Here is a 144,179-nt window from a genome sequence, read left to right on the forward strand (position 1 = left end):
TGTCAATCAGAAAATCCTCGGTACTGTCCGAAATCCAGCCTTGGGCTGGTTGCCAGCAATACCCTCCACAAACAACAGCCCTCACCACTGCAATAAAACACAGACCAATAACTACTTAGCACGGGTTAAGTCTGGCCCGTGGGTGTTTTATGTTCCTTCTCAGGCAGTTTATCAAAATATTCACCCAATAAAACAGGTATGTGTGTGTGGTGGTGGTGATGGAAGTGAAATTTCGTAGCTAAGAGAATATTATTTCCACCAGATGGATAAATACACAAAGTCATTGTATACCCATGAACATATATGAATAAATATACAATATGAAAGTGACAAGGACTCTTTCAATTCTGCTCTCAACCTGTCCTTGTCCCAAGCTTTGGCTCCCGAGAAGAAAGAGCTGGCCATTCCTGGAGCCCTTGGTGACAGAACTTAACTTAACTCCTTAACTTAAGTTCCCTCTACGTGGGAGCCTTCTGTATGCCCTCTCAGAAAGCACATTGTGGTGGCTTCCGAGAACACATGGAGCCTCCCAATGCAAAGTATTTTTTGAAGAAAACTTTTCTAGAAATCTAAAAAAAAAATTTCCTCTATACTTTTGTATAACACTTGACAAATCAAGATGAATTTTAACTGGAAATACATAGCAAACTTTGACTTTGCTTCGATAATCATGTGTCCTATTAGTATATAAACTATAACGTGAGGGTAGGAAGACTTACCTTGATAGCTGTCATGAATCCAAATTCAAGCTTTTTTCCAACTATTTACGCCATCACTCAGCAACCATTTAGTAATTGCCCAGTTACTGTTTCCAAGTATGTGGGCTCTGGCTTGTAAAGTCAGAGTGGGAAAGAGGAAAACCCAGCCTACAAAGTTTCCATCAAATAAGTCTGAACTCCAGACGTGTCTTGAGTCACGCTGACTCTGCTTGGTTATTGAAATTCTATGGAAATTTTTTCTCCTCATTGGCACTGCTCAAACCTCCAGACCACTGGTTTCCAGCCTTATGGTGCACTGTGCTGTTTTTCCCTAATTGCCTTTTGAAACATGAGTGTAACTCTTCCACTTTCATCCTTGCTGTTTTGGGGGTTTCCAACTTTATGCTCATGTATTATCTATGTTATTCTTATTTTAAAATAAAGACAATCACAATTTTAGGTTTTAATAGCCGACTTCTTCATATGCCATTGCGTCTGAGAACCCAAGTTACCCACTCTGTCTGAGGCGGCCACATTCCACAGTTGTCCCAGAAGTACCTAATGAATACAGCTTTCCCACAGCAAATCTGTGAAGGAGGAGAGCATGTTAGCCCTGGGTAGCCTCTGACTCCCCTTTGCTAGTCCTTCCCCATTATCATCAGCATCTTATCCTCCAAGCGTTACCTACATCTCAGGCATCTGTCATTTCTTGAGATCCCAGAAAAAAATAAAGAACTGAGTGAGTCAATCTCTTAGGAATATGTGCAGTTCAAAAAAGGCGCAAAGGTTTCAGGTGAATTTAGCAAATCTCTGAAGGGCATAGTTAAGACTCCAGAAGGAAATTGTCTCAGGGCAGGGCCCTTAATACCAGTTGGTTTCACCCTGTTGGCCACCATATACTCTTCACAGGGGGTTATCATATTGGACGAGGGACAACACTCTACATTCTCTGAACCTTACTTGCTGCATCTGTACCTACTCTCAGGGTTGTGTAGAAAAATGGTACTGTGTAAATATAAACAAGTAATATTTTATGAGTGCATGTGAAATCTGAATAAGGCCACTGGGCTAGTTAACAATATCGTACAACGACATTTCCTGGTTTTGGTATTTTACTATAGTCATGTAAGATGTTACCGCTGGGGAAAGCTGGGTGAAGAGTATACTGGACTCTTGTACTATTTTCTGAACTTCTGTGAGTCTATAATTATTTCAAAAATAATTTTTGTGTGTGCGTGGGAAAAAAGTGAGAAAGGATTTTAAAGTCTTCCTAGAAAGGTACGGTGCATTAAAGAAATACTAAAGTTTTACCTGCCTCATTTCCAGTATCTTTTATGTCCCTAAGTACTGTGGGCAACATTTTTAAGTAACTAATAATAACTACCCCCCATAAACTCATTAAGCAAGAAGCATCTTTAATTCTCCAAAAAAATTCATTTTGAAAAGCATTAAGGTGATTTTTCTCTTTTGCCTATTTTGAGCACAAGCCGTCATCCTGACTTGCCCAAATGTGGATACGGGTGAAGTGGAGAAATTAATGTTTTGCATTCTTTTATCAAATACCAAAAGAAAAGCTGATGTTCTAATATTCAAAAATAGGACTTTGCATAAAGACAACTAGACCTTTACGGCAGATTATTATTTGGGGAAACGATTGTCTAAATTCCTCCATCTCCCCTTTAACATATTCAGGGACTGACTTGATTGCCAAAACATAGAGTTTCCATTGGGGAAGCTCCAGAAGGAGAAAAGACTGCTCCTTTTGGGCCTCAGTGAACTGCAGAAAGGAGGAGAATAAAGAACGAGTAGAAGAAGCAATCAGATATTTGTAGCAGTTTTTATATCTCTGGCAACACAAAACATGTTAGGTTCATGAGGCAATAACTTATGGGGGTACAGGGGAGGTGGTCTTGCATTGTGAACTTGGGGAGGAAGCTATCCTGATCCAATGTAAGGCGCAGTCATAGACACAGAGCAGAGTGGTAGACAGATGGAGCCCCTGAAGTTAGCTTTCCTGAGCTACTCAGTTTCCCTGTGGCCTGGATCCTGAGCTCAGGGCCAGCAGTGTGAGAGAGGAAATCCCACAATAGGGGATAAGACTGGATTTCAGGGCCAGCCAGATAGACGGAGGATGTCGTGAGAGACTCAGAGACTGAGGTGGCCAGGCCAAATGGATGGACCTTGAGATCACCACTTGTAGATTTCAAGCCTGGAGATGAATAGGGCAATTCCATGAAAGGCAGAAAGGAACTTACTTCTGAGGCCAGAAGGTGCCAGCCAGCGCATGCTCACGGACAACAGGAGGCCAGGGATCTCACCCCGCAGCCCCACAAGGTCAGAAACTCCACTTCTTTTAAACCTGGACTCCAACCAAGAGAGAAGAAGAGGGGAGATACTATATGAGAACTAAATATTTTCATCCTAGAGTGTCTGAACACTACCCAAAAATATCACTTACATTATAAGGTCACACTAAGCTTTAAACAAGACTGGATTTTGTTAAATTTTTTCCCTGTCAACCAGCATATGGTGACTCCTCTGCATACCCGAATATAATGCAATTAATTATGAGATAAATTTTTTAGTCTGCTGTCCATGTGTCTTGTAAACTACAGGCAATCTACAGGGTACCTGGGTGGCTAGAGAAAAGAAGAAAGATCAGAATTGAGCAGAATTTGTTCTCACCCAGGTTTAAACATATGGCAGGACAAATCATGTTATTACATCCTTACATCTAAAGTCTCTCTAAGCGTAGTTTAGTGTAGCCGAAACTCTTAGCGTTTTTCTAACATAAGCTTAAACGGGTCCAGATAAGTTTAACTTAGCGTTTATTGAGCCCTTCTCAATCAGACACATTGGTAGTTACTGGTACAAAGATGAGTAAGACAAGGTTCTTACTCTCAAATTGCTCACAAGCATCTAAGTAAATCATTGTGATACAATATATGCACTAAAATTACTTTAAGAGACAGTGATGTCATCGTAAGCTCTGAAGTTAAGGTCCATCAGAACAGAACAAAGATCTATCAGCCAGTCTTTCACTAAGACTCTGGTTGACAATGTAACTGAATCCCAATAATGTGTCTAATAGTACCTCTACTGTGGTTTAAAAAATTATATTTTAAAATTCATGGGTTGTTTTACATGGTCATTAAAATACATTTTTTTCTGCAATCTAATTTTTAAGACTAGTCTAAATTCTATCACTTTGGAACCTATAGGCTTGCTGTAAATTTTCAGAGCAAGTATCAACCTATAATTGAAGCACTTTTCACTTTTCTAAGCATATTGCATGTGTTATTTCACTTAATCCTTACAACAGGCATTAAATTATCCCATGTTATCAATGAAAATGAACCACACGGAGTTCACGCAACGTGATGCAAGAGTCCGCCTCTGACCACTGTGCACACTTCCTCTTCCCTGTGCTTTTCCTAAAGTACTTGGCAGGTCTTTCCGTGTAGTACTGGTTTATACAAATTGGCTTTGTTGCTCCACATTTACCAAAGTGTATTCTTTAGAACACTAGAACTACATGCATAGGTTGCTGGTACTTTCTGTTTTGATTAAAGTTTTTTTTTAAGTAAAACTAATCCTTGAAGCTTCTGATATATTAATGTGTACTGTGTATATTTCCAAAGGACATAATAGTGCTTAGTACTTTCTAAACATATAGACTGTTTTGTAATGGAGCTTTCCAGGTCTATTAGGTTTCTCTAGAGAAACAGAACTAATAAGATATAAATAACGTATATAATATATTACATATATATTAAATATATATAATATTTATTGATCTATTGATTTTAAGGATTGGCTCACACAATTTGGAGGCTGGCGAGTCCAAAGTCTGCAGGGTGCGCCAACACTGTAGGGACCCAGGGAGGAGACAATATACAGTTCAAGTCCGAAGAGCTGATGTTGTTAAGGAAATCTTCTGGAGAATTCCCTCTTGCTTGAGGACGGCAGACTTTTGCTCTATTCAGTCCGTCAACTGATTGGATGAGGCCCACCACATTATGAAAAACGATCTGCTTTTCTCAAAGTCCACAGATTTAAATGGGGCAAAAATACCTTCACAGAAATACCCAGAAGAGACCCAGACAAACTAATATGTAAAATTAACTGTCACACCAGTACGTTAGGATTCCACAGAAATCACCTTAGAAAACACTGCCCTGGCTGTATTATCAGCTCCTTAAAGGCAAGACCTGGGTTTTTAAGTTCTTGTATCCTTCAATATCTTGATTAATTGATAGTAAAAGACTGTAATTATGATAAAATGGAATGAGCACTGGACTTAGAATCAAAAAACGTGGAGTCCAATTCTGGCTCAACATTCTAGTAACTTTGTGGCCTCAAGGAAATAATTCAATCTCTATTCTTATCAGGTTTGTTACATGTGGACTGGGAGTAATCATAAGTATATCAAATTAAATGAGAAGATATGTGAAAGTGTTTGGTACACACACTTATGAATTTTAAAATGTTTCATAAAGCAAACAATTAAAACTCCATGACAATGTCAAAGTATATCTCTGAAAATCAATACACTTCATGTTATTTTTTTCTGTTATCAATATTGATTCATTTTGTTTTTTAGCCAAAAGTGAAACACATGTCATTTTAATGTTACCAAAGTGGGGTATAGGTCAAACCTTATGAAATTGTCAATGTTTAGCAGGTTTTGAGTTACAAGAATAGCAATTTCATTTGGTTTATCCTAATACGAATAGGTGGTAAAATGCAGGGCTATACTTGAGGTTATTATAGCTAACAGACTTGTTATTGCTAATTAGGGCTTGGTAGGCCCCATTCATTATTGTCTCTGCCTAAAAGAAGATCTTATTCTGGGACAGAATGACTCAGAGTGTCAAAAAGAGCTGAAAGAAAAAAATTTGATCACTTTTTTGATTTGGTGGCAACTTTTAAAAAATCTCCTTTATCTAGTTTTTTGTTTGTTTGTTTTGTTTTGTTTTGTTTTGTTTGGCGGTACACGGGCCTCTCACTGTTGTGGCCTCTCCCGTTGCGGAGCACAGGCTCCGGACGCGCAGGCTCAGCGGCCATGGCTCACAGGCCCAGCCGCTCCTCGCCATGTGGGATCTTCCCAGACCGGGGCACAAACCCGTGTCCCCTGCATCGGCAGGCGGACTCTCAACCACTGCGCCACCAGGGAAGCCCTAGTTTTTTATTCTTACTGTGAATCGCAGGAAATGGTTATGAGAGGTCTGAGGGGACAAGAAACTTTTCTTAACAGCCATTCTGGCTTCTTACTGCTCCTTGAACATACCAGGGACATTACTTCATAGCTTCCCCCATGCATCTGCCTGGCTAACACCTCGTGTCCCCCAATTCTTTATCAGATCTCACCTTCTCAAGGAGACCTACCCTGACCACCTTATATATTATTTTTAGCAAACTATCCTCCACATTTCCACTACCCATTGTCCTGGTCCTTTTTTATTCTGCCTTATTTTTCCTTTTTATCCATGGCATTTATCTCTTTCTAACATATATAATTTAATTTTCTTATTTGTTGTACCTATTATTTATTGTTTATCTTCCTCACTAGCGTATAAGCTTCTCAAGGGCAGGGATCTTTGTTGATTTTGTTCACTGATTATCCAAAGCCCCTAGAACAGTGTCTGGAACATAGTAGGAACTCAGTAAACATTAGTTGAATAAATAAATTTAATGAGAAGATCTTGAACAGGAAAGACATGTTGTTGAATGACTAGGAAAAGGTAGTTGGTTCCAGTCTCAAAGGGACAGCAAGAGAGGAAGATATTTTGTATCAAAGTAATTGATTACATATTTGATTCTAAATTTCTGTTTTTAATTTGTGGAAAACTCTGCTTAAATGCTGTAAGAGACTGAAGTCACAATCTGAGGTGATAACTGATGATAAAATCATCAGAATAAGTCCATTTTCTGAGATGACATCCAGACAGATCGGGAGGAAACATATGACTCTACTGCCAAAGCCAGTTGATCAGAGACACTGGACAATCTGTTTCCGGTTTTTTCAGTATCCCAGAGTAACAAGATTAAGCATGCCACGGTTGCTTTTTCTTCCCCCTTAAATTGCTAATGTGTGCATAACTGATAAAAATATTCTTGGACCTAACCAATGAATAAGGACTGTAATAGAGGCAGACCAAATTGAAAGATCAGGGCAACCACAAACCATAATGGAGGATGCTATTAATGTGACTAACTCATCCTGGCAGGAAATATAGGAGTCCAACCTCCAAATCACAGGGCAAAGATCAACCTGACACAATCCACAAATTTGAGTCACTGAAATTGTGCCCAAACCCAAGTGAAGCAGAAACAATTGCCTTGTTCATTCAAGAAGAACTTTCTATGTGATTGAGAGAGGGCAACGCTACCACGGCAGAGCCTCTGTTGCACGTATTCTAGATCTGGTAACTTATTGAATCCTCATAACCACTCTATGAGGCAGGTACTAAATGATTCCCCTTTTACAGATGAGAAAACTAAGTTGTAGGTTTAAGAAACTTGCTCCAGGTCACACAGCTAGGAAGCCAGGATTTAAACCCTGGTGTCTGTAACTTAGGGATTCATGGTCTTATCAATTCACTACCACCTCATAACACAACCGAGAAGAGATGATTCCTTGGGAGACTATTATAAACAAACTTTACAGCTAACACATTAAATAGAGAAGACACTATGCAAATCATTAGGCAAAATTCCTTAATTTCAAGAAATAGGAAAAATTGTTTAAGGTCTTTGTTTATCCCTTAGACATATAAAACATTATACTTTAGTGGAGTGAGCCATATGAGATGGACTAGCTAGCCGCTCCAGATTTCTTCTACACCTATACATCTTTAATTTACACACTGAGAAACATAATATCATAGAATAACAGAACCAGCCTAGGTCTAAGTCTGGTGTCATGATTTACTAGTTGTTATTCAGCTACGTTTACAACATGGATTTGGGACAAGTCAGAATTGCATGAATCCTGTCGTTGGAAGGCTGAGGTTTGTTCCTTTCTTGAAGTTTGTTCAAACGTTGAGTCCACTGATTGAGGGAGTGATTGTGGTCTTCCAAGGGTGCTGTGTAAAAAGGAAGTTATTTCTTCCAACAGCCTTGTTTGTGTTTTTGAAAACTGTTTCAGTTTATGTCCTGTCTCCATTCCCAGGCCCAGCCCTCTCAAAGTAAACAGATGACAAGCAGTAGTGGTAGGGTAGTGGTGATGCAGGGGTGGGGATGGAGGTGGAGGAAGGAAAGAGATGTCCCTAGGGCAAGAAGATTTTCAAAGAACCCAAATGTAATTTGGAAATAAACTCAAGTGCCAAAACCAGATGGGATTTATAGCATCAAGATCAGTCAAATCTATAAGCATAAATATAGACTGAGAGAAATTTCATGTACTTACTCTAAAATGATCAAACACTGATGGACATTCTTACACTAAATGCCAGCTAAATTAATGGCTAAAGATGAATTCTTGGCACATAAATAGGTACACCTCTTTATCCCCTTCATCTCCACCCATCTGCTTCTACTTGCCCAGAAAACTCATTTGTTTCTGATTATTTTATGGAAGAACAGAATCTGAGCTTCCTTAATTCAGACTATGGCACTAAAAACCATAAAACAAAAGCAAAGAAGGAAGGAAGGAAAGGAGGAAGGGAGGGAGGGAAGGGATGGGAGGGAAGAGCAGGGGAAGGGAAGGGAAGGGAAGAAAGGAAGGAAGGAAAGAAAGAAAGAAAGAAAGAGAAAGAGACAGAGAGAAAGAAAGGAAAGAAGAAAGAAAGAGAGGAAGAGATGAAGGAAAGAAAGAAAAAAGAGAGAAGAACAAATGGAGAAAGGCATTGAAAAAATAAATTTCCATAATCTTAACTAAATCTGGAAAATAAGCCAACATTTAAAATTTCCCTTCTTTCCAAGTCTGCTCCCAAGACCTTAGTTGACCCCATTTGGGTTAGAATGTTCTCTTTCTACAAACAAGAATTAATTGTAGTCCTTGATTCAGTAACACTGGAACTCACAAAAATGTCCTTCTTATATGCCTGTCTACCAAAACACGTACAACTAAAAACAGAAGTAATACGAGTTTCCTCTATTTAAAAAGCAAGTAATTGTGTAGTATTAAATTATCATTTATATACAAAGCACTTGTCAAAACTTTAGTTGATCATATACTTTGATGTCAGCAGAGTAAAAAGGAAAGACAACTGCATCACCTGAGAGATGATATAGTTCTATTGGCCAAAAGACAAAAAATACCTCAAGAAGACTTGGGGTGATGACTGGTCATGGATGCTAACATGGATTCTTACTACACCCACCTAAGGCTCCATTAATTCTCAGCTACACATTTTGGGTACCAATTTGTAAAAAATCAAGGCATTTATTGAAATATCAAGTAGTCATTTCCGGACTTACTCCAATAAGTTAAATTTTCTGATAGAAAGGATTCTTTAAATCCTTAAAACATAAGTATTTTCCTGAAAATTTTGAAATTCACCTGAGAAAAACATTTGACTCTGAACCAAAGTAATGTGGATTGACATTTCTCCAAATCCTATGTTCAAATATTATATTCAAAGGAGAGCTATGCCCAGGGGCCATGAATTAATAGAGTTTAACTGTTATAATCATTGGTTGCTGTGATTATGTGTGATTTTAATAATGTGTAATATATATTATATATTTTTGATATGTAAATGTAGTTTATATATAAAATGTTTATATATGTAGTTAAATAGTATAAATATATACATGTAGTTTAGATAGTGTTACAATGAGTATGTGTTTCTTTTATGATTTAGAAAAAATAAATTATTTCCATTGTTGGTGGGGAAAAACTACATCTCAGTAAATTCAGATTTTGAATATACCAATTTAGGAATTAAAGTTGTGCCAATATAGTACTTTTAGTTTTAAAAAATAAAAGTGCCATATATATGTTTACCAACTTCTAGGAATTTTCACAGAAGGAATTTTCACACTTTGGACAAAATTACATATGGATTAGGTTATTCATTGCTGTATATTTGTAACTACAAAATACTGGAAACCGTTAAAGGCCCTTACATAGGAGATTGACTTAATTAACTATGGTAGTCAACAGATCTTTGACAGAGGAGTGAAGGCAAAACAATGGAGCAAAGGTAGTCTTTTCAACAAATGGTGCTAGAACAAGTGGACATCCACGTGCAAAGAAAAAAAATTAATCTAGACAGAGACCTTACACCCTTCACAAAATTAACTCCAAATGGATCATAGACGTAAATGTAAAACACAAAATTAAAAACTCCTGGAAGAGAGCATAGCAGAAAACCTAGACGGCCTTGGGTATGGGGATGACATTTTAGATACAACACCAAAGGCCTGATCCATGAAAGAATAACATAACTACACTGAAGGGGGAAAGATTAATACAAGTCATTTTGGAACACAGAATTGTGATTATAAATTCTTAGTCTTGAGACACAAAGACCTAAAAACATTTCTTGAATTCTACGTAGTAGATTTGTTTCTCTCAATGGTGTTGGTTAGTAATTCCTTCATTCTTCGTATTATAGGATTGAGCAAATGAGTAAATATGTTGATAATGTTGGGAACCAAGTTTCTCACTGTTGGAGAAGGAAGATACCATTATGAAATGGGAAAGGGTTAGAAAGAACCATGTAGTACTGAATGGTAATTGAACTCATTGCATTTTACACATGTAATTATAAATATAAATAGAGATATAAATAGAGACACATAAAGAGATGTAGCTATAGATTGTACTCTTGTTGACTAAAGGAGCCTAGATACAATGATACGCCAGAAGTAATTAGGGTACCAGCACCCACTAAATGGAACCAGGGCTCCTTAGAGAAATGGCTGATTCCAGAGTTAGCACAGATAAGTACAAGATGAGCTTAAAACATTATTTTTGGTATCAGAAAGTAAGGAAGTTGCTCAGAAAATAATGAGGATATGTCAAAAGGACACAAGAACCCACCTGTAGGAGCTTGCACAGGCCAAATTTGGGGCAATTTGAATACTTAACTAAACAATGATTCCGTGCATTTTAATCAATTGGAATAAAAAAGAATCCATGAGTCTATATAAATAAGAAACAAATAATAGGGCTTCCCTGGTGGCACAGTTGTTAAGAATCCACCTGCCAATACAGGGTACACGGGTTTGAGCCCTGGTCCGGGAAGATCCCACATGCCGCAGAGCAGCTAAGCCCACGCGCCACAGCTGCTGAGCCTGTGAGCCACAACTACTGAAGGCCGCTGGCCTAGAGCCCGTGCTCCACAATAAGAGAAGCCACTGCAATGAGAAGCCTGCACACCGCAACAAAGAGTATCCCCTACTCACCGCAACCAGAGAAAGCCCGCGCACAGCAACGAAGACCCAACGCAGCCAAAAATAAACTTAAAAATAAAATTTAAAAAAGAAACAAATAATAAACAAACAAACAAAAATAAGAAGGGAAAGCTTTTCCTTACAGTAGAAAGCTAATAAATGTAGAAGGAATAATGGCAGTTTTTAAAATCACCCTTTTGCAATTGTCATAGTAAAAATTGAATCAGGGAAGAATTATTAATGGATACTAAAGACAGGTGAAAATTTAATGAGAAACAGAATATTTATAGGGGCTCGAGTATCTCCCCACAAATAACCTCTAAATTATAAGGAGAAAGTACTATCTTTGAAGCAGAGAAAACTGGTGAACACCAACTTAACCAACTGACCAAATTTGGCATCAATAATAATGGCAGATTGAACATCTTGTGCTTCCAGAAGTGAAGCACCAAGGACACACTGGCACTGATGTAGTGCTCCTGCCAAAGATGCAGAACATGGAGCCAATCATAAGGACGTATCAGACAAACCCAAACTGAGGGACAGCCTACAAAATACATAGCCTGGACTCTTCAAAACATTGACATTATTTGGTAAAGGCTGAGGAACTGTTGTACCAAAGAGGAAAGAAAACTTAATGCAATGCATGATTCTGTTTTGCATCCCAGAAAATAAAATATTTTAAAGGACATTATTGAAAATGAGAAAAAATTAAATTTGATCTGGAAATTAAATAATGATATTGTATCAACATCCAACTTCCTGACTGTGGTTGTGTGACTTAATGTCCTTGATCTTAGGAGATACACCTTAAAGTTCTGGGGGGGTAAATGGGCATAATGACTCCAATATACTCTCAGAAAGTTCAGGGAAAAAAATAAAGCTATCCATAAACATACATAGAGAGAATATTAACAATCAGTGAAGATGGGTGAAGGTTATACAGAGTTCTTTACACTATTCTCACAACCTTTCTGTATCTTTGAAGTTCTTTCTAAATAAATATTTTTTAAATGCAACTAACTTTATTATTTACAATTTCAGATTTTAAAAGTAAGACAAGATCATTATTTAAAAAGTAAGCTACAGGGCTTCCCTGGTGGCGCAATGGTTGAGAGTCCGCCTGCCGACGCAGGGAACACGGGTTCGTGCCCCGGTCCGGGAATATCCCACGTGCCGCAGAGCAGCTGGGCCCGTGAGCCATGGCCGCTGAGCCTGCGCATCCGGAGCCTATGCTCCGCAACGGGAGAGGCCACAACAGTGACAGGCCCGCGTACCGCAAAAAAAAAAAAAAAAAAAAAAAACTGGCTACATACTGAAAGTTATAAAGTAACGATTGTAAATCCCCTGTAATTCCATGAATTGTTAAATCAGTGGTGACTTTCCTTAAGAATGATTTTACACATACATATTTCTTTTTAATGGGATAAGATTATACCAAAAAAAACTTACACAATCTCTATGCAAAATATGCAATTTTAATGTTTCTCTGACTGAAATTTTTATTTCTATGTTGAGCACCCATTTGATCTGATATCAAAAACAATTTAGTTGCTTTAAGAGAAACTCAGAAGCAATGAGGACAACCAGAGTTAAACTCAGTTCAAGGTTGTAACCATCCTTCACTTGTCTCCCCCCATAGTGGAGTCTAAATTCCAGGTTATCTTAGCTAGTTTCCAGGCCACAGTGGGGCAGGGGACCACTGATTGGAGGAATTCTGTCTATATACAGGGCATCAACATTTTTGCCACATAGCTGGAAATAGTTTCCGATTTTTGTCTTGTCTTTCAGCTTCTCTGAATTGTACGTTTTAAAACTAACTCTATAAGTAGAGTTAAAAAAAAAACCCAATGGCCCTAAGCTAATATTTAAATTACTTGTAATTAATGACCATAATTCCATTGAAGTCCTAATAGAAATAATTTGTTTTTTTGAAGCTCGTGCCACAAGATTTTTTCTCACCAGCAAAGCCTGTGTCCCCTGTATGAACTGGTCTATATATATCAGAAATGAATCTGGAACATTGCCAGTCTGCAAATCCAAAAATCTGACCAATGATATTGCCTCCCAAATGAGTACTGGGATCTCTTTGCTTAATAATCACATTTTGAAAAATTAAAGAGATACATATAGAGAGAGTTTTTTAAAAATTTTATGCAACACCAAAAGTCACAAGATAAAAATTTTATCTCCCTCTGTCTCTTAGTATTAATTCCTGCCTCTCTCCACCCTGGCTTTAGTGTACAAATCAAAGTTGACAAACTTCAGACCATGGGCCAACTCTAGCCCCCCATCTACTTTTGTAAATAAAGTTTTGTTGGACACCAGTTACTCCAATTCCTTTTACATATTATCTATGACTACTTCCTTGGCGTAATGGCAGAGTTAAGTAGTTGCAGCAGAGTCTGTACAGCCTGAAAAATTTTATTATCCAACACTTAAAGAGAAGTTTTGCCAGCCCCTGAAAAATGATAGTATACTATACATGCTATTGTACCACTTGTCTTCACTTAACAATAGTCAAACAGTCAATATGTAGATCAACTTCTTTCTTTTTAGTAGTGGAATCGCATCCCATTGATTGCTTAAATAAACTCCATAATTTGCTCAACAAGTCTTTTAGGTTACCTTCTGGTCTTCGTAAAAGATGATATTTTCATGCATTTCTGCAAAGTATATCTGTTGACACCACTTTTACAAATGAAATTACTGAATAAAGGTAATGTGTACTTTTTATTTTAATAAATATTGCCTGATTGCCAAGTATAAAAAGATTTATAACAAAACTGATGTGGAACTGATTCAAAAGGGAGACCTACTTCTCCTACTCTCCCTTCTATTTAGATAATGCTGGGAAGAAAAATATAGCCCAGGATTATAAGTGAGATAATAAATATAATAAGCAAGGAACAACATAGCACAATCTCTGGCAAAAAAAAGTGTAACTTTAAAATAATATATTTTTATTGAAATGAAGAAGAGAAGAGAATAATGAAAATTATACAACATGGCTTTTAGAGGAGTCAAGGAAAAATAGAAAACTTTTACATTCTTCAGCAGAAAAAATCATTTACAGTTTGCCAAAGTTGTTTTATATATTAAGTTAAATAATAGTTTCAAATGTGGGCAAATATGTCTTTAGTTGCAAAATTTCAGAGACAGGCTGGAATTTTTCCTGATAAAAGTCAAGTCCAGTAAGAAGTTCCACATCACGGACCCGGGCAACATGTGCGTTGAATCTTTCTTCAATCCAAAGAGCTTCTGGTTTATTTCCCTGAAAAAGAAAAACAAAAAACTATTTTCCCTGGGGCATGATTTTTCATTAACAGAAAGATCTTTTATAACTTAGAAGTTGTCCTTTTTCCTGGGTTTTTTTGGTTGTTGTTGTTGCTTTTTTTTTTTTTTTTTTTGCGGTACTCGGGCCTCTGACTGTTGTGGCCTCTCCCGTTGCGGAGCACAGGCTCCGGACGCGCAGGCTCAGCGGCCATGGCTCACGGGCCCAGCGCCACCAGGGAAGCCCACAGCCATTTTTATATTTACTTCAGATACAATTTTTTTTTAAAAATGAGACATTAAAGATGAAGTTAAGTCCCCACATTCCTCTACTCAGAGTTAATCGTTATCATGAGTCAGTGTGAATCCAGTTTGTGTTTTTACACTTTTACTGCACATCAGTATACAATATATGGCATTGATTTAGGTTTTCAAATTTATAGAAATCATGTAAGTGGCATTCTATAATTACTTTTTCATTCAATATTATGTTTGTAATCTATTCATAGTGAAATATCTAGATCTAGTTAAGTCTTTTGTTTTTAGCTATGGTTTGTGGTAGCACAGGTTATTTTTTTCATTGCCACATTGCTAGTATTTTTGGCATTATAAATAATAGTGTCATGATAAATTACCACATGTCTTCTGTGTTCAAGAACATGAGTTTCTAGGATATAGAAATGGAATTGCTGGGTCATAGAGTACATGTAACTTTAACTTCACCAGATATTAAACCTAGCACTCCTCAAAGTGTTTATACCAATTTATAGTTCCATTGGCAATGGAGGATAATCCCCATTTCCCCACATCCTTACCAAACCATGATGTGAAATAGTGCTTTATCCCTGTTTAAGTGTTATTACCCTGAGTTATATTGAGTATCTTTTCAGATATTTCTTGGCCATTTGACTTTCAATAGGTTTTTAACTACATATAAAAAACAGTATAGTTTAAAATAGTATAATAAATAGTATAGTAAAAAAATGTTTTATACTATATATACTGTATATATAAAGGTTAGTGCAATAATTTAGAGCCATGGATTTCTGTGAAATTCCTTATTCTTTATTTATTAATTTCCTGATATTCATATGATATTGCTAAATTTCCAGTTAAATTTTTTAAAAGTAAGAAAGTTTACAAGTTTGTTTAATTAGATGAGTCTGCTTAAATGACTTTCAGTTGACTTCAGCATACTGGTTCACTTGTTTTTTAAATATGCAAGATTAAAATAGGCAGGTACTATTTGAGCCAGAGGAAGTATAAGACAAAACCACTGTTTTGAACCTCTGAAGTATTTCTCCATGTGAGATTCATGAGGTGAGTTATTATTTTTTAAAATATATATGTGATGTACTAATATTAACTCATATTTCTAATGGGAATCCAATTCAGTCTTTTTTTCTTGCTTGCATTATTTCACATTTTAGTAACATTCAATAGTTTTGATGACGTTTTTCATAAAGTTTCCCCCCCATGGCTTTTATAACTCTATTTTCTCCCAGCTTATTTGGTATCCATCTAACTGAATGTTTAGGGAACACCTGACAGTCTTCGCTTTTTTAAAACTGCAATGAAATGATCTTAATGATCTTAAATGAAATGAAATGTACTTAAATGATCTTAAGTACAACATAATTATAACTAGGCAGGGGTGATACTCAAGCTACTCCATATCAGATAGTTCACCAGCACCAACCAATCTGAACAGAAGCCAGCTGTAGACAGCTGCTCTAGCTGTACCACTGCATCCCAAGAGAATAAAAGCCTTGTGTATATCAAGTTTTTATGAGCCATATTTAAATATATGCTTTTTTATATATATATATATATATATATATATATAAAATTTGTTGGTTGATTACATATGTATTAGACCTGTTACATAAATAGAAGTATTGTATACCCCTAAAATACAACTCAGTTTGTTAGTTTTTTGAGGCAATACCAGTTTCAGTATTTTTCTCCCCTAACCACCTCCTTAATCTCTTCCTTATTCACTTACAGTCTCGTTATCACTGCCATCACACTAACAAAACCATTTTGTCAAGGATGACCTAACAGTAGAATTTTTGTAAACCTTTCACTTAGCTATTACCCCAAGCTTCTAAAAGTTCCTTCTTTGTCTTCCATAGCTCTGCTTACTTGTTTGATGACACCTTCTGTTTCCTCAGCTGACTTTAGTTTTTTCTATCCTGGAAGAATAGACATTTTCCTCCATCTGATCTTTGGATCTCTTCTCTCTATTTTCTCCCCTTCAGAAATTTTATTTCACTCCCGTGATTTAATACCAAATCTATCTCTATAGTTCTGTTCTCTTCCAAGTTCCATACCTGTATTGTCTACCCCTAATTCTATTTACAGTACAACCGTGTACCCCCAATTGCATTTCCAATATATACTAAGTTACAATAATGATAGTCACTTGGAGTTATGGCAGCGTTCTCATTTATCTGACAGGAATTCAGCCATACAAAGTTGAGGGGAAAAAAAGAAAAAGGAGGAGGAAAGAAATGATGGAAGAACAAAGGAAGACATAAAATATATAAGGAAATAAGAATCTAGTTCCCTACATCAAGTGTGAGGTGGAATTGTGAATCTACCATTTCTACAACTGGTATCTGTTCCCTTAAACATTTTATAGTGCGAGTACCTTCCCCCCACTCAGTGATTAGAATATTTAAAAGTGCAGAATGTTCATACAACATGACGCTTAAAGAAAGCTTATTTCATTGGGTGCTTAAAGCACAATGACCTCTTCTAATGCTGGTGGAAATGTTGGCTGAATTGCACTTATTAGGGTACAGCTTGTGTATGTACAGTACTTTGTGGGTGATTTGATTCTGAGTGATTTTATCTGTAAACAATTTCACTTTATGTTGACTTTAGAATGTAATTGCTTAATAAAATGTGATTTCTTTATAATGGCTACCATTTGCTTACTATGTATTTAGAATTCTTAGGGGTTTATGTGAAATATCTTATTTAATTTTCAAAACAACATCATGAGGGGGTGATTTTTTTTATACATTTGAAGAAAGTGACACTCAGTTGTTTACCCAAAGAGGCCAAATCAGTAACTGAACCCAGATACCCAACTCCAAAACTCATGCATTTGCGTTCTATTCTATACTGCTTCTCACATACCCTCCTAGATATGCAACTAGTTTCTTTTTTATTTATTTATTTTTTTTGTGGCATGTGGGCCTCTCACTGTTGTGGCCTCTCCCACTGCGGAGCACAGGCTCTGGACGCGCAGGCTCAGCGGCCATGGCTCACGGGCCCAGCCGCTCCGCGGCATGTGGGATCTTCCTGGACCGGGGCACGAACTCGTGTCCACTGCATCGGCAGGCGGACTCTCAACCACTGCGCCACCAGGGAAGCCCTCAACTAGTTTCTTAATCGGAAGACCACCAACAGCAAATGTATCCTTCCCAAAACAACTGATTGTCTTATATATTTCCTGGCCAATCACACCTAAATTTTCAGTCACCTTTGGCTCTATCCTCTCTTCCCTCCCTATATCTAATTGACAGTCACATCTTATTAATGTCACAATCTCTCTTATAATTATAGCTTGGTTTAAGTTTGTTTCATACTCATCATATTATGCCTCATTGTTATCTTTATAGATATCATAGTCTGATTACTATACTGCCAATTCCTTAAAATTTTGGAATATGTCCAATTTATTAGTGATCATGTCTTACTCAATAGAGATGATGCCCTGTTAATTTTGAGATCATCTCCACATTGGATGTTCAGGGAAAGCTTCATATCATTTGTACTTTACCTTGAGGTGTAGGTAGAATTTTTAGCAGATGGAAAAGAAGGGCATTCTAGAAGAGACAAGAGCATGAGCAAGCACATGGAGCTAGGGAAAATCAAGGGGTGTTCAAGTAATTTCAAGAACCTCAGTTCGCCTGGAACTTAGGTCTGCAAAGTCAACTGAGGGTAAATGGTGAAGAGCCTTAAGTACAGGCTGGGAGATTTTTGTTTGTTTATTTTTGTAGTTTTATTCAGGGTAGATAGACAATCAAATGGATGAGAAAGGATGTCCTCATGAAAAACTAAATTTTAAGATGAGCAACTTGATAGTGAAATACAGAGGTGAAGGAGAGGAGGACAGGAGACAGTAAAACTACTTAAAATTCATTTTCGAAAGTCCTGATAGAAGACAATAAGGGCCTAGACCAGGGATAGCAAATCATTTCTTCTTTTCACACCCATTCTAACCAATCCAAAATGGCTATCTAGAACCTCTATGATACAGAACTATTTATTCCTTGTTCAGTGGAAAAGAGCACCACACCCTATCAGTCACCAAAGTCTGCCACTGGAAGAGGAAGTGAAGAATGATGGCTCCCCCTTGTCTCGACTAAATAAACTTCTGACAGGACAAATAGGAAGAGATTCAACTACACAACATCTCCTGATAGCTTCTTGTTTGGAAACTCTTCCTCATTCTAGGACTATGAGTGACCCGCTGCTTAGCCTCTAAACTTTGCCATCCATCTTGAGTCACTGAAAGCAACCATTCAACACTCAAGTTCAAATCCTATCTTCAAGACTCAGCTAGAATGTCGCCTTCCTTACCAGAAAGTATTTTTCTTTTGAAATCCTACTACATTTTATCTGTCCCTCTTTGTGCCACTTATTTTTCTTTCTTTTATTTTACTAGGCTTCTAAGTGATAGACAATGAGCCTTTTCTGCTAGAATTCACGTCTGATTTATCTGTGTATTGCCCATAGCACACAGTATGGTGAAGGCAGTTATGTGTTGAACAGATGAAAGAATAGAGATGAATCCCAACCTGGCTTAGAACCTAAGCTTTAACTTCCATCTCTACTAGCTCATGGGATTTTCCATGTGAACACCCATTTCTACAAACCAGATGTACCTACACTTAATTATCCTACCTACCTGCCAAAACAGTTCTCATTCCTAACTTCCCTCTTTTTTTTCCCCTAATTACCTGCATTTAAAATCTCTGATTCAGCTTTGAGTCTCCCTTTTCCTTTGGTTCTTACATCCAGCCAGTTGCCAAGTCCCTCCCTTCTTCATTTCCTCCACAGAAGAGTCTTCCTAATCCTTTCAATCTGTTCAAATTCCGCCCATCCTTCAGGGCTCAGCCCTTCTCCCACCTCAATTTATGTAACCTTTATTTGTTATTCCAGCCAAAGTGTTTTGAATTTGAAACACTAAATACTTACAACAGTATTTGACAATGAATCCCAACTTTGTAATGTCTCTTACTTCTAATTTTTAAAATAATTCTTATATGATCGACTGGCCCATTTATGTGTCTGTATCTCATTTATATATCAAAGTTATATATGAACTCCTTGAGGGCAGAGACAATGTATTCTTCCTTGGTGCATTCTAAAAAGCTTCTATCGTGATAGTGTTTACTTAATAGGTATTCAATATATTCGCTGAATGACTTCAGTAAAACCCAATTACCAGAATACATATGTTTTTCTATAAAGAACATATATGAAGTTGAAGTAACTATTTACATATAATTTGCCTTGATCCAAAAGGTTTTGAGGTGGCCTAATACATGATGTTAAAAAAGGAATGTTATTCGAGCTAACTTATTTTGTAAATACATATATGTATATGTGTATTTAGGTAAATACATATACACATATATATACATACTATATATATATGTATTTTCAGACCTCATGTTTCAAGTTGATGGAATTTTTATATTTACATATTCATTTAAGAAACATTAATTTAGTGCCAACTTTGGGACAGAACCTTAAGGTTTGCATTCAGAATAAAAAGCCTAATAAGATACAACCCCTTTCCTTATTAGTGAATGTGAATAAAATATATCTAAATAAAATATATGACATGCATCTATAAACACATGTTCATGTAAGCATATACATGTTTAAATTGATATTAATTACATAGAGATCAACAGTCTAAGGAAAAGTTCAAAACTGAGGTCATATTTACTACAACTCTAACCCATGAAACACCTAAAAAATATACTGTAGTCAGAGCCACTTTTATGAAAGCCCAGATGAGCTCTGACTAATCATTTTCTCAGGGCCCAGGGCCTCTCCAGGAGCATACTCACGGGACAGCTCTCCACGTTGGTAGGTCGGTGAGGGATGACAAAGGGTAAGACGTCCAACCACCCAGGGCAGGCGTTGGGGGTTTGGCTCTTATTTTTACAACTGGTCAACACCACGAAGTAGTGTGTTGGGATGGGAACACTGGTGTTGACTACATATCTAAAAACATAATTGAAAAGATTTGATGTTATTATACTTTTGCTTCTGAAGATTAGAAATGTCTTTTTATATTTTTAAAGAAATGTCAAAGTAAAATTATAGTAAAAGAAAGTAAATAAATAGAAAATACAAAATCTTACCACACATTTTTAAACCTTAATGAGTCTGAATCAAGATTATAGAAGTCCAAGCCTGGTCATTTTAACATCATGGGAAAATATTAAAATACAATGAAAAGCAGAGCATGGTATTCTGCCTCCTAGCTTTGTTGACTTGTACATCACAGTGACGTTTCCTAATAGAGTAGGGGCTGGAAATGAAGGAGCTGGGATTTCAGCTGTAGCTGCGCACTTCTACTAGTCGTTTGGATGTGTACTAATCCTCTAATAGTCTATGACTTTCTAACTTTCCTCAACTTTAACATGGAGGTTTTCTTATGCTACCAACTTCGCAGCATAGACAGGGACAAATCCATACAACTGATACGACAGTCCTTTAGTCTCAGATAACAAACGTGAAAGTGCTTTTAAAAGTTTCAAATGCAAAATAAAGGTAAGCTATTAGTATGAGTCCACTAAAAGGAAAATGAACTGGTATAAGTAGTAATGTATTACTGTGATCTAGAATCAGAGCTAGCCTGTCTGGGTTCTGGCTTTACTACTTAGCGGTGGAACTTAGACAAGTTAGTTAACCTCTCTGTGCCTCAGTTTCCTTTTCTAAATGGGAACTAATGGAATCTAACATGTGGATGTTTTTCAGATTAAATGAAGTATCTGTAAATTCTTAGAAGCATACCTAGCATGGAGTAAAGTGCTATCAAATTGTTTGCTAGGATTATTAAATGGTGAAAGACAGGATCAATAAACACTGAAATAAGGACAAGGCAAACAAAATTTAAGGCCACACACTTAGTGATGATGAATGTTATCTTATCAGAAGGTATGAGTAGAAATCATTGCTTTACATAATCTAGGCTTAGTACCATAGTTCAGTACTGTCCATTTTGATAATAAAGAGGAATCATGGATGACACTTCTAAAACTCTCTATTCCTGTGTGCTGAGTTCAAAAGTAATTCTTAGCAACATGTATGACCAGGTTTAGTCCAAAGATGTACAGTTTAGTGGGACTAGTTTTCTATAGGAAGCCTACACTATCTCCTGGGAGATACTTTTATGAATCATCCACTATCCAAAATATTGGGTAGTATTTTGTTTTTGTTTTTGGCGGTACGCGGGCCTCTCACTATTGTGGCCTCTCCCGTTGCGGAGCACAGGCTTCGGACGCGCAGGCTCAGTGGCCATGGCTCACATGCCTAGCCGCTCCGCGGCAGGTGGGATCTTCCCGGACGGGGGCACAAACCCGTGTCCCCTGCATCGGCAGGCTGACTCTCAACCACTGCGCCGCCAGGGAAGCCCTGGGCAGTATTTTGAATAGTCACTTCTTGATTTTTTTTTATTTATTGCTGAACTGGTTCTCTGTTTACTGATAGCACAGTGAGTCTTCCCTACCTCCTTAACGTTGACAAAACCACGTTTTCCCTTTCACATTAGTTTAGAAATTATCCAAATAAAATTTTTTCTAACTATTCCTGGACATTTTTTTCTTTGCTTATTAGTTTAAATCTTTGCCATATAAAAATTTTGCTAAATATTTAGATAGACTAATTGAAAATAGTCAACAATTGCATCTCTATATAAATATGTTATGTAATGTTTAGAATACTGAGCTTTAATTTTAAATATTGAGGTTTCCCCTTACGATACCCTATTGCCAGATCAAAAGTCCATTTTGTTTCAAATTACTTACTCTGTAATTTCATCTGGAGTATCAAAATGACCATCGTAATTATAATCAAATATTGGTCCACTAACCACATTGACTCCATTTCTTTCCATGGCATGTTTTACAAGAAGAACACTATGGAAGTAATTCCACATTGCTAAAAATAAAAGAATAAAGCGTTAAAAATGTCTGCCTCTATTGAACATGGAAATATTTTCTATTATAAACAGGTACTTTTAAATAGCATCCAATTCTGCTTTAATACTTGTCAGTGGTCATTGAGTAATACTGCAAAATAGTCTATGCAACAAAAATAAACAGCCACACCCATGACAGCTTTTTGTTGCTGATGTAGTTACAGTCTCAAAATTACAGTTAAATATGTCTCCAAATGCCTCCCTAGGGCTGAGCTGCTTTGGGGACTGTATTGAAAAATGGTCAGAATACACATACTGCCTTATTAATTGTGACTCTAGGGACAAACACTTTTCATTTACTTATGGTGAGTATCAGTAAAATTTTATTTTGTGGTTAGCTCTTTACAGTAAAATTAGGATTAAAAAATTATCAAAATTCTAGCAACAATTCACCCAAAGTTGAAGTAAGTTCAAAAGAATTTACGTTAGACATCCTTCCTGTTTCAATATTTAAAACATTAGAACAGGGACTTCCCTGGAGGTCCAGTGGTTAAGACTCCATGCTTCCATTGCAGGGGGCGCGGGTTCAATCCCTGGTCGGGGAAATAATATCCCACATGCCACAAGGTGCGGCCAAAAAAAAAATTAGAACAAAATGACTGATAACAAGAACAAATTGCAATAAAATATGTGTTTAGTTTAGAAGTTCAAAGAGTCACTTGGGTGTTTTAAAATTAATAATCTAAGTATATACTTACTTTTGAATGCTTCATACATAGGGACCAAATTACTTGTAATTAAAGCATCATATTGACTATCAGAAGTTCTATTGTTTGCTGCAAAACAAATGAATTTTATTAAATCTAGCTATAAGAGGAAGTATGACATTCCACACAATAGGCCCATTAGTATTACACATACTGATGTAAATTTATTAACACACAAAACACAGAGATACAAAGCACATCTCCATTATTGATGATGCAAGTCATCAATAATGCAGGCAGTTTTATGCATTTGATTGATACCTATAGTGGGCTGGTGACCCTCAAGAAGGTAGGTCCACGTCCTAACACCCCATTACCTCTGAATGTGATAGGTAGGAAAGTAGTGTCTTTGCAGATGTAATTAAAAGTTCAAGATGAGATTATCCTGGATTTAGGGTGGGTTCTAAATCCAGTGACTGGTGTCCTACAAGGAGAAGGAGGATTGAGAAGAGGAGAGACTCAGGGGAGAAAGCTATGCGAAGATAGAGGCAGAGATTGGAGCGATGCAACTACAAGCCAAGCAACACCTGGAGCCCCCAGATGCTGGAAGAGGTAAAGAAGGATTCTACCCTAGATTCTCTCTTGCAAAGGGAGCGTGGCCCTGTCAACACCCTGATTTCAGACTTCTGGCCTCTAGAACTTTGAGAGAATAAGCCTCTGTTGTTTTAAGCCACCAAGTTTGTGGGTAATTTGTTACAGCAGTCTCTAGAAAACAAATATAATACCGATAGGAAAGCATCGTTATTGAATATACATAAAATAATAATGCTATGATAAATAACTCTTCCAAAGTAAAATTTTCTTAAGAAAGTGGGTTTTAACTCAGTGAAGACTGCTGACAGCACCACAAATGGTTGGCTTTGAAGACACATGGACTAGAGGAGTGTGTGCTGAGCCTGTGCGCTCTGGAACCAGACTGCCCGGGTTGGAATCCCAGCTCCACTGCCCACCAGCTGACCCTCTTGGGCAAAGCGCTATGTCCCTCTGTACTTCATTTGTCTCATGGCATCTCTCTCACTGAAATATTGTGAGGATTTAAACTGCTGCAAGCCTATGAATGTTTATTATAATGTTTTTTATATTTAAACTACCCTTGGCTACCTTAACTAATACTCAAATGAAAGGCCAATGTATGGGAACCAAAAGGCCAGGAGAGGCAAGATTGTTTTGTCTTTTTCTTCAAGATTTCACATGCTACTCACAGTCCTCTACAAGCCTTTTCTACTTGTTAAACTAAACTTTGAAAGTTGTAAAGTCAATGAACATAACATTACCTTCTTTTCAGGAAACATAAGAATCTGCTTATAATGGAAATGCTAACAATTTGTAATGGAGAGTTAGAAGGTGGTTTCATTCAATCCTTAATATTTTTTGAGACAAGCTGATTAGTTTTTCACTTCATTTCCTTGTCAAGACAAACATTTATAAATCAACCAATATCTTAGGGCTTAACAGATACAATTTTATAATGCCAATTTAAAATTTTTTATTAATAAAATGTTGCAACTATTTAAGGATTATCCTAGGGTTTACATAAATTTGGTGGCGCTCTAATTGTCTCTAGATATTGTAACAAGATATACCAGTTTATTATCCTAATTCTCTGTTAGGAATTTTACATTGATGTGCTACTTGCTTTCACTAGGCCTTTTTTTCCCACTATAAATCTCAGAACCTCTAAATCATAAATCTCTAAATTGACCTCTTTGGTCATGGCTTCCGGAAAAATGGAGTCAAATATCTGGAGAAAACCCATTCTCAGAAGCTGAAATTGTTGAAAATCTCATGAGTAAATCAAGGAAATGACAATCCCTGCTGAACAGAGAAGAGATTTGGGTTTTAAAAAAAATCACAATGGCTTTTGCACGTTCCCAAGAGAGAAGCTTCCTGAAAAAATATTTCAAGTTTATTCAGCTGCTTAATCCACATAAAGCTGTTGGATATATAGCCTGAGCGAGAGGCCCCAATTCCAGCCTGATTTGTCTTCACAGGCACAGCGGCATTCTCAATGCAAGCCTTAGCTTGGCCAGTCACCAGAAAAAAAAAAAAAAATGTTTTTTAGACGCTTGTGTCCCTCTCCAAAGAATCTTCAGTTTTAAAATTAAACTTAAACCTGCCGAACTCTCTGAACATCTGGGCCAGATTAGAGCTGATGTGTGGTTCCCAGTGCAAAATTTATTAGTCTTTATTATAGCTGTTGCGCTGCTCCAGGCCAGTCCACAATCACTGGAAGCCTCCTGGGCCGCTAGTTTAGCCCAAGCAGGTAGTTTTGGTGGGGAGCATATGTTTAGGGCACATGCCCACATCCAGCTGATGAGGGCTTTCTAAGCTGCTGCTCTAAAAAAGAGTTATACAAACCAGGAGGATAGAGGAAGCCGTGGGCGATATTCTTGTCTGCTAAAGAGAAGGAACAATTTTGGCTCTCAGAAGGAGCAATCCTGACATCAGCCCGCAGACAGTCTGGGACAGTGGGAGGAAGAGGCGATGTGTCTCCCTGTTGAAAGAGAGAAAAGAAAAAAAAAAAATGACGCCCACATTGTGGCTCACCCATCGCCTCACTTGGGTTGTAACTTCCCTAGAATGTTTTTCATTTAACCTTTTCTTATTTTGTTAGTGAATCAGGTCTACGCAAGCAATGGAAATGGATGTCTTCAGCAATGTTTTCTTCTGTGGTTCCCTTCTGGTTAGGGACATGGGAAGGGCAAATCAAATACACCTTGGAAAGGAATATTTGCAGGTTAAAACCTGAATTGAGTGCACAGGGATAATGGGAGCTACTGCTAAAAACCCAAATCTATTTCAGGCTCTAACTTTAGGTGGTGATATATACTGTGTTTGCAAATAAAAATTGAAAATAAAATATAAACTATTTTTAAAATACAGATATGACTTAAGGATAATATTCTTCAGTTGAGCAAGAACTTCTAATTAACCTAAGATTAACTCAAAGAAGCTGTAGTTGTATAAATTTACTTATTTGGGGACTTTAATAAATTTGTAGCTATGCTTTATTCATCTTGAAATATAGGAATATATTTTTATAATTTTCTTTGCAACTTTAAAGACTAATACAATAATTTATTTACTAGCAGGCATCTATAAACGCACTGCCTAAGTACTTAAGGTAATACAGTATTACATAATCATATTTTGATGAGCATACAATTATGAGTATGTAAACATTTTGCTATTCATTTAATTTTTTCAGAAATTCTGATTTATATGCCCTCTACTGCCCACAACATATATATTTCTTTAAAAATTATTTTATAATTTATAAAAAAGAAGATTAAATTAAATGAGAATGTTCTTCCTCTAGTCACTATATTGTGCTAAAAGCAATAAGTAGCTATGGTGTCTAAAACATATGTGGTAATTATTTTATAATATGTGCACATATCAAATCATCACATTGTACACATTGTAAACTTATACAATGTTATATGTCAATTATATCTCAATAAAGCTGGGGAAAAATAAATAAATAAAATGTACAAGATCAATTCACAAAGGAAAAGGCAGCATACACTGTGTGCTATATTCATAGGCAGGAGAGCTCCATGATGAGATATAGGACAGGAAGGAGATGAAGAGGAGGGGAAACACAAGCAGAGGATGTATGCCTAACATGCTGCAACACTCCAGTTGGAAAACACTATACAGCAGTGGAGTAAATTTCTCAACTTGATTGTACACAAACATTTATCTCTGCTCCCCTCTGAAATCCCATTAAAAGAACAGTAATGATGAAGACACATAAGAGATGATAAGAAATTTTCAGAAACTGGAAGTCAGATAAGCATATGTGTTTACTACTGTCACCTTGACTTGGTAAACCAGTAAACACTGATAACAAAGAGCCTCTGGTTGGGAAAAACTCAAAGAAACTGATTCCTTCTGTAGAACACCAGAAGCGTAGAACTTGGAGTCTCCTAAAGACAGGGGATGTATGTAAAGTTGGAAAGAAGAGGATAGGTTGAAAGTCTGTAAAAGAGGCCAGACAGAAGCTTTACTCACTGGGGAGGTTGATCCAAAGAAACAACCAGACTAAAGGACACAAGGCACCCTGGAAAGCAGGTGAAAGCAATGGAATTAAATTTTAAAATCTATGTACTGAATGGTAAGATTCCCTCCAGTCTCATCACCCCCGTGTATGTTGGTTCACATGAGAAGTGTCCTTTCTTTGAAAAACAAACCAGCCTGAAAAGAAAACTAGATACAATTGGGAGTCCCCAACAAAATGTCTGGCTCTCCTCCTGATTAACCTGTAATGAAGCTTATCAGCTGGCAAGCTCAGCCCTGTAGCTTAGTGCCTCACCCTTAAACTATGAGCTGACAGCCAAGGACCACCAGATATGCATTGGGGTTGGGGAGAGGAACCAAGAAGAAAAAGAGACAATACAGACAGCAGAAGAAAACTCACTTCTCACAGAGATGAGAGTATGTATGTCATCCATAGAGAAAGAGCAGAAAGCATTTAAAAAGGAAAGAGATAACAGAAAGAGCTCTTGGGATTTAAAAATATGACAGCAGAAATAAAATTTTCAATAAGCTCTAGAAAATGAAATTACAGATATTTCTCAAAAAGTGAATTAAAGACAAGAGATGGAAAGAAGAAAGGCAAATATAAACACATTAGAAGTCTAATGTCCTATTAATTTTGAAGAAAAACTGTTTCTAAAATTCTAAAGCTAAGCCCTCAATTAAGCATATAGATAGAATAATAAAAACACTTTGAGATGCACAAAGTCTCAAATATGTATCTTCTCTTCTTCCTTTCTTAGGAAGCTCCTCAATGATATAGTCACCAAAACAAGGAGTAGACCAAGAAATATGAAGATATTAGTATTAGATGCAGTGTATCCACTCCCACCATTTATTTCATTCTCCTTCTGGTGCAGATACTAGAAAGCTAAAAACATTTGTTTATATTCCTTCAAAAACATATAGTGAACAATTCTGAATGACAAGGTTTCTTCACTTAGTGTAAAGGGACACATAGAGACGATGCAAAGTGGGAGAACTAGGGAGATTGACAGCCGACCCAGTCAGCCCTATAGACACCCAGAATATTGTGAGTTGATGTTTCCTACCACACACCTTACCATTTTACTTCAAGAAATATATAATATATGAATGCAGCCATTGATGCATTTTCCACAATATAAGGAAAGTGAAATGCCTATATTCAATAGTTAAAATCATAAAAATCTTAAGGAGGGAAGTTTATTGTAATTTTAATGTGCCTGCAGCTATGGAAGTTGTGCTCTAACAATTCAGTTGGGCAAAATGTTTACTATTTTCTCAAAGTGGCATAGACTTTGGGTTGGGAGAAAAGGACCAGGATGTATTTAGTCAGAAAGTACTAAAAAAAAGTTACACGTTTTCTGCTAACTGAAAATCTTAGATGTGTTTCTTATATATCAAACTTGAACCCCCAAATATAAATACATCAAGACTGGGAAAGACAGGATATGGCCTACTTTATAAAGGTGAGATCATGCAGTAGGCAGCTCTCTAGAAGGACGGAGGGGAGGTATAGTCACATCATTTCTGAATCTTGGGCTCTTGAGAAAAGGCATAGTGAACTACCACCTTACTACCCCACCACTCCCCTACAGACACACACACATACACACACACACACACACACACACACACACACACACACACACTCACAAATAGTTTCATCCTTCCATCTGTTCAGAGTTCCTTAGAGTTTTTTAAGCCAGGGGATAGAAAGTCAGGAAAACAATAAATAGAATTCAGACACTCAGATGAAATCTGAACCCTAGCTCTCAAAATTCTTCGAGGGAAGTAGATGATAAGCACAGACAGGAAAGTGAGATACTTTCATTTCTAGTCTGGTATGGAGACAAAATAGAACTTAAACAAGAGATAAAACTATTTTTATTGAAGTTATATAGACTCTCCTTATCTGTAGACTGAATGTCAAAGCTAAAACATATTTATTTGAAGATTGGATAATTGTGATCTTGCCTTATGGTAAGGATAATTATACACGTTTAAATTATTTTTCTGGTTGTGATTTTTTTTCTATAGGGAAAAATATTTCTTATAGTGCAAAAAACAAAAACAAACCTTTTGCAATACACAATAATGTCCCTAGTTTTTAAAGACTCACAAAACACATTTGGGTCATAGTTTACAATATCAGTGCTAACAAGCTTTAGAAACAAAAAAGACTTTGTAAAAATTTAGTTATGGGAGATTTTTCAAAGTGTACTAGATTTTCTTCTCTGAAAAAGCCCTTCAACTTCATATTCAATTTCTGAATTAGATATGCTAAATAATTGTAATTCTTGCTATTATTTTTAATTTTCCACCTAACAACATAAAAAACAATTCTCATCTTCCTACTGAGGAGGGCCAGAAGCAAAACCCTTATACAGTCTGATCAACCTTAATGGTTTTGAAGCAATTGCTGTAGGACCGTGATTTCAAATCACAGCTACTTCCCCCAAACTCTTCTAATAACAACAACAACAATTAGAAAACCCACCAAAACCACAGAAAAACAAAAGTTCCATAAAACTTAAAGACACAAGCCAATTGGATCCATGCTCCAAAAAGTGCTTATGTAAAGTCTGATTTTTCAGACACAGAGATGATTTATAACATTTCTGTGTGAATCTCAAAACATCCTTGTATGTAATTTTCTTGAACCACGACATACTAACAGAGCAATTTCTGAATTAGAAAGCAGAAAATTGCTAGAATTCCATCCTCTCACATGGAAGGAGAAATACACAAGTAGTTCTGTGGGATCCTGAAAGGACAGGAACTTTGGGTAACAAAGAAGCTAGTTTTAAAACAATAACAAAAAAAGAATTGTACTAAACTCTTAGTCTGAGACCACTTGAAATCTCTCTGCCTTTGGTTTCCGTTAAAGCTCATATAAATTCAGGAATGCAAGACAGCAGGGGAAAGTATTAAACACATAAACATTCCCCTTAACTCCACATAATCCCTGGTACCTGGACTTTTCAAAATAGAGAATTGAATAATAAAACTGGCCTTGAATATACTGCCCCTTTCAAAATCAAAAACAAAATAGAAATTATTTTAAGGAATAAATAACTTCATATTATTGTTTCATAGTACGCTTCATAGCATGTTGAAGAAAATCACAGACAACTGAACACTGTGCATATTAAGAAAGTGATGTTGCCATTAACCATACATATGAACTCAGGTAACTTTGTAATATATTTGCTCACGTTGGAAAACAACATTAGTGCTCTCCTACCACTGACCACAATTAAACCATTGTCAGCGGGAGAGTTGACTTTCAGAACACATAAAGCCATAATTAGTAGTGGCAAAATATGCTTATTCCAGAAATCTTGAATTGGAACAAGAAGAGTAAATAAACTGGATACAACCAATCATTTCCTTTCCATAAAAAGAGATGGAAGATCTGTACCCTTAACAAGAACAGTAATAGGTAGGGGTTTGTCATCAGAATCTTTGTATATAAAATACTAAGATTTTTCTCTACAAAAACAGCTTCCTGATTATTTATTTACCCTTCTGGTTGGAAGTACTGCTTCATCTTTAGTTCTTTAAAAATAATGGTTGGGATTAATTTATCTGATGCATTCACTCAATAACCATTTACTGGGCAGCGGTACCGTGCCGGGGAATATGTTAAATAAAACCATTCCTGCCATGAAGGAGTGTTTGGGCTGATTTTTGGCAGACTTTGATTTTTGCTTTAATTTACATTTCCCTGATTGCTAATAAGTTTCATATCCTTTGGTTCATATCCTTTGCCCATTTATTAACTAAGATGCTTGCCATTCTCTTGTTTATTGGTAGAAATTTACTAGCCATTCCGGATCCTAATTAGTATTCTGTATACTCATCACTTGTTTCTTACGTGCAGTGCAAATATATTGTCCCAGCCATAAGTTCATTTTTTTGGTCACACATTAATGTTAATGTAGTAAATTAATCAGTTTCCTCTACGTAATTTTTGTTTTTGTTGTTGTTCTGTGTGCTAAGAAATCCTTCTCTATCCTGAGGTCATAAAAATATACACAAAGGAAAATATGGATTTGCTGTTCACATTTAGGTCTATAAATTCACCATCAATTTAATTTTGTATGTGGTGTGAAGTAGGGATCTAATATTTCTTTTTCTTATGGTAGCCAATTGTCCCGGTGACATTAATTGAAAAGGAGTTTGCCAGATAGTGAAAGAGGTAAGAGGATTTAAACAATTGGATTCTCAACCTCAATCTGCAGAGACCTGTAACATAGGACACCTATACATGTAAGTCTAGCCTGGCTTCTTAGAGTACTAGATCCTTTAGGGAAGGATTACCTCCTATTCACATTGTGTTTACTGTACCTACCATGGTACACAGCAGATAGTATAATATTTTAAAGTAATCAAATAAATAACAAAACCCTTTATAACTTAGTTACCATCACCTTTTAGGTGCACCCACCATATACTTGGGAAATACCAAATGAAATGTGTGCCTCTGTACTTCCTGTTGCTTCTCTTTGAAATCTTCTTTTCTACCTGCCATACCAATTAACCAATTGGCCTGTAAACACTCTGCTTTCTCCAGGCAAAACACAATGTATTCCTCTTTTGCACCCATGTAGCACCTACAAGTACTTGTAAGTAAAACCTGGGACGTTGTCTTATCAATACAAGCCACAGGTCCATTGAGCTCCCTTTGGAATCTCTACTGCAAATCAAAATTCAACTTTTAGTATAGTAAAGAACTACAATTTCTTTCCAGCCTGTGTGAATCAATGGACACAGGAACTTACCGGTTTAGGGACTGTATATGAACTCCAAAGGGGCATCCTGCTAGTTTTGTCAAATCCACTGACATATTCCCTGTGATAAAGAAGACAGAGTTCCTTGTTCTTCTGTATAACCCTGGGCCTTCCAAATGGCAAATTTAGTTTCTCTGTTGTTTTTACTAAAATAAGAATAATATAAAATAAAAATGTTTGTGAAAATTAGCAAATGTTTCTATGTATAGTAACTACCCATCTCCGATGGATTATTATTTTCCAGGTACTCTGATAACTATTTTACATATGTAACCTCTTTTAAGTCTTACAACAACCCTATGAGGTAGGTGTTATTATTCCATTCTATAAATTATAAAACTAAGGCTTAGATAAATTACTTAGCTAAACAGCTAACAGTTCACAAGACATATCCGAAGAGATAAAACTTTAAAATCAAAAGCACATACTTTATAACAAAAATGACTTACTTTCGTAATTGTCCTAGGAAAGAAATTGGAATTTTATTAAAAGTATGCCTACTGTATTTATTCATTTTTAATTATCTGCCATTAGTCTAAATTCCACCAATTACTGATGGTTAAAAAATGTGCAGGGTATTCATGCCATGGAATAACACTCAGTAGATTATAAGAAGATTGTCAAAACAGCCAACGTATTTACTGAACTGTTACTGTGTGCCAGGCACCATTCTAAGTACACACGTATGTTAACTCATTTAGTCTTCATAACAACTCTAAAAGTAGGTATTTCCATTTTACAATGATGAAACCGGCCTAGAGAGCTCAATACAAGAATACCTGAAAGATAACAGGTTGATTGTAGTTAATAACACAGTATTGCACATTTGAATGTCACTAAGAGAGTAAATCTTAAAAATCCTCATCACAAGAAAAAAAAAGTTTTTATAACTATGTATGGGGACAGATGTTAACTAGACTTATTGTGGTGATCATTTTGCAATACATACAAATATTGAATCATTATATTGTACACTTGAAACTAATAAAATGTTATACGTCAATTATACTTCAGTTAAAAAATTTTTAAAGTAAAAAATAAAAGGGATAACAGGTAATAATCATATTGCTCCAGGGCAGACACTGTTCTACATTCTTTCCATGGGTTAGCTCTTTTTTTTAATTTTTATTTTATGTCAGAGCATAGTTGATTAACAATGTTGTGTTAGTTTCAGGTGTGCAGCAAAGCAATTCAGTTATACATATATTCATGCATTTATTCTTTTTCAAATTCTTTTCCCATTTAGGTTATTACAGAATATTGAGTAGCATTCCCTGTGCTATACAGTAGGTTCTCGTTGGTTATCTATTTTAAATATAGCAGTGTGTACATGTCAAGGATTAACTCTTTCAATCTTTTCAACTACGTGAGGTGAGTACCATTATTATGGAAGAGACTGAGGCACAGAGAGGTTAAGTAATTTGGCCCAGGTTACACAGAGGGGAAGAAGTAGACATAGGACTTAAAACCAGGCAGTTTGTCTCTTCACATCTAAAAAAGTGAATAGGGAACTGTAGTCAACGCACCACCATTTCAAGGAATTGTTGAGTGCTTGAGACCATCATAACTATTCCATGCTGCTACTGTTGTTATTAGACCTGGGGCATTTTTCCCTCTTATATATTGGCAAGAAAATCTTTATGTTCAAAAGAACCTGTAAGCTTATTTTGGAGAACCTCCAAAAGGTAATATGGCATTCTGTTAGGTCTAAACATCGAAGACTTAACGTGCTTTCTATTGACCTACTTTCAGCTTGGGTGAGATTTAGCATTTGATTCACGCGGTCAAGGTCAGCAGTCTGCAAGATAATGTGGGAGATGGGGAGAAAGTGAATCATAGTAACAACATATGTTTTAAAAGGTGATCAAGATTATTTCTGCAGTAGTCACATGAATGTTTTACTACAGAACAAAAAAGCCAGACTAACTTGAGTTTAAATTCCAGTTCTGCCACTACCTCAGAAATATAGAGACATTACTACTCCCAGGAATACATTTTTTGTGTGGGAGTCTGCAAAGATGTAATTGATAATGGGGCAGATCATTCTGACCGTAGCTGGAATCAATTACTAAGCTGGGATGACAACATCCCAGGGTTTCTCAAGCTTTTATATACACACACACACACACACACACACACACACACACACACACACGAAACTCCCTTGAGAGTCTTGCTAAAATGTACATTCTGATTCAGTGTGAGCCCAAGCTCAGGGGGGCCTGAGATTCTGCATCTCCAATGAGCTTGCAAGTGATGCAGATGCTGATCCTGGGACCACACTGAGCAGGAAGGGACCTTCCTTACAAAGAAGAACTTGGGGTTTGCAGTCACATAGACCGAGCTTCTGTGACACTGGACAATTTACCTAACTTTTCGGAGCCCTCTTTATCTCTAAAGTGGGGAAGAAAACACCCATTTTATAATATTTATTATTATTACTTTAAATAGTGGTTCCATTGAGGTTATCTGGAGCAGTAGGAAACCCACACATTTACTCTGATTTTCAGGATGGATTTGATTTTTACTGGGAAGTTTAGACTTTTGCCCCTTTAAATCTTTTTTGGTTGGTAATTTACTTATGCATTTATTTCTGTGATATGATGTTACTTTGAGGATCAGAGAATGGAAAGCCTTCCCTGACCCCTGGCTCTAAGAAACAATTCTTACCTGAGGCAGCTGGTGTTTATTTAGCTTTACAGCCACCCTCGGGACTTGGCATCAAATGCACCTCGACATTAGCTTTAGCTTGATGGAGTCCCGATAGTGGGCTCCAATTCCATTCCGATATCCCAGCCCCACCCATGTGCTTTAATTCTCACAGCGGGGCTTGGTCCTTGCATTCTGAGCTCCTGTTCTGATTGCTTGCCTTTGGGAGACCCCTCTTAGCACTGGAATCTCACCTGGCTGAGAGTTCCTGGGATCCACTAAAAAGACCTTCCCAATGCTAACTGTCTGTCAGGCAGCCTCCAAGCGTCCTCTCATCAAAGGGTTCTTCACTACTACCCAGAAGAATACCTCCCACTTTAAATGCTAGGCTTCCTGCTGAGCAGACTCCGCAGCACCTACCCTCGTGGGTGTGTCAGATGCCAGATCTCAATCCCTGCCCCCGCGGGCTATTTCTGCTCTGAAATAACCGAGTATGACCATCTGATTCTTAAGCTGTAAGAAAGATGGTTGATGAGGGAAATCAAAGAGAGCCCCAGGATTCCACAGTTTTGAACGATTACGGACAGTTAGCTCACCGTGGATTAACAATCGCCAAGTAGTGCTTTCCAGCTTACAAAACATATTCACATACTTAATCTTACAACGTACCTCTCATTTCCAGATAAGGTTCAGAGAAACCACATATTCTCTTAGTAAATATCTGAGCTAGAACACAAACCTGGTTGTTAGCTACTCTGGTTATAGATGAGTTTGCCCCTTTACATTCTTATGGATACATGAAGTTATTACTTACACTTTGTAGCTCCGGACATGAACATCCTAGAGTATCTGTGGGCGATGGAACAGTAAAGCCACAAACAGAAAACTTTGACACTTCTTCTGCATGAGATGGTTCATAAAAAGGCACCTTCAGAAGATAGTTTAAACTACCATGGGTACCATTGTTTGGTGCTGGTTGAATGTGTAGAAGATCTGTTTAAAAATTAAATTCAAAGTAGTTTTAAATTAGAAGGCAACAACATCTATGCAGAAGATGGGAGAAAACAAACACTTAGTGTTCACTTCCTTTAATAAATTCTGCTGCATACACCATTCAGTTTAGCAGCTTCCCCCTCCCCTCCCAATTTCCATACCTAGTCTTTCTAGAAAATAGGAACAGTTGCTGTAAATGAGCCATAGGAATGTTTATGAACTGTTTCATAAAAGCATCTCTGCTTAAATGATCACTTTGTGCCTTAAGTATATCATGGTTTTCTAGCATAAAAAAGCTACACTTTTAGTAAAAACAAGTTTAAAGAACTTAAATAATTTACAATCTTACTTGTAGTATATTTATTTAATTATAGGAAAATACTCTAAGTACAGATACATTTAAAATATTAAACTAGTGAATTTTGCTTAAAATTTAGAGAACTTTTTATAGTTTTTCCTATAAAAACAGAACATACAAATATTGCACAAACATAACCTTGTAAGTCCCTGCTGAGGACTACCAAAGAGATCTCTCCTAGAACTGCAATCTTAACTAGTTCTTTTTAAACCTTTCCTGGAAAGGGCCAGTAGCCCTGACCATAAACTCAGGCTTGGGAACAAAGAATTTAAGTTAATGCTACAACACATTATTTTTAAATGGATACTCTTTGGTCTCTAAGTTACATTCAATTACCACAGGCCAGTGGCAAGATGAAGAGTGACAACTGTGAGTGTACTTATGTTCCCAAATTCCTGTAGCTAAAGGTGAAATTGCAACTCAATTCATTGCCTTGCCTAGCTAAATGATGTGTGGTCTGAGGTAAGCACATAGGCAGGAGGGTAGGTTAGATTCCCCAAAACTCTAATTCTTTACTGTTTTTTAACATTGAGTGTAATGTGTCGATCCAAATAGGACTTTTTTACAATCCTTTTATTCCAGAAGCTTTCTCTCTGTAATTACAAGAAAATACTTCTATTTTTTTGCTGTGTTTTCCCTGCTCTGAAAAGTTGGAAGTGTAGTTTTATTTATCTAAGTTCTATTAAATTAAATTTTCATGTAGTAACTAACAGAAAAGTTGGTCTCCCAGGGTCTAATGTTTATCATTACTAAAACAAAACAAAATGAAAAGAACTCACATTGACCGCTAAATAATTCTGAATAGTAAATAGTTCTACCTCATCTTTTCTACTTTCCGTCTCCTTAGGACAGAGCATCTACTTCTGGGATTCAACTTATCACCAGCTTCAAAATTCATATTTTTAAAACTCAATTCATATATGATTGTTGAAGTTATATAGGTATACTTACCACACATTAGGTTATAGATTTCAATATTGTCAAATGGCTCAACTTCAGTCTGCTGTTTAAAACTGGGTCCATGTGCCAGAAAGATAGCCTAGGCAGTAATAGTCCACCTGTTACTAGATGCCATGTAATCTCAAAAACAGATGTTGGAAGAGACACAATTTTCTTTTTCTAACAGCTCTTCTATTTGTATCTTAAGCCTCTTTAAGAATTCCTTTCCAGATTTTTTTTAACAGTATGTTTTTTTTATTATTGAAGTACATTTGCTGTACAATATTATAGGTTACAGGTGTGCAATATAGTGATTCACAATTTTTAAATGCTCCATTTATAGTTATCGTAAAATATTGGCTGCTTTCCAGCTTTGAAAATGATTTTTGCAACGTTTCCACCTGAGATGTTGTACCAAGTCCAATCAAATATAATCCATACTGTGTTTACTTCTAAATCCACCTGCTTCCATAGCACCTCCTATGTCAACAGACTAGGAGAATACAAGCAACACTGGACAACCGATGCCTGCACAATTCTACAACACCTGGACAACAGAAATTAGACATTCATCATACAACATCATATATTCTTTTTATACTCCTTTCTTATCATTGTTCACATATGTTACTACTACATGACAAAAAATGTTGACATTTCTAAGTATTAAATATTTTTGCACAACTTATACTTGCTCACTGATTTCTCAAAGACATCTCCTATTTACTTTTAGGATGAAGAGACCTAAATATTTTTATTTATGTTTAAATAATTAAAGGTAACCTTATATTATTTATAACAGATCTAATTTGTTTTAGATTCTAAATATCTAGAAGAACAGTATCAAACACGGATAGGCAATTCTTTTCAGGCTACAGGAATATAAATATACACATATATATTTTCCCAAGATAATCAGCAAAGAATTGGAGGCATAGGTTTTTCTTGCAGTAATTAACTCAATTATCAAATAGTACCCTAATTAATAGAGAAGGATGCTGTCTCCAGAAACTTCTCAAGTATTTACAAAGAGATATAATTCATCATGACAATGTTAAGAGGCAGTATATTCATATAGAGCCTAACACATTTTTCTTTCTTTGGAAAGGGGCATGTGTGTGTGTGTGTGTGTGTGTGTGTGTGTGTGTGTGTGTGACAAATGGAACTAGGTAAGACAATCAGGTTGCAAAATCATGAAGCTTTACTGAGGGGGGAATATTGGCTACACTTTACTCATGGGCTCTTTCAAATAGTTTCCTTCCTGGGCTCCAAGGGCAGCACACTCTCCTGGTTTTCTTCTTCCCTCACTGGCTCTACCCCCAGGTCTCTTTGCTAGTAACTCTTTGTCTCCCAATCTCTTCAAGGAAAAGTGCTTAAGGCTCAGTACTTGCTCTTCTTCTCCACCTATGCTCAATCCCTGAGAATGTTATCTAGTCACATATCTTCAAAATAATTTATATACCCAAAACTCAATTTTTCTATCCCTTTAGGTAGACTCTCTAATTGCCTATATGTAACATCTCCACTTGCATGCCTAATAAATACCTTGAATTTAACATATCAAACTAACTCTCCCTCTTTCCTCTCCAATCAGCGGCAGCCATGGTCTAATATCCTAACAGCCTAACAAAAGTTCTCTCACCTCCAACATATCAGACACGTTCCCATCTTAGGCCCTTGACACTGGCTGTTTCTTCTGCCTTGGACACCTGTCCCCTGAATACTTGAAAGGTTAATTCTTGCACCTTCTTCAAGTCTCTGCTCAGCCGTCATCTCAATGAATCTTACCATCTCCATCTTAGTTAAAGTTGCACCCTGCCCCCATGTCACCCCAAAACACCCCCAATTTCCACCTACTCTGCTTTACTTTTTATTTATTTCCCGTAGCACTTATCTCCTAACATACCAGCCACACATTGCTCTGTTATGTCAATTGGCTATATCCACCTGTTAGAATGAAAACTTCATGAGGGCAGGGGTCTTTATCTGTGTTGTTCACAAGGGTATTCAAGAGTCCTGAACATTGTCCATCACAAAGTAGGTGCTCAATAAATATTTGTTTAAAAAAAAAGCAGTAAGTTACCTCCATGCTCTTAAACTCATTGTTATAACCATGGTTGCCTCCTCCACAGGATGAAAATTCTTTAGTCCTATAAAGAAATAATATTATTACACTCTGATGAATCTATTAATATGAGACCTTATTGCAAACTGAGCTTTAGTGGATTTTGATGTAGTCTCTCCTTTTATATAAGTAAAATTTTCTGTCAACAACAGCATAAATATATTTATTTTCGTGCTCAAATTCAGAGCCACAGAGGAACAAAGAGTGGTAGGAGAGAAGGAAGGAGAATTCCAGCATCTATAAATAGAATTCAAAGTATTTGGCTTTTAAATATTAAGAGAAGGATATACAAAGGCACTGATTTTTAAAAACTTTGTCTTCGGGCTTACCTGTACATTTACACATCCATGTCTGTGTGATTAAGAGTAGTTTGATTAATATATTATGTTAAGCGTTTCAGTGCTTTAAAAATAAATCTTTGGAACTGGGAAAAAATATCAATTCCTATTTTAGGTCAGAGATATCTAGGGAAATAATATGAAAATATGAATAGAGAATACTCAGGGCAAGTTAATTATAATACTTGGGAAGGAAAAGCCAGTATATTCTGTAAAGTCAGAGTTTAGTTTTAACTTTTGGAATTTTCTTCCATAGGTTGTTGTTCTATTACTTGAAAGACTTTTCAAATTTAATTCATTTGTATTTTGCCTACATTTTCACATTTTAGTCTTTGAATTGAGCAGTATTAGCAATTTTATATGTAGTTTTTATACTTGAAAACAAAATAGTGATAAAGGAACCTAGATTTTTTTAAAGCAATAATGTTATACAGGTTCAAATTAGGCCCCTAAAGGGAAAATGACTAATATTTCCAAATGTTGGCCTTAAAAAATATCTCTCATTTGTTTCCCCAATGCCCAGCTCCCAACCCCTGGGCAAATACACACACACACACACACACACACACACACACACACACACACACAGGCACAGTTTTTGTTTTTTACATTGTAACCTTAATTGAGAGCAGGACTTTAGTGTCTTAAAAAATCAACTTTTAAAAAATTCATAACTGATTCTCACTCAGGTTAAATAAAAAAATAAAAATAAATCACAAAATAAAAAATAAATCACAAAACTCACAAGGCCACACTCAACTCTACCCAATAGAGGGAAGAAAGGAGAAACTAAGTACCACCTAGAATGGGGAAAGCAAGAGTAGTCCTTTTAATAGGGGGTTTAAGTTCAGTTACTCTGAGGTGCCAGTTCATGTCATCTTAGTTAATGCCAATAAAATTGATGGTATGAGGTAAAACTTGTTCTAAAAAATATTTTATACTTATTCCATATATATTTGGTTCCCCAAGATAACTGGAGCTATTTGATTGAGTATAATTAAGTTTTAAATTCTGTTTGGGAAGCTAGAGTATTCATTAATGAAAGAAAGGAAAGGTCTTTTGAACTAAGCCATAGGTAAAATTCTCTAAAATTGATCCTTTATCTTTCTGTTTTCAGATAAATCTAGTTTTTGTTGGTTTGTTTTTATATTTCCAATCCCTAACCCATCTTCATTAGAAAACTTTAGTATTACAAAACCATATTTGGAAGCAAAAGATAAAAATATTGTTAGAAAAACCTCTCTTTTTTATTGCTTTCCAAGTGAAAACTTTAGAAGTCTGCTTTTCTAATTGCTCACATTCAAGCTTTCCAACCATTAATTTGCCTCTGGAAATTACATATGGAAAAATGGAAGCTGGCAATTGGAAAAGATGAGTTGATTTTATCTTTCATAATTTAGCTCAACTTCCAAGTACTATCTAAAATCTTTTGGAACAAATCTCTTTTATCTTCTCCATGTCTAATTGATAAAGTCAAAATTAAGGCCCCGTTCCTCTGCCACAGCTGGGACATGACACACAGGGGCAATGAGCAAGTCTTCTCTCCTGATACCCAGTTAGGTGCCAAGTCCTATCTTTCTCTGTCGTACCTGTCACATTTCCCTCGCTTTCCTCTACTGCCACCATTCTAAGCTAGATCTGACCTGAATTGGTTATCCTGACTCTGAACTCCAAAATCTTCCCACATAACTCGTACACATACACACACCCCTAATTGTATTTAACCCTATATGTCCCTGCTGGAAATGGAAACATATATTTTAATGAGTACAAATGGAAGACAGAATATAATGAACTGGTACTATTCTGGAAAATCTGGGTCATAAGTTCACCATACTTTCCCAAAAGTGTGCTGACTAGTTTTGCCATCCACTACAGCTCCACAGCCTCCCTTGGGGCTGTCACCACGCTGAAGACTGGGTCACAACACATCTTTCTAACTGGCCTCCCTGCCACTTGCTTGACCATCCTCCTCCATATGGCAGCTGGAGTGAGCTCTCAGAAATGCAAATCCCAATATATTCACCTCCAGCCACCTTGTATCTCCCAGTGGTCTCCTACTCTTTTCACAAAGTCACACTCTTTAGTCCTGACAGATAAGGTCCTTCATGCAGGAGGACCTGAATGAAGGCAGCTTCATTCACTAAGTGCTCTAGCAAAACGGAACTACTTGCAATTCATGGAATCTAGTCCCTCTGCCTGGAAACCTGACCCTCTGTTTCTACCTTTCCTTGCCCCAGAGCTGCTACTGACTTAAAAAAAAAAAAAAAAAGGGACTTCCCTGGTAGCGCAGTGGTTAAGAATCCGCCTGCCAATGCAGGAGTCACGGGTTCGAACTCTGGTCCGGGAAGATCCCACATGCCGCGGAGCAACTAAACCTGTGTGCCACAACTACTGAGCCTGCACTCTAGAGTCCGCGAGCCACAGCTACTGAGCCTGTGTGCCACAACTACTAAGCCTGTGCTCTAGAGCCCGCGAGCCACAACTGCTGAGCCTGTGTGCTGTAACAACTACTGAAGCCCGTGTGCCTAGAGCCCGTGCTCTGCAACAAGAGAAGTCACTGCAATGAGAAGCCTGCGCACCGCAGTGAAGAGCAGCCCCCACTCGCCACAACTAGAGAAAGTCCACACGCAGCAACGAAGACCCAATGCAACCAAAAATAAATATAAAAAAATAATTAAAAAAAAAAAGGTGCTCCACTGTTCTGAGCAGAGAATTCAGAGAAAGAAGCAAATCTGAGAAGACACAGCCTGGCAGTGCTCAAGGTGTGGCAAGCAGAGGTGTGCCTTCCAGTAAGGAAAAGGGGTCCTTCTCCTCTGCAGACACAGCCTGTCCAGGCTTGGTGAGCGAACAAGGGTTAGATTCCCGCTCCCACTCGTCTCCTTGGTTGAGTGCCTCTGTACAATGCACAGACTAGACAACTGCACAGGGAGACCCACTTATGTGACAGCATTTAGCCTAACCCATCCTGAGCCTTCAAAACCCAGAGCAGGAATCACACCTATGAGGAAGCGTTCTCTGACATTCTCTGGCATCCGCACCTGGGGTGTGAAATCACTCTTTGTTTCCTTGTGCCTTGTACTTGATCCCAGTGCAACAGTTGTTACACCTGATTATAACTGTTGTCATCCTCCCTCCCTGGGTGAAGATTCTTCGGGTGGGGACTGTGCCTATCTCCATTTCTTAGAAACGTGCCTAGACAAATCGATGATTTGTCAGTTTCCAGTCATAACATAAAAAGCTATTATTCATGTTACCTAAAAGGGAAATTTAACATCACTTCAACTAGTTTCAAATAATTGGGTTTCCCCAAATTAGTAAAATCTAACACATTTTATAAAGGGCAAAATAAGGAGGAAAAGGAGGAAAATAGATTACACTAAATTTGCTATAATTTGAAAAGGTAACCTAGTTATCAAATATTGAACATTATAACTAAAGATGACATATTTTAACTTAGAAAATAGGTAGCCTGAGACTCATGTGTTAAGGGTTGGAGGTAGGATACACCCAGGACTTAATCAGATGAGACTTCCTGTTGCTCTGATTGGGGCTGTAGTCAGCATTTCTTCTGATGTAAGTTAGTTTACGTTGTATATGAATAGCAAGAGAATAGTAAAACCAGGTTCGTCTTGTGTTACAGATGAGACAACTGAAGACCTGAGATATTTATCTGTGCAAGTTCTCACAACAAACTAGGTGCGGAGCCAGGACTTGAACTCTGGGGCTGCTGCTCTATGTACATCTGACTGCTAGCTAGTACATGTACAAAGCTCACAATTTGAGACTGAGTATTAATGTGTGAAACCCAGAGGTATCCTGGTGGCTGGGCTCTCCTTCTATAACCCATAGTCCATGTTGTTGAACTGATGGGCACCTTCTCATGTTGCACCATTGGTCTCCTAACTCCTTTGATCTCATACCCTCAACAGTAAATATTTGGAGAACTCACTCACATTTATATATTACATACACACACTACTAAAAATCTTATATATTTAACGTTAGTAAAGCTTAATTTATCTCACGTAATTTAATCTTCTTTTAGAGAATGCTGTCCTGACCCACAGGACAGCCTACTAAGCCAAAGGGCTATGAAACTTCAATTCCAAGAAGAAAGGCTAGTGTCATCTAGTGGCCACGTGTTAAACTGCACACTCCCTGGCCTAGCGGTGCCCTGCTTGGCTTTCCTGTTATCTCAGTGAATAGACTCTAGCAAATCTCCATTTCCTCATCCTGCACACATTTATTATGTTAGAGCACAACTTCCTCTCTTCCTTTGTCTCCTCTTCCTTTACTAAACATATCTTTTATTTATATCCACTTATGCATATGGAAAAAATACTGGAATAAAATACAAAAATAGGGAATGTGAGTTAAACTACCAGATAGTGTGTATTTATTTGTTTACTGGCTTACTATCAGTCTTCTCCATTTGACAAGGAGGGCAGGAATAATTCCTGTATCCCAAATGCCTAGAACAGGGTTTGGTACACACATAGCAAGCATCAAGAACATTTTGTTGAGTCAATTAATTAATTGGTTATTTGGGGATAGAATGATTCAGAATGCTTTATATTTTCTCAAAATGGCCTTATATTTTGCAAATGCTCAATGATCAATGTGAATCACAATTATAGCTAGAAAAAAAGAAATGTTACAACTAATTGGTTAGCTTGGCCTTACAGCCATAAGCATGCTCTTTCAGAAAAACCACAAAGATGACAAAGATCTTAAAGAGCTATCTAATTCATTACTCATTACCAGCCTCTGAGACAACTGATGCCATCTTTATATCCTGTCTGCCACCTAAAGGAGACCACAGTGGTCTCAGTGGTTAAGAATGTGCTGGTTCTGATAATCTCTCGACAGTCAGCCTTCTTCCTCATTCTCATCTACATTGTAAAGATTAGTAGGCTAAGACGGGCAACCTCGTAACAGTCATTTCAAATACAGAAGTGCTAGATAGCATATAAAAGGTCAAGAAATTGTCATACGAAGGAAAATTCATGTGATCATAATAGCAGGGTAAGGTCAAGGAAATTTATAATGAAAGATGGCTGTTAAAAGTATTACGAGAGGGCTTCCCTGGTGGCACAGTGGTTGAGAGTCCGTCTGCCGATGCAGGGGATGCGGGTTCGTGCCCCGGTCCGGGAGGATCCCACATGCCGCGGAGCGGCTGGGCCCGTGAGCCATGGCCGCTGAGCCTGCGCGTCCGGAGCCTGTGCTCCGCAATGGGAGAGGCCCCAGCAGTGAGAGGCCCGCGTACCGCAAAAAAAAAGTATTATGAGATAAGTTAATAGGCACACAGACCTCACAGCCTGCCACTGTCGATCCATCAGAAGATGAGCTTTGTCAATTCTGACATTTTTGGCATAGTGTAGGCGTTTTGGCAAATTAGGAGTCAAATAGGGTGTGAAATGCTGATCAGGTTTTCGGCACTGCAAAAGAGGTAAATTATTTCTTCATGACACCTATAAGATATGCAAACTAATTCAACAATTTCACCTCCTAAGATGATTTGTTAAACACTTTTTAAAAGTAAGAGAATTTAAGCCTGGCTAATAAAATAGGAACATTAAACTTATAATGTGTAGTCACATTCTCTAGTTATATTGTTTTTAATTGTGGCAACAATATTTAAGTTCTAATTTAACATATGATGTAAAGTATATTGTTTGCTGTCTGAAGTTTTATTCTTGTATATATACATTAAACCACCATAAATCTCCCCTCCTTTTTCGACAGAGAATAAATATAAGTTTGTATTTAGAGTGGCAATTACAAATTTGGAGTCTAAATTATACATGAAAAGTCTTATATAGACATTAATAAATATGAGTAAAAAATTTTTAAATTAGTTAAATTGCACCAAAAATCCCTTCACAATTGACTCAATTTACCCTTTAAATAACCTACCTTTGCTTAATTTTCAAATCAAGTCAATAGTTTTTGAAATCTAGTCCAGTTCTCCCACTTGTGAAAAATTCATGGGTCTCTTCACAAACTGGAATGAAATTTTATTTCTTAATAATAACTGCTGTTAACTAGATGGCGTATTTAAAAACTTGGTAAAGGTGCAAATCATACTGGTATCTATACATGTAAAAAAAGTGAGCAAATGAGAAATAGAACTACAAAGAAACTTTTTCTCCCTTGACATTTTGAGAAACAACAGAAAAAAAAAATACAGGGGCTTCCCTGGTGGCGCAGTGGTTGAGAGTCCGCCTGCCGATGCAGGGGACACCGGTTCGTGCCCCGGTCCGGGAAGATCCCACATGCCGCGGAACGGCTGGGCCCGTGCGCCATGGCCGCTGAGCCTGCGCGTCAGGAGCCTGTGCTCCGCAATGGGAGAGGCCACAGCAGTGAGAGGCCCGCGTACGGCAAAAAAAAAAAAAAAAAAAAAAATACAGGTAAGGATAAGGGGAAATGAATTGTTTTCTACTTGCTCAGTTTCTTATTTATTTTAAGCCTCAACAATCTCATAAATATTTCAAGTCTGTGTCACTATTATCTCATGTTCAATATGCATAAGAAAAAGAAGAGACACTACAAAATTGATTTTAAAAATTTAAAAGAAATATAGAGAGTAGGAGAGTGAAGAGAGTTATAGAATGAAAAAGGGCAGAGAAACTTATTTATTGCACAGATATTTCTGCCAGATATTTTTTTTTCTTGCCTACTTTTCCAGTCTTCTTATTTTTCTACGTTTTCATTTATCATTACTTCTTTCTTAAGCCGCTATTTTTGTAACTTCCAGGCAAGCACATTGTGGCAGCTGCTGAGGATGCAGCTTCCTCAAAGGTCCAAGGGACTAGAATGTGCCCTTAAGGACCGCCGATCATTTGATGAGGCACACTTTGCTGACTGGATGTACAGCCCGAGTAAATCCAGAGAAAACTTGTGGTACACTGCCAACCTCTGAAGAAGTATGGGGTTATTCTTTGCATCTGAGAATTTGAGATGAAGACGCTAGAGTTGAGATATAATTTTGGTCCTTTTATCTAAGAACAAAGTTGATGCTGCTGTCTGTCATGCAGCCAGAATGTGTGGAACTTGCCACTTCGTGTTTGGTTATGTTTGTCCAATATAAGCTCAATATAGGCCCACAAATCAGCATTCCTGGAAATATTGTACTACCACTTGGAACTTTTCCCTGGGAATAATGGGCTACTTCATAAAATGATAGTCCATTTCCTCAGGGCTCTGCAGTTCCAGGCCTGGTCCTATCTGTGATGCCATGTAATGGATTTCCAAAGCCTGCGGTATCCAATCCCTTTGCGCCACTAGGATTATTAGACATTTGCCATCATTTCACCAATAGGACTACAGCTATATGGATCATGAGGTGATGGAAAAAAGGGAAAATGATATGTGGATTTAGAGAGTCCATTTGCTGGAAATTCTCCACTACCCTTCCAGTCAGCATGGGCACATTCCAGGTACACCCTTCACCACCTTCACCAGTAGGGAGTGAGATGACCCATCATGCTTACTCAAGATCAGAATATTAGGTGTAAGAGACAAAAGGAGTGACTAACACTAAAGAATTCTGCTCAAGCGTTCATTCTTACTTCAAACTTGCAGTGGGTCCCAGGTTATAGTAACCACTCTTTCCCCAGCGTTTCCTTATTCACATTTTCAGCGTTCAATGATTCACATTTTATTCTCACAGTTTTTACTATGTTTGCATATCGCCTATACGTAAATAAATCTAGCCCTATCCCAAGCCATGGTAAACTCATGAATCCATATAATAGATGTATATTTGCAAATATACTTTAAACATAGAACCATTAAAACCACCATAGAAGAATATTTTATTAATATTAAATATTTCATTTAATATAATGGTGGTTTTATATATAATATAAAACAAATAAATATTTCATTTAATATTAAAAATATTAAATATTTTAATATTTCGACCGCTTTAAGCTATCTGGAATTTGTCCTGCTTATTTACTTACAACCTGGGATACAAGAACCAATCAAAAGCAGTTGCAATTATACTTAAGGGAGTTGATTTTTCTGACCTGTACAAAAAGATCTATAATATCTGTGCTTTACTGTTTTCCAATATTAGATCATACAAAAAATATGAAAAATGATGCCGCCTTAAGCTCACTAGCCCAGCTCCTTTGAATGAAACATCAGCCCATTCAATTCAGGAGTGAGTGCCTCTGATACCCAAACAAATTTCCAATGGCGGTGTCAACTCCAAAATAAAAACAGCTAAGGTAAAACCAACTGACAGGAATTTAAAATAAAGTTGATGGAGGTTTAAGAAATAAATTACAAATGGCTTGGACTCGAAAATATAGAATACAGCTTTCTTGAAACTTAGATTAAAGACATCCATTAATTTAAACATATGCATTAGAAGACTGTATACTTACACTGAGGTTCCTAACAATTTCTTCAGAATTAACTGTTTCAAAAGAAAAAGAAGTAAATCACATTACAACTGATACCTGACAACTGCAAAAAAATATAAACAATTCAGGTGAATTTGACACAGACATTTATTAATGACTGTGATCTGGTAAAATTAAGTAAAAAAGTACTTTAAGCAAAGAATTATTTTAGCATTTAAGAATGGAGTATATTTTAACTTAACAATATTAGATATTACCATAGACTTTAATGACAGACTGTAATTAAACATGGGATTTTCTCATTTGCTTCTGTGTGGTCTTCCCAAGAGGTGAGAAGAGGGGGCCTGGGAATCCCTGCATCCTCAGAATCAGGAGGCTATGGTTATTCGCTTTCAGTATTACCTTTATTTTTTTATGTGGTCATCTTCATACTTACAAGTAAAAAAATCATGAGGTATATTCAGAGTCCTGATGCGGGGGGCAGGTCCTCCATACATGTAGAAGTTTGTTTGGGAAAAATAATTAGTCATATATTCTACTTTGTCACAATAAGTCTGATCCATTCCTGAATTAAAAAAAAAATTATTCACTGAATGTATAAGATGGTAACGATCGGTTGTCTTTGATCAGATCAAATAGGAGATATTTTATGTTACAGATCTCAAACCAAGTTTGACTGAGAACCTTTACAATTTACTCAATTATTTTATTCTAATTAGCAGGCCTTGAAAATCCTGGCAGTGGAAGACAAGGATCATGTTTATAAGAGAAGAACAGATAGGAATTATAAACAGATCATCTGTTCAATGTAGATCTGTTAAAGTAATTTCGAAGAAGAAAGTTCTCTGTAGGAAGCTAATTAAACCTTTATAACATCTGATTTTACATAAAGCAACATGATATATTTTTAAATCAAAAAATAACATGCATTTTTATAAAACAATACATTAAGCAAGAGAACAAAGTCTAGATAATTTTTACTTTTCATAAGTGTATTATTTAAATTTATATAAGAAGCATATGCTTTAAAAAAGAATTGGTAGTTAAACCTTTTTTATTTGAAGATTCTTCAGACTCCATCCATATTTTTATTATTTTTACCATTCATTTTATTATTTTTATATTTTATAATTTTTTAACAAAATATGCATTAAAATATTTTCTTCAATTTTAAAACAATGGGTCAAAGTATTAGGGAACCATTTTAGAAACTTAAAATAAATTACTGTCTCACGTTATCTTGTTGTAAGATATAAACAATATTCTGCAGACGTGTCCCTTTTCCTCTTCTCACCCCATCTAGATTACCCTGTCTAGAAAAGGTCCACTTCTGCTTTACGTACTTCCTACCACACCACATCAAGGAAAATACTTGGCATTGAGTTAGCACTTAAAAAATATTTGTTGAATGAATGAGTACTTTAAAAGTGAGGTTGCAGAGGGCATGACGTCTGTCTCACTTCTTTTAATATTCAGGTTGACGGAAATGGAGAACTACCCTCAAGCAGAGAAATGTGGAGTGACAGGACTTTATAGAAGTCTATTCACATGACCAAAAAAATACACAGAACATGGTAAAACTAGCCAATTCAGCAAACTGCAGCCAATCTATATGAATGAATCATTCACTGAAAAGAAGACACTTTTTATGATGACAGCCCAGCCACATCCTTGTTAAGTACTACTAACTCCAAATATATAGAAAATTAAGTGTATGGATAGATTTTTCAGAGTGAATGTTAGAATAATTAAACTAAAAGTATAAATTTTAGTCCTCTATTCATCACAGCCTACTACAAAGCTCATTCTTTGCTCATTTAAGAGCTTCTAGGTCTAGAAATAGACTTTTAAAAATCTCTATTTTTTTGTATGCCCCCCAAAGTGATAAGATTTAAGCAATGATAAAATATGATTTTAAAGAAAGCATACCATGGTCAGCCAAGAGGATTATATTGACACAATTGACTAAGTTTCTCTGCTTTAGGCCTTCCATCAACAATCCAAAAGTGTAATCTACTAACTGTAAGGCTTGAATTACCTAAGGAAAAAAAAATTGGAGTTAAGATTATCTTCATGGATTAAGGCTTAATTAACCAAACCATTACCTAATCAAGTAAAAATTAAATAATTTCCTTCTCTGAAATTGCTGGGTTTTGAAATAGGATATCAGAGCCCAGCACCCATACTACATTTACCAAATACCACTTCCCTATATTTCTATAGACAAAAAAAAAAAAAAAATTAAACCATATTCCTTACAAAGGGAAATAGACTACTGGCCAATAAATACCTGAGAAAAAGTGTTCAACTTCAACATTATTCAAACATTATTTAACTGCAAAGGTTTTCATGATAATTTCCAGTGCTGGGGAGAAGAGTCCACAGACACTTCTATAGGAGCCTAAATGGTTACACGTGTTCCAGAGAACAGTGTGACAATGTGTAGCCAGAGAGTTTAAAGGGGGCATACCCTATAACCTAATAATTCTGTTTCTGGGCATTTGTCCAGAAACATACAAGGATATTCATCACCTTATTTATTTACAATTTAAATAGAAGAAAAAAATTATACCATATCCTTAAGTAGGTATACTCAATAACAATTAAAAAATATTTAAGCAACCTAAATATCCATCAACAGAGGAATGTATAAAGAAGATGTGGTACATATATACAATGGAATATTACTCAGCCATAAAAAGGAACGAAATTGGGTCATTTGTAGAGATGTGGATGGATCTACAGACTGTCATACAGAGTGAAGTAAGTCAGAAAGAGAAAAACAAATATTGTATATTAACGCATATATGTGGAATCTAGAAAAATGGTACAGATGACCTTATTTGCAAAGCAGAAATAGAGACACAGACGTAGAGAACTAATGTATGGATACGAAGGGGGAAAGGGGTTGGGGATGGGAGGAATTGGGAGATTGGGATTGACATATATACGCTATTGATACTATGTATAAAATAGATAACTAATGAGAACACACTGTATAGCACAGGGAACTCTACTTAATGCACTGTGGTGACCTAAATGGGAAGGAAATCCAAAAAAGAGGGAATATATGTATATGTATAACTGATTCATTTTGCTGTACAGTAGAAACTAACACAACATTGTAAAGCAACTATACTCCAATAAAAAATAATTTTAAAAATATTTTTAAAGAACAATGGCATAGGAAGATGATCACCGTACAATGCTAAAGTTAAAAAATTAAAGCCAAACTGTATACACACCCATACATATTGCATAATCCAATTTTGTTTTTAAATATATTCAGCATTTCATAGTAAAGTCACATATATGGAAAACCAAAAGAAAATATATCAAGGTACAGTTAATAGTGATTGTCTCTGAATAATGAGTTGGAGTTCATTTTTATTTTATTGTTTATATTCTTCTGTATTTTTAGACTTTTCTACACTTTATTGATATAGTATATTTAACTGACTTAAGGTTTAAGCGAATAACTTTTAACTAACATAACCTCATCTTTTTTCAGTGAATAAGAAAATATAATAGCACTTTGCCCACAGGATTGGGAAAAATGTTTAATCTTCTTAGTGCTATTATAACAATGATTGCCTTTTGTTTTCTTTTTTGAGAAAGGATTTTACAAGCCAATTACTGTTAAGAGTGTTAGTGCATTATCTGATGAAACCTCTCAGCAAATATTCATGGAAGGTGCTATTGGAATTTCCAGCTATAGAGACCAGGAAACTTGAGGTTTAAAACAGTTAAGTGACATGCTGCTGATCCCACAGTTACTAAGGGACAGGGCAGGACTTTAACTCAAATCATCTCTATATACTGCTAAATCTGTCATCAACTCCATGACACTTTCCTGACCCTCATTCTCAGGGTCACCACGCACTCTGGTTTGCCAGTGAGAGTCATGGTTTCCACCTGTCATCACAGCATAATTATGTTCCCTTTCACACAGTCCACCTACTCACTCCTCCCGGCTGCACTCAGAGCACTTCCTCCTCTGTCCTCCCCTGGCACCCTGGCATCCTGCTACCTTTGGACTCTCCACAGTTTAGAAATCATCTGTGCCTGTGTCTGTCTCCCCAGGAGCATGGGAGCTCCTGCAGGGAAGGGACTGTGCAACCAAACTCATCACCTGCTTCCTAAGCACAGAGCTGTTCACAAAGTACACACTCCATAGATGGCACGTTGCACTGAACGTGAAGTGAGTAGATGCCAGCCTCCTAACAATAGCAATAGCAAAGCCATAAAGCCTTCCAGTTTCTGCATCTGTTTGGCCTCTTCTTAAGTTTTAAATGAGGCTTTGTCTTAATCCTTCTAGTTTCACTCTTCACTCTTTCTTTCCTTAGGACATCTCCGCTTCCATGCACCATCTGTATGCTGCCAAACGACCTGATCGCCAACTCCTTTGAGCTTTAAATCCATATTCAGTTGCCTTCTGGACATCTCCATTTGGATGTCACAGGCACCCCAGTCACAACATGATCTTCACCTCCAAGAAGATGCCCTTCAGTGGTCTTATTGGAGGAAACTGCCTGCTTATGCTAGAAACCTGAAAATCACCATTGATTCCCCCACCCCATCACCTATCTCACACCAAGTCATATCAAGTCCATCTCTAAAATGAATCTTAAATATACCTTCTTCCATCTATGATGGTTGCCACTGCAACAGTCCAAGTCACTATCATCTCTTTCCTGAAATGTCGTAAAAGCTAACTCATGTCTCCCCACTTTCCCTTGCTCTCTCTAGCCCATTCCTCTTACACGATAAAAGTGATATTTAAATTCACATAGATCTGATCATGTCCTTCCCTGATTAAAATGCCTCAGTGCTTCCCATTGCACGTCTTATGGCCTAGAAGAACTCGCATGGTTTGGCGCTTGCCTCCTTCTGTAAGCTTCCTCTTAGCCCTCTCCCCTGGTCCACAGTGCACCTGACACTAGTGAGAGATAATCCTCGTATAGCAATTCAAACAGTACCTGGCACAGAGCAGCACACAATAAGAGTTAGCTGCTATTCTTATTTTTACCATTATCATATTGTCTAGCTATCTGTCCATTTGTCTGTCCATTTGTTCCTCTAATGTGCTCAGCTCTTCCCTTAATCAGGCCATTTGTGAAATTTTTATCTTTTTTGTTATTCAGAGAACTTTCTAACCATCCCCAACCCAGACTAGGTTAGCCCCTAAAGACCTCTCAGGGCAACCTGATCGTTCCCTTTGCAGCACTTTTCCAAATTACACTTAAAATTTATTTGGGTACTAAACTAGAGCATTGGATAGAAGAAAAAGATATGGCACCTAAAGTCAGCTGTAGGGGTCAGACAAATGCAGATTAGAGTAACTCCTCTCAGATCATATAAAGCAGGGATAACAATTAAAATGGAAAAGAAGAAATGGTGAATATGCTTTAGATAGTTACTAAGCCATTCACCCTTAGAATAACCTGATTAAGTGTTAGATTCTGTGAGACACTCAAGGGTGGTGTAGGAATATGAAAGAGGACTAATGGGTTCAAAGTGGTCAGACTTGAGCAGGGCTTATATTAGAAATCATTTTGATTTAATGAAGAGGAAGAAGAAGGGCATTTCTGACAAACACCTAAGTCATGCTGCCAGAACGAATATGCTTGCATTGCAACTGGCGAAAACTGTTAAATGAGTTTCCATGGGGTAAGGAAACGCCATACTCGTGGGGACCTTTGCAACTTTATATCATGTCCAAGACAATGCAGCCTTGAGTGGGTTTTAGAAGAGAATCTGCTTTTTAAAAAAAATCATATTTAAGAACTATATTTCTGTAGTAAATACAAAATGGTTTAGATAATGAAGTAACAAGTATTGAAGAGTTTACCTCAATTATAATGGGGGCCTAGAAGGCGAATAACTCTGCCTGATGCAATAATATATTGTCCAATTATAAGGAACTTCTGATTGGAACTGTGCTTGAATAGACAGCCATATATTCCACGATGGACTTTCAGGTGACATGGCTCGAAATGGGCTACATTAACACGTTAAGTTGACACACGGGATCTAGCCTCGATGTTCTCGTGATGTGAGATAACAATGCTGCATCTAAGTATTCAATAAGTGTTATCAAATTAATCAAGATGCGCTTAATAAGCCAGATATTCTTTTTACACTTTTAACTATTTTGTGGTTATGAAAGCAGATAATCATTTAGACTTTTAACTCTTTTTATGTCTTCATGTATATCAAATACACTTGTATTCAGTGGAAATTAAAGAATAATGTTGCACGCTGTGGGTGAAGGCTAGATGATTTTAGCTTTGTTTAAAAAGAAAAACTTACTGCGGCACTGACTGGTCCCTGAGCATGTCCTGCAGAATCAGGTTGTTCCACGTATATGGTATAAAAATCAGGTCTAGGGGTAAAATTGAAACAGAGAAAGACGTTACCCATTTGGAATAAAGGTACAAGTTGGGTGTGGGAGATTTGTAGGTCTGGAACTTTGTGGCAGTTTCCTCCTCTTTTTCTCTGGTCTTTCCTTCTCTACAACCAGGCCCAGTGGTTCAGTGGTTCTGCTTGGTTTTGGCAGGGATAGTGGTCTAGCAGGAACTAAATGAGACCTTCCAGGATGTAAGCACTTGTCTGACTCAGTGCTGAAAATCTGTCTTGTTCTTGCTAAAACCTCTCTTGATGAGCCACAGCCCTCTGTATTTCCTACTTTATGACTTTCTGCTGACTCTTTTCTCTGCCACACTAGTTGTTTCTTTAAATGTCTGGTTTTAAGAATAATTCTTGAAAAATGCCTGTAAAAAGGAAACGCCAAGTTTTTTTCCAAAATGGTAATTTAAACTAAGAAATACTTTCATTTTATGCCCACAAACATCCCGCTGTGCCAGCACTTCCCTGACACTAGATATTACCGTTCAGCTTTGGGCAGGTCCAGCCACTTTAACAATGTAAAGACCCTTTCTTCATATGTGACACTTCTGAAATGAAAAGTAAAAATAATTTTTAAAAATTAATCATATCAAAATAACTTCATTATATGCCTGCTCAGGAAGGCAGGTTGATATTTTCAGATATTTTGTGTCCATATATTATAAAAGGGATTCAGTACTGCTCAAAGGGATTCCCGTTTTCAATACCTATATGGAGATACACTCGACTCACTATAAATTCAATGTATATTGTTTTCTTTCCTTCTCATCCATCCTTCCTTCACTGTTCCCCCGATTAAAATAGGCCATTAATTACTATCCATTAGTTCAATTTGTTGATTTTTATTTACTTCATTCATTTATGCATTTATATGCACTATCTTTTGTCAGACATGATTTGTTCATTTTAAACAGAATTTATCAGTGAGCAAACCAAAGACGGCGTCCTTCCTAGAGGTTACATTCTAGTCAAGGAAGACAAACAATAAATAGGCCTAACACATAAATAAATTACAGAGTGTATTGAAAGGTGAAAAATGCTATGGGAAAACAAAAGCAAGACTAGAGCCAGAATAAGGGGCACTGAGAAACTGGAGTGGGAGAATTTGAATTTGAAAGCTTAGTGTGATGAGGCTAAGACAATACTGAGAAGGTAATTTTTGAGCTACAGCCAGAAGGAGGTGAGGGAGCGGGCTGTACAGATACATGGAGTGAGATTGTCTCAGGCAGAGGAACAGCCTGTGCAAAGGCCCTACAGCAGAAGCAAGCCTGGTATGCTGGGGTCACCAAAAAGGTCAGTATGGCTCGAGCAGAGTGACAGAACCCAGGAAAGTAGCTGGAGAGGAGTCTGAGAGGCGGGGGCACAGCAGGGCTCATACCACAAGGGCCTTGTAGGCTTTACTCTTTGCTAAACTGCAAGCCGTTGAAGTTTTTGGTGCACAAGAGTGTCATAATTGGACTTGTTCTTTTAAGTAATTATTCTGGCTAATAAACTGAGAATAGATTATAGGGAACAGAAATAGAAACAGGGAGACGTGTAAAAAGGCAGCTGCAGTAGTGCAGGCAAAAGAGGATGACGGCTCGACCAGAGTGTTAATGCTGGGGGTAATAAAAAGCTCTCAGACTGCATATAATATTTTGAATTAGAGGCACAAGAGTTTGCTGACAGACGGGATGAGGGATGTAAGAGAGAGGAATCAACGTTGACTTCAAGATTGTTTGGCCCAAACAACTGGAAAAATAAAATTACCATCAAGATTAAGACCAAAAAAAAAAAAAATTCTAGGGCTTCCCTGGTAGCACAGTGGTTAAGAATCCGCCTGCCAATGCAGGGCACATGGGTTTGAGCCCTGGTCCAGGACGATCCCGCATGCTGCGGAGCAACTAAGCCCATGCACCACAACAACTGAAGCCCGCGCATCACAACTACCAAAGCCCGCACACCTAGAGTCTGTGTGCCCCAACAAGAGAAGCACTGCAGTGAGAAGCCCATGCACCGCAACGAAGAGTAGCCTCCCCTCACCGCAACTAGAGAAAGCCCGCGCACAGCAACAAAGACCCAACGCAGCCAACAACAAAAAAAAATTCTAATCATCCCTGCCTAGACAAGATCACATCTGCAGGTGCTTTAGTACCTGTTGTAAGTCCTATATATGGAAGGAAAGGTGCCATTTATAGCCACATCTGATCCTGGCCAAAAGTAGGTACCAGCTTTTAAACCCTGATACATGGCTGTCAGCCAGATCTATAAGAAGAGAAAATTTCAAATGAGTGGAGGTCAAGAGAATAATCAGTTTGAGTAGAAATGGTGCCATTTATGAGAAACTGAACAGTATTAACAGTTGCAAAATTTATTCAACTATTAAAATGTATTTAAATTATTTAAAATTTGTCTTTGTTGCAGTTCAGAAAAGTAATTATCCAGGCATCTACTTCAAAAATCAAAAAACATAGGACAGTAAGAAAGATCATTTTTCAAATTGGTAAAATTGTACAGTTCTTCTTTCCCTTTTAAAGATTTAGAAAACAGAATGAGTAAAAACGTTAACAGATAATCTTTCTGAGTAATTTCCAGGTTGATACGTTTATAATACAACATCCAAGTTTCAACTGAAGACAATTTAGGTGAACAACTATACACGTTAAAAAGATTCAAATTATAATTATAAATAGTGGTGAAACACTGTCCCACCCCTAGCCCTTAGAAATTAAAAAGATAATGTAAAACTCAAAGTGGAGAGAGAAGAGAGATCCACTGTCATGTTGGGAAATGAAGGTTACTTTGGAGCCACAAGGAGAATGCTACATACTGGTTGTCCATGCCACCAAACTGGATTATTTTTCTCCTCTGAAGAAAGTGAAAAGTTCTTGTTGAGGTGTACATCATACATTTTATTGTCAATGATGCCATGTGATTCTGGATATAACCCCTAAAATGATAATTTTTTAAAAAGATTTAAGATAAAATAATAAATTAATAAAACATACATTTAAATTGAAATAGCATAAGACCCATAACTCATATTTGAAAAGATGCCATATACCCTTCAATAGAAAACCCCTGGATCTGAACCCTAATACCAAATATACATACTAGTATTATATATATACTAGTTCCACCGTGGTCTATAGCTGCAAATGAATGACATTAGGCAGATGATTTGGGCTGATGGTTTTAATATAACTCATGTTATTAATAACTGTTTGTTAATTATAGATTCTATATTATAATAATGACTAGCTATTGGTTTTATTGGCAGTAATAGCAAGAAATTTACTACATGGATGCTTTTAAGTATCAGATAGCCTGGCAAATGGGTTAAAATGTGTTACCAGCAATTTAAAAGGAAGCCTGCCAAGTCTCTGTACTTCCTCCCTTCCATCCATCCATCAATCCAGTCATTCCTTCAATTCACATATTTTTATTGAATGCCCATGATACCCTATGCAGTTGTAACTACATTTAGAGAGATTTTTAGGGTCATTATTTCAGAACATTACTATATATATGAATATGAATACATATGCATATGTAGGAAATTAATAGCACTTATGTATAATCCCTTATTTATATATACATGTATAAGTATTATATATTATGTATGTAGACTTACGTATGTGTACATATAGTCAATTCTTGCTATTTGCAATAGTTATGCTCTATAAAGTTGCTGCAAACACTGAATTAGTGAATATCGAACCACTGCTCCTAGAGAAAATAAAGGGTTAGGTTCCTGTGAGCCTCTGGTTACAATATTTTTGTCTACTGATCCATATGTAATCTTGTTTTATGTGTGTTTCTGTTTGAAGATCCCTTATTTAATATATATTTTTAGTTCAGTATAACTCATGACTGAACAAAGCTTATCTAACACACATATCTTCTCCATAAGGTACATCACAGACTTCTTGCTCTTAGGAACACTAGAAATTACTTGAGCACCACACTTGAGGGCCATTGTAAACAGCAAAATCTCCAAGAAAAAAACACAAACATGGGAAAAACATGGCACTAAATAGACAGTGGACTTTGAAAACATTTGTTTATAGAATGAGAGCTAAAAACAAGAAGGCAGAGTATTGCCTTGTTAGACCTCAGCTGGAAACATGTGAGCTGGGTAACTCAAATGTTTAGGTGAATCTGCAAAATGGAATCTGCATTTATACATGCACACACACACACGCAAACACACATATATACATATATACATACATATAATTACTTAAGGACTAAAATTTAAATAAGTTGTAATTACTGTTCCATACTAATAAAAGACTAAATGCAATGTAGTAAAGACATAATATCCTTCGGCAATAAAGCCTGAGGCAGAGAACGCCTTAAGATGTATTCTAAATCTATAAATATTAAATAAGTTAATCTTCCTTTGGTTCATTTTGATCATTTCATGTACGTCTTCTCGTACATTGAGGAGAATTCATTTGCTTTACTTGCTTTATCTAAAGAGGTATAGCCAGTTTGGGACTTCCCTGGTGGCGCAGTGGTTAAGAATCCACCTGCCAATGCTGGAGACACGGGTTCGAGCCCTGGTCCCGGAAGATCCCATATGCAGCAGAGCAACTAAGCCCGTGCTCCACAACTACTGAGCCTGTGCGCCACAACTACTGAAGCCTGTGCGCCTAGAGCCTGTGCTCCGCAACAATGAGAAGCCCGCACACGGCAACAAAGAGTGGCCCCTGCTCACTGCAACTAGAGAAAGCCCGTGCGTAACAACAAAGACCCAACGCAGACAAAAATAAATAAATAAATGTTTAAAAATAAATAAATTTATAAAGAGATATAGCCGGTTTGAATTCAATTATGAAACAAGAGACTTTATCAAATTAAATATAATAAAAAAAGACTAGGAAAGAAAGAAATTTCCCACATCAGAGTGGCTGTCCTCATACATAGCCTACCATTCTCAGCAGACCTTCAGATAAATGGAGGTTAATCAACAGATCAGAATAGAGGGTATTTCTCACATCCAAGAGGCTATCCTGGCCTGTCACAGAGGTAAATGAACCTAATGCTGGGACACTCATTCGTAGTTAACATCTCACAGCCCTGGATTGACCCCATACTGAGACACTCCTTCCCAGCCTGAATTAGCTGTGACTGCCACCACACATGCTCGTGAAATGTGTGACCTGCGGCTTGGCCAGTTCCGCCTAAGCATGTCTGGTGTGGTCAGTTGTCCTTCGGGGGCCTGTCAGTCTTGCCACTCGGCTAAGCACTTACCGTGACAATGGTGTAATGATTTGGGAAGGTTTTGGTCGGATAGACAGGTCTCAGGTATTTTGAATGAATTCCGCATGTTTCTGCAGCAAAGGATAGTGAGAAATTAAGACGTTGTTTCTTCCTCAGAAGTTGTTTGAATAACTAAAAATCTGAACGTGCAAGTTTCACAGAGAAATAGAAAACTAATTAAGGGGTGAATTAGATGGAAAGAGGTCGAAATTCTGATGCTTAAAATTCCTCCATTCCAAGGAATGACAGTTTTCAGGAGAGGAGTGAGTTAAATCAAGGGTCAGGAAAATTTTTCTATAAAGAACCAGATAATAAATATGTTAGGCTTTGCAAACCCATATGGTCTCTGTTGCAACAGCTCAACTCTGCTATTAAGGCCTCTAAGCATCTATAGACAACATGTAAACAAATGAGCATAGCTGTGTTCTAATAAAACTTTATTTGAAGACATTGAAATTTGAATTTCACATATTTTTTTTGCATGGCACAAAATATTTTTTTTTTCCCAACCATTTAAGAATGAGAACAATTCTTAGCATTAACAGGCCTTACAAAAACAGGCAGAGTGGGCCGGATTTGGCCTGTGGGCCACAGCTTGCTGACCCCTGAGCTAAATGTATCCTGCTTTACACAGTGCCAGCTTTGTTTGCTTTTGCTGCTCCCCTCTTTCTGACCCAGGTCATTACAACAAGAATTTCTATACAACATCCGCTTCTCAGCCAGTTCTTATACATAAATTATCCAATATAACAAAAGTGAACACGACTATCTAGATAACTGAAAAGGAATTTAACTTGTGTAAATGCATAAGCCCATGCCACAAAGCAATGTTAGAAGATGAACTAACTTTCCCACTTATTATTTTCACTCAGTACAGTTTCCATCTGATCAGTGGAGTTTCCTGCGATCTGTTTTCCCCAAAGCACGGCATCAAATTTGCTTTCAGTTATTCTATTGTTTTCATCTGTGCAATAACTCTGCTCAAGGAGGTCAGAACCACTAAGGCACACTGATATTTCCTCTGCAGCAGTGAAGTATGAGAAGTTTTCCATACCAAAATCCTATCAACTCTAATTCTAAAAGAGAGCTTCACCATTAGAGATTCTATTTAGGTTAAAACAAAAAGTGCAAAGGATTGTTGTCCAGAAAGCAACAAACATTGCAACTGGAAATAATGAAGGTTTTCTCAGATAGGCTTGGAACTGGTCTCCTTCCCAGCCTCGAGAACAGTGTTTCCAATATGATCCAGGAATTTCCTCCTTCAGAAGATTCTTGGATCCAATACCAAGTCTACTAAATAGGACTCTGGTGGGGATGGAGGAGGTTGAAAAGTGGAAGAAAAGGAGCTCAAAAAATCTGCATTTCTAGCAAGCACCCCAAGTGGTTCTGATGTACTCGAGTTTGAGGCCTGCTCCAAGACATAACATATAATCAACTTTTTTCTTTCTCAGTCAATACCCCCAATAAATAAATCATGTCCTCAATCAGGGAAAGACGCATTTAATATTGTTAAGAAGTCATGTGATAGAAAATAAAATGAGATCTCATCCACTGATAAAAGAATTTAAGTGGGGAAAACAACCATACAATAGAGAGAGATATAAGGTCAGTTTCTGTTTTTATTTCCCTGAAACATAGGTAAATGGTTCAAATTCTTAAATGCCTAAAGGCACAGAGTATAAAATAAAAAACAAAGCTAAGCTACCAGTGATGTAAAAACATGACACCTTCGTACTTTTAAACAGGACACATCAGTTGACTATCTACAGATTCAAGCTACCATTTTCGATCACCTGCCTTTGAACCAGAGCTATCATAGAATAACTCATCAAAAGCAAGATCTTCTACCATTGTTTCTTCCAGGTCTTAAGAATCTAAATTATGACTGAACAGAATAATTCTGGAAGGACACACAATAAACCAATAAGAATAGTTGCTTCTACAGAGGAAAATGAGGAAGATCAGGAAAGAGAGTCTGTTGGTTGGTTGGTTGGTTGGTTTTTTTGTTTGTTTTTTTACTGTATACCCTGTAATGTCACTTGTAAAAGTTTATCATTTGCATGTTTTACTCCTTAAAAAGCATATTTTTAAAAAGAAAGTACCAACCGAAAAATATTCTGAAAATATAAATGGAATAAGTATATATCCATAGTAACTATAAACTATAAGAAGAAGTGGAAGACTGAATGGATGAGTAGGTGAAATAGCTGAAGAATGTACAGATGCAGCAAAAGCAGTACTAGGAAAGAAGTTCATAGCAATAAACACCTACATTAAAAAAGAAGAAGTTTCAAATAAACAACCTAAATTTACACCTTAAGGAACTAGAAAAAGAACAAACAAAATCCAAAGTTAGTAAAAAAGAAGAAAACAGCAAAGATTATAGCAGAAATAAGTGAAATAGAGAATAGAAACACAGTTCCAAAAATCAACAAAATTAAAGTTGGTTTTTTGAAAAGATAAACAAAATTGACAAACCTTTAGCTAGATTAAGGAAAAAAAAGACTCAAATCAATAAAATCAGAAACCGAAACCAATACCACAGAAATAGAAAGGATTATAAGAGACTGCTATGAACAATTACACCCCACGAACTGCATAACTTAGAAGAAATGGATAAATTCCTAGAAACATACAACCTTCCAAATCTGAATTATGAAGAAATAGAAAATCTGAACAGACCAAAAACAAGTAATCAAAAACCTCCAAACAAAGAAAAAGCCCAAGACAAGATGGCTTCACAGGTTAATTTTCCCTAACATTTAAAGAAGAATTAATGTCAATTCTTCTCAAACTCTGCCAAAAATTTGAAGAGGCGAGAACACACCCAAACTCATTTCATGAGATCAGCATTACCCTGACACCAAAGCCAGAGAAGGATACTATAATAAAAGAAAATTCCAGGCCAATACCTTCATGAATTTAGATGTAAAAATTCTCAACAAAATACTAGCAAGACAAATTCCACAGCACATTAAAAGGATCATACACCACTTTCAAGTGAGATTTATCGCTGGGATGCAAGGATACTTACTACTAGTCTTGTACTATCCCCAGTTTCACATCTAACTTTCCAAGAAATCTGACTTCTAGTTCAAGCTAAATCATTTCTATCTCACCTGACAGTTTTTTGATCCCGGCCCTTCTTTGTCTGCTCGCACCCACGTTAGGACAAGACAACAACCTCATGTTCTCACTAGAGTCCATGACCCCTTAGTAGTCACTGATATAACTCACTGCACTGTGGTATTAGTCCATGCTCAGTTTCCAGGCAGCTTGATAAGACACTAGAGATGAGGTTCTAGACTTCCTTAAAGTGATGCCTGCTGTCACATACCTCACCTCAACCCTACCATTCTTGGGAGGTCCTAATCCTAAATCTTTTAACACATCTACTCTTAATTGGACCTCCTAGAAATGAAGAGCCCATTTTGCCTTGGTAGACCTAATTAGTTATGGCTTCACACATTAAAGGATCGAGATGTTGTACAAATGACTTAAAAAATATTTTAAACCTTAGAAAGGAAGGCTCTTAATGGCCCAATATTTCACTGGTGTCCTTTCCAACTCTCAAGGGGATGAGCAAATAAAATAATTCCACTTCTAAAGGGGTCCAGTTCAGCCTGGCTAGATAAATTCCCTTTTGGACACAGGATTTGATATCCAGACTACCAAGGGAAATGCAGATAAGGAAATAGAAACTGAGAGTTGTTAATGGTTTTTCAGGCTAAAGTAACTCAGCAGTAAGTGACAAATCCTGAATTTGGAGCCAGTTCTGTCAGAGGCCCAACATCTAAATCTCTTTGCTAAAGATCTACCTCAGAGAGTGTAGGAGAACCTGAAGAGACAAAGTCCCTTATGCTGTAGGGGGGAAGTAATTGATCTTTCTACAGTCAAGGAATTTTAGTGCTGGGATTAGTAGTAGAAATCATTAGGTCTAATCCTCTCATTTTACAAATGAGGAAACTGAGGCCCAGAAAAGGTGATCACCTTACTCAAAGTCAAAAGCTAGTTTTTAATAATTTGGAGAAAAATAAAAAGAGGAAACCAGTAAAATTGTCAGAAATTTTCAGGACCATGGAGGTAAAAGAGGGCCTGGTAGAAGGGGGAAGTAAGAGAGGAACTGAAGGGCAGTGAAGACGATGCGCCCTAGAGCCAACCCTCTGATACTTCTTAACTTTGTGTCCTCGGGTTCTCCATTCTTCTTTATTATTGACTTTATAAAATTGTGTGAAGTCCAAGTACCCTAACTCAGAAGTACATCATGATAAAGATGCCAATAAAAATAATAATTACAGTAACAACTGAAAATCATCCAATGTACACTATGTCCATAGTCTCACAGTATTTCTATGAGGTGGTAAGTGACCATTTTACAGATGAAGAGACTAGGGCACCAACCGTGCAAGTAAACTTGCCGAAGGTCTCAGAGCTAGTAAGTGGTGGAGCCAGGTTCCAGGCACTTTGATTCCAGAACTGGACAGAGATACTGGACTTTTCACTTACTGGAGCCTTGGTATCTGCTGATTCTGTCCAGTCTGCTCAGGCTCCTTCAGGTTCCCATCCTTACTGGTCATATCTACCTTGCTGAGACCCAGAACCCAGGGCTGACAAATGCCAATTTTGAGAGAGTATCTATGAACAGATTTTCACAGAGCAGAAGTTATATTCAAATATAAAACGAATCAAAATAAACAAACAAAAAGATAAACACGCTGCAGAAGAAGGAAGGAGGAGCCAAGAAGGATGAAAATAGCTGTTGTGTAGTAAATGCATCAAACTCTTGGGAGGACCCAGAACTAAGACAAACCGCTAGCATTAAAGGTCAGAAAGAAAAGTGTTAGTTAATCTAGACATTAACTAACTAGGTGTCTATCATCTGCATGTCCCTGATTAGAGGAGACTTACTCAGTTTATTGATATTAGGTATTAGAGAACCCCATGTCTGTAAATATTCAGCTCTAAATCCATCCATGGAAAACAAAATAACTGGTGGCAGGTCAAATCTGAAAATGGAAAATAAGAATTTGTCCATTATTTTGATTTTTTAAAAAAGACACTTTTCTGTACTACTTATAATTCTCTAAATTAGAAAACACTAAGAAAATACAGCCAGAAATAGTTCTAAGTCAAGTTTTCCTTTCTCTTTTTAAAAATTATTTCCCTTTACAATCAGTATGTCCAATATGTTATTAATCCATAGTAAAAATGTACAGTATTTTTTAAAAGGTGTTACATAACTTATCTGGGTCTTTCAACTTGGAGATCTCCCACCCTTTGAGTTCTAGAGTTTAAATAATGTTAGCTAACTTTATTTCTGCTTGCTCCTTGGCACTGGCTATCGGTGACACCCAGGTATACCATATATGAAATTTCTCTAGCCCTGAGTGTTTACAATGACCAGGCAGTGCACTGTGGAGAAAAAGGGATTGGCCTCAGAAAGACAAGTTTGATTCTCTGCTTCATTCTTTATGAGCTGTTTAACTGAGCAGTTATTCAACCTCTCAAAACTCAGTCCCAACCCACACACCCAGCACTTTGGAATCATTACAACATGGCACATTAGTATCATTGCCTCACCTCAAATAAATGTAGTATTTTACAGGGGCAGGTATACATGGAGCTAATTATTTGTAGTTTTACGGTAGGAGTCAGCAGCGTGCAAGCAGAGCACTAATAAAACATCACCAGAAATGAGATTTTATATTAGAGACATTTCAAAATCCCAGCTTTGGGATGTCCTGGCTGGAGTCATTTAGATCTAAATTCTAATCCTGATCGTAGGACCTTGGGATGTTAGTACAAATATTTCAACCATTTTTTAAGTCATTGTTGTAAAGTATGAATATAATAACTTAATGTAAAAATGCTTTTTAAACAATAAAGCAAACCAAAGTATGTTATGAGTTGGAAGCCACAAGGAATCTAATCTTTTGTTAACTGTTTTGTTCTAAGATGTAAAGAGTGGGAGAAATTCCACCCTGCCTCTCAGCTACATTCCTGCGCGCCATCTGTTAAAGGAGAATAAACATGTCCGTTTCCTTCTCACCCTTCTGGGCACTGGGGCTGCTGGGCTGTGCCACACTCTTCTTCAACCCATGAGGTTTCTCCTGAAAAGCATAAGATCAAAATCTTTAGATAAGAAAAGAGAAACCAATGTTCAACGGACATGCTCTTTCCAAACGACTTAATTCATGTTACTGCAATGACAAAATTCTTCTAGAACATGTTAAATGCTACTTCACATGTTGGCAAGGTCAGTGCCTCTAGCGATTTGCACAGATTAGTAATCTACACTAACTGAATACCAGGAAACCCATCTTTACCAAGCAAATAAAGGGAATTCCTTTAACTGGAAAGGGACAATTTCTTTTTTCTTTTTTAAATAATGTTTTTTCCCTCAAGGACAGTGTTTTCCCAACTGCTAGGAAAAATGAGTTTAATAAATATAGGTATACAATCTAAAGAAAAATGAAAGCATAAAAAAAAAGAGAAATAGCCAATGAGAATAATTTTTTTTTTTTTTTTTTTTTTTTTGCGGTATGCGGGCCTCTCACTGTTGTGGCTTCTCCCGTTGCAGAGCACAGGCTCCGGACACGCAGGCTCAGTGGCCATGGCTCACGGGCCCAGCTGCTCCGCGGCATGTGGGATCTTCCTGGACCGGGGCACGAACCCGTGTCCCCTGCATCGGCAGGCGGACTCTCAACCACTGCGCCACCAGGGAAGCCCCAATGAGAATAATTGATATTAACATCAAATGGGGAAAATCAAACAAACAAATTTTTAAGATTGTAAATAAAAAATTACACTCCATGTAACTAAAAAATTACACTCCATCACTCCATGGATGTTTCTGTTTATAAAACATTCCCACTAGTTAATGAAGTAGAAATGATAGAATATGAATGTCATCATTTGCAACCCCTAATGGATCTAGGCAATGATCATCAATGGCTAACATAACCAAAAAAGAGACAAGCAGACAAGATGTTCCTCTTGATGGAAGTAACACCACTACCTGTGAAGGGTACATGGTAAACAGGTGGATAGATAGATAGATAGATAGATAGATAGATAGATAGATAGATAGAAAGAAAGAAAGAAAGATAAACACCTGAATCTGAACAGTCCTCTAGTTCTAACTACCAATTTGCAGGAAAAATAGGGGATGACAAACTGTTTAAGTCACAGAGGATGCAATCTGCAAAACCCAGACTGGAAAATTCTACAGGACTAGTGACTCCATTTATCCAACATGTAAATTGCATGGGGTGGAAAAAAGGAAGGGAGAACCCACTTTTAAAGGACTTGAAATATATCAGCCAGTTGCAATGTATGGAATCTGTTTGGATCCTACTTCAAACAAATATTTTTTTAATATTATAAAACAAAAAAATCTGAACACAGATTGGACATTTGTTAACAATAAATAATTATTGAAGACATTTTTAGATATATTGATGGTATTCTAATTTTGTTAAATCTTCAACTTTTTTAGATACAGACTGAAAATATTTATAGATGAATGACATTAACCTTGGGATTTGCTTTGTAGTAATCTAAAATGTTCAAAGAGAGGTTGGAGGTATTTTATTAAGAAAAAAACCCCAAAGCTTGAAAATAAGCAAAAGGAGGACTGATCATTAAACTTCATTTTAATGTCATGCTGGGAATTATTCAAAAAGCCCACCTATGGATTATCTAGTTACCTAGGAGTATATATCTTTATCTAGCTTATTCTTTACCACTTATTCATTTTACAACTTAGTAAGGGTAGGAGTTAATCGGTAGAAAACTAATAGCAGTGTAACTGATTCTTATCTGATAGCAGATAAATTGTCCTGTAGCAAAGCAAATCATTTGTGTCCCACCACAAGTTACATCTTTAGTGATTTTATTCCAACATTCTCTCAGTTCTAATCTCTTCGATCCTCTGAGCCAGCTTAACATTCATACTGTATTGGTATGAGACAAGACTGGTCATGAGTTGATCACTACTGAAGCAAGGTGATTGACATATGGTTAAACACACTATTCTTTCCATATGTTAGAAATTCATCATATTTCTTTTGAAAATTCTGAACTTAAAATATAAAAGTTAGGGCTTCCCTGGTGGCGCAGTGGTTGAGAGTCCGCCTGCCGATGCAGGGGACATGGGTTCGTGCCCCGGTCTGGGAAGACCCCACATGCCGCAGAGCGGCTGGGCCCGTGAGCCATGGCCGCTGAGCCTGCGCGTCCGGAGCCTGTGCTCCGCAACGGGAGAGGCCACGACAGTGAGAGGCCCGCATACCGCAAAAAAAAAAAAAAAGAGTTATAAAATTAGGGCAGAAGGCAGGAGACCACAAAGCTCAGAGGCACTGTGCTCAATGAACTTATTAGAGAAATAAGCAAACTGCAAACTACACTTGCCTTTGTGAATTTAGGGGGATTTTTAATGACACGATATTCACTATTAAATATCAATTATTATTTAAAAACAGACTTACCATTTCAGGCTTTTACTTTCCTTTCTGGTTGCCCCTTTTAGTGGATTTTCAGTTATATTTTGCATAAAAACTGATTCATCTATTAGTGTAAAGCCTATTTTTTACTGAGGGACTATACTTAATAATGTTTCTACTATAACATTTTCCTCTTATTTAAAAAAAATCAAAATTCACCTTAATCTCTTTTTTTGTCTAAAAATATTACACATGTAAGTTAGTTAGCTCTACTGGGTGTGGTGTTAGGAAAAAGGGGTTGATAGCTTGAAGCAATCTTGTTGCTATGTGTATATGACGTTTTTCCTAAGTCTCATCAGATGTGCAGAGGGATTGGTGATTTTTTTAAAAATCTACATCACTTATAAAGTGGCAAAGCAGGTGAAATCAGGCATTGAATAACCTGGATTCTAACCTTGGCTCTCTGCATTACCTCCCTGCCAGTCCGAAATCAGTCATTTAACTAACTGCTATTCAGGCCAGAGAATCTCTTCTGTGATGTTTTAACTTTAGGATCTGCCGTCCAGTGTCTCAAACCACAAGAATGTCTAGCATAGTCATTGGACTGAAAAAGACCTTGCTTTACAGAACATGTGGAATGTTAACTTTTCTCTTCTCTTCTATAACATCTTTGCTCTGAGCTCCCTTCCTCTATCGTGCACAAAACCCATTTCTTCCCGCAGTAAACACATTGGGTCTTTTCTTCCACGTAGCGTGGCTAAAAATTCTTGGACTTGATTTAATGTCTGCAGCCTAGGCCAGCTCTAGGGTCACTGAACTCACGCAGGCAAATGGGTCAACACCTGCTTACCTTGGCAAACACTCTTATAGTCAGCACAGCAGTCTTTCTTCTGTAAACAGTCATCTGAACAAGAGCAAAGGCTGGATTCCAGTCTGGTCTCCCCACAACGAAATTTATTGCACGTCCATATTCGAGCTGGAAAATTACACAATTCGGTTTTGAGCATACAACTTAATTTAAGCATCCAATAACAAAAATACAAATTCCATGCATTTCTTCTTGTATTATCCTATGGTCAAATTCTTGGTTTATCTTCATTCATAAATGCAAATTCATAATACGAATAAGGGGCAATCCACCACTTTTCTTCGTTTGGCATGGGTGGCAGAGAGAAATGTAGCTTTATAAGCTGCAGCTCTGGTCTACCTATCAGGTAGACCTCTGAGTCTGGAGAAACTCTGAACACCTGTCCTATTCCCACCCAAGGGTAGGAACTTCCAATGGTAAAGAACTACTAACCTTGAGTGACTGTTGCCACCTAAGAGCAGCCTGCCCAGCCTTATCTAAGGACAGACAACAAGGAAGTGGCAGTGACAACAGAAGTAACAGGAACATGGTCAGGTCTGTAAGAATGTAGGCAGGCAGGGTACCTCCCAGCTGAGAGTGAAAGAAAGGTAGATCAGCTCCCCACCATGCCTCTGATATTTGCCCAGGCTAGGCACTTAATGTGAGATCAGTTTCAATAAATCCCAGTGCTAACAACAGCAAGAGGCTGGACTGAGGCTGCTTCCTAGGGCCACCTGCAGGAAACAGTGACTAGAATCAACATCAGCCCCTGTGCTCAGACAAATGCATTGGCTAGGTGACAGCTGTGTGTTTCAGTCATGCACAGAATTCTTCATTCTCAATTATATACTATGTACTTAGAAAGAAAAGAGTTCTGGAGATGAATTAAAAGGAGTACAGATCTTATCCATACTAGGCTATACCCTCCTTCTTGCCCTTTTCAGAGAGCATAATTTAAGGAGCTGTACTGTCCTAATCTTCTCTCCTCGAACCACTAGACACCTCCCCCCACCACCTCCTTGATTTCTTAGAAAATTAAATATTGCAAACTGTCTCTTCTGCCTCAAGAACAGTGTTTCTCAAGTTGTGTTCTGTGGACCGCTGGCATCAGAATCGCTAAGAATCACCAGCTTTCCAGTGGAGTCTTATGCATCCTGAAATTTGAGAACCACTAAAAATGAGACTAAATAAGATGAAAAGCCATGAGAAAACTCCCTTGAAACTTGTGTAATTTGACAACATTTCATCTACTGGAGACTGTTATTCCTCAACCTCAACTAAATAAAGTGTGGGTTCTATCTTTAGTACTGAAAGGGGGGTCAGGATTATACTAGATCCTGAATACAAGGAGTAATGGGCTGAATTGTGTCCCTCCCCTAAAATGTTGAAGTCTTAACTTCAACATGACTGTGAATGGGCCCTTATTTAGAAAAGGATTTTGCAGATAACCAAGTTAAAATCAGGTCATTAGAGTGGACCCCAATCCAGTATGACTGGTATTCTTCTTACAACAAGAGGAAATTCAGACGTGGACACACCCAGAGGGAAGACTGTGAGGACGTGGGGAGAAGGCCATCTGCAGACGAAGGCAGAGCTTTGAGTTACGTCTGCCACAAGTGGAGGAAAACGCAAGATGGCTGGAGACATGCCAAAAGCTAGGAGAGAAGCATGGAACAGATTCTCCCTCACAGCCTCAGAAGGAACCAACCCTGCCAAACCTAGATCTTGGACTTCTAGTTTCCAGAACTGTGAGAAAATGAATTTCTGTTGTTTAAGCCACCCAGTTCATGGGACTTTGTTATGGCAGCCTGAGCAAACTAATACACAAAGTGAGCATTTGCATTTGCATGCAAATGCTCAGGCAAATGTGCTATCATTAGATAGCACAACCAACATGCTAATAAACTTGCTCTCAGGATTCGTACTTGGTCCCACACAGATGTCTTCAAAGTCCCAGCAGCAGTCGCCTCGGCCTTTACATTGCACGTCACACCGGCAGCCCTCCAGTCCTCTATGTGAAGCATCAAAGCATTTTTTCCTGCAGCTGCCTGTAGAGTGAAAGAATAAGGAAATCTGTGCTTAGAAGTTATCCGAAGTCTCATAGCTTGAGGGTGCAAGCCCAAGAAGTACCCAGCACAGACTAGGACAGACAATTAGATAATTTTTATTGCACTGTATGACTCATCAGTGCAAAGTGATAAATAATGAGTAATACATAATGAGTGATTTTTCCCCAGGACTCCAGAGAGGTCCCAGACTCAGATACACCAGGGGCCATAAGGAGAGGGTAGGAGGGACAAGCAGAGGCTAAATGTAGTGGAATTGGTTGAAAGTCTGCATATGAAGCAGCAGCTACCCACCCCACCTCCCACTACAGAATAGAAGGCTCAAAATTTGGAAGAAATTGGGAGGAGTTGCTTTCATCACAGAGACAGCAGACATGGAGGATGGCCATAATGAGAAAAAAAGATGAACAAGTCTTACTCTTAAATGTGAACAGATGATTACCAGACCTTTGAGGATAGCATCCACATGAAAAACCAAAACAAACAAGAAAAAAAGAAAAACTTTTGAAGAGGAAATATTGCAAGGAGCAGAAGAGTTAAACACACACACGATCACGCACACACAAACACACAACTGATACTGAGATGCTCAGAAAAGAAATTGCATCCATTAAATAAGAAAGTAAACTATAATTTTAAAAAGGGAAATCACGTTCAGGGTGCTCTTAGAAATAAAAACGTGAGAGCAGTAATGGAAAACTCAGTAGAGGGGTGTGGTAGGCAGAATTATGGTTTTCAAGAAGATTCCATCCCCTAATCCTCGAGACTGTGAATATACTGCCTTACATGGCAGAGGAACTTTGCAGATATAATTAAGGCTACTACTTAGTTGACCTTGAAACAGGGAGGTACTACTGAAAAATGAAAACAAAGAAAATGGAAATGATATTATTAAAGAAATCATAATAAAATTTCCCAGAGTTGAAGAGTAAACATTATTATGTCAAAGGTGCTCACCAAATTTCACAGCAAAACTCACACCAAGGGATCAATAGGGATAAAGAGATCTGGAAAGCTCCCAGAGATAGATCAGGAGAAATGTGTACAGGATCACAAGTCAGAATGATATCAAATTTCCTAAAAGCAACTCTGGGAGAGGGCATAGGTCAAATGGCATGCTGGATACACACCAAAGAGCACTATGTATTAAGTAGATAGGTACATAACAATAAGTGCATGCATTGTAATTAGATAGCTACAAAGTCCTGTGAGAAAGTAAGGGGAAAAGTTTATATGCCATTTACATAAAACGTCTTTACATTTTTACATTCACTCCTTTGAAACATTTTCCGCACTTGAACTTCAGGACAAAACAATCACCTGGCTTTCTTCCCATATTCCTGACCCTCCTTCCTAGTCTTCTGTGTTCTCCTCCCTTCATCTTCCAGTCCTTTAAGGTTGGCATACCCTGGTCACATTGCTTTAAAGCCCATGTATGATGCTGGTAACCACCATGTTGCATGTCCAGCCAGAACTTCCCCCAAAAGCCAGTCTTTTATATACAACTACTTTTTGACTTTTCTACTTGGACATCTAGTAGGTATTTCAAATTTAACATATCCAAAACTGAGTTCCTGATTATTCTTCCCAAACCAGCTCCTTCTATAGCCTTCCCCATCTGAATTATGGAAATGCCATATTTTCTGATGTTCATGCTGAAAATCTTGAGGTCATTCTTGACTTCTCTGTTTCTCACTCCATATCCAATCTGTTGATAAAATCTATCTATTACATCAAAAGATCTCCAGAATCCAAGTACTTTTCATCAGTTACAATGCTACCACCCTGGTCCAAGACATATGGCTTGTCTATATTATTGCAATAATTTTCTAATTGGTCTCTCTATTTCTCCTGGTTTCGCTCTGCCATTTATTCATAACACAGCAGCCTGAGCGATCATGTTGAAAAGCAAACCACAGCATGTCATGTCATTCCTCTGCTCAAAACCTCCAATCACTCCCCATCACACTCAGAATGAAAGCCAAAAGCCGTATTTTGACCTACCAACCCCTCTGTGATCAACTCCTCTTTGGCTGATCTCATTTTATGACTACCGTCCCTCTGGGCCTCTTAGTTCTAGCTCACTGATCTCCTGTTATTCTTTAAATAGAACATATGCCAGATAAGCTCCTGCCTTAGGCCTTTGCACTTGCTATTTTCTCTTGCCTGGAATGTTCTTTTCCAAAATATCCTTGTTTCTTCCTCACTTCCTTTAGCTCTTTACTCAAAAGTCATTACGCACACCCCACCCACCCTGACTCAATATTTCATGTTCCCCTTTTCAGTTTTACTTATTCCTTAGCACTTTCCCTTCATATTATATATATATATATATATATATATTGCTCAATTTTAATTATCTGTCTTCCATGCTAGAATGTAAACCCTTTGAAGGATTTTTGTCTGTTTCCTTTATCACTATATCCCCAGTAATTAGAATAGTGCCTAGCACAGCGTTAGTGCTCAATTGTTGAAGAACAGGTAAAAAGGATGTGCACATAAATTGAGAAATTTGTCACTCAAACTAGAAAAACTTGTTTAAAAACTCACACTAGAAAAAATATATATTGCCTATGAAAAGTAGGTTAATTGGAGCAGAGAATGGTGAAGATGATCAAGGGTTGGGGTTTAGGAAACAGTTGTGGTGGAAGAATGAGGGGGTGACTATGTTAGGATGCTGGCAAAAAGAAGCTGGCGTTAAACACCAATCCCCTGGGTGGGAGGGAGAGGAGAGTGATGCCACACAAGCCCTGATAGACTGAGATGAAAGGAAGAGAATCAGGAACAATGACTAGGGAGCCAGTCAGTAGCTGTACTAACGTAAGGAAAGGAGGGAAAGAGCTGGAATAATTGGAGATTTTGCTCAGAGATTACCATATGCCTTTTGCAATTAGTTTATGTGATTTGTGGGATGAAATAACCAAGAAATGATGCCCACCTGTGCACACTAACATCAGAATAATACCACCAAAATGACCTGCCAGCATTTGCTAGATCTAGGACTGGTACTGCAGCTCAGAAACACAACAGCCAAGTGACCAAGAAAAGACAGTAATTTTCCAGCTAATGCCCATCTTTTCAGTTCCACTGTGTTCCCATGTTACAGCAGCGGTACTGAGTGTTTGTAAATTACTAAGTGAAAACATAATTGGAAAATTGCCAGTTAACCTCACCAAGAGTCTCCCACTGAAGAAGACTTTCCCCATTGGAGTCAAATTAGAAGTTAATCAACCAGATAAAAAAGGAGAATAAATTATCTAACACTTGACCTCATACTTTCCCTTAGTAAAAGTGTCAAAACAATACATAGTAAGATTATAGAAAGTGCTTTTTATTGAATCGCTTGCAAATGGTTTATTTACTGTTCGTACTAATGCAATATGGCAAAAGGGATGGGAGGTGTTTTGATACTTTGAGCCACAGATCTCCTATTTTTCTTTGCTTCTTATGAGAAAAAAAATGTGAAGCTTTTATTGTGCACTACATTTCAGGAAAGTGGCACTGCCTAACCAAGAAATGGTGATATTTCTGGGATGGGGTAACACTAACGTGATATCAAGGTACAAAAGTGGTGGTAGGAAGTCATGGGAGTGAAGCAACTAAGACTTTCGAAGTCAAGTTTATCATAGGATATTAATGATTAGAGTAGGAGCTGGGAGAGAAGGAATCTTTGATTCAGTTACCAAAGTCCTCTATGAAAGTGAGGAAAAGGGGCAAATACTGGAATGATATGAATCCCAAAGAAGCAGGGAGATGAGGTCAAAGAGGAAAGTCCAGAAGCGGCAGTGGAGAGTGCTAACCACAGATGTGGGCTCCTGACAAGTGGGGCATGGGAGAAAGGCGAGCCTAGCCTAGCCTAGAAAGGAGGCGAGTCCAGGTTATATAACAGGGAAGGGGAGGAGAAAGAAGAAAGAAGGAAAGTTTCTGAGAAAATGTTGAGGGGAGTACCTTGCTCTTCATGTTGCCTGAGTCCAGCCACCAGGCCTAACGCAAGTGACACAGCCACCAACAAAGTGAGAAGAACCTATCAACAAAAAAATGTGACATTTACCATTTTGTTAAAATATACAAAGACCCAGACAACTGCCCTCCCTTGGTGATTGTTAAGGGAGCACAGCCTGCTAGCTTTTCGCATTACCAGATCCAACAATGATAAGGGGACAGAATTTTATTTAATGCCTGATTATTTTCAGGCATTAAGTAAGAAAGGTTTGGGAAGAATGTTAAAATACCATTTATTACAGATCTTCAAATTCAGATACGTTAGTCCTAGTTAGTTTAACCCCAAATTGAGTTAAAGTACAAATGAAACCAAGGGGCCATTTACCTTTGCCCATTTTCCTTTCTTAACTAGATACATGTTTGGAGATCATTTATTTAAAAGCGTTCCAAAACTGTGAAATCGTTAACTACCTCATTCCCAGGAAGCAGGGTTTTTCTCTCCCACTCTGACCATCAGAGAATAATGAGAATATTTAACATATAAAAATATAATGTCCAGGGCTTCCCTGGTGGCACAGTGGTTGAGAGTCTGCCTGCCGATGCAGGGGACACGGTTTCGTGCCCCGGTCTGGGAAGATCCCACATGCAGCGGAGGGGCTGGGCCTGTGAGCATGGCCGCTGAGCCTGCGCGTCCGGAGCCTGTGCTCCGCAACGGGAGAGGCCACAACACTGAGAGGTCCGCGTACCGCAAAAATAAATAAATAAATATATATATATATATATATATATATATATATATATAATGTCCAAATAATTAACTAGCAAATTATCTGCTTTGATCTGCAGTGCAAACAAATGTTTTAGGGGTAACCAGGAAGTCATGTGACCAAAGATTGTGTATGTCATTCATTATCACTACTACTGACAAAGCTCTTCAGTGTAATGGACTTTATACTATTACTGAAGTTAAACTGTGATATAAATTAAAGAGAATTCTTCCCACTGACCTCTTTCCCTATCCATTAAGTCCAATGATAAGCATACTGGATGACAGAGCTTAAATAATATGTATCACCATAAAGAATACAAATGCAACAGGTACACAGATTACTTAAAGTATTTTACAATACAAATAAACTTTGTTATGTTTCTTTTTTAAAAATCGCTTTTATAAAAGAAAAAAAAACAACATCAAAATTTGCTTAGATAATAAAAACCCTACATAAACTATAGATTTTGTCTGTTTTCCTTCTGAAAAATCATCTGGAAATTAACATATCTAATTTTTACAATAGAAGTGAATTCAGTGATTGGGAAAATATGGTTAAAATACTGTGAAAACAATTTTTACATGAAGACTCAAAATTAGCCCAAGGGTCAGTGACCTTCCAGCAGGTATTCATTCAGTGGAGAGGATGGAGAGGGCAAAGTAAACATAAACAGTTATTAAATAACATCATTAGCACTTTTTCCCTTATTATGATGCTCAAGAGTCACAGCTGACTAAGGCTACTAAGGCTACAAAGCAACAAAGCACTGGGAAACTCTCCTATGGTAAACCTCATGTGTCATAGATTTACATTTCGGCTATATCTCAGTTTACATCTTATGTTTGGTCCTTTGGCCATTCAAACTTGCTGGAACAATAGACAACACCTAGCTGTCCTTAGGATGCTTTAAAACTTTTTAATGTTAAATCTTCATGTCTATTTCTTAGTGATTTTGTACTTGTTCCATATATTTATGACTTGCTCTCGCATTATTCTGTAATCTCCTCAAGGATAAAAAGGTTCATTTTCAATGTTGTATAATCATTGACTCTAAGTATGTAATTCTGAATAAGCTTCTTGATATTAAGGTGCAAATATATCTTAAACTATCTTATGCTATCTACAAAATGGAGAGGGGAGTGCTTTGGGCTCCAGAAATCACTGAGAAACCAACATTTGGCTTTAGCTTGGCTGAAAAAAGAATGCTAGAAACACAATAGGTACATTAAAAAATTTTAAATAAAACTTGTACTAAAATTTAGAAACAATAGGGTAACTTTGAAGCTATGATTTTAAACTATTGAGCTTCTGTTTACGTGTACTAACAACCCACTAAAAGGATACAACGAAGGGAAATAAACGATGAACAGACTTTGCTCCTGAGGAGTTGATAATTCCCTGAATTAATAAGGTAGGATAAATATAGTAAATGGCATAAGAGCTAAAAGAGAATGCCAAAGTTCCCAGAACAATAAATAAATAGAATATCTTGAGAGTTTCCTTTGTTATAGTCACTGAGCTCAATACATATACACACTGTTTCATTTACTCCTCCAAACAATGCTTGCGTGACAGAGAGAATGGCAATGACATTAAGAAAAGTAGGGAATTGGGCTTCCCTGGTGGCGCAGTGTTTGAGAGTCCGCCTGCCCATACAGGGGACACGGGTTCTTGCCCCGGTCCGGGAAGATCCCACATGCCGCGGAGCGTCTGGGCCCGTGAGCCATGGCCGCTGAGCCTGCGCGTCCGGAGCCCGTGCTCCTCAACGCGAGAGGCCACAACAGTGAGAGGCCCGCATACCGCAAAAAAAAAAAAAAAAAGAAAGAAAGAAAAAAGAAGAAAAGTAGGGAATTTAAGAGAAAACTGCAGCAGTATAGGTGTGAGAAAACTATGCAAATGGTTTTAGCTACAAGGAAGGTGCTGGATTGAGGAGCCAGCAAGCAGGCACTTGGAATGGTGTGGTAGACACTCAGCAACAGGTCAGAACTAGTGGCCGACTTGGAATTCTTGGTGGAGAATATGCTCTTAAAACCATTAAAGAAGGTGAGATTTCCTAAAGAAAGGATCTTTAGATAGGGTTTGGTGAAATGCATAATGAGAAGAAAGATAAATCAGCCAATAAAGCAGGTAAGGAGAAAAGTGATAAAAATGGGAATGTCAATGCCATCATGAAAGCAAGGGGAGAGAAGAATTCAAAATGAGAAACTGCTCCACAATATCTGTGTATTATTGTTAGGAGACTCAGCAGGAGAAGGATAGGGGAGAAGGGCTGACTTTTGAGGAGGTGACTTGACTACAGTAAAAGCAAAGCTAGAGAACAAAAAATGGTTGGGTGGTGAGAAAATTGAGACAATGGCTAGAGCTGAAAGTTTGATGGTAAAAGGAAAAGAGAAGGTAATAAAGTCAAGGAAAGTTTTTTGTTTTTGTTTTGTTATTGTTGTTGTTGTTTTAGGACAGGGAAGATCTTACCATGTAAGGGAACAAGAAAGAGAAAATAGGAAAAAGAGACCACCTCTAGGAGTGAAGTAAAATAGGATAAACTCAAGAGTCCAACAAAGAATAGAAGACACAGTGATTTTAATTCCTCACTCTCTTGTCTTAAAATATTCATGCAAAATAAATTAAAAATGGTAACTTGGGAGATAAATATAATTATAATCATGGTAAAATCAGTGCTGCTAAATGTTCTGCCACAGATCCCAACCTTTTAGATTGATCAAATATTAATTTGTTGTTACTCAAATTTCTTATTTGCAAAATGTGATTCACTTTGCTTTAGAGTTGTCATAAGGGATAAAACTGAACACCATTACTTAAAACTTTACATTTAAATAGCAACACAAACAAATACAATCGGGGAGTCATACCCCTACCATTAGTCACAAAGCTACAGAGACGAAAATGTTAAAATGTACTTACAATACAAATTATTTTGTACTTCTTAACAGTGTTTCTCATAACAGGTTCTTCCGTTGATAAACCCAGAGTAGAATCCATTGTTCTGTTAGCTGTATAAACCTGTTCTACCAGAAGATGGTAGAACTCCTTCGTTTTTCTAGTCTGGCAAAGAGAAACTGTATGAATTACGGGGCTGTAACTGACTTTTAAATGTTTGGGAAGAGCACAGCTCTTAGTGATTGGGCAATCAAGAGAGAGGAAAAAATAACAGTGTCGAGAGATAAAAGTTCATTTCTAGTACATTGTAGACAACTGTTCTCTCTCCTTATAGTTTCTACTAAATACTAATCAAAATATATGTAACAAGAATAATATAATAATCAAATTTTAATACAATGATCATTGATTTTCTTTAAAAATAACCCCAAACAAAACAGCTTGTTACCAAAATTCTAGAAAGTTTCTACATTTATATAAACTTCCTGTCACTGTTGAAAACTAACATATTAACCGTGTGCTTTAACCATATAAAAACTCCAACTCTGCCAAATCTGTATAAAGTATTAATCATGTGATAATTATGACTTGCATTTTAGAGTATTCACACTTTGACATGTTTTCACATGCGTTATCTCATGTCAAACAACAGAATCCCTTACAAACACTGTATCCCTATTTTGTAAGATGAGTAAAGTAAGGCTCTGATTATTTAAATTATGTGACTTACTTGTCCCAAGTCACATTTACTAGATGTCAGAAGTGGAACTGGAACCCAAGTCTTCTATAGCCCCAAATCCAAGGTAATTTTCACTAACTAATTAAATGGGATCCTTTCTTATTTACATAGACGAGATTGGTCTCATGATACATATATTTCATGCTGAGAGGGGGTTACTGACTTCTGATGAAAGAAGCTAAATTAGTAGCAGTGTGGCCTAAGAGCGTTCTAATAAATGGTGGGTTTTACACATTTCTATTTTAAACGGCCCTAAGGCAATAATTCTCAAAGTGTGATTCCATGGAACTGATAAATGAAATATTTTCTACCATGTCAGTAAACAAAGGGTATCACAGTCATCAACGATTGTAACCCTCCAACATGAGCCAGTGAGCCCTGAGGAAACCCAGGGCTGAAAAGAATACCTGCCATCTAGCAGCCATCAGACGGCAGCCACTCCCTACCGTGAGCGCTGAGGAAACTCAGGATATGAAAACACAGGATACTGGCCCCCAGATAGCTGCGGTGCATATTAAAGGAATGATTTCAGTGAGCCCAGACACTTGCATCTTCACATACATAGAAGAGTACTAAATTCCTTAACTTGAGATATCTGGTTTTCTTTAACAGTAATTTTTTGACATACAGACTACCTGCCCTTTGTTACAAAACTTCTATATAAACTGGCTCCTCGCCTTGCCTCTTCGGAGCAGTTTCTCAGAAGCATCTGCAACGCCGTCTCCCAGGCCGCAGTCCTCATTTTGCCCCAAATAAAACTTAACTGGCAACTCTCACGTTGTGCATTTTTTTTAAGTCAACAGAACATTAGTCCTATGATAACCTCCTTTATTTAATCAAATAAAGCTTGAAAACTCTCTTTTAGTGTAAAGATTATAAAAATCCTGTAGACTGCAGTACATTCTTTGGAAACCACTATTCAAATTATTACAACCCTAAAGACCGTGGAAAGAAATAAGAAATGAATCTATCCTAATATACAATGACATAAACATTAAGAATATTTCTGAAAATTGTAGCTACATCCCTTTTTCTGTTATTGAAGTGCACTCCCTTCATGAAAAAATCTGCAGCATAAAAGCCATGTTTCCTTTCGTGGCTTTGAGGATTTGTGCTATTCTTTCCCATCACTTTCTCCATCCACTATGCCCCCCCACTTCACCAATTCCACCTACAGACCTGCTAGTAGAAGCATCTGCATTTGTTGCAGTAACAGAAGGAATTAAGGTTCAGAGAAAATCTAATTCACGGTCTTGCAGACTTCTTTCCATGGACCACAATGAACTACCAGGTCTTCAAAAATTCAGAAATGAACAAAAACATATTTGAATACGTTTGGCAAATGGTTCTTTGTACCAGGTAAACTTAGAAGCACCCAAAGTAGTTTTTTAATTTTAAGTTTTTAAATTCTGAAGCCCAGGCTCCACATTGATTGAATTAGAATCTTCTGGACTTTTGGCAAAGGCGGCAGTATTTTTAAGTATCCTTCCACGTGATTTTTTTTAATGTAGCCAAGATCAATCTGAGGCAGGAGACAGATGGGCTCCAGGCTAGGCATTTACAACTGGCCTCCTGTTTACATTTCATGGGGCAGGAAAAAGTGGGCTTCAGGACAGACACTTACAAGTAGCTTCCTGTTTGCATTGCCTGAGACAGGAGATAGGTAGGCTCCAGGTTAGCCATTTACAATCAGCCTCCTGTTTACTCTGAAATGGAAGAAACAACAGAGAGAGGGTAAATAGCCAGGCTTTGTCTCCTGTGGACACCTTAAGAAACCCTGTTTGAGTAAAGGCTCAAGAGGTAACGTATTTCCCCTCCTTGGGGCAAGGGAGACACTACACATGCAAAGAAAGGCTCTTTGGGGTTCAAAAGTCAGGGGATGCCGGGCCATAGTGTCCTGTTTTTTTCTTCCCAGATACCTTTGCATTGAAATCCATCTTGGCTGAGGGGTACGCGTGCACCTAGGGGAGGGTCCTGAGACAAATTAGCCAAGGGGACAAAACAAGACGATTGGCCAGAGGGAAGACAAAGACTGGAAGAACTGACCTGTATAAATGACTTAACCGCCTTTTACGGGGCTCCTCCATATTGGGGGGGACGCCCGTACCCTTTCTCTCCTGGTGTGTATCTCTGCCTTGCTTCCGTCTTAACTAAACAAACTGTCTCTCTGTGTGCTCTCCCACTTGTTGTTGTGCTGTGTCTCTAATAATCAACTTTGTACCTGTTTTTAAAGTTTTTGCCTCCTTGAGAAATGCATTTTTCAATGGGGGAAAGAGCCAGGGAAAATTTGCTTCTAGCCTCTACCCCTTGCTGGTCTAGTGGCTAGGATTCCTGGTTTTCATCCAGGCTACCCAGGTTCAACTCCTGGGCAGGGAACTAAGATCTCTCTTCAAGCCACCACTCACTGCTGCCTCTCTGAAATCAAGTCTAAACACGTGCTTTGAGTCCTGTATGCGCTTTTGGATTCTCTTCTGCAAACTTTCACTCTGAATTCTAATCAAAATTGATGACTGTACAGATAAAGCCAGAGGACCCGAGGGACTTGATCATCTGCCCAGATCACCTTGGTGAGCGATCTCTCAGAAACGAGATTCTGCCCTGTCTTCAGGCTCCCACTGCAGAGTATTTTGTTGTTATTGTTGTGTTATGACATACTGATTTTATAAAAGATAGATTAAGTCTACATTGCAATTTGCCTCAAAATTAGGAGATTCCTAGGACCTACAGCTTTTGTGTACTCATCTGACTTAAGCCTTCAGTTTTTCTTGGTTTCTGGGTTCTAATTGCCTATGTGCACTTAGGACAATCTATCTAGTCTCCTTGAGTCTGGTTCACAGTGCTCCTGGCTTTATCTACCTCTCTGTGGTGGTTTGTTTTGTATGTCAACTTGGCTACACTATCATAACCAGTTGTTTAATCTCCCACACTGTCAGAACACCCCTCCTCTCTTCTTCCACCTTTGTTCCCCAACCCCCTTCAACCTTGAGAACACAAGAAAACGTTAGGTAAGGAAGTCAGGAGGCCTCTGATAGAGTCTTATGTCTGTTACAAGTTAATTGACTCTTGACATTAGAATCTTCATTTTCAAAGTGATCTCAGATTATCTCCATGCTAATAAATGTTGGATATTATAATGGAGAAATATCTTAATCCTTCAGCTCCTGAGGGTAGTAAACCTCAGACAAGCTACCTGGGACATGTACAGGTATGTACAGTAGAGATGTTGGCATTGCCCAGCTTCTGGTCATATTTTCTGCTATAACAATTCCCCTGAGTCCTAAGCTCCAACCTCTTTTGAGTTTCTCAAGTCTTAGAAATTTCTTAACAGTTCTCCTAAACATTGGACACCAGCCAAATCCACAGCTTCCCGGCAATTTAGACTTTGGACTAGACTGCCTGTGTCATCTGAACCTACGTTTTCTAAGTTACTTGAAACTTGGAAGCCTCACAATTCTTCTTCCCTTCAGTTTTAGAACAATCTCCACCTTCTGGGTTCTGAAAGCTTCACTCTGCATATTCTAATGCTTAGAACACTTGGGCTCTGAAAAGCAGCTATCATTACATCCCCCACCAATCATAAATATTTTTTACATTCTACAAGGTCCCCCTGTCCACAGATTTCTGGGAATTTTCTAGAATCACAGAAAGCCCACTTGTTAATGTCTCAGGAAAACCCCAAGGGCCTGCCAACATCAACTTCCTTAAGTCTTATAGAACTGCCCTTGCTGGTTCTCCCACTCGAGCTTGGGTGGTAGTTGGACAAGCCAGACAGGAAAAGTTCAGAGAAACTAGATACGCTGAGGGTGGTGGAGGTGAGGTACATATTAGGCTCAGGTCCAGCAGAAAAAGTCCATCAGGACAGGGAGACCTCAAGTAACATAAGAGCAGGGATGCGTGGGCAGGTGGCCAACTTCAAGGAGGGCTTATTACGAAAAAAGGCTAACCAGATAGGCAGGTGGTATAGAAAGGACAGATGCTAGCCCTTGGCAAGTGGAGATCCAATATTGGAGCTGAACCTAGACCAAGCTGTCCAGGTGGGACTGGTGTTAGCAATGCAAAACCAGGGCCAAGAGGCAGCAGTATACAGGAAAGGACAAGGCAAAATCTCACCATGGACTATAGGACCCTGGTTCTTGGAACTGAAATACTAATAAAGTGACTGGGTTACTAGACATCCAAACAATGATTGATAAAGTAGAATCAATGCTTGTGGACTGATATCAGTATTTTGCATACCTACGTGTATGAAAAAACACTTCTCAAGATGAAATACATAAAATCTCATTACCAGTCAGCACAGATGCATATTGAAGACAGGTAACAGTAATTTTGAACCTCAACTAAACAAAAGGTTATCCCCCAACCCTAGGGGAAAAAAAAGCTCTACTACTTTATTTTTAATTTTATCAATAAAAATTTGTGAAATTTGTTTCCTTTTACTATATAAGTACACACATTTTTAATTTCATACACATACCTACATAGTATCTTTGGTTATGCCTCTTGGCCCACAAAGCTTAAAATATTCACTAACTGACCCTCTGCAGTTTTGGAGGCTGGCACTAATGTACTTAACCCGAGAAACCCACCCCAGCTCATCACCTGAACCCTTGATTACTACCTCTGATGATTCAAAAAGTCAGAAACCTGATTTGATGCCTCCAATTGTGGCAACTGTCTTCTACTGAACAGTCAACTTTTCTAAGGTTGTGTCTGGGGTCTGGAGAACTACTTCTCTTTCTTTGCCTCAAGTGCAGATCTGCCCTACTAGTGTTAGAATTCTAGTGGCCCACTCATGTTCATTTCAAAACCCAGAAATAATTTTATTTCCAAAAAGTGTCCAAGCTTTCCTAGGCTCTTGCTGTTTTTAGTGTTTTCAAGGGAGTGTCATTCATGACACAATTTCTAGGGACATCTCCAGAAGAGACATCCCAAAACTGGAGTCCCGCCATGCTGCCTGAGTTCACCAGTGTTTGGAAGAGCAGCCCCACAAGTGTCAGTTCATGAAGATAAGGGCTGTGAGTTCACTCCACTTCTTTAAAGCCTGACAGGCACTGGGCTATTTCCCCAAAACTTGGAATCTCTCTGGCATTCCAGCTCCATTGAGGCAGGGGCTACATTAGGTTAGGCTTGCCATTTTGTTCCATTTTATCTAGCACAATGGCTGGCACCTAGAAAACATTCAATGAACATTTGCTAAAATTATTTAATGGTTTCAGACATGACCTTGGAGGTTTAAGTCATAAATGTCTAGTGAAACAAATTGTTATAAATTATGACAACCTTACAGGTATGTGATCCAAATCTTTCTCTACATCCAGCATTTCAGAAATAGCTATTACCTCAAAGGAAGCCTCACCCATGAAATAACGCCACGCTGGGTGCTTTTATTCAATGCAGAGTAACAATAATAACTGAGAACCACCAAGCCCCAGATTTTATGCCAGGTGTTAGGAGATGCAAGAATGTTCTGTTTCTGTATCTCTTCTAAAGAACTTCAGTCTGGTAGAAGAAATAGACATGTTAAACCATAATATAATGTGAGATGTGCTATACTAGTAGTATTAATGAAATGCCAGGGGAATAGAAGAGGAAATAATAAACTTTTTTCAGGGGATTCAGAAAGGTACCTATATTAGTTTGCTAGGGCTGCCATAACAAGGTACCCCAGACTAGGTGATGTAAACAGCAGAAATGTATTCTTTCATAATTTTGGAGGCTAGAAGTTTAAGATCAAGTTGTCAGCAGAGTTGCATTTTTCTAAAGCCTCTATCCTTGACTTGCAGATGGATGTCTTCACACAGTGGTCTCCCTGTGTGTGCACTTCCCTGATGTCTTTGTGTCATAATCTTCTCTTCTCATAAGGACGCCAACCATCATGTATTAGGACCCACCCTAATGACTTTATTGTAACTTAATTACCTCTTTAAAGACCCTATTCCAAAAACAGTCACATCCTAAGGTACGGAGGATTAGGACTTCAACATATGAATTTGGGGGAAACGAGTCAGCCCATAACAGTACCTTAAGAGGTAACATTTCTAGTAAGCACTATGTGACTTAAAAAGTAACTCAAGCACTGTTGTTGAGTAGTGAAAACATGAGTCCCATCACCCGTGCCAATTGTACTTACAGCAGAAAACTTTGCCAAGATTTCATGTGCTTACATGGATAGGCTTAAAGGGAAGGTCTGTGGACCACTTGAAATTATGCACAAACTTTATGTGCATATATGTGTAGGTATATGCATAGGTATATGTATGTATTTGTTTTCTATATAGCTTACCTCTGAGTCTCAAAGGCAAGAGCTAAACCTTCTAAACATAACACTTTTAAGGATACAATAGCATACCTACAGAAAACAAAATATGTTTAACCTGAATATAATCATGAGAAATGAGACAAACCCAAACCGAGGGACATTCTGCAAAACAACTGCCCTGGAATCTTCAAAAATGTCAATTTTATGAAAAGTGGGGAAAAGAATGGGTTAATGAACTCTTTCAGTTAAAGGAGATCACAAAAACCTAACAACAAAATGCAATGCAAGACCCTTGTTTGATTCCTGGATGGGAGAAAAAAAAATATGTGAAGGACATTATTGGGACAGTTGAGGAACTGCGAGTACGGATGTATTTTAGATAACAGTATTATATTGATGTTAAATTTCCTGAGTGTGTTATGTGTACTGTGGTTATGAAAGTCAGGTCCCACATGCAGGACTTTCAGAAAACACACAATGAAGTACTTAGGAGTGAATTATGACATCTGTAAATAATTCTCACATAGTTCATATAAAGATAATAGATTGATAGGGAGAAGACGAGGGACAGAGAGGAGAGAGAGAGACAGAGAGAAATAGCAAATGTGGTAAAATATTTAAAATAACATGTGATGATTGCAAAATTCCTGCCATTTTTCTCTAGGTTTAAATTTTCTTCAAAATAAAAAGTTGGGGGGGGAAGAAATAGTCTTTCTGAGGAAATGAATGGAGGATATGATCTCTTCCATCTTCAAACAGGAGAGTAAATTGAGAAAGAGGAAGACATGAAACTGAACAAACAGAAGATGCATGTAAGAGAAAACAAAAGAGAATCTCCAGGACACTAGACAGGATAGTAGCCAGGAGGCCAGCTTAGAGAGTAGCCAATCCAGACTGGCAGAGGAGGACAGAAGTTCCAGGTGGGATGTCTGCAAGAGGAAGATAAAATTGGTGTATACTTTATGTATCTGAACTTCCTGAGAAGAGACAAATATCTCAGATGGAGGTTTGTGGATGAATTACTCATAGGCACATCCCAAACTAAGCAAAGAAAAAACATGGCACAATGATTAACCCCTAAAACAAAACAAAAAGTTGTACAGAAAAGGAAAATATAATCACAATGCACTGTATTGCATTGTGTAAATAATAAAGTGTAAATAATTGCTACAGAGTCAGAACAATATAAACAGTCTGTAATCTAACCAATAAATTCTGATACATGAGAAAAAGCGTTGAACAACGCTTTTTAAGTCTTTCATTTATAGACAGTTATTGTCTTACTCTGATGCTTTTACAAAAATGCTTACAGATGACTTGCTTTTATGCTCCAAAACTAAATTAGACTAGGTAGCAAAAGGACTTCCACTTTGTCTGAAGGTTATTTCAGAGAGGCTACTGAAGAAACAGGAATAGGGTCTCCTTTAAGTATTTATGTCCCACACCCAGTTGAGTCTCTTCTAAACTCTCACCACAGTCAGCACAATTCTGAAAGCCAACAAACTTCTTATGAAGTAATGTTGCTTTCTGCACCTCGCACCACCTTGGTTTGATGTAATAACATTAATCTTGTAACCTTGCTTCCAGCATCACAGGAAGAAAACAACTACGACTGCGTTTTGTTGACAGATTATCTTCTTGCTCCCTGGAATGACTTACAAGAAGCCCCGTTGATAAGGCTGATCTAATTAGATTTACAGATGGTTCCTACTTAAGGGACGAGTAGGGACGTTACAGAGCTGGAGATGTAATCACATCCGTAGAGGATATAACTGAAAGCTTTTATTTATCAGAAAAAAAGTCAGCACAACAAGCTGAGTGAATTGCCTTAACTCTAGCTTGTCAACTAGCTGAAGACCAGGTGACAAATATTTATAATGATGGTCGCTATTCTTTTGGAGTGGCACAAAACTTTGGAATGCTATGAAAACAATGAGGTTTTTAACCTCTTCAGGACAACCTGTAAAAACTAAAAGAAAAGACAGGTTGCAGGGCTTCCCTGGTGGCGCAGTGGTTGAGAGTCCGCCTGCCGATGCAGGGGACACGGGTTCGTGCCCTGGTCCGGGAAGATCCCACATGCCGCGGAGCGGTTGGGCCCTTGAGTCATGGCCGCTGAGCCTGCGCGTCCGGAGCCTGTGCTCTGCAACGGGAGAGGCCACAACGGTGAGAGGCCCGCGTACCGCAAAAAAGAAAAAAGACAGGTTGCAGAGTTATTAACTGTTATACAAGTGCCAAAATAGTTAGCAATTACCAAGACAACAGGGCATTCCAAATCTGACACTAGAGAAGCTAAAAGAAACAGCTTGCTGTTGCTGCAGCCCAACAAGCAGCTTTAAATATTCATCCTGTTCAGCCTCGAGAATGCTCACCGTTAACCCTGCTAACCCAGTAAAAGGTTTCTTTCTACAGGCTCAAGAAATTGCCACTACAGAAGGGAAACGGACACGGCAAGAAAAGGGGGGAATTTTGACCCCACCACACATATATGGTTTAGACCTGATGAAACAAAACAAAACAAAACTTATGGTGTCTAGTGAAGCCGAACTGCCGTTACTCCAGCATGTACATTCTTTTTTTTTTTTAATAAATGTATTTATTTTTGGCTGCGTTGGGTCTTTCTTGCTGCACAAGGGCTTTCTCTAGTTGTAGCGAGCAGGGGCTACCCTCTTGGTTGCAGTGCGCAGGCTTCTCATTGTGGTGGCTTCTCTTTGTTGCGGAGCATGGGCTCTAGGCACGCGGGCGCAGTAGTTGTGGCTCACAGGCTCTAGAGCGCAGGCTCAGTAGTTGTGGCGCATGGACTTAGTTACTCTGCAGCATGTGGGAGCCTCCCGGACCAGGGCTCGAACCCGTGTCCCCTGCATTGGCAGGTGGATTCTTAACCACAGTGCCACCAGGGAAGCCTCCCCAGCATGTACATTCTTTAATCCATTGGGTATCTGAGAAAATGGTTTTCTGGGAAAACAATATTTTGGAAACTTTCACCCACAATGGTTCAAAGGAAATATATTACATTATTACCAGGGTCTTATTAAGACACTTTAAAAAAAATTAGTAACTACCTTTACAGCAAACTCCCAAGAAATGGAAAGGATCATAAATTAAAACCTAGAGATTTTGTTTATTGGAAAGGACATCAAATAAAAGATTCTTTGCAGCCACAATGGGAAGAACCTTATCAGGTATTAGTAACTAATCCATGCACAGCCAAACTGAAAGACATTAATTCATAATTCACATCTCTCATTTTAAAAAGCCTCCTCCACCTGAATGGACTTTGACCCCTGTTTCTACACCTGGCTTCAACTAAGACAAGCATCACCAAGCTAGGGGGAGAAGAAGATGACAAGAGTAGGAGACAACTGACTGGTCTATTTCCATCCTCCAAAGATTCTAAGCTGCTTCATCTCCATCCTCAGCATCTAGGGTTTCCAGCTTTCCATTAGAATTGCTATATCCTATTCCTTAGGAAGGTAGGTGCATCCCCTGATCCTCAAATCTGGCCCAGTATTTCTTCTAAACCAAATGTCTATTTTCTAAGAGACAGAAAGAAAACCAAATTTTCTTTCTGTCTCTTAGCTCACTCCATTATTTACAAGCCCAAAGTGATCATCGCATGAGCTGATGACTCAAACAACCCATCCTGGCTTTCAGGGCTCTCCAATTCTGAGAGGTACTACCTTGGACTCACTCTCCAAGATGATTCAACTATTTGTCCTAAGACCAACTCTAACAGCGATCCAAATATACTAGCCGTTTTTACAAAGACATCCTGGTTGATCTCACTTTGCCCAACTCCTGCTGGTCACCTTTACCTCTATTTCTGCCTTAGCTTGTTTCCTGAACTTCTGACATATTTCCTGTTCTCAGCACCAAGGCTCCAGTATGCAAAATTGCACTGATATGTCACACTGACCTGACCACTAGTATACTTCCTTAGGTACAGTTTTATGTTCACCCTTTTGCTCAATCTGCCACTCCACTTAATTTTTCTTTCTGCTAAAGCTTTGGTCATGTTTGAGGAAAGCTAGGACAGCTCATACTGTATTTATTTCCAAAACTACCCGTCTATTAAATCCATGAGTTCATATCAAAATATCCAATTTCAATCAAGCACTATAGGGTTCATACTAGTTTTCTCTTTCCACATATGTATTCCCCTTCTCCCACAGTGTGAAACCAGACTTTCACTGAACTTACTATTTCTGCTTATTGGATAAACTCCCCTGTATGCAACCAGCCTCTCAACCTCACCACCACCCCTCCCATGCTTGGATGCCCACGTCACGCCACTTAGGTGCCTACAAGCTCCACCGAGCCACCACCCACACACACACCCATTCTGGAGGACAGAGCAAATAATCAAACCGAAAAGGATTTTCTCAAGCCTCAAAATCTAGTGGAAATTGCCCAGCTGGATTTCAGAGTTGCTTGGAACTTGTGACCCCTTTATTCTTTTCAATTTTTCCCTTTTGGAATGGGAATGTATATCCTAGGCTTGTCCTATCTGTCCTATCATTGTGCTTTGGAAGCAGATCTGGTTTCACAGCCTCATAGCTGAAGGGGAATTTTACCTCAGAATGCCTCACACCTGAAGCACCTATACCTGATTTAGAGGATATTTAGACGAGAGTTTGGACTTGGAACTGATGTTGGAATGGTTAAGATTTGAGAGCTGTTGTAATGGGCTGAATGTATTTTGCATGCTAGAAGGACGTGCATTTGGGGGCCCAGAGGAAGGAGTTTTGAGGCTGAACTGTATGCCTCCAAATTCACATGTTGAAGATGTAATTTATTTGGACAGAGGGTCCAAATAAAGAGGTAATTAAGTTAAAATGAGGTCATAATGGTGGGCCCTAATCCAATATGACTGGTGTCATTATAAGAAGAGGAAATTCGCCACAGACATGCACAGAGGGAAGACCATGTGAAGACACAGGGAGAAGACAGCCGTCTGCAAGCCAAGGAGAAAGGCCTCCGAAGAAACCAACCAACTGACAAATTTATGAATCATAAATATTTATTATATATTTATCAAAATAAATAATGATAATAATGGATTTTGACTTATTGAGTAAAATAGAAAATCTTGATCTCAAATTTCTAGCACCTTGATCTCAGAATTGTGAGAAAGTACATTTCTATTGTGAAATGTACCTCCAGAATTGTGAGAAAGTACATTTCTATTGTTTAAGCTAGCCAGTTTCTATTGTTACGGCAGCCCTAGCAAATTAATACACTCAGCCTAACTCTTGAAGCTACTCTGCAGCAGGAAATTGGAATGCTTTCATTTCAGGTTGTTAGAAGCTCTTACGTGGTAACAAGGGCATATTGTGTTGTATATACATATTACAAATGTTAGGGAACTAGATATCTGCCAGGTCAAAGCCACGACAGGAGAATATTAGCTCGTCACCTAGCAAGTGAACGACACGAGTTCAGCTGTACGAGGTATTCCACAGCCTTCAAAACAAAAAAAAGTTAAAGGGCTTTTGGAGGCCTATGACTCCCAGCAGTTTTCTTCACTAGTTAAAGTTGATTATTCAAAAAAAGGCATGTTTTGTTAGGAGTTGGCAATGATAGTAGCATATGAAAAAAAAATAAAATCTCAATAAAATATTAGCAGATAGAATCCAGAAATATATAGAAAGGAATATATAGAAAATATATATCATGACCGAATAGCATGTATCCCATGGAAGCAAAATTGGTTTAGCATTTTGATGGGGTTCAGGGTAGGCTGCCCCAAGATGTGCCACTCTGGCATGCTGAAAAGGCTCAGGAAGAACCTTTGAACCTTCCCCTATTTATTGTCTAAAAGAATTTATGATAGAAGACCTGTCTGAGGAAGGAGTCAACACCATGGATACTATAGTAAGGTATGAACTAGGTGTGGTAGACAGGGAGGAACCTACCAAGGCTAGTTAGATCAAAGTCCTATCTGTGTTCCGCTGTCCCTAGATGGCCTAGCAAACATATGCTTACCAAATATTAATTCTTTTCATCTTCCTGTGAATGCCTTATGTCCCTCTGAAGTCCCAGACCCCTACCTCCTTCTCTCCAGTCCAGAATAATAAATATACCTCATCTTTCCTTACTGCCTTTGGAATTCTTTATGCTTATGAGGGTTCCCTGTATATATGTAATAAATTTGATTTTCTCCTGTTAATCTGCCTTATGTCATTTTAATTGCCATTCAAAAGAACTAAGAGGAAAAAGAGGGGGAAATTCCCTTCTCCCACAATTCAAAACCCCATCAATTAAACCCATCACATTAACAGAGTAAAACTGAAAAATCTCAATAGAGGCAGAGAAACATTTGACAAGGTCCAATATCTATTCATGATAAAAACTTCCAGTAAACTAGGAATAGAAAAGAACTTCCTCAATCTGACAAACAGTATCAATGAAATGATAATGAAAATCAGTGAAAAACCTACAGCTAGCATCAGACTTTATGAAAGGCTGTTTTCCCCCTAAGATCAAGAACTTGGCAAAGGTGTGTGTTCTCACCACTTCTATTCAACATTGTACTGCTGAAGGTCCTAGCCAATACAGTAAAGCATGAAACAGAAATAAAGGAAGAAGTAAGTTGAAAAGGAAGAAGTAAAACTGTCCTATTTACAGACAACCAATTGTGGACAGAGACGATTCTAAGGGTTCTATAAAAAACTACTAGAACTAAAAAGTGAATTGAGCAAGGTCGCAGGATTAATGACCAATATCCAAAGAGCAATTGTATTTCTATATGTTAGCAATAAACAACTGGAAAACAGAATTTTTAAAATGCTACTTGAAATACCATCCCCCCAAAATGCATATAAAATACATAAGATTAAATTTAACAGAAGATATGTAATATCTGCACACTGAAAACTATAAAAGATTGCTGAAAGAAATAAAAGAAGACTAAATAAATGGAGAGATCAACCCTGTTTGTGGACTAAAAGATTTAATATTGCTTAGGTGTCAATTATCTCCAAATTACACTATAGATTCAATTTAATCCCAATAAAAATCTCAGTATTTTTTTATCAAAATGGACAAGCTGATTTTAAAATTTATATGGAAATGCAAAGGATTTAGAATAACCAAAATAAGCTTAAAAAATAAATTTGGAGAACTTAAGCTACCTTACTTCAAGACTTACTAATTAGCTACAGCAATTGAGACAATATGATATTGGCATAAGGATAGACAAATAGATCAAAAGAACAGAATAGAGAGTCTAAAAAGAGACCCAGACTAACACAAGACAATGCAATGAAGAAAGAAGGGTAATTTCAACAAACGGTGATGGAACAAATGGATGAAACTAGAGGTATGATTCATCCTTTGGCAAAATTCCTTTCTATGAACACGTGAAACTACAAAACAAATTATCTGCCTCAAAATACACTGGTGAGACCAGCATTCCTGTTCCAAAAGAAGAAGTCAAAAAGAAGGGGTCACATGGGTCCCAGGCGAGTCTGACCTGGCAGGGAAAATTCCATTAGACTTTAAGGCTCAAGAATAATTCTCTTTAGCTTGAGGCTCTGTTCTCTAGGCCCATCAGGGTGGCAGCTGAGCAACTCAGCCCTAGGCAGCAGCCATGACCCCTCTGGAAACAAGGAGGAGAGAGCCCTGCCCCACCCTAACACATACACACACAGGCACCCCACCTACAAAAACTAATTAAAGATGAATCATGGATGTAAATACTTGAGCTATATATCTACACTATCTATACTAACTATAAAGCTTAGTTCTTAGAAGAAAACATTGCAGGATAGCTCCATGACCTTAGGGTAGATAAAGATTTCATAGGCTACTTAAAACAATAACCATAAAATTTAAACATAATAAATTGGACTTCATCAAAATTAAAATTTTCTGCTAATCAAAGACATCATTTTAAAAATGAAAAAGCAAGCCAAAACAGAGAGAAAATGTTCACCATGCATGGATTTGATAAAAGACTTGTATACAGAATATACAAGTACTCCTACAAATAAATGTGTATATAAGAAATCACCTGATTAATAGCAAGCAAAAGACTTAAACAGACCCTTCATGAGAGATATCTGAATAGCTTATGATACACATTTTTTTAAAAATCAACATCATTAGTCACTAGGAAAATCCACACCCATTGGAACGGCTAAAAGTAAAAAGATTGACAACACTAAATGCTGACAAGGATGTAGAGCAATTAGAAACCACACAAATTTGTAGTATCAGAGTGTAAAAAGAGTAAAAACCATTTTGGAGAACTGTTTGCCAACTTCTTATAAAGTTAAGCATATACTTACTATATGACTCCAAAATTCTGCTCTTAGAAAAATAATATATGTCTACAGAGAGACTTGTTTGAGAATGTTCATAGCAACTTTATTTGTAGTAGTCAAAACTGAAAATGTAAATATCCATCAACAGGTGAATTGAAAAATAATCTGTGGTATATTCATACAATGGAATGATATACATGGATAGATCTCAAAATACAAAGTTGTGTGAAAGAAGTTAGACACAAATAGTAAATACTGTGTGAATCCAATTATATAAACTTTGAGAACATGCAAACTAATTAATGATTACTTAAATTAAACCAGTGTTTGCCTCTGGGAGGGGGATTGGCTGCAAAAGGACTCTAAGAACTTTCTGGGAAGATAGAAATATTCTATATCTTGCCTGAGGTAGCAGTTAAACAAGTGTCAACATTTGTCAAAATTCATGGAGCTGTATATTTAAAATATGCATTTCACTGTATACAAATTATACATCAATTTAAAAACATGACTTGGGGGAAACACTTGAAGAAGGTCTAGAAATGGATGGTCAACTTTTATTCAGTGAATAGAGCATCAGCAAGCATAATATAAAAATTACTTTGTATTTGGTTATGACAAATAATTCTTACCTGACCATTTTACCTACTTAATTGTACAAGCCCTGGCCAATATCAAGAGTAGCTGGCATTTGCTGAGAATGTACCGATTTCTCTGAAGAACCTAGGGGCAGGACAGGAATAAAGACGCAGACTAGAGAATGGAGTTGAGGACACAGGGAGGGGGAAGGGTAAGCTGGGACGAAGTGAGAGAGTGGCCTGGACATATATACACTACCGAATGTAAAATAGATAGCTAGTGGGAAGCAGCTGCATAGCACAGGGAGATCAGCTCGGTGCTTTGAGACCACCTAGAGGGGTGGGGTAGGGAGGGTGGAGGGTGGGAGGGAGATACAAGAGGGAGGAGATATGGGGATATATGTATATGTATAGCAGATTCACTTTGTTATAAAGCAGAAACTAACACACCATTGTAAAGGAATTATACTCCAATAAAGATGTTTAAAAAGAGAGAGAATATACCAATTTCGAAACACAGAGCCGAAACGTGGAAATCTGCTAGTAAATGAAAGCTGTCTTAGAAGTGAATCTGGTTGAAGACAATCCACAATAAAATAATCTGTTGAGCATACAAAAAAGAACAATAGGTTGCTAGGGTACTTGGATTTTAATAATTCTGGCTCTGTCACCCTTCTATAATAGCTCAGATATTCTGCAAAATACACTCTGTAATACAGTTCAGTGAATACCTATCACCGTGTCTAGCACTGAGGGAACGGTGGATAAATATTCCATAAATGAAGTCCTCTACTACTTACACACAAAAGTGTTATATGAAGACAAAGAAGAGACACCTAAATCAGCTTGAAGAATGAGAGCAAGTTTCCACAAAAACGTCAACTGATGCTTCAAAGAATACAGCGGTGGGGGGCACACCACTCAGTGTATCTGCTCCGACCATGCCACTGAATCAACCTTCCTCTTTGCCACCCTTCTCCATCCCTACCCACCACCAAAGAGGCTATATGTATTTAGTAATTGATAAATATTATTATTTTTTGATGATCATAACTGAAAACAGTATATATTATTATTCAATTACTTTAATTAAAAATCAGTAGTGATGCGTTCATTCACCTTTTCAACCTTCATTGAAAGCCTGCTGTGCTTCTGGCACTCTGCAAGGCACTGAGGTTACCATAGTCGAGAAGGCATTGTCCCTGTCGTCTAGAAAAGTGAGCTTTCAACTCCTGGCTTCAGGCTGCTGACGGAGTCCTAGAAGGTCAGCAGCTCCTAGACATCAGGTTGCCCCAGGTCGCAAGAGGAGCATTTCCAGCAGGCTCTAGCCCCTGGGTCTCAAGCTTGTTTTCTTCCCGCCGTGCAAAAGCATCAGCACCAAGCGGGAAGCAATTCCCGCTTCAGCCGCGAAGTGGCGGTCTGCAGCCGACCGGGCCTCGGGGTGACAGGCTCGAGGTTCCACTTAGGGGCGCTCTCGTCTGGCTCGCGCGCCGCACTTCTCCACAGGCGGAACCATCTGACTGAGTCCCTGGTTTCTGTGGGTTTCGTAATCAGCGGACACCCAGCGATCCGGCTTCCGTGCAGCTTCCGGTTGTTTGCTGGGCCGTGCAGCTTCTGGTTGTTTGCTGGGCCCTGCAACAAATAGGGGACGGACTCAGCTGGGCGCTTGGGGAAGAAACTGACCCCGGCGAGCTGAGGTTTCCTACAGGCGTCTGCGGCCCTCTGCCCCTCCATTGCCGGATCTCGGGTCTGACCCGGGCAGCGCGCCTGGTGTCCAAGGAAGGCGGGGGAGATGGTCCAGATGGAGACGCAACTGCAGAGCATTTTTGAGGAGGTGGTGGTGAGTGGAACGGCCAGGGATCCAGGACGATGGCTGGGAGAGGGGGTGGCTCGCGGGCAACGACTCAAGAAACTTGGCCCGGGCAACCTCTCCTCCATCTCTTCTTTGTTGTGAAACCGTGTATGTGTGCAACGGTTGAGCAGTTCTCAAACTGCTGTCCAATTCCAAGTCTCCTTTGAAATGCACAACACCCTTTGTTACAGGCCAAGCAGGCAGGTATTGTTTGTTTCTGCGCGTTGCTGATTAAGGTGACTTGCCCTTGTTGCATTGTATTATTTTGCTCGGGCACGCCCCTCCCCCTCCCTTTTTAAAAAAACAAAATTCACGTCGTTTACTTTTTTTTTTTTAAACAGAAAACGGAAATTATAGAAGAGGCTTTCCCTGGGTGAGTATATGCATGGCAGATTTTTGTGTTTTTACCTGCGTGTATCTTTGTAAGATTTTATTTAGGTCTGTTTTGGAGGTTTTTAAGATCCACTATTCTGATTATGTTGAATTACCTTTTTAAAACTAGTGGCAAATAATGCTATTTTTGTTTTTTAGCATGTTTATGGACACCCCTGAAGATGAAAAAACAAAACTAATTAGCTGTCTGGGGGCCTTCAGACAGTTTTGGGGTGGTCTTTCTCAGGTGAGCTCTGCATTTTTAATACACTCAGCTGATGAATTTTGACCCTTTCTTTTTTCACATTTTCTTTGATGTTGCTGTTAAGGTCTTTCTGGAAAAGGAGAAATAAAATTGTCATCATCTTTTATTTGTCAATTCTGATTTCCATTTGTTTCAATTTGTATTCTTCCAGTAGAGAATCTGTATTGAAAAATCAGGTTGACGACAGCACAGTGAGTTGTTTTTATAAATCTCTCCCAAGTTAGATTATATAAAACCATTTTGATCCTATGCTGATTTATTTGGTATACTTCTAAACAGCTGTGTTAGGGAGTGTAATGGATAAAATTTTCCATTTTTAGGAACTGGAAACTGGCCCAGCATTGATACAAAGATGCCACAATAAGGGTACAAAGATATAATAAAATTGAGGAAAGGAGCAGTAAAACTTAGTAACAGAGAACATTCACCAGAAAATGCAGCCTTGAAAAAGACAAAGTGTGTGATCCTTAAAGAGCTCATAGTCCAGTAGTACCTTATCTTCTCGTGGTGCATTTTGGTAGGAAAATGAGAACTGTTTGCACTTGAGCTGCTGGTGGTTGCGACTTGCTACTCAGACATGAATCACAGAGTTTCAATGCATTCGTTTTTTAAAATTTCTTTTACTTTTAATTATTTTTTTTCTTTTTATTTATTTTTTGGCTGCGTTGGGTCTTCATTGCTGCACGCGGACTTTCTGTAGTTGCGGCGAGCGGGGGCTACTCTTAGTCGCGGTGTGCGGGCTTCTCATTGTGGTGGCTTCTCTTGTTGCAGAGCACGGGCTCTAGGCACGCAGCCTTCAGGAGTTCTGGCACACGCGCTCAGTAGTTCTGGCTCGTGAGCTCTAGAGTACAGGCCCAGTAGTTGTGGCGCACGCACTTACTTGCTCCACGGCTTGTGGGATCTTCCTGGACCAGGGCTCGAACCCATGTCCCCTGCTTTAGCAGGCGGATTCTTAGCCACTGCGCCACCAGGGAAGCACCCTAATTATCTTTCAATAGATAATATATTCATACGGTGCAAAATGCAAAGGGTTGGACCCAATGATGAATCTGCCTTCCATCTTTCTTAGCTTAATTGCTTGTTTCTTTTTCTGTCTGCAAACAGCATTCCCAGTTCATGTTTCCTTCTTTTTTTTTTTAATACATTTATTTTATTTATTTATTTTTGGCTGCATTGGGTCTTCATTGCTGCGTGCAAGGTTTTTCTAGTTGCAGTGAGCAGGGGCTACTTTTCGTTGCGGTGCACGGGCTTCTCATTGCAGTTGCTCCTCTTGTTGCAGAGCACGAGCTCTAGGTGCACAGGCTTCAGTATTTGTGGTATGCGGGCTCTAGAGCACAGGCTTAGTAGTTGTGGTGCAGGGGCTTAATGCTCTGCAGCATGTGGGATCTTCCCCGACCAGGGCTTGAACCCGTGTCTTCTGCATTGGCAGGTGGATTCTTAACCACTGCACCACCAGGGAAGCCCCTAGAAGTGTTTTATGCATAGAATCATTTTTATAGAATGTTCATATGCCGTGTACACTGTTCATTAACACCTTGCTTTTTTCCTCTTAATATTAAATTCTCAAAGTAATTCTACATCAATCCTCTTAAGTTACTTCTGCCTTCCTTTCTTACTTTCTTATAGCAACATAATGTTCTATTATATGGCTGCACCTTCCTTTATTTAACCAGTCTCCTACCAACTGACAGGTTGCTTCTTACCTTTTTTCACTTTAAATAATACTATAATGAACAGTTTTATGCATGGGACACAGAATAAATTTATAGTATTGCTGGGTCAGAGGGTATGTCTATGTGTAGTTTTTATAGAAATTGCCTAATAGCTTTCCATAAGGGTTTTACCAATTTATACTCCCGATAGCAATGTATAAGAGTATCTGTTCCCTAGAGCCTCGTAATAGAATGTTAATCTACTTTTTGATCTTTGAACTTTTTGATCTTTGCCAATCTAAAAACAGGAGAAATTTTATTTCAGTGTGGTTTTATTTTTGCATTTCTCTGAGTGATGTTGAACATCTTTATGACATACTTTAATATTTTAATAATTCATTAAACATTTTATGAGTTAAGACACAGCCCTTGTCTTCGAAAATTTTATATTCTAATGGAGGAGCTGGGAAGAAAATAAGTATTTCTAAATCAGCATTATATGTTCAACAGTAGAAGTGTGTATCAGGGACAGTGGTAGCACAGAGGAGCAGGACATCTTGAGGATATCCTAGAAGATAATCTGTGATTTGGATACTACATTTTGGTATCAGATTTAAAGTTTTGCAAGTCTAGAAATTGGATATGTCATTAGATTCATAACTCATTGGGCTCTTAGGGATTAGACTCACGAAATTCTCATGAGGCTGATGGACTAATTCATAGTGGATTTTTCCCCCAGTGACAGGAATATTTATATCTGCCAGTAAGGGCACTGCTTACAATGCCGTACACAATCTTTGCTAGAGTTTTCTATTGATCATGAATATGTTAATAAAATCGTACTCTTTTTGGAGGTGCCATGTAGTAAAAGTGGTGGAAGTTTATATAATTGTATGATTTTAAGCTTACTATAACTCAAGTACTAAATCTGAATTTTTTCAGTTTTTTTTTTTAGAATTTGTTTTCATCCATGAATTTATAATGGAGTATATCATTCATAGTCTTGATATACTCCCAGGTACTGTTAGCTATTTGTTAGTTACAAAATGTAAGTTTAGACCTAAAGCATAATTATTTTCTGATTTTCCAGGAATCTCACGAACAATGCATCCAGTGGATTGTTAAATTCATTCATGGCCAGCATAGTCCTAAAAGAATTTCTTTTCTTTATGACTGCTTAGCAATGGCGGTCGAGACTGGTCTCCTTCCACCCAGGTACGTTTAATGGTGAATATGAGCAATCTAAAGAATTTTCTTTCTTTCTTTCTTTCTTTTATAAATGTATTTATTTTATTTTATTTATTTTAATTTTGGCTGCATTGGGTCTTTGTTACTGTGCGTGGGCTTCCTCTAGTTGCGGTGAGTGGGGGCTACTCTTCGATGCTGTGCGCGGGCTTCTTATTGCGGTGGCTTCTCTTGCTGCGGAGCACAGGCTCTAGGGTGCCCAGGCTTCAGTAGTTGTGGCACGTGGGCTCAGTAGTTGTGGCTCGCGGGCTCCATAGTTGTGGCTTATGGGCTCTGGAGCGCAGGCTCAGTAGTTGTGGCGCACGGACTTAGTTGCTCCGCAGCATGTGGGATCTTCCCAGACCAGGGCTCGAACCCGTGTCCCCTGTATTGGCAGGAGGATTCTTAACCACTGCGCCACCAGGGAAGCCCAGAATTTTCTTTTTTATTAATGTTTAGAAATTGGTTGAGGGAATGAAGAAGGAAGTTGGGCTCAACAAGTAATCCTTTGTAATATCTCATTTTTAATTTCTAGGATGCAGTATTCTTAGAATTGTATACTTACGGTGCTCAAAACCAGGCAGACTTTGCTCTTCAGTCCAGAGACTAAAATCACTCACGTTCATGAGCTTGTTCCAGTTAACTTTTGTTGTTTTTGTTATATTCACTAGATTGTTTATTGTATTTTTTAGATTCTACATATAAGTGATATGATACAGTATTTGTCTTTCTCTGTCTGACTTACTTCACTTAGCACAATACCCTTCAAGTCCATCCATGTTGTTGCAGGTGACACAGTTTCATTCTTTTTTTATTGATGAGTAGTATTCCACTGTGTGTGTGTGTGTGTGTATGTATGGCATGTCTTTTTTATCCATTCATCTGTTGAGGGACACTTAGGTTGCTTCCATATCTTGGCAATTGTAAATAATCCTGCTGTGAACATTGGGGTGCATGTATCTTTTCAGTTTAGTGTTTTTGTTTTTTTTGGCTATATACCCAGGAATGGAATTGCTCGGTCGGTTCCAGTTTACTTTTGCGGTGTGATGAATTACTTCAATACTTTGTGGCTTAAAACAATAATAATCCTTTTATTATTAACATTCACGATTATAGTGCTTGACTGGGCAAGTAGTATGTAGTTTTTTCTCAGGTCTCGTGATTGTAATCAGATAGTGGCTACGACTGGAGTCATGACAAAGGTTCCCCATTCATATCTGGTGGATGATACCTGGCTGTCATCTGAGACATCAGCTGGCACTGTTGGCCAGAACCTACATGTGCCTTTTCCATGTAACCTGGACTTTCTCACAGCATAGTGGAGTCCAAGAGCAAGCATTCATAAGAGGGCTAGGCAGAAGCTTTATCACCTTGCCTTGAAAGTCATACAGCATCCCATTTGCCAGTATTAGGCCTGCCCAGGTTGAGGGGTAGAGAATGACACTGATACTTTTCATGGGAGGAGTATCAATGTCACATTTTAGAAGAGCATGTGGGATCGAAAGTCTTCTTGCAGCCATCTTGGAAAAATACAGTTTGCCACAAACTGGTAAATGGTAAATATTTAACCAATAGCTTTTGGTACGTATCTTTCTAGTAAAAATATAATGTAATTAATATTATTTAGTTCTACTTTGTGTTTAGTCTTTCATATAAGTAAAAAATGTATAATACTATACGTAATTTTTTGAAAGTGTGCTTGAGTAATATGTACCTTTATGAAAAATACTTACTGGGACTTCCCTGGTGGCACAGTGGTTAAGAATCCGCCTGCCAATACAGGGGACATGGGTTCAATCCCTGGTCTGGGAAGATCCCACATGCCACGGAGATCTAAGCCCCTGCACCACAACTACTGAGCCCATGTGCCTTAGAGCCCGTGCTCTGCAAGAAGAGAAGCCACCGCAATGAGAAGCCTGCTCATCACAACTAGAGAAAACCCACGCACAGCAATGAAGACCCAACGCGGCCAAAAAAAAAAAAAAAAAAACCTTACTGTGGCAAATATAATATCCAAAGTATGCAGACCTTGGCTATTAGAGAACTTGCAAAAATTCTGTCTTGTAATTGGAATGGGTATTCCTTTTTTCTAGGATGGTTTGTGAATCCCTGATAAACTCTGACACACTTGAATGGGAAAGAACACAGCTTTGGGCCTTAACATTTAAACTGGTTCGGAAAATAATTGGAGGAGTGGATTACAAGGTATTTTTTTCCTAATTATTCAATATAAAAAGTAATCGTTGTTAGGTGTGATTACTTTTTCAGTGTACATGTCATAATTTCACATGGGAGAAATGAAGTGGAACCATTTACAAAATCTCCTTTTTTGTTGTATCTACTGAAGGGATTTAAAATTGCTCAGTGTTTCTCACAGCTTCTCTGCTCCCCTCCCAACATTCTTAAAAATGCGGGTGGCTGGTAAATTTCTGTGACAAGTAGGGAAGTCACCAAGCAGACTCTGGGTCCCTTCATGCCACAGATCTTAGGATGTTGGGGCCCCTTTCCAATGAAAGCACAGAGCAGGTGTGTATGGAACTGAGAAGAGATGCAGGCATCAGCTGATGAAGGGAGCAAGTCCTGCTTCACCTTGACCTCCCTTGGACACATTTCCTTCCTTAACTGGTGTCTTCAGCACTCTGCTCTTGACCAAAAACAACAGCATACAGTCTCTAATTGTGTCTCATAATACATCTCAGGAGCTCCATAGCTGCAGAAGCCTCTCCTTCATTCAAGCCACTTTTGTTATTGTCCTTTTTGAAAGACTTGCCAATACCTGACCCTGTGCTTTATGTCTGTATTTTTGCTAATCTAAAATGACTTAACTGATAAGTATTGGCTTGAATTAATTCTAAGAAGCTTTTTCTGATTATTTTCTCTGTACTTGTACTTCACTTTTCTTAGCATTAATATGTGGTTTTTACCTCCGTACTTATTTGTATGGTGCTTTATAATTGTTTCTAATTTCTTTCATATATATGTTTTGTCTGTCTTTTTTACAAGATTGATCACATTGTTTATACTATGGAATGAAATTTCTTCTCTATGTATCAGATTCTGCTCTGAAATAATGCAACTGGTGATAGATATGGATGACCAGTTAACCGAATGGCCTTATTCGATAAGTTTGAGGGATTAAAGTATGTGATGGATGATGAGAAGGGGGAATAAAGTTAGAATATGCAATGGGAAGGAGTAGAAAAGGTCATCTGCCAGAAAGTTTGTATTATTGTCCATGTTTTCAGAGTATTTTCAAGTTATATTCAAATATATTTCTGTCCGTTAAGCTCAAATTAAACTTTTTGGCCCCTCATAGTAATAGAAACTCTTCTAATGTTGTGATGGTCAAAAAAGCTTAGCAGAGTGTGGGAAGTTTAATTTTTATTTATAAGTGACTTTCTTTGTTCATTCACATTGCAAGCCATCCTTTAGAATTCTGCTTTGGAACATGACACTTGTCTTGGGTTAATGTTAGGAGGTGGAATGTTAGCTCTGGTTCAGAAAAAATCAAAAGTGTGACCTTGAGGGTAACATTTTTTTTTCCAAGTGTATAACCTTGAAAACTTTAGATGTTTTAAGTAGCACCGGGGACGTTTTTATATTTTAACCTATGACTTTTTTGTTCTATCAGGGTGTTCGAGATCTCTTAAAAGTGATTTTGGAGAAAACCTTAACAATTCCCAATACAGTGAGCTCAGCTGTAGTGCAGCAGCTTCTAGCAGCAAGAGAGGTAACCATGTCTGCAATTCATTGATCATATCCTTAAAAAAGTCTAGTTTTACATAGTTCTGTGCTTTTAAAACTTATGGTAGCTTGTAAAACGTTCCATTTCTTTACTTCTACAAAAATCGTGTTTTAAAGGTTCTATTTCACTTCCATTGTATTTCAGAGGGAAATTTTATATTTTAATTAATTCATGGTTTTTAACTATGAAAGCAACAATATTGATATTAAAGTATTTTCAACCATTTTAAAACATCAGCCTGGACAACTTAAAAGACCTTTGTGCTTTGTAACTAATGTTGCAAGAATTGTTGGTCTGTTGCCTTCCTATTAGAGTCTACCAATAATTGATGCATTTTCAATGTTTCTTACTATCAGCAGTCATTTTAGTATTTATTAATCTTCATTTTTAGATATTCACATATAAACAAATTTTTTATGCTACAGTTTAAGCCCAGTGAATCCATGAAGTAATATCTCTGCTTTTTAATACCATAGTTCTTGTTGTTGTTGCATTTAAGGGGCTTATCTGTGGGACTAGTCAGAATAATAACATCACCCTCTTATTTTTCTTAGGTTATAGCATATATCTTGGAAAGAAATGCTTGTTTATTACCAGCATATTTTGCAGTCACAGAGATCAGGAAATTATATCCTGAGGGAAAACTTCCACACTGGGTAAATTTGATATTTTCTAAAATTTTTAATAGAAAGTTTTATTAAAAATTGTTATATTAATCTGATTTTTTGTGTGCTTATTCTTTTAATGATCACTTTATTCTTAGATAATAATGTGATTTTTTTGTGTGCTTATTCTTTTAACACTTTATCCTTAGATAATACGTAATACGTATTTCTTTCATTTCTCTGCCATCCTGCTGAGACAGTTTATATATTATGTGATGAAATATACATAGCTTCATCAAATAGCTAAGAACATGGTGGTATGACCTGACTTAATTCAGGAAGAAGTGAACTGGTCAGTAATTGTTTGGAAGGAAGCAAAAGAGAACTAACCTTTTGAGTAATTTTATGTGCCAGGAATTGTACTAAATCTTTACATATTATCTCATTTTATGTAAATGATTCTTGTATTCAGAGCAATCTTGATTTTATTTTTATACTTTTTTGTTTTGTTTTGTGTCAGTTACTTGGAAACCTGGTATCAGACTTTGTGGACACCTTCAGGCCCACAGCAAGGATCAACTCCATTTGCGGTAGGATTATAATTCAAAATATACTAAACAGTACCTGGTCTTTAGTGATCTGACTATTGAACAAAGTTGATGGATGGTATCTTATACATGTCTTGGTGACTTGTTATTTTAGTATAACTTTAGGAGCTTAATAATGTCCTTTTACTTGCTTCAGGTACTTTGTGTGTTAAGTACAGGGAAGGAAAAGCAACTGTCTGGACTGGTCTAAGCTTCAGATAGAACCATTCTAGAAGATGTGTTTCCTGGTGATTAGAGGGAACTTTTAATAGAGCTAGTAAAGCACCATGGAATCTCTAGGCAACTGGAAGTCGCAGTAGATCTGCCCCTCGATTATCTGACTCTCTCAGCCCATTCCAATTTACACCTTTGCTCTGTATTTCATTTATTTTGTTTTCCATTTTTTCATGTTTGTTAGATTCTCAGAATTTTCTTTTAAAAACAAGCACGTGATTTGCAGTTTTTGCAGTGCTCATGTATATTCCTGAATAATTTCTAGAAATCATGGTGGCCTCAGAACAGCCTGGAATATAGACGTTATTTAGTCAATGATGAAGTTTTTAGCACTTTCTGTGAGTCAGGTGCTATTCTGGACACTGGAAATACAAAAACTAAACAGACACTAGACAGATAATTCTTAGGCTTTTAGTTTTTGTAACTGAGTAGATATTGACATCATTTAATGAATTATGGAAGGATTGAGAAGGATGATGACGAATTTAGTTTAAGTTATGTTGAACTTGAGGTGCGTGTGGGACATCGCAGTGACAGTATTTATCAGACATTTGGATACATGAACTGATTGATGGTCATATACTACATCTAAGGCTTCTAGGAGCATCATGTTTAAAGTTACTCAGGTTGACCCTAGATTAAGCGTCTGTAAACTTTTTCTATAAATGGTGATATAACAAATATTTTAGGCTTTGTGGGCTATACAGTCTGCTGCAACTACTCAACTCTGCCATTACAGTGCAAAAGCAACAGTGTTCCAGTACAGCTTTACAAAAACAGGCGGATTTTGTCCATGGATTGTAGCTTGCTGACCTCTGTCCCTGGACAAATGCAACATTTGTGAGTTTAGAAGGCCTGTACAAATTGGTCTTTAACCATCTGGGCTAAAAATAATCAAAGAAAATTCCCAAACTTATATCTAATTAAAACATATTTTTAACCAGTGCCTGGTTCAGCATAGATGTTCATTAAATAGTTGTAGAGTGAATGAAGGGCCAGGCATTGCTATGTTCACATTTATTTAGAAACATTTTTTTGTAATGCATACAGGCCGTTGCAGCCTTCTGCCAGTTGTAAATAACTCAGGCGCCATTTGTAATTCATGGAAATTGGACCCTGCAACTCTCCGTTTTCCTTTGAAAGGCCTCTTGCCATATGATAAGGTATGTTACTAAATACGATGGAACTTTCTAAGTTCCGTCTAAGAGTCTTCATGCTGGAGTATTTGATGTGTAATGCTAAACTGTCTCTTCATAGACTGAAGAAGTAAATATTTAATGAAGGATAGTTTATGGTTTATCATATGATTTCAATATCCAAGTACAGCCTGTGGTTTATGATATTGCAGGTGTCTATGTTCCAATGGTCCACTTCTGGCAAAGCACTTGGTGTTAGAAAATTGAAGTTTTTAATTGATTCCTTATTTTCACTTTTCCTTTACAAAGCAGGGACCACAAATGAATTTGCAGCGTCCCTAAAATTTGAAGAGTGAGCCTCCTGTTTGTTAGATTTTTTTCAGAAGGGGAGGACAAAAGTAGAGTAGAAATTTCTCAAAGGAAAAAAATCCACAAATATCCATAAAATGAAATGTGTGATATAGACATAAAGCTATAATGAAATATGACATTTATTTTATTATCTTGGGGTTTGGAGTAGTGACAGAGCAGGGTATGGGGAGGGCAAGATAGTTTTCATGTACATGTTTTCATGTCAAAAATGACATAGACAGTGATTAGGAAACTTCCAAAAGTGAGGATTGTAAAACAGTGCAACTAAAGTGACAATACTGGGTTCTTGGCATATTAGTCAGCAAAACCTTAGAAGATGAAAAAGTGGAAAACTAAATGGAATTTGCAATCATGATAGCAGTAATAATGAAAACAGAGGAACTTATTGTGAACTTACTATGTGCCAGGCACTGTTTTAAGAGCTTACTTTGCAACAACTTTTATTCTTAACTATCATCTTAATATTTCCATTATCCAGATGATGAAACTGAGACAGTGAGTGGGGTAGTAGCTTGACTAAAAGGCCCCACATTTAGGAAATAGTATAGTCAGGACTTGAACTCTTAACCCGTGTGCTATCAAGTCCTCTCCAAATTTGGAAATGATGTCTATGTTTACACTTGTAGGAGAATGAATAGAAACTGCCTCCATTCCTCTTTGATTAGATTTCTGGGGGAAAAAATCCTTTCCCTACAGTGATGCTTAAGACTTCCACGTGACTGTAGCTGAAGCCATTTCTAACTTTTCCTCTATGACCTTGGGCAAGTCCCTCACCTCAGTTACATCATTTATCAAATGAGGGGTGGGAACAGATTAATTATAAGCACTAAAATCCTATGATTTTTTTCCACTAGATACTGCCTACTCTGTGAAGGTAACAAGTGCCTTTAGAGGATTTTTTGATCCCAATTTCAAATTATTTGAATTAACATTAACTTTGATCTTGAAGCAATAATTTTCTTTATTTTCTTTAAAGGATCTGTTTGAACCACAGACTGCTTTGTTGAGATATGTTTTGGAGCAGCCTTATTCCAGGGATATGGTCTGCAATATGCTAGGTTTAAATAAGCAGGTACTGTACTGTGCTGGAAACCTAGTAAATTCTGCATAGAATCTGCACTATTCTTTTCTCTTTTCTTTGCTATAGCTAACTGAGCAAAACAGTTAAGAACTATTCGGTGATTTTTTTTTTTTAATATATGGTTTATTAAACAATGTATTGTTCTTATCATTTATATATTGCTTTAAGAATATTTAAATTAAGAAGGAGATATTTTAAAAATTGGTTTATTTTGCATTGCTTTTTTTTCTATAAGGCCAGTTTCAAGTATACCTTTTGCCAGAGAAACCTACACATGACTTAACCATAATTTTTGACTTTTTTTGTTGTTTGGGTGTCTATTTTTATAACCCTTGGTATTTTCAGCATGGCCTCAATTGCTGATTTTTTTCTTTTCTTTTTGGTGTGTGTTTGTTTTTGGTGGTTTAACATGTGGGAGGGTTTGTGCTGACTCTGGGTTCCTTGAGGCTGGCCTCATAGTCACTGTTTTGTCTTTTCTTTTTTTCTTCCTTTATTTTTGTTCTGTCCTGTCTTGTCCTGCCCATCCTCCAATGCTCTAGACCTTGAACATTGCTCAGGTATGTTCACAACCTTACTGTTGTATTGTGACTAACGATACGCTGGCCGCTTTGTAGCCACTGATTCCATTTAGAGAATACATGTATGGTCGGGGCTTGAAATTGGCAGGACCATGCTGAGACCAAGGCCACTAAAATGAATTTCTTCTTGGGATATGAGAGTTGTTTTTGGTGGATTGTTTTTGTTTTTGGTTTTTGGTGTTTGTTTTTTTTTTAAATATTCTTTTTTTTAATCAAATCAAGAGACAACACCTGCCACATGATAAAGCCTGTCACTTTTTTGATGGGTTGTTTTTCCCTCCCACTCCATTTTACTGTTTTTCATACTTTAGGGCTAAAGCTAGCCTGGTGGAATTTTCAGAGATGGAAAGATTTGTGGTGGCCTTTATCTTTCCAGACTATTAAAACATAAACAAACAACAACATCAATAAAAATACTTACATTGCTTTGCCTAAAAACAAAAACAAATTAAAAACAAAACAAAAAAGAGAACAAAAGCACTTTAACAGAGATATGTTACTTTTAAAAGTTGGAGTGGTACGCTTTACATGGGGAAGTTTTTTTGGAAACATGGAGATTGACTAAGAAATGTCGCACTCTTAGGTGACCCCACACCTGCTTGACAAACACCCTTCTTTGTCAGTCTTTGCCAGAAGTGTCCTCCCCCTGCAGTGAGCGCCTCGCAGCTGAAGTCCACCTGTGGCAGGAGGAACACAAAATGGCCAAACTTCATAAACCAAACTCTTATACAGTCCCAAGTCTGTTCCAGGACTTTTCACCTTTGAGATTTTAAGCAAAATAGTGGTTCTCATTATTTTTGTTAAAAATTTTTGAGCCCAACATATTAAAATAGACCAGCTTTTTGATTTTAAAAAGACATTCTTGTCTAGGTTATATAAAATAGCGTTGCTGTTTGCAATACTATAGTGAAGGTTGTGCCAGTGCTTCCATTTATAAAGCCCTATTTTTAAGGACATATAGCTTGGCCATAAAACTTGCTCAGTGTTGAAACTTTGCATGCCAAACCTCACCCTAGTAGCAGTATCTCTTTTATTATTTTAAGTTTTTTCTTCTGAAAAATTTACCAAGTCTCCTTGTTTGGACAAGCCTTTGTTCATGTGAAACTGAAACTGCTTCACCCCACAGTATCTGACAGTTAACCTCACATAACCTGTCAATGTAACATCTTAAACACCAAGTCTTTAACTCTGATCAGCTTTCACTTGAGTTAGAGGTAAGTATTCAGTGAACCTTGAAAGAATGCTTCATGCTATGTCTTAAAACTAATTTTTGCAGTGCACTTTAAGGCATACTTGACTCAGTTTCTTTTTGCAGTTTGATGAATAAAGTACCCATGGTCATTTGAGCTGCAAGTACCTTCCCCCAGATATCCTTAGCCATCCTTAGCTTTTTGCTTTTGGGGGCAGCTCGTCTCAAACTAGAAATTGACAAAATTTAGAGAAGGGTGTTTCTGATCTGATCCTTTCAGTAACAAGTTTCAACCTAAAAAAAGTTTATGACTAAGACATAAATCCGTAAAAAATAAAGTTTATAATGGAAATGCTGACAGAACATTATTAATATTGATCTCACTGTAGTGTAAACATTGTCAAAAGTTCACAATTCATCATTAATTGTTTTGGGAGAAAACTGTAGTGAGCGCACTTGTAAGATATATGCTGCATTGACTTGATATATTATTTTTACCACCTGGAGAGTAGGGTAGAAAATGAGAGCACACTGTATAAGAAGCATATGATTAAAAATAAACAAGTTATCTCATCACATCTTTTATCATTACAGAACTATATCCTGCACTATACTTTCTTGTCCTCTCTCTAGCAATGCAATAATTTACTTAAAGCTTTGAAACCTTTTAAGAGCTGTCCATATTGCATTTTCCAGTAGGAATTGGGCTATGGTATTTTATCCTAAAATTGGTTGCATTCAGAAGGTCATAAATAGCCCAGTTCTGTGACCAGCAAGGTAGTGTTCACAGTGTAAGAATCCTGTTTTGTGTATTTGCACAAGAGTTTGTATTCTTTGTACTGAATAAGAGCATTACAAAACAGATTCACTCCTCAAGCTCTTTTGTGGTGGTGTATGAACTCTGGCTACCCTGAGACAGTGAAGTACTAGACTGATCACTCAGTTTATCCTTAAAAGGCACCATTGAACGTGGTACTAACTGGCATGGGACTCCAGTTCTGATTGGTAGAGAATATGATAAATGACATACAATGGGATTTTTCTTCCCAACCTGTCCTAAATAGATACTGCTTTAAAATTGATTTCTGGCACTGAAATAATGATTTTAAGTTAACTTACGCCCACCTAAGTACAATATGTTAAAATTGCACCACATAAGCAGTATCAAAACTTATATGAAAATGTCAGGGGCCACTTAATATAGGATATGCTTACTAAGACGGAAAGCATTATCATTTGCCATTTTAGATAGTGGTGGGAAAAAATCAGGGGCATGGGTGGGGCTTAATGTTAATGTTTCTGTTAATTCCTTGTGCCTGATTTTCAGCATTTACCAAAACTGAAAATTTAATACAAATTTCCGATACAGTTTGAGCTGTTATGCAGAAATTGCATTGTTAAAATACTGAATTTAGATTCTTATTGTTAACACAGGCTTTAACTAAACATACATATACATATGATGTAAACTAATTCAATTTGTATGCCTATATCTTGACTTAAATTTATGAAAGCTTTCAGCAAGTTGTGAATAGCCACAGACATAGCATCCATTGGCTACCAGAATTTTTATTAGCCTTTATTCACAGATCATTAAACTGATTTACGAATTTTCATTTCTTCCACTTTATAAAATTTATGTGGTGGAGAATCTTAATTTTAATGTAATTATCTTTTAGCAGTTGAAAACTAAAGCAAAACTTATTCTAAAGTAGTTAGTAGCACAGATCATTTTATATTCCAGATTTTTCCCTCTTTTTTTTTTTTTTTTTTGGTATTATTAAAATTGGCGAGTAAAAAAAGGAACATGTGTAAGCTATCCCTAAACTTGGTGTGAGAACTATCCTTGGATTTAACCAAAAACATCCGGGAAATATAGAGTTCATTCTGATAGATGTTCTGCTACCCTCAGACCAACCAGTGCATTTGGTGCCATAGAGATTCCTGACTGATTTAATTGTTAACAGAAAATCTGGGGGTAGTCTTGAGTCATGGTATATACTGAAAGCTTATCAGCTTTGACTGTAAATTTCCTAGTTGTTCTTACTTTGCCAAAATCTTAATATTTTTGGTTTTCCTGTAAATCATTAACTATATGACCATCAATCACTGCAGTCCTAAAAATATGTAGGTAAAAATCCAGTTCTCTGAAACAAATAGCTAATACTAATAAGGGAAACTCAAAAATGACCCAGGTGCTAAACACCAATTTTGTTTAGTTTATTCTTTTTTCCTGAAGCAGACTGATGGAAGACCATCATGGATGGAGGAATAGATGACAAATTAGTTAGTTTCCAACTAGCAGCACATTCCCATCACGGAAGAAAAATTCCTACTGGAAATTCTGGCTTTACTTCTTTTCACAAATTTTTCTGACTCTTGTATACTTTGAATGATCTCGCTCTAAATTTGTGTTGTCTGACACATTTCTTAGGTTGTTGGTGGTTGGCAGAACTAGTGAATTTCAAGCCCTGTACACAGTAGTTGTGCATGCTGATTTAAGAAATAGTTTGTAGTGTTGTCTGTTGCACTTTGCTCTGCTTCATAATGATAATTACATTTGGAGGAAAAGTACTGTAGTCCCAACTGGTGGTGTTAATATTGCTCTTCGTAAACCTGTAATGTGACTGAACTGTGATCATGGCATTGTGTTTTTGGAAAAAATATGAAACAACCATTGATGCTTACTGTTTTGGATAGATGTTTGTTTTATTTGCATGCTTTAAGAAAGTGCAGCTATATTGGAGCTTTACAAGTTTGGAGCTGGCAGAAAGCATGCAAAAGAGGGGATGCTCTTCATTATGTTTTGTTTTTTTTCCAAATTTGTCCCCATTTTGCATTTTTCCCCTAAATTTAAGGAAATCATATCCCTTTTTCATGGCAAAAGACTAATAATCACATCTAAAGTTTATAGGGAAAGCATCTATGTTAGTATTGTATTCATTAGAAAGGCTTCCAACTGCCTGGCTATTGAGTCATATAACATTTTATTAAAAGTATAAAAATGGCTTAAAATATGGCTTAACATATTTCTTTTGGTAAAAGTACATTTTTTAAAATCACTTTAAAAAAGCATAAATCTTTTTGCCTCTAGAAAGGGAAGTTGCATTTTCATTTTTAGTGTTTAAACTCAATTCTTTTTCTTGTTTTAGATTTTTAAAATAGTCTAATTTAAAATTAAAGCTGCATTATGTTTGGCTTCTAAGAGGGAAGAGCAGAGATTTAACTTTGAGATCAAGTTTTTTTTTTTTTGTAGAGGAAGTTTTCCTTTCAGTATCAGATCAATACCACACGTTGAAAAATAGACATTGAGTAATCTGGAAGCTATTTAGATATACCTCTGTATATAAAGTTAGTGTAAACATGTGGTGATTACTTTTAAATAAATAGATCACACACTGCTTTGTTTGCTCTCCTGTCATAGTATTTAATTCCTGGAAATCCAGGGTTTTCATATTTTGAGCTAGATTGCAAACTCTGTTATCCCCATTTCGTTTGTCTTTTAAATGATCTTTGTTCAAAAAATAAATAACAAAATTTTCTACTGTGTAATGCCCTTTGTCATATTGGAACAATGATGTCCATAGTGAAAGTCAAAAGTTAATGGGAAGGCTGTTTTGTGTGAGACCTGAAAAATAATTTTTTATGATACTCGTCCTCTATGATAATGTAACATGATGCAGCTTTAACAGACTAAATCTAACCTTAACTTTCTAAGTTCAACTTCATTCCATGCTTCTCAGCCTCTTGTTACGATTAATGCCCATTAACTGGTAACTTCTGAAACTAACCGGGAGGCTTTTGGAATACTGTATTTAATCTCTGCCCTACAGCACAAGCAGCGCTGCCCTGTGCTGGAGGACCAGTTGGTGGATCTGGTGGTTTATGCCATGGAGCGATCGGAGACCGAGGAGAAGTTTGATGACGGGGGAACAAGCCAACTCCTCTGGCAGCATCTCTCGAGTCAGCTCATTTTCTTTGTGCTTTTCCAGTTTGCAAGTTTTCCACATATGGTCCTTTCTCTTCATCAGAAGGTAAGTACCACACCCTTTGCCAGAGCCACTTTACCTGTTGATTAGTATGTTTTAGACTGGTGTGGATGTTACCTAGTGAACAGAAGTTCCGAGCTCTGATTTCTGTTTTGTTCGGTGCCTTTATGATTTCTTAACTTCTCATTTTCTGGTCACCATAAAAACTGCATTCACTTATTCATTCCACATATTCACAGTGCAAGGACCAGGAGATACAAAATGAAAAGGCACTAGTATAGTACCCTCAAAGAGCTCTTTACCGGTGGGAAGATATAGGTATAAACAATTTGATTATAATATTATAGTTCACATAATGGAAGCATGTTTCCTTGTGATAGGAATGAGAGAATAGTCCCTATTAAAGACATCAGGAATGGCTTTCTCAAAGGGATCTTGAAACTATTACTTGAAAGGCAAGTAGAAATTTGCCAAGAGGAAAAGATAGGAAAGTGTTACCCTAACAATAAGATGGTCATTTGGAAAGGGACAAAAGTGTGTGATAGCTGGAAAGGAAAATGTAAAAGGGAAAGTGTTGGTGAGATGAAGAAAGCAGGAAGGTAAGGCCAGACATGGAGAACTTTACATGACCCTGTGTTTGTTCTGAGTTAAATTTACTTTGGGAAGCAAATGAGGAAGGGAATGACATCATCATATACAAGTTGGAAAAATTACTGCTAATGACCACATGTAGGAAGACAGTGATGTAGAGATGAATGGAGCCAAAATCAGAAGCAAAGAAATTAGTAAGGGAGCTGTTGCAGTGGTCCGGGTGAGAGATGCTGAAGACCTAAACCAGGACAGAGAGGAGGAGCCAGAAACCCGGTATGCTGGGAGGTGAATACGACTTGGTGACGATAGGTGACAGGGAGTAACGGAATCTAGGATCACTCACTGGTTTCTGCTTAGACAGGTGAATGAAAGAGTAGAACAATGAATCCGAAACAGGGAATACGAGTGGAAGAGTAAGTTGTGGAAAGGGTTGGTTTTAGGCATAAAGCTTTGGACACATTGAATGGGAATAAAATAGTGTTGTTGTATCTATAGCATCTTGATAGTCTAGATTATTTGGGAGAAATATTTTCATAAGTGTTGTTAAAATCCTTTCAACCACCACTTACCCACCACCCCGATCACCACCACTGGTTTCTGTTATAATCTATACAGGAAACCAGTTGTGTTGGATAACCAGTCCTTGAGGAGTAAAAACAATAAATTTCATCCTTTTGGTATAATAAAGTACTCGTGTTTTGATGAAATATTTTTCGTAATATTCCAAAATTAAACTTGATTCTCATGCATACATTATCGACTTAATCATGTTTTAAAACATTTAATTTTTGATACGCATAGTTGTTTTGGAGGTCAGGGAGAAAACATATAATATTAAAATAATTTAAAAGGCTTTGCTGGGTGTGCCTTGAGTGGAGAAAAAGTAATTAGTAAATGTAAAAGTTAGATGTTATAAATCACAGCAAGATCCTTTCTGACCCACCTCCTAGAGAAATGGAAATAAAAACAAAAATAGACAAATGGGACCTAATGAAACTTCAAAGCTTTTGCACAGCAAAGGGAACCATAAACAAGACCAAAAGACAACCCTCAGAATGGGAGAAAATATTTGCAAATGAAGCAACTGACAAAGGATTAATCTCCAAAATTTATAAGCAGCTCATGCAGCTCAATAACAAAAAAACAACCCAATCCAAAAATGGGCAGAAGACCTAAATAGACATTTCTCCAAAGAAGATATACAGACTGCCAACAAACACATGAAAGAATGCTCAACATCATTAATCATTAGAGAAATGCAAATCAAAACTACAATGAGATATCATCTCACACCAGTCAGAATGGCCATCATCAAAAAATCTAGAAACAATAAATGCTGGAGAGGGTGTGGAAAAAGGGAACCCTCTTGCACTGTTGGTGGGAATGTAAATTGATACAGCCACTATGGAGAACAGTATGGAGCTTCCTTAAAAAAATACAAATAGAACTACCATATGACCCAGCAATCCCACTACTGGGCATGTACCCTAAGAAAACCATAATTCAAAAAGAGTCATGTACCAAAATGTTCATTGCAGCTCTATTTACAATAGCCCAGAGATGGAAACAACCTAAGTGTCCATCATCGGATGAATGGATAAAGATGTGGCGCATATATACAATGGAATATTACTCAGCCATAAAAAGAATGAAATTGAGTTATTTGTAATGAGGTGGATAGACCCAGAGTCTGTCATACAGAGTGAAGTAAGTCAGAAAGAGAAAGACAAATACCGTATGCTAACACATATATATGGAATTTAAGAAAAAAAAATGTCATGAAGAGCCTAGGGGTAAGACAGGAATAAAGACACAGACCTACTAGAGAATGGACTTGAGGATATGGGGAGGGGGAAGGGTAAGCTGGGACAAAGCGAGAGAGAGGCATGGACATATACACACTACCAAACGTAAGGTAGATAGCTAGTGGGAAGCAGCCGCATGGCTCAGGGAAATCAGCTCGGTGCTTTGTGACCGCCTGGAGGGGTGGGATAGGGAGGGTGGGAGGGAGGGAGGCGCAAGAGGGAAGAGATATGGGAACATATGTATATGTATACCTGATTCACTTGGTTATAAAGCAGAAACTAACACACCACTGTAAAGCAATTATACTCCAATAAAGATGTTTAAAAAAAAAGATGCTAACTTTCTGAGAACAAGGTTTCTCTCTCTTTCTTTTTTCTTTAAACTTTACTGTATCTGTTTCTTTAACTGGCTGTGTAGATTTGTATTTAAACATTTTTTACAGTTAGCAGGGCGAGGACTGATTAAAGGCAGAGATCATCTGATGTGGGTTCTCTTGCAATTCATTTCTGGAAGTATTCAGAAAAATGCACTAGCTGATTTTCTCCCTGTCATGAAGCTCTTTGACCTTCTGTACCCAGAAAAAGAAGTAAGTTTTACTAAATAGTTAACAATGTGATTAGAATTATGTCTAATTTATGTTTAAGGATTTTAGTGTGATTTTGTGAAAAGAGCACTGGACTTGAAAGCTGGAAACACGGTTCTTTTCCCAGTTTTTGTGATTGCTGTGATCATGGGATAGACATTCGGTTTTTCTTAACATTAGTTTACTCCTGTATAAAGTGACGAAATTGAACTAGATTATTTTTGAAGTTTATCTTAAATCACAGTTGAACATCTAATATGACAAGCTCTTTCTCTACCTTCTAAACAGGGTTACAATTTTTAAAAGCATGAAACTGTTTTAATCTATACACAGTTGAATGACCACATAATATCAGTATCTGTTAATATGGTTTTTTTGGTTGTTTGCCAATTGAGTGTGTCACACTAGTGTTTTATTATATAAAGTATTTGAGTAAAATATGGTATATATTGATGATTGTCATTTTTTAGAAACATTTTATTATGGAAATTTTTAAATGCACTAAGAAATGTAGAGTAAATAGAAAAAGACACTCCTGTCCCATCACCAAGAATTTTTTTTTTTTTTTTTTTTGGCTCCGTTGGGTCTTCATTGCTGTGTGTGGACTTCTCATTGCAGTGGCTTCTCTTTGCTGCAGAGCACAGGCTCTAGGTGCACAGGCTTCAGTAGTTGCAGCACGCGAGCTTATTTGCTCTGCAGCATGTGGGATCTTCCCAGACCAGGGATCGAACCCGTGTCCTCTGCAATGGCAGGTGGATTCTTAACCACTGTGCCACCAGGGAAGTCCAAGAAATATTCTTATTTCATCTTCTTTCCTCATCTTTTTTATTAATGCCGATGATTTTAAAGCAAATTCCAGACATCCGTGTCATTTCACCCATCAATCAACAATATGTTTTATGTTACTCATTTAGATTGCATGTCTCTTATATGTTCTTGGAAAGCATATATGTGACTTTTAGAAACTCTGTATTCATATTTATCACACTCAGTAAGATAATGATGTGATTAATTTTTTTCATAATGATGTGTTTAATTTTTAAAGAATAAAACTTTTTTTAATAAATTTATTTGATTATTTATTTTTGGCTTCATTGGGTCTTCATTGCTGCACGCGGGCTTTCTCTAGTTGTGGCGAGCGGGGGCTCCACTCTGTTGCAGTGCGCAGGCTTCTCGTTGCGGTGGCTTCTCTTGCTGTGGAGCACGGGCTCTAGGCATGCGGGCTTCAGTAGTTGTGGCTCGCGGTCTCTAGAGTGCAGGCTCAGTAGTTGTGGCACACGGGCTTAGTTGCTCCGTGGCATGTGGGTTCTTGCTGGACCAGGGCTCGAACCTGGGTCTCCTGCACTGGCAGGCAGATTCTTAACCACTGTGCCACCAGGGGAGTCCAAGAATAAAAATTTAATGATTATGAATGCTTTGTGGCAGTAGGAAAAGCTTGACTAAGCACCTGTGGATTTCAGTTATTTTCTTGGCAAGTAAAAACAATCTTGTAGTAGTTTCAATATTTGATAGCTGTTAGATCTTCTGATTTGTGTTATTGAACAGTCAAAGGACAGTTGGAGCTAAATTATGAGATACAGCAGAAATGGATTACTAAAATATATATAATTAGTTAATTGTACTCTTTCTTATATTTAAATTGTTCTTTTCTAGTTTATCCCAGTTCCTGACATTAACAAACCCCAGTCAACTCATGCCTTTGCAATGACCTGCATTTGGATTCACCTCAATAGAAAAGCCCAGAATGACAACTCCAAGCTACAGATTCCAATACCTCATTCCCTAAAGCTTCACCATGAGTAAGTTGTTTGTAGCTTGACAGTTCATTTTTTTTAATTTAATAAATAGTGGGTTGTAGACTAATATTGGTCTCAGTATTTATGTGAAGTATGGAAATCTTCCCACATCCACTAGAGGTAAGGGTAAATATTTAATGTGTACGTTATAACTAAGGGAACCTGATCAGTTGCAGCAGAAAGCAACTAGAAGATTAACCAAGCCTGTTTATATGTATGTGGAGATATATATATATTTTTTTTTTAAATTTTCAGGTCTACGCTTTTACATGTTTTACCTTAGTTAAAATACTTAATTTCCAAAACTATGTGAAAATGTTTCAAAATTGTTTAAGTACTTGGAACTTGAGCATGATCTGACTGGGATATCTTTCACTCCCTGGGCTGCCAGGATTGATTGAGCTGATCTGGCTGGCATGCTCCCTTACATCATTTCCAAAGCTGCGATTACTCAAAGAAGATGCCCTCTTTTAGATAGGACTGGGCTTCCGTCAAGGGTGTTAGGAATAGCTGAACTTCTGAAAAGGACTGTCAGGTCTCTTCAGAGGAGACTGTAGGGTAGTCAGACTTCACATTTCATTTGGCTTTCATTTTTATGAGGTAACCCTTAACCATTTTTTCTTAGTGACATCTGTAATGAAGGTATATTATTGTACTTAAGCAAATAGATAAGTAGAAGACTAGTTCATGAATCTGTGAGTTATTTCTTCATTATCTGAATCTTTGTACAGTATATATAGTACATACTTAACAACCATTCAGTGTTCACTTATCATTACATTCTTTCTGAAATGCATCTCAGTCTTTTATATGTGTTAACACTATGTTTTGGGCAGAAACTATAATACCTATAGGAATAAATATATAGTTGCATGAAATTAAACTTTTTTAGAAATGCAAATTACCTTTCTAGAAATTATTTGCATTTTTTTTCTGTTGAATGGAACTTGAAATTTTAGGTTCCTACAGCAGAGTCTTAGAAATAAAAGTTTACAGATGAATGACTATAAGATCGCCCTGCTGTGTAATGCATACTCTACAAATTCAGAATGTTTTACATTACCCATGGGAGCTCTGGTAGAAACTATTTATGGAAATGGAATTATGAGGATACCTCTTCCTGGAACGAGCTGTTTGGCTTCAGGATCTATTACTCCCTTACCAATGAACCTCCTGGATTCACTGACAGTTCATGCCAAAATGAGGTATGTTCTTTCTTATTTATTTCATCCTATGCCAGGGAATTGATATCAGCGCAGCAAAGACTTGATTTCATGATTATGTGTGTATATTTTATGGCCAGGTATATTTTAAAAAACCTTTAGGTTTATTTTATTACAAAAATGGTATTGTTTATTATAGGAATTCTAGAATATACAAATAAACCCAAAGAAAATGAAAATAATTGCTATAATCCCTCCATAAGAAATAAGCATTGTAAAACTATATTTATATATATGTTTTGAGTCTTTTTTCTATGTATAAATATATGAATTTATAGGGGGTATTTTTGTTTTTTCAAAATGTGTTCTTAACTACAGTACTATTTTATAACCACCTTTTTCTCACATAATCTATTACACACCTGTTTTTTGGTTTTTTTTAATTAAACATGTTTTTAGATCTAGTGCTCTTCAGGAACATGTTTTAATTGCTACAAAGAAGTCTTTTGTGTGTCTATGTATGATTCTTTAGTCAGTTCCACATAGTTGGATACTGAGATTGCAGTGTCTCAGTGTTATAAAGATGGCTATGAAGATTATCTTTCTGGCTGTCTTTGCACCTTTCTGGCTGTCTTTGCACCTTTCTGGCTGTCTTTGCACCTATCCATAATTCCATTTTTATCAAATAATTTGCTGGAAGTAGAATTGCTGAGTCCAGGGATGCAAAAACTGTAATATCTTTCCTATGTTGACTGTACATAAGAGTGCTTTTAGAATTGACATTTATGGTTTCTAAAAGACAGAAAGGGCTGTGTTGGGTGTGATTCTAGAACCTCAAGTGCCCATAGGAGCCAAGCTGATAATGTAAGTGAGTGATGCCTGCCTGGGGCTGCGTGAAGACGAGACAGGTAATAGTGTGCACGGAAGCCTGCGTGTATAGAGGGGTTGAGGCTGACTGGAGCGGGAGGGGCTCAACTTAATGGTGCTGCCACTTGTGCTAATTTCTGCAATGTAAGAATGAACATTAGTGTATCTAGTTCTTGTTTTTTTTGGAAAGGGCTTTTATTTCTAGACTCTCAACCATTAAGTGTTGGCTCAAACTTCAAACACTGCCTAGGTCAAAGAGAATGTATGTGTGGACCTCCAGGTGGGGGGTCATTGATTCTAGAAAAACCATGCTCTTTTTCAAATGGTTAACATTGTGCTAGAATTATACAAGCGCTTTACTGGCATATGTGACAAAATAGAGGAAAGTCCCTTTAGTACCTAATATTTGGGTCTTACCAGTGATTTGTTAAGTAATTCTGTAACAAAAGTTAATTTCTTAAATGGCTTTAGTTACATATTTGAAAAAGAAACAGCCTAAAACCATTCGAGCATGTACCCAAATTTTGAGTTGGGTACATGAGTTGTACCCAAATTTTGCTTTTCCGTGAGCAGAGAGATCCTGAGGCACATTGAAAGCAGCGTGGAAACCAGAATTAGTCTCAGGTTGTACAGTGCGTCACTACCATGTGTCCTGTACAACCTAAACGATTAAAACAGAGCTGATTCAGTTCATATATTTAAGTTCAGATTTATACCAAGTTCTCAATAAGTAGAATAATTCCTGTGTTTATGTCAAAAGTAATGAATTTTTATTTTCTTTTATTTTAATATGTTGTTTCTCCTCAGCCTTATCCACAGCATTGCTACCAGAGTGATAAAACTTGCTCATGCAAAGTCCAGTGTGGCCTTGGCTCCAGCCCTAGTGGAAACGTACAGCCGTTTATTGGTCTATATGGAAATAGAGTCTTTGGGCATCAAAGGATTTATCAGTAAGACAGGACTTTCTGGTGTTTTTAACCATTAACGCTTCCATTCATTCAACGTATACTTTTCTAGTTGCTAGGGATATAGCAGTGTACAGAAATCACTGCCATCGTAGAGATTACCTGCTAAATGAGGAAGACAGACAAAAAATGTAAATAATCGAAATATGGAATATGTCAGGTGATGAACCTTACAGAGAAAAATAAAACAAAAAAGAGGGATAGACCCTCACAGAGGGTCAAGGGAGTGGGATGCATGTTTTAAAGTAAAGTTATGGTTAAGAAAGGGGGGGCGTGTAATTGTGCTAGGTGCTTGGGATGCAGTGAGCAGGACAGACATGATGCCTGTACTCATATAAAAACCAGCGGTCCCATTTGCCTCTCTTTCTGGTTTGCCCGGGGCAGCAATGAGTACCAAGTCTGACTGGCAATAGGCAGGGGATGTTCCTGCATTGCAGAAGACATTGTACGACGTCTGTTGGTTGTTATGCAGTTCTAAATAATAGATATTTTCTAATATGGAAGTGTTTTTCTGATTTGGGGTAATTTTAACTTTTTATTAATACAGTATCATTTTAACCATGGTTACTCTTTTTTCCAGATAACTGAAAGTCAAATTAAACTTTATTAGCAGGGAGGAGGGGGTGTGATGCAATTTGTGTATTAGAAAGTGATCCTCATGCTTCAAAAGGTTGGGAACAGTAACGTTATGAAAGTAATTTAAAAGATAACTAAATAAAAATAAAGAAGTGAGGAAGGTTAGAGTAATTTTTTTCCATATCGTCGCTCTTATTTTACCTTTCCAGATGAACTTGAGTATCATTTGTCAAATTCCAGAAAAAAAAAAGCAAAGTTGTTATTGTTGGGTTGGCCAGAAAGTTCGTTTTGTAACAGAAAAACTCGAACGAACTTTTTGGGCAACCCAAAAATTAGGATCTGGATTTTCTTCCTTAAAATTAAAGTACAAATTATGGAGAAGATTTGGAAAATATATGAGTATATATGTGTGCATGTGTATCTGTATGTTTGTATGTGTGTGTGTTCATGATCAGAGTCTTTGCATGGATTTTATTCAGTGTGACTTTTCTTCAGGTATCTTTTAATACATAGCTGTTACTGATTGGTGCCTTAAACTGTCTTGTTCCTCAAGGTCAGCTTTTGCCAACTGTTTTCAAGTCTCATGCCTGGGGGATCTTGCACACGCTTCTTGAGATGTTCAGCTACCGGATGCACCACATTCAGCCTCATTACAGAGTTCAGCTCCTGAGTCATCTTCATACTTTGGCTGCAGTTGCACAAACCAACCAGAACCAGCTCCATCTCTGGTGAGCTCATTGGAGACTGTCTTTCCTTGGATTTATTAGAAACTTTGTTGGAGATGGGGAACTTAATCCATTACCTCACAGTATTTTTATTCACTGTCATAAAACTCCAGGGCTTCTGGAGTGTTTTATTTCCAGTATAGAAGAAGTAGAGTCCAGTGTTTTTAAATAGAAACCTAGTAAGATAGTTGAATTATTGCCTAGGGATCTTCGGACTGAGAACAAGTACTTCCAAGACCTTTGACATTGTATTCTAACTTAGCCCTTTAGAATACTGGATTCAAATATACTTCAGATTATGGTTAAAGTATCACATCATTTTGATTTTCTCTAAGTGAAAATACATTTCAAATTTTAAAGGATGTACTTTTTGAAATGCTGTGCATCCGGGTGAAATTTTTTAGTCCTGCAGGCTACAAGCTATCTTTTTCAAATGTGTAAAAATGTCAGTTGGTTTTTGCTGTAAAATTTGGCACGTCGGGCTTTTAAAACAAATTAAGCAAAGCTCATTCCCACACAAAAGACGAGTTCATTTGTCTGTTTGTTTTTAACCAAAGAAGGGAAATTTATAGTTTGCATGTTTTCCCGTTGTGATTAACCTAGAATTAGATTTAATTCTGTAGTTCTGAGATGTTATCTGCAGCTTAATCTTTTAATGATTGTTTTTGTTCTCCCACTTTTCAGTGTTGAGAGCACTGCACTCAGGCTTATAACAGCATTAGGTAGCTCGGAGGTACAGCCACAGTTTACACGCTTCCTTAGCGATCCCAAAACGGTGCTTTCAGCGGAATCTGAAGAACTGAACCGCGCCTTGATATTGACCTTAGCTAGAGCAACTCACGTAACAGGTACAGTGAATATGCAGCCACTACCAACAGACACAGATGAGTCAGAGTGTGCTGTGTCCCTCCTGACTACTAAGGGGCAGGGGGCAGGGTAACCTACTGAAAAGATTCTTCTCACTTGTTTCCAAAAAACCAGTTGTTGTTTTGATATCTTCACCATTTTAGTAATTAATGTAAATTCTTCTCTGTGTACTACCATTTTAACTAGGTTGAACATCAGTTTTTGGTCATCTAACATCATTTTAAAGTCATGGTTCCTGAGCTTTTTGGTCTCAGGACCACTTTATACTCTTAAAAAATAATAATAATAATTGAAATTCCCAAAGATTTTCTGTTATATGGATTACATATATGATATTTACTTTGTCAGATATTAAAGTAGGAGTTTTTTAAATATTTGATTTATTTTAAAATAACAGTAATAAACCTATTGCATGTTAACATACATGATATAATTTTTATGAAAAATAAACCCTGTTGTCTCCAAAACAAAACTTTAGTGAGAAGTACCATTGTTTTACATGTTTTGCATCTTTCTTTTTTTTTTTATAGAGCTGCTTTTATTTATTTGTTTGTTTGTTTATTTTTGGCTGCATTGGGTCTTTGTTGCTGTGTGCGGGCTTTCTCTAGTTGTGGTGAGCAGGGGCTACTCTTCGTTGCAGTGCACGGCCCTCATTGCGGTGGCTTCCCGTTGCGGAGCAGACTCCAGGCGCACTGGGCTTCAGTAGTTGTGGCATGTGGGCTCAGTAATTGTGGCTCGTGGGTTCTAGAGCACAGGCTCAGTAGTTGTGGCACACGGGCTTAGTTGCTCTGTGGCATGTGGGATCCTTCCAGACCAGGGCTCAAACCCGTGTCCCCTGCATTGGCAGGCAGATGCTTAACCAGTGTGCCACCAGGGAAGCCCTTTGCATCTTTCTTTAATGTCTGATGTAAAGGAACATTGCTGGATTCTTTTATTTGCTTCTACATCTCATCTATTGCAAGTGTTATTTTAGTAGAAGTAAGTAAAAAGGAAATGGCCTCACACAGGTAGGAGATGGAAAGGGGAAGAGTATTTTAATAGCATTTTCAGCTAATTATGAATATTGTTTGATGTCACACAAAATTGAAAAATTGATAGTTTCTTAAATGGAATACAAAGTCCTATCAGTGAACTCTTCGTACTCTGTTACCTTATAACCCACTGGTCTATTTTGTACATTTAATGGATTTTGTGTTCATGCATATTTTGTAAATTCATGAATTGTTTTTTTAGAAAACATTGGTTTGCTGAGTTCTGTAGATAGAGCTTGTAAATGTTGACACATTTCATTATGTAGTATAAGAAAATTACATTTTTGAATCTCACTACAGATTTCATTAGAAAAATTCTTTAAGTTTTGGAAAACTATTAGGCTTGTGGTAGTGTATATAAGTTTTCCAAAATTCTAATTTTCACTTGAAAGGTCAAATTTTATCATTGGTAAAAGATGCAGTCATTTGTTCTTCTTGAAGTGACAGACTCCCTTTGTTAATTTTCAAGAAAATGTCTGCCTAATGCCCAAATCCAGAAAACTATATGTTCTTTCAAGTAAAATTGGAATTCCATTGAAAAAAAGAACTAATTTGACCCAGTACTCAATCGCACAAGTATTTTTCCTCAAGATACCCATCATACTTTGGTGTGTAGGTGGAACACCTTATGCGTACTTCCATTTTATCACACACAATATTACAAATAGATGTACTTAAGGGCTGAGATACAATCTTTTTTACTACTTTATCAAGGATATTCTTAAGTGAAATGGCACTTTTTTTTTCCTGCTAAGAGTGTTTTGTGGTGAAGATTACAGTGGCTGTTAGTATTGTTTGGTGCCACTGTTTGATTTGTTCTGAGGGCCGGCAGTGTTACCCACCATTGCTTTTGTGCCATCAGTGCACATTTCAACACAGTAAAATGGCCAATGATATCTTAGTATTATTATTATTTCAATAGCATTGACCTCATCGAATCCTTGAAAGGATACTGGGGACCCACAGAGTCTACAGACCACACTTCGAGAATGGCTATTTTAAAGAAATAGTTATTGAATTTAGCAATCTCAAATACCTTTGTGTAAACTGTCTTATTTTACATAAATAAACCTCTTTGGTTTAGAGAGTTATAGTCTATAGCTGTTTCAACCACCAGAAAAGATACGTGGTACTTTATTAATTCTATTTCCTTGGCTCAGTAAAGTGCTAATACCTCATTGTCAGAGTGAACTAAATGAGCAGTCGTGATGGGCCTGTACCAGTCTTTTATCAGTGGTGCTCTGTAATTAAAAAAAAAAAAGATACCAAATGTCTTTTGTCTTCTTTTCACTAGTTATGTTCACATTTACCGATGTGATTACTAGTTAAGTAGTGAATGCACTGCAGTGAAATTCTCTGAGTGTACATACTTGTGACTTTTCTGTGAAATCCTTTATGAATTGTGGCCATGATCTTTTATATCTGGGTTACATTTGTTTGCTTGTGTTTAGATTTTTTTACAGGCTCTGATTCAATTCAGGGAACTTGGTGTAAAGACATCCTTCAGACCATCATGAGTTTTACTCCTCATAATTGGGCTTCACACACCCTTAGTTGTTTTCCAGGCCCACTGCAGGTAATTTCATCTTGAATTATATATTGAGTCTACAGTATATGAAATCATTCTTCCCATTTACTGTGTTATTCTAGAGAGTTTTGATGATACCCAGAGAAAATTAGCTTTTATTTCTTTTTTTTGTAAATCCTTGCTATTGCTTCCAAAATCTCTTGAGTTTTTTCCTTGTCTTATTATAGGACTGGATATGTTTCTAAAAATTTAATTGTTACGGCTTCATCTTACTAGTGAACAGTTTTAGAATCTTGTGAGATTTAACACATTAACTGAAAAATTCTCATAGAACAGCAATGGGGAGAAATACAGTGTAATGGAGCTTCACAGAATACACATCATGTACATTTGACTGATTTTTTAAAATCACACAAAGAGAAAACTATAAACTTGGCTTTTATAATATGGAGAAAGGAAAACCTCATCTGTCTTCCACTTCGCAGAGAAAATTTTAGGCATAATGAACATCTGTTTTCTGTAACTTTTAATAGGGCTGGAACAGTAGGTCTTTTCAAACTTATCAGAATCACCTGGAGGGCTTGTTTAGCTAAAGATTGCTGGACCCCAGCTGCGGAGCTCCTGATTCAGTAGGTCTGGGATAAGGCCTGAGAATTTGCGTTTCTTACAGGTCCCAGGTAACACTGATACGGATGGTCTGGGGACCATACTCTGAGAATCACTCGGCTAGTGTAATGGATTTTCCTTATAGATATACTAAGATATGTAACCAAAGAGTACTTAAATTTCTTTTTCTTTTCCTTTTTTTTTTCCAAAGATGAGCAGAAGTATCAACAGATGATTGAAGAAAGTTTGAAATTCAGGCTTGCTTGGAATTTCTGTTTAGAAAATCTAGGAAAGAAATCTTACAGATAATCCAATCAAGCCTTTGTATTTTCCCAGTATAGAAATTCAGGCCTTGATTACTGAGCTGCTCGAGGTGACCTGGAATTTATTAGTGTTAGAGTCAAGCCTGGAGCTGGTTTCTTGACTCCGTAGCCATAGCCCTTTTTACTACAACCATTGAAATAAACTTCTGTTCTTCCTTGTAGGCATTCTTTAAACAAAATAATGTACCTCAGGAAAGCCGTTTTAATCTGAAAAAAAACGTGGAGGAGGAGTATAGGAAGTGGAAGTCAATGACGAATGAAAATGACATCATTACCCACTTTTCTGCACAACGCTCTCCTCCTCTCTTCCTTTGTCTTCTCTGGAAAATGCTCCTGGAAACAGATCATATTAATCAGATTGGCTATAGGTAAGCCAGAAACCTAGATGTACATTCCATTTGGCAATCCATTATACCCTACAGCAATGCAATTTATTTTTTACTCTCTGCTTTCCAGAGTGTTAGAGAGAATTGGAGCTAGGGCCTTGGTAGTCCATGTGAGAACATTTGCAGATTTCCTGGTATATGAGTTCTCTACATCAGCTGGGGGTCAGCAACTCAACAAATGCATTGAAATTCTTAATGACATGGTATGGAAGTACAACATTGTTACATTGGACAGATTAATTCTCTGCCTGGTAAGAATACATTTACTTAAGAACAGATTTCTAAGCAGTCCCATTCTCTTTTGGATCGATGTGTATGGCTAATGGATCTTGTGCTGATCTGTTCTGTGTTGTTTCTAAGGATTTAATAAATTTATACTGTAAAACAAGTATTGCTATCAATTCCCTAAGGAACTAGAGATTCCCCAATTTCTTCATTCATTCAGTAAGCATGTACTGAATATCTACTGTGTCGTATGCACAGAAGGTATAGAAGTAAATAAGACAGATGTGGTCCTGGCCTTGTAATGCCCTGAGTTGATTCTCAAAGGCTCCTACTAGAGGCAGGAAGTAGTAAAAGGTCACTGAATCTTTTTTCAGTACTTATAACCATTTCTGTACACTTTGGTAGCCATAGTCATAACTGAGTGTTTCTTATAGCCACCCAGTATTCCTCAAGCAGTTTTTTCTCCTGATTTGATGTCTATTTCAGGCCAAATTTTAAGAAAAATCACTGAACCAGGCTGGACAATGCTACATTTTTTTTTAATACTATAGTGGTGATATTTAGGGAGCTTAAGTGGCTAACATTTACCTCTTAGCTGTAGAGCATAGATATAAAGATGGTTATAGTCTAGTAAGGGAAATAAGGTAAGTTTATAAATCAGTAAAATAAAAGGATAAGTTAGAGGTGTAGGGAAAATATTGCCAGGCAACAATGAGAGATTACATCTACCTGGGTGGTGGATCTTAAAAGGTAGGTTAAGTTTCAAAAAATAAAGATGGACATTCTAGGTGAGAGCTAAAAATAGGCAAGAAATGGTCAGATATGTTGGAGGAATGCTGAACAGTTGTTTTGGGGTAGACTAGACATATAATGAAATTCTAATAATCGTGAGTTTTACTGTTTTCAAATTTAGACTCTTTAGAGCCATGCTTTCGCACAGGTTGGGCATTTTCATTTAATTTTTCTGTTCTTCTCCAAAGGCCATGCGTAGTCATGAAGGGAATGAAGCCCAGGTTTGTTATTTCATAATTCAGTTGCTGTTGCTCAAACCAAATGATTTTAGAAATCGAGTAAGTGACTTTGTGAAGGAAAATTCCCCAGAACACTGGCTACAGAATGACTGGCACACCAAGCACATGAATTATCACAAGGTACTAATTAAAATTAGTGCTTCAGTTAATCCCTTTTAAGGCCAAACTTTAGGTATTTGGCTAATTGACTTGGCTGTTTTCTCTGCAGCTCTGCTCTTTTCTCTCTGGTCTGTATAGAAGTGAATTAGCTCCCTAAACTTTCTCAAGGTTCTAGAGTATCTCTAATGTTAAGAATAAATTGAAACTACAGTTTTAGTAGACATGGGTACTTACAATACAAAATGAAAAGGTTATTACCAATCCTTTCATATGTAAATCTCTTTTGGTATATCTTTGGGATAATAGAGATTTTTGGTGAGTAAAGGACTCTAGATTTCATTGCATTGCAGGAACAAACACAGTTTCATACTCTTCGAAAAATGACAGGTTTATTTAGCTCCTTTTTTAAGAAAATTACAAAAGATCCCATAAACATTTACCATTTCCTCACTTCCACAGAAATACCCGGAGAAGCTCTATTTTGAGGGCCTGGCAGAGCAGGTCGATCCTCCTGTGCCGATCCAGTCTCCGTATCTACCCATCTATTTTGGAAATGTGTGTCTCCGTTTCCTTCCAGTATTTGATATAGTAATCCACAGATTTTTAGAGTTGCTCCCAGTATCCAAGTCATTGGAGACTCTACTAGATCACCTGGGAGGCTTATATAAATTTCATGGTGAGCTTTTTCAAATTTTAATTCCATCTAATAGCTCTATCGACAAAACTAAGCTGGGCATGACCATTTGGGTAATAGTACTTCTAAAGGTTTTATTTTAATAATTTTTAATAAAAATGTTTTTGAGGGGCAGTGCTATGTGATGATGCCATGAAGTATAAAATAGAAAACATAAAAATATCAATAGTTAAATCATAGCCAAAAAAAAGTAATATACTAGAGATCCCTTATTTTATATATTGTGTGATTAATTACCAAATCAGTATAGGAGGGAAGTATGAGTTCAGAACAGACTAATGTTACTATGAGCTAAACAGATCTTGGCAGGCTTCTTGGATGGATAGTGTTTGAACTATGATGTATGTGATTTGTATAAAGAGAAAGGAGAAGAGAGCATGATAAGCAGAAAGAATCCTTTGGAAAAATCATGGAGGTGTTAAAAAACAAGGCATTTTGAAAACAGTGGGCCAAATTGTACCTGGTGGTAGATCACCGTAAATGCCAGGCTGAGAAGTTAGGATTTTATAACCTGCAGATATTCAAGAGTTAACTAGAAGTTACTGAGTAAAGTCATGGTATGGAAAGCATTCTTTTAGAAAGGTGAGTCCAGTTCTAGCCGCAGCATGTCTTGGAAGGAGGAAGCCATTTCAAAGACTTATGTCAAGACGTTCAGGTGTATGATTAGCATCTAAACAAGTATGGTGGCATTGAAAATGAGAAAGAAGGGACAGATAGTCAAGGAAGTAGGAATTGGGCTTGATTGACCAGTTATGGGGAAAATATCAAAAGAAAGAAATCGAGGACAACTCTAAAGCTTTGAGCCTGGTAACTGGAGCATGGTGAGGTCAGTGACAGAGCGCAGAAGTCCTGGAGCAGCCACTGTGGGGACAGGGCGTATTTATCTGGGGGCAGTTTTTCTTAGTCCTTGATCTGAGATGTCTGCCTTCAAAGCAGAAGTCTGAATTGCGTTTTAGCACTGCAGAGTAGGTATGAAGTTCAAGGGAGCATTCCTTTAAAAATGCTTTTCTTGGGGCTTCCCTGGTGGTGCAGTGGTTGAGAGTCCGCTTGCCGATGCAGGGGACACGGGTTCGTGCCCCGGTCTGGGAAGTTCCCACATGCCGCAGAGCGGCTGGGCCCGTGAGCCATGGCCGCTGAGCCTGCGCATCCGGAGCCTGTGCTCCACAACGGGAGAGGCCACAACAGTGAGAGGCCCGTGTACCACCAAAAAAAAAAAAAAAAAATGCTTTTCTTCTGTATTGGGTAATGTATGCACATGATGCAGTGAAAAGTAGTTAGTCCCATCCCTATCCTCCAGCTAGGCAGTTTCTTTCCCTGTTGGCAATCACTATTACCAATTTCCTGTGTATCCTACCTTAAATACTCTGGAGTTGGTAGTTTTTTTTTTTTCACAAATATTATGTAATATACACATTGTTCTGCACCTTATTTTTTTTAACCTTTATAATGTATTAGGGTTGATTATTTTGTATCAGTACGTACAAAGCTGCTTCATACATGCCATAATTGACCTAACCAGTCCCCTGTTTTTCACCATTTACACTGTTCTAATCTTTTGCTAGTATAAACAGGGCTGCAGCAACATTGCTTACACATAAGTCATTTTTGCAGGATAAATTTCCAGGACTGGAATTGCTATGTCAGAATGTGATGAATATCCTTCAGTATAAGCTGTGTATATTGTTAGAAGCCTTCTGCGTTGTCCTAGAATAAAAATATTCATTGTATGCAATTGCCCAACATGTGAAATCGTTTTATAACCTTCTGAGCTGTTTTTTGGTAATCTTGAAAATGAGGATTAGTTTTTCACAGTTGTCAGTAACCAGGTAACATTGTAATGATCTGTTTTCTATTTGGCAGATCGTCCAGTGACCTATTTGTATAACACTCTGCACTATTATGAAATGCACCTGAGAAATCGCGAAAGTCTCAAACGAAAACTTGTCCATGCAATCATTGGGTCGCTCAAGGATAATCGACCACAGGGCTGGTGTCTAAGTGACACTTACCTGAAATGCGCTATGAATGCACGAGAAGACAATCCCTGGGTCCCAGATGACTCCTACTATTGCAAATTGATTGGCAGACTAGTAGATAATATCCTTTTTACTGTGATTTTTCCAGACACTTCAGAAATAACTATATGTTGATTTGTGTGAACATATATTGTCTTTAAATATTCCAAGATTTTGATATATTCTAAGATTTCAATTTTTTAAGATCATTTTATTTGAAATGTTTTGAAGGTTTTGAAACCTTAAATTAGCAGCATTATGCCAGATAGGCAGAAATTTACTCCATTAAAATTTATATTTCAAAAAAGACCTTAGAGAAGAGATCTGTTTTAAAGGAAAAAAATCCTATTCCTAAATAAATGTACTATGTGTTATAGAACATACATCTTGTTTGCCACTGGAGAACATAGAATTTTGTTGCTTTAAATAAATCCCTGAATGTTTTTTAAAACATTAATAGATAACAATAAAACCTTATTTTTTTTTTTTTAGTGAAAGAGATTCTATATTGGTATTTTTATTTCTTCACTTTTATGTTGTTTTAAATTATTAGCACACTGTGCTTAATATGTCTATACATCATGCCACTATTTACTAGATAGAGCAATTTTACATAAATGGGCATGATTTCTTTTCGTATGCAAGGAATTATTTCCTGAAGTAAAAGAATTACTCATGAGAAAGTAATGTTCTTATTAACTTTCCTATAACTATTAAAAGAAAATAGGTTGATAAAGCCTACAGATACCTTGGTTGCATCTATAGCTATCATGTCACAATTACAAGAGCCCACTTATGTAAGACCAATTGTTTATACCTGTGGTTGACCACATGGTTGCTATCAGTACACTTCGGTCATGTCAAATTTATTTGTATTTCGTTTGTATTGTTTGCCTCTTAAGCTCTCCAATAAATCACTTCTTGAGGCCTCATAATCAGATGAATTGGTAATCGAATGAGATGTTTACATGTGAAACATTTGAAAACTGTGAAGCATTATACAAATGTGAGCCTTTAATCTCAAAATAATCAAATAGTTATTGCTTTAATCATCTGCACCAATGGCTGGCAAATCTCCTGGTCCATTCCCAAACTGTGACTGGAGATTCAATGAGTTTCCCAACCCCGCTGCCCACGCACTGCATGTTACTTGTGTGGAGCTCATGGCCTTGGCTGTTTCAGGCCAAGATGTTGGAAATGCTCTTCTAAATGTTGTCCTGAAAAGGTGTGTATCCTGTTTCCTGCAATAAGATTCATTGTTTATTTGTAGAGAATGATATTTTATTTGGAGCTGTGTGGCAAACCTGTTTTCCCAAGGCCAATGCACATTGAATAGTGGCTGTCTTTTGGGTCCAGATCTTGTCTTTGTAATATAGATGAAATGGAATGAGCCCTGAACAGGGTCAGAAGACCTGGGTTTGTTCCCACTTCTACTCTTTATTAGCTGTTTGACATTTAATTTAGGAATAATGTTAACTTCTCACTAAAGATAGTCTTTCAAGATTCCCTTCTTAAAGACCAACGTAAAGTAGGGGATAATGATTGGAGAAGAAGTATACATAAGTGAAATAGTCTTTTAGCTCAGCAACCATTGTTAAAGGAGACGACCAAAAAAAGAAGAAAAGCCTTATTTAGCTTTTGTTTATATTTTTACTCGCTAAAAATCCATTGTAGTTTTATTGAAATAGGTCAGTTGTCACCCCCCAAATGATATATGTTCTCAAAATAAGATCCATTGTCACTTTTATAATTTCACTCTTTTATTCTTTTTTCCCCACTAATAGTCAGCCTTTAGTGCCAAGAGAGAACATTACAGCATGGATGAATGCAATTGGATTGATCATCACTGCCCTACCAGTGAGTTAATCATTGTGATTTGTATAAGCTTGTCATGCAGTTAATGAAATGTTTCATATTTTTTAAGCTTTCACGTTGTTATTGCTTCAGAAATCTACAGTGACTATTTTGTTTGCATTTTGCATCAGATCTAAATAAATCTACCTGACTTATGGGTCCCTGCATCTCTGGTCCCACCTTACCTATGCAGCCTTAGTTTTCCCATTAAAATCTGATCTACTTTCAACCCCCATAACATGTTATGTATCTAGAGCCTTTGCTCCTGCAATAATGCTTGTTGAGACATGTTTCAGGTACTTCTGCCATGTAAGAGAATATATCAGAACCTTATTCCTTCTGTCACCTTCTCTAAAGCTTACTCATTCTCTGCTGGCTTAGGGCTTGCTTCTTCAGTGAAGTCTTCCATGACTTCTCCGCCCATGTGAAGTCTCCCTTCTGTGACCTCCACACGTGTCTAGTCAGCACCACACAGTTGTCTGACATCTTTGAATGTCAGTAATATTGTCTAAACCTGAGCTTCCACACTTGTTTTTTTCTTTTCCACACTTGTTTTTTATGCACCTTTATGAATCACTTTTTCCTTACACTCCTCCAAAATATATATACACACACACATAGTTATGAATTACAAATGTGTACCAGTGTTATCTGTATAATAAACATAGGCAAAGTCAATTTACCATGTAGTAAATATCAGATACTAAATGAACTGGACATGAGAAAGTGCTATTATTTTAAGCTTTGGAGTAGAATACTGGATATGGGGTGGAATACTGGGTAAATGCTATTTTTCACGAGGCTTTCTCCTGGTTTTAAAGGAGCCGTATTGGATCGTCCTTCATGATCGAATTGTGAGTGTTATCAGCAGTCCCAGCCTGACGTCTGAGACAGAGTGGGTCGGCTATCCTTTCCGCCTCTTTGATTTCACTGCTTGTCATCAGTCCTACTCTGAGATGAGCTGCAGCTACACGTTAGCTCTGGCACATGCGGTGTGGCACCATTCTAGCATCGGGCAACTTTCTCTCATTCCCAAGTAGGTATTATGATTTCTTAAAGACATTTGATTTATCATTTTGTTTTTGTTTTTTAATCTCATTTATGCATGAGGTATATATCTCATTCAATAGAACAACCTAGAAGTAGAAGTCTTAAGTAGATTCTAGGTATCAGGAAGCCTCCTTTATTTCGGAATTGTTTGAATGAAATTAATTTGTATGTACAAGTAACAATCTGGTATCTTGTTTTCCATTACCATTTTGGGAGGCTTAGTCAAATGCATTCTTTTTCCAGAATATATCCCCAAAGTTGGCTTTGGAACTGCATAACTAATATTAGGCTATCTTCTGATTTTTTTTTTTTGACTGTATAATTGGTATTAATTAGATTCATGTTTCTTGAGAATGGCCTTTATATTAGGTTGGTTATTCTCTTTTTATTTCAAATAATTCTCATTCTGTCATTCAGTAATTTTACTATTAGGAATGACTTCTAAATCTGAAGTAATTTATTTCAATAATCAAATGAAAATAAGGGCCAGTGAGAGATGTGAGATTAATTTAAAATGTTACCAAAATTAAAGGAAACGTTTTTAAGAAGATTACAAATTTTGCAAATACTCGGGTAGGCTGTATTAACAAAGTTCAAACAATTCAACTGATTTCAAGTAACAATAAATTTTTATTTTTAAATTTTAGGTTTCTTACTGAAGTACTTCTTCCTATAGTGAAGACTGAGTTCCAGTTGCTTTACGTGTACCATCTCGTGGGACCATTTTTACAAAGATTTCAGCAAGAGAGAACTCGATGTATGATAGAGGTAGAATAAAATCTGGGTTTTCCGTGATAAGATTAAGTTCTAAAAGATATATTAAGATTTCTTTCCCAGTGTTTTTCAAACTGCGTATCATTACCATTAGTAGGAAAATCATTTTACTGGGGTCTAAGAGCAATTCTTGAGGCCTTAGTGTCCCCATAACTTAGTATGCCTAACGAGTTTGATGTGTGATGTGTTGAACTGGAGATGCAGGGGGAAATATCTGTCATCAAGGTTGAGAAGAAAGTTAAGGACGGAGAAGTGCATTTGAGAACATTCTCTGTAGTACAGAGGAATTCATTAAAATGATGGGAATGGTTGAAGTCAATCACCTATAACAAGAGTATAGATAAAAGAAAATGAGCCAGGAGTAGACCCTTAAAGTATGAGCCACCAAATGGAACTAAGAAGGTCCAGTATAAAGGCTCCCTGAGATTGCAGATATCCCAGCAATTGAGAGGTCGTTTCTAGAAAAGGGATTGTCTAGCTCTTAAGTTTAAGCGAATACTATTAGCAAGAGAAGTTGCATGTAAGCTCTATTAGGAGGCAGTTTGTAGCACTCTGGATTCCATTATAAATGCAGGCAGTATCATATCACCCATGTGCACAGAGGTCTGTCTGATAGTGACAGTTCCTCAACAAACATGTTATCCTCTGTGCTAGTCTTGTAATGGAGTCTAGCTGCATCAAGCTGAATTATTGAACCATTTTCTTACCATTTAAATAATTTTATATTATTTGTTAAATAGATTGGTGTGGCATTTTATGACATGTTGCTGAACGTAGACCAGTGTAGCACCCACTTAAACTACATGGATCCCATCTGTGACTTCCTGTATCATATGAAGTACATGTTTACTGGTGACAGTGTAAAAGAGCAAGTAAGTTCACTTTAATTATTTTTTAATGACATTTAGTTTAGAAAACTTAAATATATGGCGGATAGACTTTTGTTTGGGTGAGTGGGGTTTTTGGTTAATTTTTTTCTTTTAAGGGGGCAAGGTTAATAGACCTTTTTAGGCTACGTGGCATATTACTCTGGACATAGTGTTAAAGTAAATACCTATTATAATTTCTCACACTTTTCCCCTTGATATTTGCAGCAAAACATCTGAAAAAGACCTGGGGGTTTATTAACAGTAAACTCATTAGGAAGAAACAGTACGGTATGGCTACTGAAAAGATCAGAGAGGCCTTGTGTTACAAGTGAAGCAGGGCCTAGTTCTCCCCACAGTGATTAGGGTGCACTGTGAGGATGTGAGACAAATCGCAGCATGACAAGAAGACTAAAACCGGGAGGGTCAGGAGAATAACTAATGAAGGGTATTTGAAGGAACTGGGGGTGCTTAACTTGAATTTTTAAAGTCCTGGGGAATTAATTGTATTCTTACTATTTGGGCGTTGCCATTTGGAATAGGTATTAAATTTGTTCTGTGTCACTTTAAAAGGTATTCAAACTGGTGGCGTTAAAGGGAGGCACGTTGTAACTCAACATATAAAGAGCCATTCCCTGGGAGAGCTGTCTCAAAGTGGAAGGGTCCTCCTTAAATCATAACTGAGTTTCCTGTCTGTGGGAACCAGGATCTCAGCTGTTTGAGAAGGGTGGAGAGAGGGCAGATAGGTGGAATTAAGTGACCTCCCCTCCATACTTCAATGTTATTTCTCTCTAAAATGGGAAAGGAACATAAATTGATAGACGTAAACATATGACTCCTAGTCTGAGGGCTTCGTTCCTTGGAGCTGGCGACATGGGGTGGGGAGGGTGTCGCCTCCTTCATGCCTCAGCGGGATTGTCACGTGGGAACCAATTCAGAAATGTTCTCGTTAGCATATTCCCTATATTTGGGCCTAAGGAACTTTGACACAAGGGGAATACAAAAAGGAAGAATTATTAATGGGCTGATCTTTCCTAGTAAGATCCAAAAACATCTGAGTAAAGCTAAGAAAGCTCTGGAACTGCTTGATGTATTTATTTCTTTAAAGTTTTTTAAGTAAGAGTAGATCTTATATTATTTAGTTTGAATTTCAAGTGTAAATCAAAACCAAAAAGTTAGCTTTATAGATAAATGTTATGAACGTAAGTTATTCAGAGAACTTCGACATATAATCGTGCTTTATGCTTCCCTTATGTGATACCTTACGTGAAGATGGTATCTTAAAAGGATGATCCCCTTGGTGGGTATGTAGAATTCCCAGTGTAAACTCTACTAGCTATCGTCAGTGGGACGACTGGCTAGCTAGGTAAATGAGTATGTTTTTGTAAGTGTATGCATACATAGATAGACGCACATACACATATATACATATATATATAATGTGTGTGTGAGGGACAACACATGTTTTTTCTCATGTAAGAGAGAAGGAGTTTTATCTGCTTTTGTTAAAACACAAAACATGCAGAGAAACATCTCATCCACCTGTTCCACTCCCTAGTTTATTGTCTCAGGATATGTGTAAATTGCTTCTTTAAAGGTTGGAAATTGAAGTTCTCTGGTTAAAATACTTTTTAATGTGTTTTCATTTTTTAGGTAGAGAAGATTATCTGTAATTTAAAACCAGCTTTAAAACTTCGTCTTCGATTCATCACTCACATTAGCAAGATGGAACCGGCTGCAGTGCCTCCACAAGCCATCAATAGTGGGTCTCCAGCACCTCAGTCTAATCAGGTGCCAGTGTCTCTACCAGTGACTCAGTGAAGTCAGGGTGTGCTGTGGTGAAAACGGACTTCAGTCTATTAAATCTGAACATGATCGTGCTACATAGTGGTGGAGCAGAGGCAGTGATGTTCAGATTGTTTTATTCTGATTCAAATGGTGAATCTGTTGACTTCCAACTCCCATCTCCCTATGTTTTTGTCTCTAAGAGATAAAGTAAGCTACATGTTGTTCATATCCACAACAATGTATTAGAGCTACCTAGGAATGGGGACATATCTGATTAAATGACTTTTACTAGGTACTCTCAATCTTTCCTATCTTGACCATTGTTTTTATTTTTTAGTATTAATGACTTATTCAGCCTTCAAATACACTGTTTTAAAGGCACCACACACGTAAAATAGTTCTTACAAATCCTTTTATACATAAATCTCTTTTGGTGTATCTGGGATAAGAGATTTTTGTCAAGTAAAGGACTCTAGGTTTCATTGCATTACTGGAGCAAATAGGTTCATATTCTTTTTTAAATGGCTTAAATTTTTTATCATAGATTTCCAAGTAAATGGGCTAATATTTCTAGTGTAGATTGGCAAGTTTTTGCCTTTGCCATGGACTTGAACTTACTATATGAAATGAGTTGGAAGTCTTGTAAGAAAATAACATAGCTAGGGCTTCCCTAGTGGCGCAGTGGTTGAGAAACTGCCTGATAATGCAGGGGACATGGGTTCGAGCCCTGGTCTGGGAGGATCCCACATGCCACGGAACAACTAGGCCCGTGAGCCACAACTACTGAGCATGTGCGTCTGGAGCCCGTGCTCCACAACAAGAGAGGCTGCGATAGTGAGAGGCCCGCGCACCGCGATGAAGAGTGGCCCCCGCTTGCCACAACTAGAGAAAGCCCTCGCACAGAAACGAAGACCCAACACAGCAAAAATAAATAAATAAATTACTAAACTCCTACACCCAACATCTTCTTTAAAAAAAAAAAAAAGAAAAGAACATAGCTAGAAATGCATAAGCTTAATAAAGTCATCCTTAAGTGGTGATTCTTTAATCTCTGTTTTTAAAAATAAATCAGTTGCTTTTCCAGGTTGACACTCTCACCTGTGTGTGTGTGTTTTGCATGTATTTAGAAACCTGTGTAGCAGTGACAGAATCTTACAAAGAGATAAAGAGAAAAGAAGTTTCTAGGGATTACAGCTTTGAACAACATGGAAATATGGTCCCTTTTCAGGTTGGGTAGCTTTATCTCCTGAAATCAAGAGTTCCACTCTATGTACGGGGGCTGATATAGGTGTTTATTTTTAATGCCAGCATATTTTTATTTGGAAATGAATGTGTATTTCTCTAACGATAAGGCTTTTGCCAAAATGGGAATATAAGCTTTTTAATTTCACAAAAGTTAGCATTTCCATATCTTGACTTTCATACCAAGAGGGAATTGATACAGTTTATACTAATTGTACTAACTTTTACCAAGGCAAAACATTTTTCTGAAAGACCAAACCTTTGGGAGGATAACTAGAAGTTTAAACTAGTCGATTTGCTAATTATGTCATTAACTGTGAGATTTTTATATGACGCTTCCATGTTTACTTAGGCGGGTTAAGGTAATCAGTAGGCTTATGGTTACCCTCCCGAGCAGCTCCAAAGCAAGCCAAGGTTATTGCTACTGCTGTGTTCACTGTCCGAGTTACTTCTTCTGGTGTCTTCCCCAGAGATGGATTCACTTCCATTATATCTAATCCTGACAGTAGCCCTACAACAACAAATGGAAATAATGTAATTTATTAAATAGTTGACATTTTTAATTTAGTACAGACTGACTTGAAATATTATCTGGGAATAGAAAGAGGTGTAATAACTGAAAACATTTCAGTCATTGCATCATGCAATGGACATTTAGGAAGTGTCTGTTGGGGCTCCATCTTCAGATTTGGGAGGTATCAGTATATATTGGCCGGGTGTACACTTCCTTCTTTATTCCACTCAGATTTTTACATACCTGTTTTGTAAATTTCTTCTGTGATGTAGAGACCTTCTCTGTAAGACAGACCTCCCTGGACTGGTGTGCCAGTAGCTGGTGTGAAAGACGGGTCCAGTCCATCAACATCAAAGCTCAAATGAATTGGCCTTTTCTTTCTTTTAAGAGGTGGGAAAGGAATTCAGTTTAAAATTGGTGGTTTAATATTTCATAGAAAAATACAGTTCTTACTTTATAAAAAGTAACAACCCAGTGAAGTTCCATGATTGTACTAACTTGCTTTATTAATAACTTACATTGACCAGTGTCAGTAGCAAGTCCTTTTCATAGTATTTATGTTACACACATACAAACACACACACAAAGTATCATACCTTCCTAGTAGATAGCTGAATGTTTCTTCCATCACCTTGCCAATTCCCAGTTTATCCACTTCAGTCATTGAAAAGTATTTAATTCCCAGAATTTTCAAAATGTAGCTATGAAAGAGAATATATTAATCTACAATTTATAAGGAGACTGACCCTATGCCCTCTTGTTTCCTTTTAAAGAAAAGATCAGTGTGGTGAGATTAAAAAAAATATTTAAGTTTGGTGAACTGTATGTATATATCAATATATTTCTAAATAGCAAGTCAACGTAAAAATCACCTGAATACATACACGTATATGTATGTACGTGTATACATATAAATATGTGTAGATATAGATATATAGACTTGGTGCTGAAAATAATTTTTTCTCATCGGCTTGACCAGCACACCTAGCAAGAGAAAGGACAAAAAGGAAGATAAGTCACATCAAGGAATAAACTTACTGTTCCCCAGGGTCCACGTCTCTCAGGCCAATATACACAATATCTTTGGCAGATAGGCAGGGAGTCACCCAGGAGAATCCTGGGACATCGGGAATCTAGAATTGCAATGGTTCCATTGGGTTATATATGCTTCTCTTGAGCAAATCTTACATTGAAAGTTAAGGACACTTGTTAGATTGCGTGTGTCTGGTTTAGAACATAAATCTCAGGGAAATCATTAAAATATAATACAAAATGAAGAAGTTCCGGCCTGCCTGTGCTACCCTTGTTTGCTTTGGCCTTACCCAGCTTCACCCTGTGGCCCACACCTAACCTGAATCACTTGTCAGCGTTTACCTGCCCTGCGCCCCATTTCCACTCTGCCCTGCTCTCCTGGAACTCCTCTGTAAAGAAATCAGTGTGCTTCCATTACTTTCATAGCTTCCTTCTTTTCTTCTCTTTCTCAGTAAAGACTTAATCCAGAGGGTGGTTGAGAGTGGCTAAGGGAAATTTTCGATCAGACCTTTGGTTTGACCGTATCTTCAGATGTCCTGGAGCCAAGCTTGGTTGTTCCCACGAGCTGGCTACGCATTTTGCAAGCCTATCACTTTGGTCATCTGTTCGGAAAACACTGCTGCCGACATTTAACATGAAGGAGGTTTTGATCCCCAAGTATCATCACAACGGCCAATTTGCTACGGTTGAATCAATAAAAATTGTTTTATTGATATGCTACAGCATATCAATAAAATTATGAACTACAATGTTAAATCTCATTCTGGAATTTCATCTTAACGTCTTTTAGAAAAGAAGTTTCCAAGGAGGAGGTAGTTCTTCCTCTTGTGGTTTAGATATATGTTTCTCACAGTAAAGATGTTAAATAATAAACCACCATAATCCTCATTTTAAAACTCCATGTTTGAAAAGGCCCTATGATGTGGAGGGGACGCTTGGTAAGAATGAGAGGCTATGGGGTTTGTAGTAGAAGGAGGAGGTACCAGGAGACCAGTTCTGGTCCTTGCTGCACATTTGGTATGTCTGTTAACCTCTGAACCTCTGTTAACTTGTTTATAGAGGATTCCTCTCTGCCCCACCTACTAAAAAGGGTAGTTTAAGAATCAGAAGGGAAGCTACATATGAAGTCAGTTTGCAAACTGTCAAGTAAGGTAGAGGTACAGAGCCTCACCACCTCTATCCGCCCACCCATTGCTTATTGGCTGCCCAGAAAAAAAGTTTGAGAAGTTAATCAAGAAGATGGCCCAGGGGTTCTTACTTCCCTTCCGCCTCCTGAACTTCTGCTAAAGATAATTCTTTTGTAACAAAATACCAACCAGCTGTTTACCTTTCCCTTTAGTTCCTTCAGGAGGAAAGATACAGGTTGTCCATGTAAGTTCCCAGTTGTGGTTGTCAGTGGAGTGTTGATGTCGGTGTGAGCATCCACCCAAATGACACAGAGATCTGGGTGGACCCTGGCATGGCCAGAGATGCTGCCAACTGCCAAACTTGAGAGGAAAAGAAGTTTGTATGGACATCAGGTTTGCAGTATCATTACGTACATCATATCAGAAATGCAACATCCTCACCTGACTTTCCTTTAAGTCAAAGTGGCTAATATTTCTGAGAGGTTTTAAACTGGAGATGCCAATTAAACAATGATAACAATAGAGAAAGTATAGCTTATACTTAATATTTACTAACAAGTTATATTTACTCACTTCAATGGCATTACTAATAAATTTGTAATTTTTTTCAAAACCACCTTCTAATAAAATTGCAAATTATAGTTTAACTAAAAATTAACTGTGTGAAAAGACAGTAGCCACACAAGAAATTTTTTAGCATGAGACACCACTCAACTCTCAGGGTTAAATCAGGCTCGTTTTCTGTACTCTTATCTCTCTTGGTAAATACTAATTCTCCCAAGTGAATTATGACAGAGTCCTTCCATTTTTCTTAAAATCCAATTCTTTTACAATTGGGGAGCATCACTCGGAAGTCCTTACATCCACTTCAGCCAGTGTATCCTGGGAGCTCACTCACTCAGATCCTCTGCTGGAACTTTCTAGTCTCCTGCTATGTATTTAAGGACCCGCTCTTAGCCAGATCCAGAACCCTCAAAGTTCATCTCAAACATTCCAAGCTCCAGAAAACTTGCCGGAATGAAAATGCTAAGTAATATCTTACACAACAGTTAAAAGATCAGGATTTGCCATGCGGTGCTTGCATTCTCCCACTTGTGAATGTTCAGGAATCCTCCAGAGAATCGTGAACTTTCAGATTCTCAAAGTGGAAGCAGTCGTTTCTTGATGTTCAGGTATTGATTCAGCTTGATGTTTGTCTTTCCCTACAGGTTTCTTTTCCTTTGGCCATTTGCCACTCTTAAAATTTCCACTTACAAATTTTTCCACTTAGAAAAGAAAGTGAGCTCCAGTTTCTCAATGGCAGTTTTGTCACAGAAGGCCTGGTAACTCTCTTTGGCTTTAGGGGAGAAAACGGAGGGGGATGAGGTAACTGACTCTTGCATCAAGAGCTATTGTAATGTTTGTACTTTTTATCTAATTATACTTCTTCTGATAACATATCGTGGGACCTTGAGAGTAAACATGGGAAGACTTGCACGCAAAAATTATCTTTGCCACATTATTTATAGTGGTGAAAATTTGAAAATAATCTGAATATCTGAAAATATGGATATATATAGTGATATCATACCTTGATGAAAAATTAAGCAACAGTAAACAATTATGCTTGTATATATCATGAAGTAACATAAGGAAATTTGTAGTGTAGATTAAGAACAAAACAGGATAATACACAATTGTTAAAACCATACACAAGGAAAAAATTATGGCAGGAAGGAAGTATGCCAGATTTTCAAAATTCCAGTAGAAACGGTTGTTAGAGAATTACAACTGCCATTGTTTTTTCCCTTTTATATATGTGTGTGTATTTCAAAATTTTTACAATTATTAACTTTTATAATGGGAAAACGCATGCTTTAGTTGTTGACCTAAATGAACTGTTTCTATTATCAGTAATCAAGCACAGTAAACTGACTATGAATTTCCTCAGTGCTCATTTGTTTAGAAATGTAAGCCTGAATATTTTGCCTAAATCCATTCACATGTCATGTATTTTCTGCTGTTATACAGATAATGCAAGCCTTCAAACAGAGCTAAATTTATGTTTCCAAAATAAAGTAGTAACCAATAAAATTAAAAGAAAAAAGACAGAAAATTTGGTATAAAATATTGATCAATGCTCTCCCTTCCTTATTTTCTCTCTTCTCATGGTTTTGGTGATACTTCCTTTACAGTATTTGTGCCAGACTCCATAGAGATAATCATTACAAAAGACCTGTGGTCTCCGCCCAGTACAAGACTGGTCCTTCCGTTCCTCTTGATTTCTGCCACCACGTCAGCCAGCTGTTCACTTGCTTTTCCCACAGACCTTGGATTCTTCACGATTTGAAAGGGACTGTCATTAGGGACATCAGCAAAGGCCAGGGCCCCATAATCTTTCACATCACACTCTATAATTAAAATTAAAAGTTTCAGGTTACTAAGTAAAAAAAGAGATTACAAAACAGCCTGTAGGATGATTCCAATTTTACCAAATAGGTGTATTTGCAAAAAAAAAAAAAGTCTGGAATGGCTGTAAAAACTTGTGAAGGTAAAAAACCTTGTCCACTGTTGCCTGACAGCATCATCCCACCCTTGCTGTACACCTGTGCCTGCTGTATACTGGATTCTCTGCAAATATCGATACTGCTTGAATCGAGCCAGTTAGGCTAGACACGAAAGTGTAACAGTGATAAGCTGGTTTGCTCTTAATGGGTGGCATCACTGTCTTGGTCTCTGTCTCTGTTTATGTGCCGTCTACTTTACTACAATAAGCGTGTTTTGTATATGTAATGAAGAAATTGTTTTTAAAAGAATATGTATACATATATATTTATGCCCAGAAGAAAATACACCAATATTTTCTAAATTTTCTC

At 37.5% G+C, this 144,179-nt stretch overlaps 3 protein-coding genes across 11 annotated transcripts in view; 1 reads left to right on the forward strand and 2 right to left on the reverse strand.

Annotated features, from left to right (window-relative positions):
* Positions 1 to 13,987: 13,987 nt before the first annotated feature.
* Positions 13,988 to 78,763, reverse strand: ENPP3 (ectonucleotide pyrophosphatase/phosphodiesterase 3). The gene is made up of 25 exons (XM_027086292.1): positions 78,501 to 78,763; positions 74,818 to 74,893; positions 70,729 to 70,851; positions 68,807 to 68,932; positions 65,565 to 65,625; positions 64,424 to 64,521; positions 59,507 to 59,586; positions 57,078 to 57,197; positions 56,403 to 56,512; positions 54,751 to 54,816; positions 54,173 to 54,245; positions 49,790 to 49,898; positions 48,297 to 48,425; positions 47,882 to 47,913; positions 44,796 to 44,923; positions 39,103 to 39,169; positions 37,032 to 37,119; positions 35,544 to 35,722; positions 33,827 to 33,878; positions 32,072 to 32,226; positions 25,620 to 25,755; positions 23,253 to 23,330; positions 22,382 to 22,514; positions 20,417 to 20,573; positions 13,988 to 14,319 (listed from the first exon to the last, which is right to left on the reverse strand). The coding sequence occupies exons 1-25, from the start codon at positions 78,576 to 78,578 to the stop codon at positions 14,149 to 14,151; spliced, it is 2,625 nt and encodes an 874-aa protein (XP_026942093.1). The 5' UTR covers positions 78,579 to 78,763; the 3' UTR covers positions 13,988 to 14,148.
* Positions 78,764 to 95,937: 17,174 nt separating this feature from the next.
* Positions 95,938 to 137,711, forward strand: MED23 (mediator complex subunit 23). 9 transcript variants are annotated; one of them, XM_027086299.1, is made up of 30 exons: positions 95,941 to 96,159; positions 96,513 to 96,544; positions 96,703 to 96,790; positions 99,551 to 99,675; positions 101,778 to 101,889; positions 103,316 to 103,414; positions 103,984 to 104,085; positions 104,555 to 104,624; positions 105,906 to 106,018; positions 107,340 to 107,435; positions 107,984 to 108,001; positions 113,045 to 113,245; positions 116,040 to 116,183; positions 117,834 to 117,979; positions 118,936 to 119,181; positions 120,814 to 120,956; positions 122,101 to 122,275; positions 122,957 to 123,120; positions 125,622 to 125,746; positions 126,790 to 126,995; positions 127,084 to 127,264; positions 128,219 to 128,389; positions 128,828 to 129,044; positions 130,923 to 131,159; positions 132,137 to 132,302; positions 132,862 to 132,934; positions 133,753 to 133,967; positions 134,629 to 134,749; positions 135,496 to 135,627; positions 137,275 to 137,711. In XM_027086299.1, the coding sequence occupies exons 1-30, from the start codon at positions 96,112 to 96,114 to the stop codon at positions 137,440 to 137,442; spliced, it is 4,134 nt and encodes a 1,377-aa protein (XP_026942100.1). In that variant the 5' UTR covers positions 95,941 to 96,111; the 3' UTR covers positions 137,443 to 137,711. The 9 variants fall into 9 exon arrangements, with proteins under 9 accessions (XP_026942137.1, XP_026942173.1, XP_026942100.1 ...); XM_027086336.1 differs by lacking the exon at positions 137,275 to 137,711 and having other exon boundaries at positions 95,938 to 96,159; positions 134,629 to 134,738; XM_027086325.1 differs by lacking the exon at positions 118,936 to 119,181.
* A 707-nt stretch (positions 137,712 to 138,418) lies between these two features.
* The window catches only part of ARG1 (arginase 1), a 12,593-nt gene continuing 6,832 nt past the window's right edge, over positions 138,419 to 144,179 (reverse strand). The window contains exons 3-8 of the mRNA XM_027086383.1: positions 143,540 to 143,714; positions 141,525 to 141,684; positions 140,204 to 140,298; positions 139,762 to 139,866; positions 139,409 to 139,545; positions 138,419 to 139,162 (exon numbers count right to left, since the gene is read on the reverse strand). Of these exons, the coding sequence (XP_026942184.1) occupies positions 138,996 to 139,162; positions 139,409 to 139,545; positions 139,762 to 139,866; positions 140,204 to 140,298; positions 141,525 to 141,684; positions 143,540 to 143,714 (839 nt within the window). The 3' untranslated portion in view covers positions 138,419 to 138,995. The remainder of the gene's footprint in view (positions 139,163 to 139,408; positions 139,546 to 139,761; positions 139,867 to 140,203; positions 140,299 to 141,524; positions 141,685 to 143,539; positions 143,715 to 144,179) is intronic.

The sequence above is a fragment of the Aethalodelphis obliquidens genome, unplaced genomic scaffold (genome assembly GCF_003676395.1).
Source record: "Aethalodelphis obliquidens isolate GAN/ISIS:26980383/991018 unplaced genomic scaffold, ASM367639v1 scaffold3, whole genome shotgun sequence".
NCBI classification, from domain to species: domain Eukaryota; kingdom Metazoa; phylum Chordata; class Mammalia; order Artiodactyla; family Delphinidae; genus Aethalodelphis; species Aethalodelphis obliquidens.

Excerpts from the sequence above, each read along its gene's own strand:
- ENPP3 (XM_027086292.1), bottom strand. The coding sequence starts at position 78,578 with ATGGATTCTACTCTGGGTTTATCAACGGAAGAACCTGTTATGAGAAAC. Across the intron at positions 68,933-70,728 it reads AGACATCTGTGTGGGACCAA|CTCGAATATGGACGTGCAAT; the intron begins GTACGAATCCTG and ends GTAATTTTCCAG. Across the intron at positions 44,924-47,881 it reads AAATTGTTAGGAACCTCAGT|TGCCGAAAACCTGATCAGCA; the intron begins GTAAGTATACAG and ends CCTCTTTTGCAG.
- MED23 (XM_027086299.1), top strand. The coding sequence starts at position 96,112 with ATGGTCCAGATGGAGACGCAACTGCAGAGCATTTTTGAGGAGGTGGTG. Across the intron at positions 104,086-104,554 it reads AGGGAAAACTTCCACACTGG|TTACTTGGAAACCTGGTATC; the intron begins GTAAATTTGATA and ends GTTTTGTGTCAG. Across the intron at positions 116,184-117,833 it reads TTCTGTACCCAGAAAAAGAA|TTTATCCCAGTTCCTGACAT; the intron begins GTAAGTTTTACT and ends GTTCTTTTCTAG.